Here is a 144,179-nt window from a genome sequence, read left to right as displayed (position 1 = left end):
AATTTACAGGGTTTTGAGTCTTATGATCGATGAACATAACTCTGCCAAAAATGGCGGGAATCTTATTTGGTTTCTAAAGTTGTTTACCACTTATTTACGGGATTGCGAAAAATGGCCCGATCTTGCAAATAGGTCCAACGGGTCGGGTCGACTTTGGGTTGAGCCAGTTCAAGTTTTCGGGTTATAGCTTATAAGGAACTGTAACGGGTTGGGTCATTTACGAGTGGGATGTTTAAACAAGTTATTTGAAGTTAATAGTTAGTATTCATCCCAAGAAATTAAATTAAATTCTTTAATCTCCGACACCAACTGTGCAACGGTTCTAGCAATCTAGCATACATTCAGTTAGGTTCGAGTTATAACTTATTGGTGTTAATCCAACAACAATCGAAGATTTCATAGACTCGAGCAGCAATGGTGGCCCACCTCAGTTCCTGCGCTTGTGCAATGCAGAGAAAGATTATTTTTACACCTGAAAAGAACCAAGCTCTAGAATGTTGGAGGTAGAGAGATGCGGGACGACAATTGATAAAGACATCTTTTGCTGATGTTAGCTAAGATGGGAGTGACCTATGAATCAAAATGTAAAGCTGTAGAAAGTTTCTTGAGCATTATGTACTCTAATCTGTATTTGTAGATAATCTAAATCCGAGTCGTGTTACATCTTTGAACATCTCGTATTAATGCAAAATCGAACTTTTTTGTTGTTGATTTTATGGTATTTGTGTTGCAATAAATAAATCAGTATGTATTAATATTAATTTGCCAGCGTGTACAAAATTACAAAATACCGAGTTCATATTATGAGGAACAAAATTGATGGCCGAAGCCCAATAAAAATAAATAAAAATAAAATAACACATTCTTCGTTCTTCTAATCACGACTTCAGGTCGCGGCTGAATTAACAAAACGAATCGAAGTCCCTCGGTATTCAACGCCTCTTATGATTCTTGCTAGCGTCCAGTTCGTGTCGACTGAATTAACAATCAACGAATTTGAAGAGTTAAGAACGATAAACACCTAAGAGGGGGAGGGGGTGAATTAGGTGTACCTTTTAAAAATTTTCTCTTTTACTTGGTTAATGACTAACACAAGTAAGATCTATTAAGTACGGGTTTGAGAAACTTAATGGATTGTAAGTTCACAAACGGTACAGCAGGTCTATGCAACAGTATGAGAGACTGTTGCACAACACTGAGAGCGAGATTTAACGTGTAAAAGAAGAATGATAAGAAAACGTGAAAGTAAATAAACAAACAAGACGATGTTTAAAAATTGGTTGGCTCCTACTCCGAGCCTACGTCCAACCGTTATTTTATTACTTGTTTAGAAATTTACTCAAACTTAACTAAACCATTACAATGAAAACAATTCGCCAACCTACTCTGGTTGCAATTTCTTAAAGCTACTCCGCTTCAAGACTTTCTCTTGCTCAAAGCTACTCCGTTTCAAGACTTAAGGTTCTATCTCAACGGTTTCTGATTGAATCTCGGTGGTTCACTTAAGAACATGGAGATTACAATTAAGACCTAAACACGAGAATCATTGAACATATTCTTTTATGCAACAGATTAAGTTTAACCGATACTTGGAGATTTTCTGACTTTGAAAAACAATTGAAGACTTTTGAAAAACAGAAAACGGTTTTGCAAATGATTGAAGAACAAAGCTTTTAATGCTGAAAAGATTTGCAAAGTGTTTACAATGAATGCTCTTTCAAAGTCTTGCAATAAATGAAAAATGAAGTGGCTATTTATAGAGAGAGGTAGTGTGTAAGAGAAGGATCTTAACACTACACTAATCTAATATCCACAAGTTTGTAGTATGCATTTTATTTAAAAAATATAAAAGAACAATCAGGTTTGAGAGGCTCAAGGTGGATGCGTTTTTTCAAGGCAAAGGAGTGTTTCCCATAAAATATGGGAACTCACAATTTTGCCACAAATGGAAAAAGCATAAGACCTATTTTTAGCATGAAAAACAACTTGCACAAATGGGATTGGCATCTTTTAAATTATTGTGCAAGCATATTCCTTTTGTTCTTTTTGTTCTTCAGTTTTGAAATAATGTTCCTTTTAAACATAGAAAAGCTTTTTAAAGAATTTCAAACACTTGTGAATTTTCCCGAAAATTCTCCATTCGTTAGTACCAGAAACCATGGTGCAACAGTCACAGGAACTGTTGCACGGTTTTGCCATAACTTATGTGTAAAAAGAATATGTTGAACTACCTCGTTTACAACATTTGTTCTAGACTATGGGCATGCTTGACTTGTCCTTCATCTTGATCATATTTGAACTTCTTTGATCTATCATTGGATGCTTCAATTTGCTAAGCATTAAACTAAGAGGCAAACGATTAAATCATAATGAAACTTGGCATCATCAACCAAGTGTGTTCTAACAAATTCCCCCTTTGATGATGGCAAGTTTTAAATATGTGTGAAGTTCCCCCTAAGCCCATGGTGAGTCGGTCTTTGAACCAAATAATAAGAACATTAATTAAACATGATCAAGGTGAATGAGGGTCAACATGCTTGGCCTAAGTAGAACATCTAATCATCATAGCTAAGACAAATTCACAGTGAACGTTAGCCGAAGAGTTGTTAGTTAACACATAAACACATAATTTAACTACTTCCCCCTCTTGACATCATCAAGAGAAGGACAGAAACATGTTCAAGTAGTACATAATTAAACCAAAGACAAATGTTCAAAATAAGAGAAAAGAAACAGCCCATAATTTGCATAGGAATTAATAACAAAGAGCCAAAAGGTTAGGAGGGCAAGGGTAGGTACGGATGCCTCATTCATCATAGGACACATGACCACCAAGAGCTTGCACACACTCAATGAGATCTTCATTCAGAGTTTTGAGCTCAAACGTCTTCCTTAAGAGTCTCATTGTCCACAACCAATTTGGACACCATGTTCATAAGCTTGTCCAACTTAGCAAGTACAGCACCCATTTCAACAGTTGAGCCAACTGTTGCACCAGTTTTACCTCTACCCAAGTACTTGTGAGTCAACTTCTCATTGTTGATAGCCAAAGTCATTTGAGAAAGCAAACCCATGGTCATGTCATCACTGAGTTTTTCAATACCGGGGCTACCTTTCATGACTATCTTCCTTTTCATGAAGACAATGGACAACCACATACCGTATGGAATCACGGTTTTGTTGTCAAATTTCCCTTTTTGGAGGTCGGGGGCAATCTCATTGATACGGGGGAAGATTAGTTGGGGAAGGTTGATGGGACGGCGTTTGATAATGTGGTGAATAAGGAGCATCTCAAGGAGAAAACATCGTCCCCTACTGTTATTGCTTGGTAAAATGGCTCTGTGAACAAGGTTAAAGGTGAAACGGTGGGGGGCTTGAATTTCATGGGCATAGATGTTGGTGGTTCCATTTTCATTGTCGGGTCGAAGGGTTCTCATAACCTCATTAGCCATAGTTTCATCAATATCACCCCAAGTGGTCTTAGGAAAGGTAGTAAGACCCACGGCTTCAACCTCAAGGTAAGAGGCAAGTTGGTTAATGGTCAAGACAAAGGGTTGTTGGTTTATGAATGCCGAGAGAGTTCCTGATGCAACATCAACCTTGAATGTTGCATAGAACTGAATTAACTCCGACATGTAAACCGGAGAGTATTTGTCGAGGAGACTAAACCAACCCTGACCAAAAATAGCAGCTTTGAAGAATGCAAAAGCCGGGGAAGAATCATACCAGTTTTTCTTGTATCGTCTCCCACTGTGGAAGCAACATGTAAGCATTCCTTGACATAGCTTAAGGGTGTCATCCGGAAGGTCGAGAGAGTTGAGATGAACAAGAACCTCGTTCTTGAATGCCTCATCGTGAGTGGTGACCATCAACTCAGTGCACATATTGAGAGGGATTTTATCCTCAATAACATCATCATCTTCCGTTGGAAGGACCACCTCCTTTTTCCGTGGGTACCTCGGCTTTTTAGCCGCCCTTGGTTTTGATTCCTTCTTTCGTTTGATACCCACCTTAGATTTTGCCTTTGATTTGGTGGGAGTTTCAATGATAATATCATCATCATCATCATCATCATCACCAAACAGTTCGGTGATTTTGATTTGGGATTTTGTTTTGGGGTTTTCGGTGAAAAGGGGGTCAAATTCATCAGCAACAGTGTCTTCATTGGTGGGTTCATTGATGTTTTCAATGTTGGGAATGGCCTCTTCCTCATGAAGGACTTCTTTTTCTGAATTTTGATTTGGAGAATCAATTTTTTCAGCATCTTTCTCACTCACTGTTCCTTTTTCTTTTTCTAGTTCACTCTCTTTCTCTTTTTCCTCATCTTTTTCACTCATTTTTTCTTCCTTATCATCATTCTTTTCAATTTCATTTTTCTCTTCAACATCTTTCTCATTCACTTTTTCTGATTCTTTTTCTTTTTCCTCCTCAACAACATCATCAACAACCTCATTTTCCTTTTCTTCTTCAATAACAGTAGCAACAACCACATCATCATCAATTTCTTTGTCTTTGTGGATGTTGCTTGCTATTTGTTTGAGCGTGGGCTCATCTTCCTCGTAATCAACATCAACATTTGGGTCCAACATCAACGAGATTGGTGGACTTCGTTTTAATCCACCACGGCCTCCTCTACCACGGCCTCTTCCTTTGACAGCCATGGATTTCTTTCGTGCAACATTTGGCTTGACTGTTGGCGGTTTGGTAGGAGACGGGGTGGGTTTATCGGATTTTTCAACACTTGCAGCGGATTTGGTGGCCATTTTTTGCTGGGCAATATATTTGGGGTTGAATGTATTTCTAAGGTTTTGAATTTCTCTTCTAGTTGATTTTTTGAGAGCCATTATGAGGGTGATGGGTTTGACGGTTTAGGAGATGAAAGAGGTTGAAGGAATTTTTGAATTTTGAATGGAGTTTGTGGGTAAATGGGAAAGTGGGGTTATTACATGGGGGTTTTAATTTAGGGACGGTTGGATTTAAAGAGGGAGTGGTTGATAGGTGAGGTGAAGTGTAAATGTGGGAAATGATGATTGTATAGGGGACGGCTAGGTTAGGATTAGCTTGATAGGACATAAAGTAAGTGCAAGGCTCAATGCAAATAATTCAAATGCAAAATGTGGAGTTCCAATGCAATTTTTTCGGCACACTTGTCATATGATAAATTAGACATTTTTAAACTTGAGAACATATATACATCATTTCATCTCTAGTCAATCATATGGGAAAGATAATTTTAATTTGTGTCACATGTCGCCTAACAAACCAATTTCCAACCGAAATTTTATGAATTGTTCCCTTTCTAACAGTTTTGTAAAAATGTCCGCAATTTGATTTTCCGTTCTACAAAAGGTTAGACATATATTTCCTTTTTCGACTTGATCACGTAAAAAGTGATGTCTTATGTCAATGTGTTTCGTCCTAGAATGTTGTATTGGATTTTTCGAGATGTTAATGGCACTTGTATTATCACAAAATATGGGAGTAGTTTCGAAAATAAGACCGTAATCACGCAATTGTTGTCGTACCCAAAGAATTTGAGCACAACAAAGAGCGGCACTTACATACTCACTTTCGGCCGTGGATAGAGCAACGGTATTTTGTTTCTTGGATGCCCATGAGATAAGGCACGGTCCTAAGAAGGTGGCAATACCCGAGGTGCTTTTTCTATCCAACGAGCTTCCGGCATAGTCCGCATCCGAAAATCCTACAAGATCAATGTCATAATGAGTTGGGTACCAAAGGTATAAACCTTGCGTTCCAATCAAATACCTAAAAATCCTTTTGACGGCTTTGAAATGTGATTCTTTAGGATTTGATTGGAAACGAGCGCATACGCACACACTAAATTGTATGTCGGGTCGACTAGCGGTTAAATAAAGCAATGAACCGATCATACCTCGATATACCCTTTCACTAACACTCTTACCATTTTCGTCTTTGTCAAGATTAAGCTTGGCAATCATAGGTGTAGACATAGGATTCGAGCTAGTTAACCCAAACTTACTTATCATTTCCTTTAAGTACTTTTGTTGGTGGATCATGGTTCCTTTTTCATCTTGCTTAATTTGAAGACCAAGGAAGAATCCAAGTTCTCCCATCATGCTCATTTCAAATTCAGAAGTCATAAGATCCGAAAAGTACTTATAAAGAATGTTGTTAGTTGCACCGAAAATAATGTCATCGACATATACTTGCACAAGCAACAGTTCCTCTGACTGTGACTTGATAAACAATGCCTTATCAACCGAACCACGTATAAAACCATTTTCTAATAGGAATTTTGAAAGCCTATCATACCAGGCTCGGGGAGCCTGTTTTAAACCATAAAGTGCTTTGTCAAGTTTAAATACGTGATTAGGGAACTCATTGTTTATAAAGCCCGGAGGTTGTTCGACAAAAACTTCTTCTTCAAGATAGCCATTTAAGAAAGCAGTTTTAACTTCCATTTGAAAAAGTTTTATGCCAACATGAGATGCAAAAGCTATGAGCATTCGTATGGCCTCAAGCCTAGCTACTGGTGCAAAGGTTTCATCGTAGTCAATCCCTTCTTGTTGATTAAACCCTTGTACCACTAGTCTAGCTTTATTCCTTACGATTTCTCCAACATCATCGAGCTTATTGCGATAGACCCATCTCATACCAATTACAGTACGTTGAGATGGTCTAGGGACCAGATGTCATACCTTGTTTCTCTCAAATTGCTCTAATTCTTCTTGCATAGTCGTGACCCAATATTCATCGGATAGTGCCATTGTGATATTTGTGGGCTCAATTTGTGATATGAATGCTTCAAAAGCACAGTGATTTTGGAGAGATGATCTGGTTTTGATTCCAGAGGTAGGGTCACTGGTTAAATTTGATAGAGGATGGGAACCTTGATGCTTCCATTTCTTTGGAACAAGAGTGTTAGAGGCCTCATTTGTTTCGTTTGGTTCTGATGCAACAGTGTCAGTGACTGTTGCATGGGGAATATTGTGTGAGGGTGTTTGTGGATTGGTTTCAATTTGGTTAGTGGTTGGTTCACTGCACTCCTCATTCCCCCTGGATGAGCTGGCTCCATTTTGAGATGAGGGAGGATTAGTTCCCCCTGAATTTTGGTCAGCCTCCTCAAGCAACAGTGGCTCCAACTGTTGCTCAGCTTCTTCCACGACTTGATCCATGTCATGACGTATCATTCCAATCTCGAAGTCATCGTCTTCCTCATCATCTTCTTCATCATTAACCTGAGTGTTTGAAACAAAGAGACTAGATTCGTCAGATATTACATGAACGCTTTCTTCCATTTTCATGGTTCTCTTGTTATAAACTTTGTAAGCTTTACTATGGTCGGAATAACCAACAAAAACACCTTCATCACTACGAGCATCAAATTTGCCTAGGTTGTCTTTTCCATTATTATGTACAAAGCATTTGCTACCAAAGCACTTTAGATGTGAGATGTTAGGTTTTCTTCCTCGTAGTAATTCATAAGGAGTTTTGTTAATAATTTTTCTAATCATGACTCGATTGTATATATAACAAGATGTGTTAACGGCCTCGGCCCAAAAGTTTCTTGGCACTTTAGAGCTAATGAGCATGGTCCTAGCCATATTTTCAAGAGTTCGATTCATTCGTTCCACAACCCCATTTTGCTAAGGGGTTCTTGCGGCCGAAAAATTGTGGCTAATACCGTACTCATTGCAATAAGACTCAAATGATAAATTCTCAAATTCGGTTCCATGGTCGGATCTTAAGGAGACAAGTTTATAACCAAATTTGTTTTGGACCTTTTTAACCCAAATTAAGAATTCATCAAAAGTTTGGTCTTTAGAACTTAAGAAAAGAAGCCAAACAAATCTTGTAAAATCATCAACAATGACACAAATATAGAGACTTCCACCTTTACTAACAATACGCATAGGTCCACATAAGTCTATGTGAATGAGTTCAAGAGGTAAGGAAGTGCTAACAATCTTTTTGGATTTAAAGGAGCATTTTACTTGTTTACCTTTAACACAATCGTCACAAAGTGATTTGAATTCAAATTTAATGTTAGGAATGCTATCAACTAGATCAAGCCTCTTAAGGGTATTAAGTGTTTTAGCATTTACATGACCAAGTCGTTTATGCCAAAGCCAAGGGCCATTCTTTTGGACACTCGTGCATGATAGTGTTTGACTCGACAATGAATATAAGTTAGTCATACATGTAAACATCTTTGACACGTTTACCTTCAAGAATGAGTTCTCTAGTTTTTCCATCAATTATTCTACATTCGCTAGCAAGAAATTCAACGATGTTACCTCGATCACATAATTGTGATATGCTTAGAAGATTGTGTTTTTAACCTTTGACAAGCAACACTTTGTCGACACATAGTGACTTTGACTTACCAACTTTTCCAATACCAATGATTTCACCTCGTTTGTTGTCACCAAAATTCACCATGCCACCATCGTAGGCTTCTAGCGAAAGGAATTGGCTTTCATCTCCCGTCATGTGACGAGAGCATCCACTGTCTAAGTACCAATTGTTGCTGCCTTTCGCTAATGCATATAAGAAATCAAACGTTTAGTTTAGGAACCCAAACAAGTTTGGGTTCCTTCTTGACAACAACTTTCTTGACTTCTTTCTTTTTAATCCAAACATGTTTAGTCACTTTAGTACTTCTTTCTAGGTCAAGGACTCTCTTTTCACAACCATTGAACTCATGACCAGTTTTACCACAGTAATTGCAGATAATGTACTCAGGAAGGCCAGCATACTTTCTTCTTCGAAAATCAGTTACGCTTGGGTCTTGGTTTCGAGTGCAACAGTGCGTAGAACTGTTGCATTTGAAACCAAGTCCAGTAATTTTTGCACAGTTTTCATATTCTTGAGATTGTTTTAGAAGAAACTCCAAGACATTCTGACTTGCTTCCCATTTCAAATAGAATATCTTAGCCTCATCTAGCTCTTTGGTTAGTTTTTCAATTTTAGCAAGATGGTTAAGATTTAGTTGACCTACTTTGTCGAAAGCATGTTTAGCATGTCTCACTTCATCACTAAGCAATAAGCCAATTTGCTCAAGTTGTTTGTTATCTCTTTTGCACAAGGTAAGGTCAGCTAACAGAGAGTCACGTTCTATAGTTAGTGAAGACACATGTTTTGTCAGAGTCTCAATTTCCTTCATAGACTCAGATGCAACAGTTGCATCATCTGTTGCATGGATTTGTTCAACCTTTTTCAGAGTTTCAATTTGAACGAGAAGATCATCATTTGAATTTTGCACTCGATCTAAAGCACTTTTAACATGACTTGACTCATCATTTAGCATTTCAGTAATTTTGACAAGATCCTCTTTTTCATTTTGACATGTTGCAAGATCAATCAAAAGTTGGTCACGTTCTTTGGTTAGTGAGGACACAGCTTTGTCAAAGGATTATTCTCCCTTGTTATACACAGATGCAACATTGCATTGATCTGTTGCATGTATTTCATCAACTCTTTTAGCAAGAAACAGATTCTGTTTTCGGAGCCTTTTAATCTCCTTTTCAAGACTCGATGATGAACTAGGTTGATCTACCTCATTTAGACATTCTTTTAGACCAACATTTTCTTCGGCTATGTCTTCAATTTCAGTTTGCATAGCCTCTAATTTATTGCTTTGGACACGACACTTATCAATGAATTGGTCTAGGAGATGACAAATTTTGTCCTTAGAGAAAGATCGAACCTTTTTCTTGAGCTTATTTACCTCAATGTCAGAATCTGAATCTGAGTCCACGGAGTGAGCCATAAGACATTTGACACTTTCTTTCTTTGTTGACTTTGGAACATCATTGCTTGACTGAGACGAGATGCTAAGTTTGGCATCCAATTCTTCCTCAAGGACATCGTCCTCGTCAGAATCAGACATTCCCCAAATGGCAGTCATTACTTTGCTTTTGTATTCTCTTTTAGCAAACTCACGCTTTTCTTTAGACTTAGGGGCCGTTTGGTTGGAGGTCTATAAGAAAGGGAAATGGAAACAAAGTTATTGATTTCCTTTGTTGACGTTTGTTTGACACAAACAAAGAGAATGAAACTCCCTTCCTTACCCCTCAATCCTTCTAATTCCTTACCCCCCACCCCCCAAGGTATCAGATTTCATTACCCCTGTTACCCTTCAACCACCTTATTTACCTACCACCTACACTTGCGACTCCCACCACACCAGTCACCATCAAGACGCCATCACCACCACCACCACCACCACAGTCACCCCACATAAACCACCACCGCCACAACTACCATGACGCCACCACCGCCATCACCACAGCCACCGCCACCACCACGACGCCATCGCCACCGCCGCCACAACCACCACCACCACCACCAAAACCAAAACCACCACCACAACCACCCCACATAAACCACCACCATAACACCACCGCCACAACCACCACTATCACCACCACCACATCCAACCTATTGCCACCACCACCACGCCATCGCCACCATCACAGCCACCCCACATAAACAACCACCGCCACAACCACCATGACGGCACCACCACCATCACCACCACAGCCAACCTACTGCCACCACTGCCACCACCATCACCACCTCCGCAACCACCTCACCTAAACCACTACTCGCACACCAAAACAAACCACAACCCACCACAATTCATTTGTTGATGTAACCAAACAACTAGTTAAGGTTTAGGTAATCCCTTACCTTTCCCCCTCTTACCCTTTCTTATTTCCTTTCCCTTTCCCTTTCTCTAACCAAACGCCCCCTTAATGTCATTCCACTTTGGGCATTCTTTAATTTGGTGACCTTTGTCACCACATTTGAAGCAACCAACAGTGGAAGTAGACTTTCTTTTGGGAAAGCGTCGTTTGCTAGTATAGTTATTAGACCTTTGTGAGTTTCGACCATTAATCATGCCAACAATGTTTTTAGTGAACATTGCAAACTCATCATCTTCATCCTCCTCATCACTTGAGAGAGCATAAAGAGCGAGTCCTTTCCCTTTAGAGCTTTCACCGGATCGCTTCATGAGAGTTAACTCATGAGCCATGAGTGAGCCCATAAGTTCATCAAGGGATAGCGAAGAGAGGTCTTTAGCTTCCTCAATAGTTGTAACCTTCGGTTGCCATTTTTCAGATAGGCTACGAAGGATTTTACGTACTAAATCCTCGGATTCAAAGTTTCTACCTAGACTCTTGAGGTCATTAACAATACTAGAGAAACAAGAAGACAAACTATTAATTGACTCATCTTTTCCCATGTTGAACATCTCATATTGTTGCATGAGAAGATCAACACGGTACTTTTTTACTTGTGACGTTTTCTCATAAGCAAGATTTAGGGTGTCCCAAATTTCCTTTGCCGAGTCACATCCGGATATCCGGTTGATCTCTTGTTCACCGATGCCATATTGAAGGATGGACATGGCTTTAGAGTTTTTCTCGACTTTTCTATAATCGGCCTCAACATATTTGTCCTCACTTTTGATAGACTTAGTGCCATCGGCATTAGTCACCTCAATCTTGAGGGGACCATTTTGAATGATCAACCAACATTCGTAGTCCGTACTTTTAACATAGTGCTCCATGCGATGTTTCCACCAGGCATAGTTTTCTCCCTTAAAGATGGGATACTTAGTGTGTTTTGAATCGTCCATAACTATGGGATCAACTCTTTGGTTTTAACCAATATCAATAGCACGAGGCTCTGATACCAATTGAAGAGTTAAGAACGATAAACACCTAAGAGGGGGAGGGGGTGAATTAGGTGTACCTTTTAAAAATTTCTCTTTTACTTGGTTAATGACTAACACAAGTAAGATCTATTAAGTACGGGTTTGAGAAACTTAATGGATTGTAAGTTCGCAAACGGTACAGCAGGTCTATGCAACAGTATGAGAGACTGTTGCACAACACTGAGAGCGAGATTTAACGTGTAAAAGAAGAATGATAAGAAAACGTGAAAGTAAATAAACAAACAAGACGATGTTTAAAAATTGGTTCAGCTCCTACTCCGGAGCCTACGTCCAACCGTTATTTTATTACTTGTTTAGAAATTTACTCAAACTTAACTAAACCATTACAATGAAAACAACTCGCCAACCTACTCTGGTTGCAATTTCTTAAAGCTACTCCGCTTCAAGACTTTCTCTTGCTCAAAGCTACTCCGTTTCAAGACTTAAGGTTCTATCTCAACGGTTTACAGATTCAGAATCTCAGTGGTTCACTTAAGAACATGGAGATTACAATTAAGACCTAAACACGAGAATCATTGAACATATTCTTTTATGCAACAATTAAGCGAACTGATACTTGGAGATTTTACAGCTTTGAAAAACAATTGAAGACTTTTGAAAAACAGAAAACGGTTTTGCAAATGATTGAAGAACAAAGCTTTTAATGCTGAAAAGATTTGCAAAGTGTTTACAATGAATGCTCTTTCAAAGTCTTGCAATAAATGAAAAATGAAGTGGCTATTTATAGAGAGAGGTAGTGTGTAAGAGAAGGATCTTAACACTACACTAATCTAATATCCACAAGTTTGTAGTATGCATTTTCATTTAAAAAATATAAAAGAACAATCAGGTTTGAGAGGCTCAAGGTGGATGCGTTTTTTCAAGGCAAAGGAGTGTTTCCCATAAAATATGGGAACTCACAATTTTGCCACAAATGGAAAAAGCATAAGACCTATTTTTAGCATGTAAAACAACTTGCACAAATGGGATTGGCATCTTTTAAATTATTGTGCAAGCATATTCCTTTTGTTCTTTTTGTTCTTCAGTTTTGAAATAATGTTCCTTTTAAACATAGAAAAGCTTTTTAAAGAATTTCAAACACTTGTGAATTTTCCCGAAATTTCTCCATTCGTTAGTACCAGAAACCATGGTGCAACAGTCACAGGAACTGTTGCACGTTTTGCCATAACTTATGCGTAAAAAGAATATGTTGAACTACCTCGTTTACAACATTTGTTCTAGACTATGGACATGCTTGACTTGTCCTTCATCTTGATCATCTTTGAACTTCTTTGATCTATCATTGGATGCTTCAATTTGCTAAGCATTAAACTAAGAGGCAAACGATTAAATAATCATAATAAAACTTGGCATCATCAACCAAGTGTGTTCTAACAGAATTGAAGTCCCTCAGTATTCAGTACCTCTTATGATTCTTGCTAGCGTCCAATTCGTGCTCTGCAATAACACCAATGTCGTATGAGTAATGTACCCTAATGGGGGCGTATAATATATTTGAGTATCAATAATGAAAACGAAGAATGTAAAAAACATGGGGGCTTACAGTTTTATCAAACTCGTATTTAGAACGAAATTCCTCCAGTTTCCAAAATGTCTTCTTTGTCTTTCGAAAGAACCTGAACACGGTTTTGTAACCAATTACATTATCAATTATATCCTCGTCATGTATGTTGTATCGTTCCTCCATACTCCAAAAGCATGGCAATTTATCATAAATCATTTCTTTTTTTACGTTGTTATACAACTCTTCATCATCGTGTTGTACGTAGAAATACCACTCTCTTCTGTCGCATATATCTGTCACTACAACAAAATCGAAACAATACATAAATTAGTGATGATAAAATAAGAATTTAGCCAACAAATGATGAGGAAACCTTTCCTACTGAGAATTTAACAATTGGAGTAAGAGTTGGAGTCTAACTAGTATATTGGAAAACAAACCAAAATTGGAAAGCAACAACATACCCAATTCCTTAGGATGTTTCGTAAAGAACGTATGTGCATCAATGTCCTCTATTTCTGTGTTCGGGAGTGCTTCAGACTCTGCTTTACGATTAAGGTAAACTAACAGCTGTCCATCCGTTGGCTTGAACCTGTAACCCACCGGAATATCCCATCCTCATATTTTAGGTATAATTTATCAACTATCGGACTTAATTCTGAAATTTGTGATTGCAGATCGTTTATGTCATCTTCTTTGCTCATTTTCGGCGACATACATGCAGGCGCCGAAATACTCCAATTTTCATCGCATTCATAAAAACTTTCTTCTACTTCATCTCTTCGTCTTTCGAATTCATATATATTGTTAACTACCTCTAACGGTTCTATTCTAGAGGACAACACAACGGGTGCCATTAACATTAGAAAAAGTATGACAATATTCATTGTAATTTGCAATTGTAATGTACTCCTGATTAAAAAAAAGTGCAGGAGAGATTTACACCACGATCAACAAATCATCATCACAATTCACAACCGCCTTTTTTATAGAACTCACGTAAATTGTAACTCAACTTATTCCCTGAGACATTTCGTCGAGCACTTAGTATGCGTAGCGAAGAACTATGGGAATTTTAATGGGGGTAGCTCTTAATTCCTTTGTTTTCGTCATCAGCAAAAGCGAACCGTCATGGCTTCCAAACTGCTTGAATGCGGGTCAAGATGGATCGGGTACCCGGTTGATTCTCCGATCTTGTGCAGAATTTACATGGTTTTTAGTCTTATGATCAATGAAAATAACTCTGCCAAAAATGGCGGGAATCTTATTTGGTTTCTAAAGTTGTTTACCACTTATCTTGCAAATAGGTCCAACGGGTCGGCATTGGATTGAGTCAGTTCAAGTTTTCGGGTTATACTTATAAGGAACTATAACGGGTCGTGTAATTTACGAGTGGGATGTTTAAACAAGTTATTTGAAGTTAATAGTTAGTATGCATCCCAAGAAATTAAATTAAATTCTTTAATCTCTGACCCCAACCGGTGCAACGATACTAGCATACATTCAGTTGAGGTTCAGGTTATAACTTATCATATATATCTCTAATGCAATAGCCAAAAAAATGATGTGGCATCCTACTTTTACAATACAATCCTATGTGGCAGCTAATAAGATGCTAAAACTTAATTGTAGTAATAAAAGAAAAATCATAAAAAAGTCTGCATAATAAATTCATGCCATAGAATAAGGAATTATTATAGTCAGTGGCTTGAAATAAAATCATGAAAAAAAAAAACGAAAACATATCAAATTAGTGGCATAAGATGGAATGTGCATTGGAATATTCTATATATTATTCAACATATGATGATTAATAATTATCTTTTCCAAATTTGTTGAGATTTTTTCAATAATTCAGCATTCTCAATTATCTCCCCTAATCTCGAGATTTATTCCATAATACGAGTATGTTCCTTATAATCATGCTCAAATTAATAAAATCATATATATTTCTAATGCAATAGCCAAAAAAATGATGTGGCATCCTATTTTTACATTACAATCCTATGTATGACTAATAAGATGCTAATACTTAATTGTAGTAATAAAAGAAAAATCATAAAAAAGTCTGCATAATAAATTCATGCCATAGAATAAGAAATTATTATAGTCAATGGCTTGAAATAAAATCATGAAAAAAAACGAAAACATATCAAATTAGTGGCATAAGATGGAATGTGCATTGGAATATTCTATATATTATTCAACATATGATGATTAATAATTATCTTTTCCAAATTTGTTGAGATTTTTTCAATAATTCAGCATTCTCAATTATCTTCCCTAATCTCGAGATTTATTCCATAATACGAGTATGTTCCTTATAATCATGCTCAAATTAATAGAATCATATATATTTCTAATGCAATAGCCAAAAAAATGATGTGGCATCCTATTTTTACATTACAATCCTATGTGGCAGCTAATAAGATGCTAATACTTAATTGTAGTAATAAAAGAAAAATCATAAAAAAGTCTGCATAATAAATTCATGCCATAGAATAAGAAATTATTATAGTCAATGGCTTGAAATAAAATCATGAAAAAAAACGAAAACATATCAAATTAGTGGCATAAGATGGAATGTGCATTGGAATATTCTATATATTATTCAACATATGATGATTAATAATTATCTTTTCCAAATTTGTTGAGATTTTTTCAATAATTCAGCATTCTCAATTATCTCCCCTAATCTCGAGATTTATTCCATAATACGAGTATGTTCCTTATAATCATGCTCAAATTAATAGAAGTAAAAAACACTATAAATTTCTTATGTCAAGCAAAGCTGAAATCATTTTCAGTAGTCAACATTAATATTTCACAACTCTAAAACACATTTTTTGTAATTTCAACCATGGCCTTTTAATCTTTATTTGCACTCATGTCGCCATACGTCACTTCAAAAACGAACATGCTTATGGCGGAGATCACCATGCTCAGTTTGGAATGACTATGCGAAACACAAACAGCAATTTGGTAAATTACATAGGCAAAGTCAGAGTGACAATTACGAGACATGCTACTCGCTTCTATCTCAACCCCGCCATACAAAAGGTAATGATTTTATTTCGAATATACAAGCATTCCAAAAATCTAAGGTGATTTACTTATTCCGCCATACGAGACAAATGCAGTGGGACTTGGGAGTATAACCGGCTCATACAAGCATTCCAAGAATTCAAGGCGACTGTCTTATTCCGTAATACTGACTTTTATATATAAGAATATTAAAATTATAATATCTGACCGATAATTTATGCAAAAATGTGTGTGTTTTCGGATTTTAGGTAAAGCTTCGTGTGATTGACATGAATAACGAGACCTCTAAGTTTGTTGTTATCTCTGAAAATCAAGATGTGAATTTGATGAGTAATATGCAGCGGACTTGCTAGCCTGCATCAAACGGGTGATCCAACAAGAAATAATTGCAAATTTAGACCATGAATCAAGACCAGCCCACAAATATGAAATCTCATTAGTATAATGAGTGCTAATTTATACTTTGCAATGGAAATACGTATGTTAATTTAGCCACTCTAAATGGTAATTATTAGGTAAGATGGTTTCACACTGAGACGATTTCAATACCTGACCATTCCTTTGTAAAAATAAAAAAAATAAAAAAAAATGTTGAAATTTATCATCGTAAAATTAATATAAAAGTAACTATATTACAAATAAGATTCGGATCATAAAATGAAGGTTATCATCATTAACTAAGTAATAATAATAATAAGTAGTAATAGAAGCTTTAAATTACAAATATATAACATATTAAAACATATAAGGCAGATCCGTGAATTTCACGGGTTTAAACCTAGTTGGTGTTAATCCAACAACAATCGAAGATTTAGATGACCATATGATTTCTCAAATACCACTTAGACTTCCAAATTGTGTGACGGTATTAGCATACATTCAGCTTGTGACCAAGCGTTGGTGTTCTTTAATCTACGACCCCAACTTTCCGGTCTTGTTATGAAACTCATAATACTGTATCAATTTATAGATTTTTCATATACGAATTTTGAAATTTATACCAGCTTTGTTTTATTTTAATGAAAAGATTATAATTTAGTTAAAAAAACATTATAATGATTATATGATTATATATTAATTAAAGATATTAATTTAATAAAAATAAAGTCTTGTTTTCTTAATTAAGATTCTTTCAGAGGGTAAACTATTGAGAATTTTTATTCCTTCAGGGCTTGCCTGGATTGCCAGTAATGAGCCTGAATAAATATATTACTCCCTACTATTCTATGTTTTCTACCTATTTTCTAAAACGTATTATTCAGGTTTTCTCACCCTTTCTTATTTTGGATCGATGAACATAACTCTGCCAAAAATGGCGGGAATCTTATTTGGTTTCTAAAGTTGTTTACCACTTATATTTACGAGATTGCCAAAAATGGCATGATCTTGCAAATGTTTCCAACGGGTCGGCTTTGGGTTGAGCCAGTTCAAGTTGTCGAGTTATAGCTTAAAAGAAACTGTAACGGGTTGGGTCATTTAGGAGTGTGATGTTTAAACAAGTTATTTAAAGTTAATAGTTAGTATGCATCTCAAGAAATTAAATTAAATTCTTTAGTCTCCGACACCAATTGTGCAACGGTACTAGCAATCTAGCATACATTCAGTTCAGGTTCGAGTTATAACTTACTAGATTTTGTGCTCGTGCGTTGCACGGGTTATATAATTGTTTCTCCTCTAATTGCTTTGGACTTTTTATTCGTGTTCAATAATAGAAGTTACATAGAAAACACGTTAAAAGATACGGAAGAGCTTTCTTTCAATGAGTAGTCACTTGTTCCCTGATCGTCTTAATTGTGAATTTCAATTAAAAAAATATCAAAATATTATTAAGTTATTGATCGCATTTTTTGTGACGTTAATTTGGTTTATTTTAACTCCAAAAAAAAAGATCCTCAAATCACATAATATTCTCCTATGTTTAGGGTTTCCTGTTCTTCCCAACAATGGCAGTTCGATATACCGCAAACTTCTCCGCAACCGTAGCACACAGACACAAACGCCTCACCAATTCTTACCGTTTTCATGGACTCCTCTTTTAATCATACTTGGTTTTGAATTACGGTTGAAAAGACTATCATTATCGGTTGCTTAAAATCGTAGTCATTCTTAAGGTAACATATATGTCGCTTGTAAGGCTCTTGGGACGTTCCTTTGATGTTAATTTTGCTTAATTTGTGAGATTTCTTTCAATTGTGAGGTTTAACTTGTGCAATAGCATTTTATACTTGGCAAATAGATCATCTTCAGTTTTATGTTAACTTTATATAGTCCATCAAACCCTCAACCTTATTCGAGACGGTCTCGTAATAATATATTATTATTGTGGTACATCGATCTCACATGATCGGTAAATTCATTGTTTCTTGTGTATTACATCGAATTACCTAATTTAATTTAGTATGAGACGGTTTCTCAGTAAACTTGCTCGGTAAATAATTGAATGAGACGGTCTCATAATAATAATAATAAGTATTTATGTCACTCTAGCAGGTCACCATCTTGACGTGTAGGGCACATAAGGTAGCCATAGTGTGGTCGTGAAGAGAGCACGGACAAGCCCAAAAATCTATCAATTAGTTTGGCCATAGTGTGCTGCTTATGCGCATGAAGTCATTAATAGAAATAACTATAATAGTTGGGCCTCAACCATCACCTTAAGGTTTTGTTTGAGTTGGTTCATCTATCAGTCATGGAAGTTACTCACTTTTAAACAATCTCCCTCCGTTCGAATCATTTGTCTACCGTATCGTAATCTTAAAAGCACGCCTGTCTATACAATCACAATCTCAGGAAGAAAATTATATCCTGAATACGTCTCTCTATCTCCCAAATCTAGCAACTGAGTGAATAGTGACTTCCTAGTACCGCGGTTAAAATCGCGCTAAATTACTCCAATTTACCTTATATCTAAGTAGATAGGTTAGTTGGATTATGTATGTATGTTATTTGCTAAATAACAACCACAATACTCCGTATTAAAAAGTAAGCTCAAGTAAAACCAACGAATATCGATAGAATTAGTTAATATACAAACTAATAACCTTGATGCATCTGCCTAAGGCATTTGGCTTTTTAGCATTTGATAGTTATTTCACCACTTTGCGACATACTCCTATATTATTCTTATGAAAATGTATATATATATGGTTTAGATTGTGAGTTTGTATAGGTGAATAATTGTGGTTGTGATATTCCCTGTGCAGCATATTCATGTATGATAAGCTCTGTTGATTTGGTCGAGATGGTTAGTCTGCTAAGGAAAGTACGATAGCTGAACATGTTTTTTGTTATTGGATTTCTAGAATATTCGTTCACCAAGCTTCTTTCAACAATCTTTCTAGAAGAAATGTTATCCAATGCTCCAGTCTGAGGTTCATAGCAATCATATGATCTTATGGTCATTATGCGACACTTTGCAATTCTTCTTATTTATAATGAATTCGGTTCAAGAGTTCTAACTGCCACTCAAAGACCTGTTAAGATTTCTGTTGATCGCATAGCTCTTTTCAAATGATTTGCTCCGGCGATTTTCTAGATCTGATAGACTGCATATTCGTATCTCATAAATTTGATTACTCAGAAATTTGGGGTCAACTATACGTCTATTCTGTTTTTATCAATCCATGACGTGCTGATTATCTCAGGAAGAAAATTATATCCTGAATACGTCTCTCTGTCTCCCAGATCCAGCAACTGAGATTACGATAACAACCGAAATACTCCGTATTAAAAAGTAAGCTCAAGTAAAACCAACGAATATCGATAAAATTAATTAATATACAAACTAAAATGGAAGGAAGTAAAATATGATTATATGAGCAAAGGGACAATAAAATGTTAGTTGCTACCTTGTTGCTAATAGTATTGGCGTTGCCGTCTTGAATTATTCACGATTAAGCTGATTGAGTAGCCTCTTTAAGATGATTACCTATATAATTGAACCTGCCAATATGATGAATGCTCATTAGAATAAATGGAATACAAATTATATGGCAAAAACAACTTAAAAACCCAACAAAGCAAAGAGAAAGTAAGTAATCATCACAAAAAAATAACTATAACTAATACTAATGAATCATGGACGAAACTATTGTTTGGAAAAGAAAAGATGTTTATATACTGAAAACATATGGAAGAAGCACAATTTTGATCCGTTCCAACTTCCAACAACTATATTAAAAATACTATTTATTTATTGAACTTTATCTCTTAAATGATATAGGTCTCTTAACAGATTTTTTTTTGTTATCTAACCAGTACGTAAATAGTTAAAATAACCATTTTTTTGTTTTTTAATTACTCCCTCCAATTTCCTTATATCTTCCCTCTTTCCTTTTTCACACAAGTTTGATTATCTTCCCTCTTTCCTTTTTTGGTAAGTTTCATTCATTTTTTATTAATTTCTCTCTCCTAAAAAATCAACAACTCTCATTACTTTATCTATTCTTTATTCATCATTCATTCTTTATTATTTTCTCTCACCTATAAATTTCACAACTTACAATAATTTATTCTACTTTATTCCTTCTTTCTTTCCCTTTCTTAATTTTTGTGCCCAAAAGAAAGGGGAAGATATAAGAAACTTGGAGGGAGTATTAGAGTTTTATAAAATTTGGAGACTACCACATGTTCTGAAAAAAAGCCTCTTTTATATATATATATATATATATATATACTAGATTTAATGCCCGTGCGATGCACGGGCCTAGTTGTAATATAGGCCGTATTAACTAAAAAAGTTAAATAAGCTATTCTACATTATCAATAGATAAGCTAAATTAATCTTACAAACTCAAAAGATTGGGTAGATAAGTAGATTGGATCTTAAAGTGTAATTAATCTACCCTACACTAAACTAATAGAGTATTTTTAGAGACAACACTATACTAAACCCTAAATAAAATCTAAAAATTGAAGGGAGTGTATTATCTTCCCTCTACTAACCACATTCTTTTGGCCTTTGAATCGATCTTATTTATGTATGTAGAGTGGTGATAAATACGATTTTCGAGTTTATATGACGACGTGTAGGACTAAATTGATGAGCAAGATCTAATAAAAAACAGTATAACATCCATGCATGTTTCCGATTCCTCGAGAATAAACTACAACATCCATGCTTGTTTTCGATTCATCGAAATGCCTGTCACCGACGTCGAGGAAACAATTATCACAATAATATCTTGACAATATCTTGCTTTCCCTGCCGTTCTTCTTACCCTCTGAACAAAGCCACCACTTATGCTTGTACAAATGTACCGGACTTGATGAGGCAATAACTTCTTGTAAATAATTTTCCAAATATATAACACGTACATTTTCATGCTTTGTATAAAAGGTACTGTAGTTAATAATATCTCTGCAAATCGCGAGCCAAATTTCTCTAAACAACCAAATGAGACATTTTTTCGCCGAACTAATCGCAAGCCAAATTTCTAATTGGCTCCCTCTTCCGTCAAGAGCGGCACATGTGAAATATCCATAGTGTTGTTTTAGGTGCGTAAACGTCTCCTCTACAGTCTTAGATCTTTCACTTTTCATTGTTTTATTCGTCTTTTTCAATTGCGTAGTTTGACCATCAATCAAACTTAAGAGTAAGCAACAATAAGCTAAAGCAAGTACAACCATGGAAACACATCAATGATTAGAATATGAGATTACAAAGGTCGGGGAAACTATGTGGAATTTAGGGTTGGAACATTATATACCGCATACTCATTTTATTGCGTTGTTTTACATTTGTTTAGCTTTAGTAGAATTCTTAATTAATAAATTTTCTACGTTTGTTTGTAGTTAGCTAAAGGAGTAACATGATTAATTGTCTTTTCGACGCATCGTATTGAAATTCTCGAATATTTGTATTACGATAAACTGAAATTATCTAAAAACAAATTCTCCTAAGAGACGATCTCTCTTAATTCTGTTTATATGTGGGACCTCTCTTATAATAGGGGTAATTATTGAAAATTTTTTGTTTTTTTAAGAGTAGTTTTTATTATGTCTCACACCATTAAAATAACAAATTCTCCTAAGAGACTTTACTTTCTATTATACTTAACTTTCCCCCAAAAAAAAAAAAAGAGACTTTACTCTTAAGTCGATAAAGATTGTTCATCACATTCATGATACACTCATAACTTGGAACTCGATCACATACATAGAAAATTTATCTCATTATGGTTATACTACATGTCAAATACCCACCAAATTCCATGCATGTTGACTACATGTCATTTGGATCAGGTAAGTCATGTGTTTCTCGAATTATACTCTACATTTTCTTTAGGTAATCGATCACATTATACATTTATACTCTACTAGTTACTCTGTAATGAGTAATGGTAGGAGATTAGTATTTGAAGTGCATTATTTGACGTTTTCACGCGCTCAACCAATTTGATATCCATTTAAAGTGTGTTTTTTATAAAGATTTGTTACGGTTAAACTATTAATAAAATATTAATATTACACTTGAGACACAAAGTTTGTAAACAATAGATCCCTCCTTATCTTACCAGTCATGAGGCTAATGTTATATAAGAGATTAAGAGCTAAGCAAACTAAAGGGATAGTGAGCATGATAAAGGTCCAAGAAGAAAAATGGCCAAAAATTTATGTAGTCCCAAACAAACTATCAATTGAACTAAGAATTTTCATAAGTTAGCTATATTTAAGCAACTTGATCAGAATAAGGGGCATGTGTTTACCCATCAACGATGATTTAAAAAATCAATTATTGAACAACAGTTTCTGAATAATACTAAAAAAGTAACGAACGTGTCATATTCATCAACTTGAGTTCAACTTTGTGCAATGTTCTTTGTGTACGTTGAAGTGGAACCATGTTTGTCAATTGCGGATAGTACCTGCAAAATAAAATTAATTGGTAAAAAAATAGAAAGCTGGAAAAACAAATCACGGTAAAAGAAAACGAATAACAAAATGTGAAGAATAGAATGCATGGTTTGCTAAATTTAGAGGCTACAAAGAATTTCTTTTTTAAGCATTGTATCCTGCCGAGTTGTAGGTACAGGTGATATTACTATCATGATCATAAGAATAATTGGATAAAGATATAAATTCATAAACTAATATGCCAACAGATATACATAATACTTTATGTGTAGAATGTTGAGGTGCATATTAGTTACTACGTGTGGAGTCTATTGATCGAATACGAAAGAGGGGGGGGGGGGGGTGAATTGAGTATTAAAAACGATGACCGCTTTTTCGAAATATATGATATAAATTAATTACTTGATTTTATTGATTAAAATCAACTAATTAAATTATTAACAATAAATGCAAAATCGAAATAACAATAATAAAGAGAGAGAGAAAGAGAGACACACAGGATTTTGAAGTGGTTCAGTTTCACAAGTCGAAACCTACGTCCACTATTCTCGATTAATAATTTTTAGTACCTTTCTCCGGATTACAAAAATTACCAATCCACTCGTATAATCAACTATATGATTATAACTCAGATTGAGTATCGCTAAATACTCTAGGTTGCTCTTACGTTAATAAGAAAAATACAACGATAAATACTAATCTCACGTTATGCGAGTGAGTATACTATCTGTTGGGTTCCTTATGTTGATGATAACATGCCCATTTGATTTGTATTATCTTAGTTTACCTTTTCAGGATTAATGATGTAATCAAGCTTGGATTAAGAAGTGTTGAAGTTGTTACTAATCCCTTTGTAATTAGTCGTGTGTCATCTAATGTACAAGTGAGAAAGTTAAGTATAGCAGAGTAATAGAAACAGTCCAGATGACTGTTGCTTCAACAAGCAAACAGCTGAGTGGACTAGGCCACAACTCGTAAAACTTGAAGCTTCCTTTATCTCTCAAATGCTTTCACGTGACTATCATTTTTCAAAGAGAAATTCAGATTTTTTATTTAAGGAGGTAGTATCCAATAAAGAATGGTTTGAATTATTCAAAATATTTCCTCTTTGTGCAAATTCAATCCCTTGGTTTTTAAGAAAACAAAAGTTCCTTTTTGCCATATTTGTGTTAACTTGTCTCTTATGACTTGTCTCACATCCTTTGTTTTCTGATTTTGCATGAACATTTAAGGCTATCTTTCAAACCTTCTTTCTCTATTCTCATCTTTGCAAAAGACTCCTCTTTGGTGCAAGTGTTTGGGTGGCTACCATTGCTCCTCACATGCAAAGCCTTTGACCCTTCAAAACCCTAGCAACCCTCTTCACTCACCTCCTCTATAAATACCGAGTCCCTCCCTTTGTAAATCCCCAAGACTTTCAGAATTAATTCTTTCATGATTTGCAAAGTGTTTTAAAGATTTAAAATCGTGTCTCTTGCAAAATCCTTTTAAAAGTCTTCAAGTGTCTTTCAGTTTCTACAGTCGTGGCCACTGTTGCTTTTATATACTAAACTCTCTTGCTTAAAAGTGTTGATCTTGTAAAAGTTGTCCACCTCTATTCTTTGTTAAGAATGTGTTAGTGGAAACTTGATCCCTTACATTTTAAGTGTGTTAGAAGAGTTTAGGACGGAGTAGTCTTTTACTCTTGACAACCGGAGTAGGTTGTGAGTTGGCAATCGGAGTAGATTGCGAGTTAGCTTGTCATAGAACGGAGTAGTTCTTGTACTAGCTTTGCAACCGGAGTAGGTTGGCGTCTTTTATTACAAGGGTCTTTTAGTTGTCGGAGTAGATCACTAAAGGAAAGTAATAAAAAGGTAGATTGGACGTAGGCACTTTAGTATTTGCCGAACCAATTCAAAATCTCGTGTTCATTGCTTATCACTTTATTTCCGCTGTTTATTTACTTTGTTTGTTTGTTTCGTTTTGCTTAAACTCAGAAGCAACAGTTCATTATACTGTCGTATTTGGTCTGCAGTAATACTCCACAAACTGAGACAAATAGATACAGTCAGAACGATTGTTGCTTTCATACTTCAGCAAACATTCATTGTGATACTTGTTCAATCTTTCAATATTATTCAAAGTATCTTCTAATCTCTTTTGTTCACTTAACTTACTTTAATCCAATAAAGTTGAAGTTAAATTTTTAAAAAAGGGTACCTAATTCACCCCCTCCCCCTCTTAGGTACTTGAATCCATAAACTCAACACTATCCTTGTGTATTTAATATCCAATAACGATTTTTCTTCGAGTGATTGACAAATTTGATGCGTGATTTTTGTATAAGCAAATATGAAAATAAGAATTAAAGCTCAAATGATTTTTGCTTAAAATATTTTTCTCTCTTTGAAATTTGTAGATGTGTGTGTCAACAATTAATGTTGAATGAATGAGAGTATTTATAGTAGAGTAAATTAGGGTTTGGAATATTCTGGAACTAGGGCATAGGAATGTTCTGGAAATATAAAACTTGAAGAACAAGAAAGAAGAGAAGGAGGAAGAGTTTGGCCTCCCTAGGGTTTCGGCCTCCCTAGGGTTTCGGCCTCCTAGGGGTTCGGCCCACCTAGGGTTCGGCCACCTAGGGTTCGGCCGGCCTCTAGGCCTCCATCGGTCCATTACTTGCTTCTTTAGCCCGCAACAAATCGAGATAGAATTTAGTTAAAGCCCTAGGTTGCATGACGATATAAATATCGTATTACAAACCAATAGTTTATTTAACTTAAATTCTAATTAATTAATTCCAACCAAAATAAATACTCTCTTATTTTTATAAACCATTAAAAATATATTTTCCAAAAATTAACGCATCATTTTTGTCTAGTAATGAAGTTATGTCTATTAGGTCATAACTTCACTAACCTTTAAATCAAACAAAGTAAAACCATTACCGAATGACGACCTATACTATCTAATCTTCAGTAGATCTTCAGTACACGAATCGTCTCTTCACAAGTCTCTCATCTTGAGTCTCGTGGTTGATTTCCAATCTTGATCTCGCTTGAATGCATCGATCAAATGTATTTGAAGTTGTACCTCCTTGGTCCAAACTTCAAGCTTGCGTCTTGTAACCGTTCCTTTCTAAATTAAAACTTAAGCACACAATTACACGCATATGTTTATATATTAAGTTCATATACAAATCATTACTGTCATTATCAAAACAATTAATTAGGACTAAAGGTCCAACAAATTCCCCCTTTTTGATGATGACAAGTCTCCTATGATTTGTGTCTAAGTCTAGTTCCCCCTCAACATAATACTTCCCAAATTATAGAACAGTTGAGCGTCGAGCGTAGAAGCTAATAATCTCTTCAAAGTTATAACTATAGAATGCCATGAGAGAATTAACATTGAGACGGTCGCAAATCATAAAAACAATTCCCCCTCTTGGCATCATTGAAAAGATAAGAACAAACATAAAACGACCAGAATAATATATTATGAAACAAGAAATAATCATGAAAATCATATTATATTAAACGCAATCTAGTTCTTAAGTAGCATAATAATAATATAAACTGAAATCACACAAGGAATAATGCGGAATTGAAAAAGCTAATATCCATAAGAATGGATTTTTATTGTGAGCAAAGATGTAAAAGAGAAGGCTAAGGTTAATGGATTAGGGCAAATTGATCATGGGTAGCGAGGGCTCGGTGGGTTCGACCTAGGACGAGTACGGTACTCCAAGTCCTCGAGTCGCGCATGACAATGGTCGAGAAGTGCAGCTTGAGCGGTTAATCGAGTATCGAAGTTACCAATCCTCAAAGTCATTGCTTTAACTGCTTCATAAATAGTTTGCATCTCAGACCTCATCTCCTTCCCAGATTGCAAAAGATCATCACCAAATTTAACCAAACTAGCCATACCTTCCTTGATTTGAACAGACTCAGAGTGAGTTCTTACGGCGGCCTTCGAAACACCTTCGAGCCGAGTATCAAACCGTGACAACACGGTTTTGATGTGAGCGTTGCTAACTTCACTTGGTCCACTCGTATCAATTCTCCTTTGCTTTGTAATTAGGTCAAACAATTCTTCCAATTTCTTGTCTTGTTCATTAATCCGTCCAAGAATAGAAGTAAAGTTTGAATCCATCTTTGAATTCAACATATCAAAATTCACATTGCTTTTTCCTTCTTTTTCTCCTTTTTCTCCTTTTATCTCAAAACCTAATTCGTTGCCATTAATAACGAGCTTCATATAAGATAGATAAAGATCGCTCATCTCGTCATTAGTGATAACTCCATAACTCTGCTTCCCAATTACTCCTTTCTTCTCCAAAAGTCGAGAAATCCAATTCCCATAAGGCAAACTCAAGGTAGAAGCAAAATCATCCATCTTAGCCGTTACACTAGCTTGTATAATTTTATGAAACACAAGCAAGGGTAGACTAACCTTTTCTCCTTCAAGCCAAGCCTTCATTATAATCATCTCATGTGCCCCAAATTTATCTCTACCTTCTTTTCTAGGGACAATAGTACTCCAAAGAAAGTTCAAAAAGAACCTCAATTTAGGTGACAACTTCGCAGCTAGGATAGTCTCGCACGGAAGTAGCATCTTGTTTGAAATACCGTTTCACTATCAACCTTTTTCGGGTAACATACCTCCCCATTCTACGCTTGGATTGATCTCGGTTCCTCCTTCAGAACTCGAGCCAAGTCGCAGAATCACCAGTGAGACTTTTATGGAAGTCTCATTGACCACAAAGACAAATAAATTTCCTTCCTTAAGATGAACAGAAGCATAAAATTGATATACCTCAATAGGAAAGACAGGACCACTTACAGCAACAATATTTTCCCATCCTTGATCCTTGAGAAAATTTCTGAAAAACCCAAGTGCTTTGTATTTCTTTAACCAATCAATCGAATATACTCGTCCTGCGTGAATGCGATATTGAGCAACTTGATTGACATCTCTTCTTTCTCCTTGAGTTAGTCTAAGATTATTTAGTCCATTGTTGGTGTAATCATCCATATGCTGTGCGTAAAGAATACGTGAAGAACCATCTTGAAGTTTATAGTTCTCAGTCTTTGAACTTACCTCAATTTCCGAAACCATCTTCCCCTTACCCTTAAACAATTTCCGACGCTTGGTGAGGTTGGCCGGTTGGTCGGCATTGGACCGTGGGGAACGGAGGTGGTCGGCCGGTGAGGTGGAGCGTGTGCGAGGTGGTGATTGGCTTACCTTCTTTCTAATGACAACATGTTTCTTTGATTGAAAACGGGTTGTAGGTTGATTAGTCATTATGAAAATAAAAGATAGAAGGTAATTAGGGTTTAGAGGATTATAATTGATGAGAATTATGGTGAGATTAAAGGGGTATATATAGTATAAGGAATTTGAGTTAAGGTAAGATTAGGTTTCCTTAAAAGATAGAGAATAATACCAATTTCCTTATTTCTTTAATGCCTTTTTTTTTTTTTTTTCGGCATCTTTCTTTTTTTTTTTTTTTTTTTTTTTTGTTTCGTGCCTTTTTTTTTTCTTCACGGCACTTTCCCTTTTTTTTTTTGTTTCGTGCGTTTTTCTTTTTTTTTTTTTTTTTTTTTTTTTCGCACTTTTTTTTTTTTTTTTTTTTTTTTTTTGGCATTATCTCCTATTTGATATAAGATTAGGAAAGAAAATCTTTGATGGAGTTTAGGTAGGATTTGTGGAGGAATATAATAAGATAGAATTATCTTTATTATATTAAGGCAATTTATTGTAGATTTTGTCGATTTTTGTAAGGAAATGTGATTATGCAGAATATAAAATATTACCATACACATAAGCAAGATATAACACGTAAAATAAATATTATTTAACATAATTAAACTTGCAACAAAAATATACGGACACAATCGTACAATCTTATCTTCCTAGCCAGTCATTCAGGTTCCCAGACATAATTATGACGGATTTAATTATCACTAATTAAACCAATCTCAAGTCTCAATAACTCAAAGCGTTTTCTAGCTAATGCCTTAGTCAAGATATCAGCCCATTGCCTTTCAAAGACTACAAAATTCAAGTGAAATGTTGCCTTTCTCTACATGATCCCGTAGAAAATGGTGTCGAATATCTATATGTTTGGTCCTCGAGTCTTTGGGCGGGGTTCTTAGAAATTACTATAGCACTCGTATTGTCACACATAATAGGCATACGACCTACATTAATTCCATAATCACATAGTTGTTGCTTTAACCAAAGTAATTGAGAACATACCAGTCCTGCAGATACATATTCGGCTTCAGCAGTAGACATTGCAACTGAATTTTGCTTCTTTGATCCCCATGTGATAATACAAGGTCCAACAAATGTTGCATACCCAGAAGTGCTTTTCCTATCTAAAGAACATCCAAAGATAATCGTGCATCCGAATATCCTACTAGATCGAAATTACACTCAAGTGGATACCATAAATATAAATTAGATGTACCAATTAAATATCTCAAGATACGTTTAATCGCAATCATATGTGATTCTTTAGGCACGATTGAAATCGAGCACAAACACATACGCTAAACATTATATCGGGACGACTTGCGAGTTAAATATAAAAGTGAACCAATCATACCTCGATATGTAGTCTCATCGACACACTTACCATGTTCATCTATAGTCATCTTCTTTTCTGGTACCATAGGTGTATCGTATGATTTTGCATTTTCCATACCGAACTTTCGGATTAGTTCCTTGATATATTTCTGTTGGTGTATCTTTATACCATCCTTTGTTTGTTGAATTTGTAAGCCTAAAAAGTACTTCAGTTCTCCCATCATGCTCATTTCAAACTCAGAAGTCATTAGATCAGAAAAATACTTGCACAATTTTTCATTTGTAGAACCGAATATAATATCGTCTACATAAATTTGTACAACAAGTAAATTTGAACCCTCGGATTTTAGGAACAAGGTTTTATCGACAGATCCTCTTGTAAAATTATTTTGTAACAAAAACTTGGATAATCTGTCATACCATGCCCTTGGAGCTTGTTTCAAACCATATAAAGCTTTGTCTAATTTATAGACATGGTTTTGAAACTTGCTATCTAGAAATCCGGGAGGTTGTTCTACATAGACTTCTTCCTCCAAATAACCATTAAGAAATGCTGTCTTAACGTCCATTTGGAACAGTTTCATTCCTTTATGAGCAGCAAAGGCAATAATGAGACGTATAGCCTCAAGTCTCGCTACAGATGCAAAGGTCTCGTCATAATCGATCCCTTCCTGTTGATTATAGCCTTGGACAACTAGTCGTGCCTTGTTTCTTGTAATAAGTCCTGTATCGTCCAATTTGTTTCTAAACACCCATTTAGTACCAATAACAGTTCGATCACTAGGTCGTGGCACCAAGTGCCATACCTTATTGCGTTCGAATTGTTGAAGCTCTTCTTGCATAGCGGTTATCCAATCAGGTTCAGCAAGAGCTTCCTTAATATTGGTAGGTTCAATGGTTGATAGAAACGAAAAGAACGAGCAGAAATTATTCAAGGACCTTCTAGTTTTAATGCCTTGCTCTAGATCTCCTAGGATTTTGTCCAAAGGGTGGGAGCTTTGATGTTTCCACTTTTTGAGAACTCTAGGCTCATTATCATTTGATGGACTAGCATCATCTGCAGACGAAGAGTCATGATTTGTTCCCCCTGAGTTGAACTCGGGATTTTCTTCAGAAGCATCACTAACTTCATTAGAAATATCATGATTTGGATCGGAAGTTACAACATCATTAGGTATAACTTCAAGATCTCTTTCTTTATCCAAGGAAGGGTCGATAGTATCATTAACTATGGACTCATCACTTCTCTTAGGATTGTTTGCAGAATTTTCTAGTTCATCATTGATACCTTGAATATCTTCTTCTTCATTTAAAGGCTCATTTCTTGCTAGAAAGAAATCGGGCTCATCTGGATCCTCTTCTTCCTGTTCAGCTTTATCAAGCACATTATCTTCGTCAAAGCGAACATGAACACTTTCTTCTATGCGCAAGGTTCTTTTGTTGAACACTTTGTAAGCTTTACTATGATCCGAATATCCCTTAAAAAAAAACTTCATCACTTTGGGGTCAAATTTTCCTAAATTTTCTTTTCCATTATTATGAACAAAACATTTGCTCCCGAAGCAACGGAGATGTGATATATTGGGTTTTCTCCCTCTTAAAAGTTCATAGGGAGTCTTTTTCAAAACAGGTCGAATCATAGCTCTATTATGCACATAGCATGCGGTACTAACGGCTTCTGCCCAAAAGCTTCTAGGAAGGCCACTACACAAAAGCATAGTACGAGCCATATCCTCTAGGGTTCGATTCATACGTTCCACGACACCATTTTGTTGTGGGGTACGTGGTGCGGAGAAGTTATGCCCCACACCATTTTCCCTACAATATTCTATAAATAATTGATTATCAAATTCCGTGCCGTGATCCGTCCGAATCGAAATAAGCTTATTTTCATATCTATTTTGGGCAAGCTTCATTAATATCACAAACTCATCGAAAGTTTCATCTTTAGAGGAAAGAAAGATTGGCCAGACATACCTTGAGTAATCATCGACTAGAACAAATACATACTTTGATCCACCACGGCTTCTAACTCTCATAGGTCCACATAAATCCATGTGTACCATCTCAAGTGGTCGTTTAGTGCTAACTATTCTTTTAGGTTTAAAAGAGGATCTAACATGTTTGCAGCGGGCACATGAGTCACACATTGTCTCTTGTTCGAAATTAATTGAGGGCAAGCCTTCAACTAAATCCATAGACTTAAGTTTCTTTAAAATAGTTGGACTAACGTGTGCAAACCTCTTGTGCCACAAGCAAGACACATCGGAAGTTACTTTCATACACGCAAAGGAATTTGTATTGACAACATTTAAGTCAATCATATACACATTCCTCATACGGTGACCCTCAAGTAAAACATTACTAGTACCTTCAATTATGATACGACAAACATCGGCATGAAAAACAACTCTATTTCCTTTGTCACATAATTGAGAAATACTAAGTAAATTATGTTTAAGACCACTTACCAGATAGACTTTATCAATTGAATGAGAGGCTGAAATTCCGATTTTTCCTACTCCAATAATCGTACCCTTCTTGTTATCTCCAAAGGTAACCTTGCCACCAAAGAAGGGCTCTAGTGAAAGAAAAAGATTTCTGTCTCCTGTCATGTGTCTCGAGCATCCACTGTCGAGATACCATAGATTATTTTCTTTCACTTCTACCTGCAAATGAATCAAATACAACTTTTAGGTACCCAAGCTAGGTTGGGTCCTTTATGGTTAGTAATTCTATATATTTGATCCTTTCTAACCCATACTTGTCTTGTTATTCTTTTGGATTTAACATTGGGTTGTCTTGGTCTTTGTCTAACAACTGGAACATAGGGTATTTTAGGTTTTGCTCTAACAAAAGTAGCTTTAGGTCTAGTACCTTCATGAGACGCTCTAGGTTTAGGGTTTTGAACTTTGGGCTTGAACGTTTGCTTTCGATTCTCATTTATTTTGGTTGATTTTGAAGGAATAGATGAGTAATCAAAAGCCATATCATAAGTCCATCTAAACTCATTATTACGCTCTTCGTTGTCGTTAGGCTCATCTATAGTAGAGACATCATCTTCTACTATGAAATCACAAGTCTTAGCAGTTTCGACATTCTTTTTCTTATCCCAAGCAAGTTTGACACAATTGACTTGTATATGTCCAGTAGAGCCACAGTAATTGCAAATCAAGTATTCTCGGAAGATTAACGTATTTTCTTTTTTTGAAATCATTTTCGAAGGATTTGATTTGCATTTATCATGGTCTCTACGACTATAGCATTCATGACCAAGTCCCATCTTCATGTTGTTATCGATTGTTCAAGTAAGGAAGTTTAAAACCTTTGTGCTACCTTCCCACACTTATCATGAACTTTTCGAGCATGTAAAAGTAATTCTTTCAAGGACTCAATTTCTTTTTCACATTTTGAATGATCTTCTTTTGAATCCTTGGAAGAGCTACCTTTCTCAAAGTTATCACGAAATTTATCAAAACGTTCATTTAAGACACGTTTCTCAATTTCATGTTGTTCCTTAAGTTTGGACATGCTATTACTAGTTTCTTCTAATTGCTTAGTGAGAAATACAATTTCTCTCTTGTGTTCGGAAACCACACTATCTTTGCCATTAAGCTCATCTTTTAAGATCTCATTGACTTTCTTCAACTCAGAGGTTATAGCATCACTAGCTGTAACTTTAGCTTGAAGATGCTTAATGTTGAGTTTAAGCTCTGAAGTTATGGCATCACTAGCCGTAACTTTAGCTTGAAGATTCTTAATGTTAAGTTTGAGCTCTGAAGTTATAGCATCACTAGCCTTAACTTTTGATTCAAGAGCTTTCTTCTCAACATTTGTCATGTCCGAAGTTGAAATTTGAGTAGCCATAACTTTAGATTTGAGCTTTTTGGCGTTGGCTTTCAGAAGTTGGTTTTCCTCAGCAATATCTAAAATCTGTTCCCTAAGGTCTTTTAACTCTAGAATTTGTTCATGACAGTGATCAAGGGTATGTTCACAACACTTAAGTAAATTTTCCTTAGAAAGTTTCCTAACACGCTTTTTAAGGTCAGGATAATTTACCTCATCATCCTCTCGAATCGAATCGAATTTCCGACAAGACATCTCTCAAAGATTGCTTTCATTGTCGCTTTCGGAGAATAGGTCAAGACGACGTTACTTAGACAAACGTTGGCGTTTCTTCTTCATCTTCGGATTCGCCATCTTCAAAGTCCAAGTCTCCCCAACAATATGCCATCATAACTTGCCTGAATTCCTTCTTTGTTTTGTCACGCAGATTTTTGTCTTTTATTTTCTTCCATGTAGGGCAATCTTTGATCATATGATCATTTTCACCACATTTGAAGCATCCACGATTAGAGAAAGACCCTTTTGACTCAAAATTTTTCTTGGGGGTTTGTTTTGATTTGTTATTTGTTTTATTTTGATTTTGAAAGAAAGCCTTTTTCTTAAAACGTTTAACAAACAAAACGGTTTCATCTTCAATATCTGAAGAATCATTAATCTTGCTAGACTCAGCTTGTAAGGCCATCTTTTTGTTTGTGCCAACTTCTTCCTCATCCTGATTAAGAGTAATCTCGTGAGCCATTAAGGTTCCGAGTAGCTCCTGATAGGATAACGAAGTTAGATCCTTACATTCTTCTATGATAGATACTTTATGTCTCCATCTGCGAGACATACTTCTGAGTATTTTTCTAGCAATTTCCTCGGAGTCAAAAGTTTTTCCTAAATTCTTTAGCTCATTGATGATGCTAGAAAAGCGAGAGGACATACTATCAACTGACTCGTTTTGCTCCATGGCAAACAGCTCGTATTTTCGCATTAGCAATGCCATACGTTGCTTTTTGACAACAGTGGTTCCCTCATAGGCTAATTCTAGACCATCCCATATTTCCTTGGCAGATGAACTGGTTGAGAAACGATCGAATTCAGTGGCAATCATACCGTTTTGCAATAAGCTTATTGCCTTTGAATTCTTCTCAGCCTTTTTATAATCCGCCTCAATATAATCTTCTTCTTTCTTTTCGACGGTAGTGCCATTACTGGTTGCAAGTAAGATCTTATTCGGACCATTCTTGATAATCAACCAACACTCCCAGTCGTTTCCCTTAATGAAGTGGGTCATCATATTTTTCCATAAACCATAGTTCTTCCCATTGAATATAGGACACTTTAGGTGTTTGGAATCCATTTGATAAAAAATAAATGCAGCGGAAAAGACGATAAATAGACAACAAAAAAATCGATCAACTCTAGCTGTTAGGCTATCAAGAGCACGAGGCTCTGATACCAATTGTGGAGTCTATTGATCGAATACGAAAGAGGGGGGGGTGAATTGAGTATTAAAAACGATGACGCTTTTTGAAATATATGATATAAATTAATTACTTGATTTTATTGATTAAAATCAACTAATTAAATTATTAACAATAAATGCAAAATCGAAATAACAATAATAAAGAGAGAGAGAAAGAGAGACACACAGGATTTTGAAGTGGTTCAGTTTCACAAGTCGAAACCTACGTCCACTATTCTCGATTAATAATTTTTAGTACCTTTCTCCGGATTACAAAAATTACCAATCCACTCGTATAATCAACTATATGATTATAACTCAGATTGAGTATCGCTAAATACTCTAGGTTGCTCTTACGTTAATAAGAAAAATACAACGATAAATACTAATCTCACGTTATGCGAGTGAGTATACTATCCTTGTGTATTTAATATCCAATAACGATTTTTCTTCGAGTGATTGACAAATTTGATGCGTGATTTTTGTATAAGCAAATATGAAAATAAGAATTAAAGCTCAAATGATTTTTGCTTAAAATATTTTTCTCTCTTTGAAATTTGTAGATGTGTGTGTCAACAATTAATGTTGAATGAATGAGAGTATTTATAGTAGAGTAAATTAGGGTTTGGAATATTCTGGAACTAGGGCATAGGAATGTTCTGGAAATATAAAACTTGAAGAACAAGAAAGAAGAGAAGGAGGAAGAGTTTGGCCTCCCTAGGGTTTCGGCCTCCCTAGGGTTTCGGCCTCCTAGGGGTTCGGCCCACCTAGGGTTCGGCCACCTAGGGTTCGGCCGGCCTCTAGGCCTCCATCGGTCCATTACTTGCTTCTTTAGCCCGCAACAAATCGAGATAGAATTTAGTTAAAGCCCTAGGTTGCATGACGATATAAATATCGTATTACAAACCAATAGTTTATTTAACTTAAATTCTAATTAATTAATTCCAACCAAAATAAATACTCTCTTATTTTTATAAACCATTAAAAATATATTTTCCAAAAATTAACGCATCATTTTTGTCTAGTAATGAAGTTATGTCTATTAGGTCATAACTTCACTAACCTTTAAATCAAACAAAGTAAAACCATTACCGAATGACGACCTATACTATCTAATCTTCAGTAGATCTTCAGTACACGAATCGTCTCTTCACAAGTCTCTCATCTTGAGTCTCGTGGTTGATTTCCAATCTTGATCTCGCTTGAATGCATCGATCAAATGTATTTGAAGTTGTACCTCCTTGGTCCAAACTTCAAGCTTGCGTCTTGTAACCGTTCCTTTCTAAATTAAAACTTAAGCACACAATTACACGCATATGTTTATATATTAAGTTCATATACAAATCATTACTGTCATTATCAAAACAATTAATTAGGACTAAAGGTCCAACACTACGGAATATTTTTTTAAATTGTTTTTTAAAATAACCAGAGCGATAATTTCTTTTTTTTTACAATCGGTTTTTCTTAGATTCTAAAAAAAACGATATTGTTTTTTTAAAATAACCAGAGCGATAATTTCTTTTTTAAGAATCGGTTTCTTAAAAACCGATTGTAAATTAAAGCGATAATTTGCGATTCTACGAATATGGAGCAAATTAAAAAAAAAAAAAAAAAAAAAAAAAAAAAAAAAAACTACTTTGATGGTACTACAAAGTTAATACCCTTACGTTTTATTTGTCGAGTAGTTTAAAAAGCGAGCCACTAATATTGCTCGAAAGTCTTTCTCAAAACTTGGTGTTCTATGTAATCGCTCGAAAAACTTGGGCTTCAAAGTTCAAACTTTGGAGTATTTAGCCATAACCGTCGACGTCAAATTACTCGAATAACCCTTAAAAATGAAAAGTAAATGTCATACAAATAATTAAATTTTGACAATGTAATAACGCAACTATAACCATTAGTGCAAAGGGAAAAAACTAAACTATCAAATTCTCGCAAATTATCTGGAATTCTAGACAATAAAATTGATAGCATTAGTAGTCTGTGAATTATTATCAGAAGGCATATAGAAAGAAGCAAAGAAAAAAAGTTCCTAAATAAATTGATGGATTTTTTTAGTTCTTACAAAGTATATATACACAAACCGTATGTCTTGTTATGTACGGAGTAGGAATACATTGGACGGTGCATGCTGATGGTTTCTTTGATAGAGTTGTATGCTTAATTCAAATCTAATTTAAGTAGAATTGTGCAACCACAAGCCAACTATACATGTTATCATGGTAGAGTTTTAGCGTAAGCTAAATTTTATCTACCAAATTAGATATTATCTCATTGAATTAAATATAAGGCAGGTAGTTTATAAAAATTGGAGACTCTATAATTGCTCGGAAAAAGCATCCTTTATTAATATAGATAAATATATATTGATTGGTGTTAATCCAACAACAATCGAAGATTTAGATGACCATAGGATTTCGGTCAATTATTGTCCTTTGGTTTTGGCGCAAAGACAAAGGAAAGAGAAATGAGTCAATTACTATTGGAACAAATTGAGTGTGAATAATCAAATTGCTCATCAAGTTCATTCCTAAAATAGAAAGGACAACAATTGATTGAGATACCCCAATATGGAAAAGGACAACAAATAACCGGGATAGAGAGAGTACTACTTAGACTTCCAAATTGTGCGACGGTACCAGCATACATTCAGTCTTGTGAACAAGCGTTGATGTTCTTTAATCTCCGACCCCAACTTTTCGGTCTTATTACGAAACTCATAATATCAATTTATAGATTTTTCATATACGAATTTTGAAATTTATACCAGCTTTATTTTATTTTAATGAAAAGATTATAATTTAGGTAAAAAAAATATTATAATGATTAAAAGATTATATATTATATATTAATTAAAAATAATATTTTAATAAAAATAAAGTCTTGTTTTCTTATTTAAACAGAATCTTTTTGAAAGGAAAATTCTTCTTGGTAGTATTGTAGTAAGGGGATGTTTTTTTTATGTTTAGCGAAAACCCGGCTAAAAGATATGTTGCCATAAAAATAGAACAAGAAATATATATATTCCTAATCTAATTTGATTCTACCCTAATGAGGGTGCTGTTTGGCCTTGTTTGTCTAAAATAGCTTTTTATTTTCAAAAGGAGTTTACTGACAAGTTACTTTTTGGAAAAGTTTTGGTGGTTTGGCCATACTTTTGTAAAAGCGGTTTCTTATAAAATTTATATGTTTGGCCTAACTACTTCATTCAACTTTTTTTTTTTTTTTTGCTTTTTCATTAACCATATTATTTATAAATTCATTATTTGAATAAAAATCAACGTTTTATGTAATCACTCGTCAATTATACTAAAACTATATAATTAACCTTGAATTTACTCCGTATAATTTTACACACCCTTATCAAAGTACTTTGATGATGTATGTGAGAGAAAAGAATCAAATATTGTACAGAGAAGAGAAAAAGTTGAGGTACAACGTACAAAATATATAAAGAAGTAATGATTTACTGGAGAGGATAAAAAAACGCATAAATAATGAATATTTGGCACTTTATGTGAAAAGTAGAAGTAGAAGTAGAAAATACCTACTTCTACTTTTGGGGGTAAGTTATTAGTTTTTGACTTTTTTAAAGTAGTTTTAGAACTTCATAATTTAGGGTGTTCGGCCTAGCTACTACTTTTTCAGTTACAAAATCACTTTTAAAGCTTGGCCAAACAGCACCGAGACTAGACTTGTTTTTGGCATAGGATTGTATTTACATTAACAATTCACATTATTTACTGAGTGAAAAAATCATGGCTAGGCCTCGAAAAAAACCAAAGATTAACCATGGCCGTAATAGAACAAGAATAGACGATCTCGATGACCATATGCTTACTCAAATACTAGTTAGACTTCCCAATCGTGCAACCGTAATAGCATGCAGTCCCGTGAACAAGCGTTGGTTTTCTTTAATCTCTGACCCCAACTTTCCGGTCCAGTTCGCCAACCACAAGAAGAAAACCGCCACGGGTTCTGATCATGAAGATGATGAGCCACCATGTACATTTATTACAATCATGAAGTCATGGCGACAACTGCCGTTCACAGAATTCATATTTGGGCCGCGTAAATTATCGTTGTTTTTTCTGCCTGGTCGTTATACTTCCCTTGCAAGGGCCACATACAAGGATTTGGTGTTATGCACTAATTACAGGACCTTTAAAGGAGGTGGCTTAGTTTATTATATTGCCAATCCATTCACCAAGCAATGGGTTGCTCTGCCACCGTACCCTAGTGATAAGAGTCAAGGGAAACGGATAACAAAGTTTGCTTTGATATGTCAATCAACAAAGTTTAGAGTTGTGGAGATTCGAATTTTTCGTAAGGATAGTAGTGTAGACACATTCAATATGGTCGTTTATTGTTCGGAGATTGGTGAATGGAAGGAAATTAACCTTAGGATCCCTGAAGAGGTTGGACAGTTCAGAGTGAGTGCTGATAAGCCCGAGATTGTTGTATGTAATGACATAATTTACTTTAAAAGTGGGTTACGTTTAGTGGCATTGGACCCGTTTGATGTGAATGACGCTTGTGACACGACCCTTGAGGCACGAGTTATGCCACCACTACCTAAATTTGGGTATTTGCAAGAATCATCGGGACATTTGTTAGCCGTGTGTACTCTTAAGGGAAATAACGTACCTAGCTTGTGGTACGAAATAGATGTGACGGCCACTCTTGAATTGGGGATGGTAGTGTGGAAGTTGGACCCGAATCAAGTACCTCTCCAGTGGGAGACGACTTTCCAAGGCTTGTGCAAAGGCATTGTTAATTGTATTGACATTTACACTACCATCTGGAATTCAAACACCAGACTCGAACGTCACATTACGACCAAGGGCATTGGGGTACACCCATACAATGACAAGCTGATTTATATGTATCTTGCCCCCACAAAACAGGTTGTTTTGTGTGATACGCGAACAGGATGCATAACGTCTTCAGAAGACTTGTCTTATGATGCGGTGAGATTTCATAGACTCGAGCAGCAATGGTGGCCCACCTCAGTTCCGTCGCTTGTGCAATGCCTCACCGTAGAAGAGAACTAAGCATAAAATGGAGGAATTGCTTTATTTTTAATAATCAAGTTATTTAAGAAAGATTATTTTGTTTGCATATTAATCACGGTTGTCTACATTGCTTTATTTTGTTTGCCTTACGCCTAAGACGGTGTCTATACACTCCGTCTCTCATCCTCAAAGCCATCAACTTGTTTTCGTTGCACAGCACAATGATCAATAAATCACTTTCAGAAGACGGGTTCTTACAAACTAGCGTAGCGCCTTGTCGGATTCTCCTCGCAAATAGTAGTAACTCAGCCTATTCTCCCCACCATCCTTCTTTGAAGCATTTCCTCAAACACGTAGTGGGCGTAGCGAAAACCCGGGTTAATCTCTTCTACAGTCATCAAAAACGATGATCCCTCGAATGACCCATTTACAGGATGAATTACATAACTCGTTGTCGGAACAATAAACAAAGATTCGGATCCATACCTTAGTGATGGGTGGTATGGGATTTTTAATGGGAAATTTTTAATTCCTCTGTTTTCGACATTAGCGAAAGCGGACCGCCACGGCTTGCAAACTGCTCGAATACGGTTTCGATGAATCGGGTAGCCGGTTAATTCTCAAATATTGAGTAGAATCTCCGGTGGAATATCAAACCATGGTGGATTTGATCTTGATTTATTTGACATTTTTATATTACTTTTTAGCTAAATTAAAACAATATTTTTTTATATATCAACAATTTAGTGAAGAAATTGCAATTTTTGGGGGAAATTGAATGATATAAGTAAAAGGATATGTCTTAAATTACTGGGTTTTGAGTGGTTGTGATCAATTTTCAAGCTTTTGCAAAAAAAATGGCGGGAATCTTATTTATTTTTTAAAAGTTTGTTATCACTTGGTTTGGGCTTTTGGCTTTGGGTTTAGGCCATGGACTTTGTGGATGGATGGATGTGTAGTGGGGTAATGGATTACATCGTCACAGTTTGAGACCGCCTCATGAGTAAGATCAATTAAAATACGTAGAAGTCGAGTATATTAACTGGTAAAGTTATACTTAGTATATGATAGAGTGTTGATCACTGGCGGAGCTAGCCAGGGGCGAAAAATTTCAAAGGGGCTGAACAGGTAATGGCATAAATTAAGCTTGAAAAAAAAAAAAAACTAAAACTTTCGAATTTTTCCATAGCTAGTGAGGGCAGACGCCTTCTCCCAAGTCTGTCAATGGTGTTGATACTTAACATGGGTTCGAATTCAATTGGCATCATATATACGAAGTACTTAGTACTCGTATTTGATAGTGGGATAATACTTTAACATTATTTTGACAACATGATATTTTATAATGACGATTACTTACATAGTTTTGTCGTCATTAGTTTGAGACTTCTGATATGACAACAAGTTTATATTTTGTACCTTCTAATGGTACCTGTTAATGTTGCAGATGTTAACTAGCTCAGTTCGTAAAGTCGTGATTCTTGAGAAGTGATGCTTACGACCTGAGTTCAAATCCCGTTAGCATCAAAATCTCTCTTGTGGCTTCTTTTAAAACAGTAAAAAAAATGATAGATGTTAATGCTTGGTGAAGCAAAATTCTACTCCCGACTCAGCAGATTTTTTACGTTTTATTAAAATACTCCTCACAAATGAATAAAATAAAGTATAAAGAATCTGTTAATGCTTCATTACTTCATATAATACTACCTCAATAATTTAGAAATACATATAAAGATTATAATAACGTACAAGAATGTAAGTACACTACATACGTTCAAGTAGAACTACATGAACATATAGTAATATTACAAACAAACTCTCATACAATGAATTCCTCTCCCCTTTTACACAACTCACATTTCACATAATACTTTTTGTATAGTGTATACACATACATAATAATTTTAGTATATGATCCAATTATATCACAATCTCGATATTTTTAGTAGTAGTGTTTACGGTCTCAAAGTCGATTTTTACACTCTTTATAAGAGTAAAAATCGATAAGAAGAGGACACTGAAGTGGAATTAGCCCTTACTCAACGCGTTGACATTCCTTAGGTGGACCTTGTGGGTACCTCTTAGTATCTTTGCAATAATTATAAATCATATAATTAGTTTGAACCCATCTCAACCTTCTCCTACCATATGCATCAAGGTCATGGGTGCGCCATGAGCCGGGGGTATTAGCACAAGCGGACTTGCCACTCATTCCTTCACAACCGTCAATGTTGTAGCTCTTGTAGTACGCGACGAAGGGTGCCTTGCTCCAATCTGTCTTAATTAGTCCTCCTTGTGTTGCCCAATCTGCACTCCATAAGCTGCATTGTATCTTCATGGGTTGGTTCTTTGGGAATGGTACTCCCATGTCCTCGTTACTTCTAAATACTCTTATTGGTGTATTGTCTACCAAAAACCTGAAATCACAAATTCCATTTCAACTTGAGCAAATTCCTAAATATGAATATATTATAGCGTAAAACGGTTTTATATGAGACTAACAGCAAATTAAACATACTGTTGTTGGCATTGTAATGACATGCATACGTAATACAGCATACAACAGTTTTATATGAGACAGAAAGTAAGATAGACATATTGGTTTTAACAATATTGTAATGACATATACAGTAATACTATGTAATAAACAACGAAATATAACAAAAACTAGTTTCATTTATGTAAATGATGTCTAGTTCAAATTTGAACTAGACAACAAGTCAACAACAAATTAAAGAAATGGATAACGTCGTTGTATTCATAGAAATATAGAATCTCAAACTTAAGAATTTTGGTTATTAAAGAGGTGAATAGTAGTGATATAATACTGATCACCAATTCTTGTTTAACAATGTCTTTATCTTTAGACATTTTTACACATAATTAGAATAAAGCTAGAAATAAAAGTAGGTTGAGAGAAGTTTTAAGTTAAGACAATTTTAAACAAGACAGAATATCGATAATTTGTGTTATTATACTTACATGATGAGTCTAGTGTTCCAAACGATGGAATAAGTGTGAAAGTTGATGGTAGGGTCAAACCACAAGTGAAATTGTTGTTCTCTATCACCTTTGCCTTGACTGAAGACGTTAGTATGGAGAGTGTAAGGTTGACCACTTTGGTTCCCTAGAAACTCAAAATCAATTTCATCGTGTCTTCCTGTGCTTTGATCAGACGTCAACTGCAAATAATCATACATGATAATTACGTATTTCGTTAATTAGTTTGTCCATGATTATCATTATTAGTAAAATTTTTGTTATTTTTGCAATTGATACCGAGCAATTTAGTATCGAGTAACATATTTGATCACTTATATGAGTGAAAATAAGAAGTTATAGTTGGTCGAAAAACAAATAAGATACTTAACTGTATAATTTCAGGTATTGTAGTGAGATTTATCTTATGAGAAGAAAATAAAGCAAATATAAATTATTCAGTTAGAAATAAAGAGTATGTTGTTGTCTTTAAATTTGTTGTTTGAAATTAAAAAAAAAAAAAAAAAATGTACTGTAGTATTGAATTACTCGAGTAATTTTTTTTTTCATGCGAAAAAGAATGATCGAGTATTCGAGTTCAAGTAATCCTAGTTTACATTTATGCAAGACAAAGGTAAATACTTGTTTAATTTCTTAATATATTCTGACAAGTCTCATTAATAAAATGTTTATTTCAACTTAATGTTATGGAGTATTATTATTATTATTATTATTAACTTTTTTTATTTTATTTTTTATCAAAATAGAAATTACTCTTTATATTTACTTCCCCGTCAAATAATTAATTTCATATATACTCCCTCCATACAAGACAAATGGTAACATTGATCGTTTTGCCACTATTCATGGTCGTAGGGAATCTTCGATATTATTCTTAATCTATAAGACAAAATATAGTCATGTGAGATCTTGTTTGATTTATCGTCATGAATGCTATAAGAATATCAAATTTTTATAATTTTTAATAATGTGTAACAAATGATATTTACGTTGCAAAACGTGTCTCGACAAGTGTGAAAAAGTCAATGTTACCATTGGTGTGGTATGGAGGGAGTATATAATAAAAAAAGATATATAAGACGTAAAAATTTGTAATGCTTTTATAAAATTCTTTGCTAGTAAAAATTTAAAAAAAGAAATGGTGGAATTTTAAAATTATGTATACAAAATATGTTAGCTAAATATATAATTGTCATTTTCTTAGAATTTATTTCATTCTTATACTACACTACACACTTGACACTTCATAGTAAGTGAAAATGACTTACATAAAAGGTAGTGACAGTTCCAGCAGAGTCACCAGGCACAAGCTTTAGTTGCATATCGACCCTTCCAAACAAGAAATCCTTCTTAGACCGAAACCCGGCACCGGAATACTGGTCTAAGGAGAGGGCTAAGAGTTGGCCACCCATTGCCTTAACCCTATGATCACCAAATGTTGGTTCAAAGTCACCCAAGAAGTTACCTGATAAAATTGCACCATTCACGGTGGCAGTCATCATAATCGCAACCGCAATCACCATTTTCATCACCGGACCGTCTCCCATTTTTCGGAGATACTAGTATATGGTATACGATTTATGATATGTGATGTTATGGATTATGTTGTGGGATTGTGTGGAATTTATGGGATAAAATGGTACGTATATATAGGGAGTGGCAAAGTCTCATTTCAGACAGGTGGTATCCGCCTGAATTTATGACAGATAAGATATGATCATTAACGATAAAATGTGAATATTTTATGATAAAAAGTTATCATTATTTTATTGTTAGAAAGTGATAATTTTAGTTATAAACTTTTATTAGTCTGTTCAGTTCTTATAAGTCTAGTTTGATTTAGTTCAGTTCGATCGATCAGGTTCAATTTTTTATTGCTTATAAGTTTAGTTTAGTTCAGTTCAGTTTAGTTCAGTCCAGTCAGGCCATGTTACTTTTGTACTTAATTTCAGTTCATTTCGGTTCAGTTCAGCTCTATTTAGTTCAATTTTGTTCAGTTCATTTCTTCATAAATTCAGCTCTATTCAGTTCAGTTCAATTCAATTCAATGCAACTCTCAGCTTCAGTTATTTTCAGTTCATATCCTTTTAGCTGAAAAGAACAGGAGCTCAGTTCAGTTCAATTCAGCCTATTTCAATCCTAAAAGAACTGAACCTAAATGATCACTTTTTTATTATAAACTATTCTGATGACGTTATCTGTTTTAAGTTAAGACCGTATTAAAGAAGACTTGCTGGGATAGTGAACGTAGGGTAACATGAAGGGTGCATGTGCATGTGAGGTGCTTTAGGCTTGCACCAACTGGGGTCTTAAGAGCCTTAGCTGGACAATCATATCGATAGAGCCTAATTGAAATTTGATTCAATGTCATCTAACGTATTATTTTTTGTGTAGGTGTTAATATTTATTTTATTGGGTCCCTTTGCATTAATTTTAATTGGTTGGCATTTCTTTTTACTGAATTTGTGATTGATTTTAGAACATGCTTATGTTTAAATTAGGTCTTTCTTGATTTAGTGATGATGTTATGTTTGATTATGTGTTTATTAGTTGTGGCACCACCTTGTCAATCAATCAAACAATAAAGTGAGTTTAAACTTAATGTTATCGAAATTAATTAGTCTTACTTAAGATCGATATAAGCTTACAACATAGTCATTATTACCTCATTATTACCATTCTTAAACAAAACATTTAATATGGAAAGATAGAATCGTAGGCTTACAACGTTTTTATTTTGTAGTATTATATAATAAGTCACACGGGTAATATATTTCAGGGGGAATAGTCAAACCTGCGACCTATTTTTTACTATCCTTCCACTTTAATTAAATATTGCATTAGACTAAAACATTTTCGATTAAGCTTATAAAATACGAATTAGAAGCGTTCCTAATTGTGTTGCCCTTAAATAATGTTCTAATTATAAACGAACTCTCTATAACAATATATATGTGGTAGAGAACAGATTCAAATACTATGAAACTAGAGTATATATAGTCAAATGTGACAATATTAAAAACTTTGTGATTTTGCATTTTTCATAGTTTTCGGTTTCGTTTTCAAGTATATATAAGCTAGTTGTTCCAAAATATTATTAACTTATTAATGTCATAGTACCCCTCGTTTGATATTTCTTTTTTTGGTTGTAAAAGAAGCTCGCAAGGACGATTTTAATGCTAACGGATTGAAACATGTTATAAATACCACCTTTTATTATCTTACCAACTAATTAGCTGGTTGACATCTGCTCTTATAGTTATTAAAGTTTAATTAGCTAGGTTGTTAGGGGTACATAGCATGTTTAATTGATTTTCCTAAAACACTAATTAGGGAAATAAAGATCAGATCCTTGTTGGCCAAAAAACTACACTATTAATAATGCATGTTGTCAATAATATTGGCATTTATTTGCTAACAACATATTCTATAGTTCAATAATTATCGCAGGAGCTTATTAACTTAGTTTTTTATCCGAAAAATTACATTAATAATATTAAATTTAACTAAAGTTTCATAAGTTAAAATATTTGTAATTTGATAATAATACTATTCGAAAGATGAAAATATTTATCGTTTTGTTCTTATTTGATTAGAAACTAAGACAAACCAATCGATTACTCCCTCCGTCCCGGTCAATTGTTGTCCTTTCGTTTTGGCACAAAGACCAAGGAAAGAGGAATAGGCCAATAACTAAATGACATGTGGAACAAATTGAATGAGAATGATCAAATTACTCATCAAGTTCATTCTTAAAATAGAAAGGACAACAAATGACTGAGACACCCCAATATGGAAAAGGACAACAAATGACCGGGAAGGAGGGAGTATAATTTAAACGAGTGAGATGATGATCAAATAACTTAAAACTTAAAAGAAACTACAAAACTACAATCTATTATTATCCAAATCTCCATCTCAACCACTATACTCAAACCTTCCTCAAACATTCAACAATTAACAATGCCAAACATTTCTTAAACATGTGGGACGAGGTAATGGGCGACGGGGTCATGGGTGGACAGACGATGTACAGTAATACGTAGTGACCCTCTTTGGCCTTTACTGAATATGAACCACTTGGTGTCACAACTTGATCACTATGGTCTCTCTATAGTGTTTATTGTTGATTAGTTTGTCTCGATTTAGTAAAGTTTGATTCGTCGGCGTTTGGATTTTAGTAACTTTTCAAGACATTCAACGAAACTAGTCCTATATTGGTTTTTTCATGGAAAAAAAAATAGTTACACTTTTCTTCTTTTGGTCATGTCATTATAAAGTTCTATACTTTTATTTTCTTTTTTTCCTTTTAGTAAATGTTTTGGACAAGGATAAGAAACTCATATTTGCAAAAATTGTGGAAATTTGAAATCGCATGTTAAACAAGTGGTTAGGAGTCTGATTCTAGACTCTTACAGATAAAAAAAAACTAATTAAATGGGAGGATTTATCTATTAGTTGTCTGCATTACTCGGAAGCAGTGGTGTTGAGATTTTCGAAGTTTTTAGTTAAAATTTTCAAAAAAAAAAACAAGTATACGTTATATTATTATTATTACTCATTCGCCCCCTAAGCTCAAATCCTGACTTCATTACTGCTCGGAAGTAGATTAATACAACTGTTAGTAAGGGATCGATACTACTGGTTAACACCAAAAAATTGTCACTAATTAGATTACTCGTTTATCTCCCCTATATATTTAACATTATTTTAGTAAGTCTTTCGTCATCAATTTACCTTAGAGCCTTAAAAAAAAGGTGTGAATTGTACGCTAAACTAAAGTGGGTGTGGCAATTAGGTCCCTTGGGTAATTGGGTCGAGACGACTTAGGTCATGTCAAATTAAGGTCTTGTAATAAAGTCGATATCTCTTTCAGATCAAGTGATGCATTATTCGAGTTATAATTGTGACGGGTTAGTATCAAGTGACAAGTTATGATAATAATTATATAATCGGTCAGGTTAATACTCTAAATTATTTTATAGAAGAATAATGGTTATAACTAGTATGTTGGTTTAAAACTCATTAATACCCAATCATAATGTCCTAATATTATTCTTCCAAATATTATGGCAATATTGTATGTAAGAAATGTTGGATGATCATGTAGTAATATTTATATATCAGTCCGTTTTTCTTAAGACCATTGCTTTTGGTTTGAAATAAGACGGGTAACATGTCATCATTTTACAATAAAATGTTGTTATTTTTTTATAACATGTTACCATTATTGTTCACATCATTTTCAGGGTAAAAAATGACACCTCTAGTCATAACATTTTGTAAATTAATTGGTTACATTTTCTTAAAAAATGGCAACATTTTATCCGTCTGACAAATAAGACCAAAAGTGTCGGTCTGAAACAAAAATTTGTGTTTATATATAGCTATTATTTGTAGTGAAAATGTACTACTCTCTCAATAATTGAGCTATACAAGAAAACAATTTATATTTTTAGGATTTATTTTTGTATTCTTCTTATAATTGATTAAATCATATAAATAGCTACATACAAGTCTACAACTACAAGCTGTTAAGAATGAAGATCTTCCAACTGTCTATGCTTGGAACAATGTAGTATCATATATTTTTGAGTAATCATCCTACTTTTATAAATGAGATGTAAGGTCAATACAATATTACGGAGTACAATATAGGAGTAGGGAGGGTATTCGAACTCATGATCACTTACCATAATACCTCAGTCTTAACTGTTAGACCATGCCCAAGCAAGGTCACCAACCGGGTCGTGACCTTGTTGGGTCATGCTAATTACATAATTAAGTGGTATTAGGATGCTAATTTGGTGACCCTGAATAACTCAGGGTCACCTGGTGACCTTGAGTTGGGATATTGGTAACATTGGTGACCCAACACATGTCATCCTCTCATTTGTTCTTCAAAAATGAAAAGGACGGACGGAAATGAACTTGTCAGCCCTCTGCAAAGCATCCTGCCATTTTTGTGGAAAAGTAAGAGATTCAATAACTGAATTTTTACTAGATCAAATGAGAAATATATAGTAAATTGAAATAGAAAAAAAATATGAGCATATAATAATTGGCTTAATTTTTTTATTGTCAACAAAATGAAATCAAATTTGACATATTTTGGCCAATTTAATAATGAAAAAGATATTCAAATAAAAAAAACAGTAATTAAATTAAACAAAATTAATTACCTCAAGTAAGGTTGGATGGTGATGATCGACATATTCATAGAAATAATCGAAGATGGTAAATAAAAGAGAAAGAAAGAAATAAAAGAAACCTGAGCAAGAATAGATCTGGGATGTCCGATGATGGTGTTGATGGTGATGCACTCAAGATCGATGACGATGGTGATGACCTTCTCGTCTGACGGTTTCTATCTTTGTCAAAATAAAAGATCGAACGATGATGATGATGATGGTGATCTTCGATAGATCATGGTGGTGATGATGAAGATCAGTAATGTTGTGAATGTCGATTGATTTAGGAGAAAATAAAGATGGGAAAAATGAAGAGGGAAAAAGGTAAATTAAGTTGTGGAAAAGGATTTTGGGAAAGTTGGAAATGATTTTGTTGGGAAAGGGGATAAGAACCAACGATCCAATTTTGTGGATTGTGTGAATTTTTTTGGTTTAAAATTTTGGTTAAATTATTGTATGAGACGGTTTTATAATGTCAGATGATATATTTGTATAGATCATAATAAAATAAATTGTTTGAAATAATTAACGATTGCAAGACTATATGTCGATGTATTTAAACTTTGACGGTTCAATTGAATATAACCATCTATCAAAATAATTATTTTTTTTACTTTTTTTATATTTAATACTGATTTAAAATTAATTTTTTATTTATTATCCGGATCATTTTTTTTATATTAAGATATTAACAAAATTAAATATAAAAAATTAATTAATTTATAATTTGTTAGTAATAATTGTAAAAGTAAGAGAGAGGTTTTGGTGGATAGTGATATGGTAAATGATTGGAAATGTTGGAAAGTGGAAAAATGATTGGGTTAGTGACCTAGGTCGTGACCTTCTGCTTGGGAGAGTGAAAGTGGGTCAAGATTAATAAGGTGCAATTAAGAGGAAAATTTTTGGTGACCCGATTAAGGCGACCTTCTGCTTGGGGATGGTCTTAGGCTAAAACTTTTTCGATAGTTTAACCTATTAAGTTCTACTTTTACCACGATTATTTAACATAATGATACTAATAAAATGTTTAATTTGTTTATGTTATGTTAGTGATGTCACCAAATACTGTATTAATTACCTTTTCAGCTACTTTTACCAAATACGTTTAAGTTATTAAGCTATTTCATCGGTTTTTATCTTGCATTTTAGCTAATTTTTTCGATTTCAATTGTATAATTTGCACATGCAAACAGGCCTAATTAATAATATAAGGTTAAAGCATACCTAATCATACAGAAAACATGAGAAGTGGCACGTATACGTCGATTAAATAAATATTTAAGTAGCTCTGATAATTAATACAAAGTACCTTCTAGTCATCTACCATGACCACAAGACTAAAGTTGGATTATGACCCGATAGTTGGGACAATTTCCCTCGGGTATTGAAGGCAACTTAATAGAAAGACTCTTTTCAAGTTTGGTTTTTTCATTCGCAAAAATGAGGAATCGAATTCATGACCACTTATTTAAGAGATAAGAGTCCTTATTACTCACATCAACCAACTTTGATATTATGATATGATTGTAATTAGAGCATTTTTGTCGTCACTTTATGACGAACTATATTGTTGAACCAAAGTATATGGACTATGATAGAGCTATTAGATCAATAAGGCTAATTTTTGGTTGGGTCGTATTGGTTCGCGATGTTTAGGTCAATACTTGAATATTGATTTTTGATTAAGTCGGGTCAGCTTAGACAGCCATATATTATAATGGTGACTCTGGTGAGGTTTAAACCTAGCTTTAATTCAGTCATTCACGAGTCAAGCTATTACTTTGTACTCCCTCCTATTCTCTATTTTCTTCCCTATTTCCTAAAACGGATTATTCAGGTTTTCTTCCCCTTTCCTTTTTTGGAAACTTTTAATCTTATTTTATTCATTCCTCTCTCCTATCACCAAACCCCACCCAACTCACAATTTCTTATTTAATTCATAATTATTCATTTCTCTCTCCTATCACCAAACCCCACCCAACTCACAATTCCTTATTTTATTCATTCCTCTCTCCTATCACCAAACCCCACCCAATTCACAATTCATATTTTATTCACTCCCTTAAATATTGTGCCCCATCCAAAGGGGAAGAAAAAGAAGAATAGGAGGGAGTATATGATATATATATGGTGACTTGCTTAAGTTTAAAAATGTAATGTGTGGACTAATAATATTAGGCCAAATTAATATAGTGGGAAATTGTTTATGTTAAAGTATTAACACAAAAATTTTAAAGAGACGGTCTTTCAATAGCGTTATTGAGAGACCTCTCACATGATAGAGTGAGGAAATTATTGAATTTCTTTTTTCCCTGTTATGTCCCCCACTAATTTAGTGGGAAATAGTCTCTCATGAGACCTACTGATTTATTTAAATGTGTTATCGTTGGATTACTTGTGGTTTTTAATAAAAAAAAGATTTGGGATTAAAGTATATTGATTAGTGTATGAATATAGTCATATAGGTTAAGGCGGTTTTACGAAAAAAAGTAATCTAAAACTGCTTGGTATTTACTCAAATAACCTTATTATTAACTACTGATGTAATAATTACCTCTCGCAAGGTTATTTATTAGATAAATAACAGACAATTTTGCAATAACTTTAGTATAAAACCGTCTTACACGAGAATTTGTTTATACACTTTATAGAGTTGACTGCACCGCAACATTTCACAATTCACATGATCGCATGTCTTAGTCTATTTAGTGGTTATGATGGAGATAACGTGGAGAATAGGTCTCAGATGGTGCGTGCTTAGCCGGAACAAAAAAAATTATGGAGCAAACTAATTTATTGGTTGATGGGCCGTTTGCGGTGATCCCACTGGCCTCAGAGAAAATTTGGGCTTCTATTAACAAAAACTTCTTCTTTTAAGCGGAACCTCTCTATGGTACGGCTGACCCAATTAGAGATAGCACAAGATTTGTGGTGATCCAACGGGCTCGTATTTAATGATTTTTTATTATTTATTTTGATAATTTGGTATTTTATAATTATGAACGACCTATTTTATAGGTTAATTACTTTATGAAAATGTAGTAGTATAAATAAAATTAAAAGTTCAGTGAATATTAGCTTTATATTGTTGTTGGGCTAGCTTAGGATTATGCTTTCTTAATTTCGAGTTTGTCACCCTGATACAAAGAGTGGCTAACATGATATCTATTGCAATTTGCAAACTATCATATGGGTTTATGTGAATTACCGTGTTTATCAGGGTGACAAACTCGAAATTAACAAGTCACGGAATGAAAAGGTCAATAGCTTAGTACAAAATAGGCCCAATGGTCACTACCTCCTATAACTTGCTGTTGCCTATTGCTCAATCTGTGTTATGGGCCTCAAACACATTACCGCCTATATTATACTTCCTTCGTCCCGGTCAATTATTGTCCTTCGGTTTTTGCATAAAGATCAAGGAATGATGATGAGTCTAATTATAAGGTGACAAGTGGACCAAATTGAGTGTGAAGGATCAAATTACTCATCAAATGCATTCCTAAAATAGAAAGGACAATAATTGGTAGAGACACTCCAAAATGAAATAGAATAACAAATGATCGGGACAGAGGGAGTATTCTGTAAGTCTCCTTTAAGACGGTTATATACTACTTTTGTTTATAAGAATGTATAGGAAAAAACAATATATTTATCTTATACCTCCTCCGTCCCGGTCATTTGTTGTTCATTTCCATTTCGGGGTGTCTTAATCAATTGTTGTCCTTTCTATTTTAAGAATTAACTTGATTAGCAATTTGATCATTCACACTCAATTTGTTTCACTTGTCATTTAATAATTGACCACCTCCTCTTTCTTTGGTCTTTATGCCAAAATCAAAGGACAACAATTAACAGAAACGGTGGGAGTATATATTAGCAGTATGATATTTGGTCCGTCTTAAGTTTAAAACGAATAGTGTCATTTTAAATGGGAATTTGTGTATTATATTTGTGTTTCCTTTTGTTTTAGTCAAGTGAAAATTGAGTTGATACTACAAAACAATCTTTCGTATTTTGGATGACGAAGAAAGGATTAATGGTTAGTGAGTGTTTTTTTACAAAAGGTAGAAAAAAGAAGATACGAATGTTTCAAAAATTGGCTATCGAATCAACGAGTGTATTAGCGAAATTGATTATAACTAGCTCACTACTTAAATATAAAAGATTCAATTATATAGCTTGTAATATGACATTATAAATTCTCGTGTAATCTTCAAACTTCCTCAAATAACGTTAATAAGACAAAAGTAACCACATGTTAAATTATTTTATACATCATTAAAAGATTTTAATCATCATCTTACTACAATGTATTTTTTTAAATGAGTCACAAGTACAGTACAATATCAAGACTGTGGGGAAATTCAAACTTAAGACATATTGTCCAGTGCACCTCCTCAACCACACCATAGACAAAAACATCTTCCATTATCCTATTACGATGTGCAATTTGGAGTCTCACAACTATTAAAAGATAATAATGAATCGAGCTTGTACATTTTACTTCAACTCCTAAGATAATAAGTCCACATTAGAGAATTTATCCAAGATATGCCATAATAAATAAAAAATTCATATAATTCAATATACACTCATAAACACACATATTTATTCTATTATTCATTTTGTTGAAATCTCTATAACTATCAAAGAATAACTTTATTAGATTCGAACCCACATCATTGATAAGAGAATATAATCAAAAATTTATCAAAATTTGCTATCTAAAAGGATAGATGTAAGAAGTTTTGGAAAATAATAACAGAAGTAAAATGGGAGGGCACACCCCAATATGAGGGACCATAATTCTGAGTCTTTTCATACCTAATTTTTCCATGATAGTCAACTACACAACGTCGTGGATGATTTGGTGAGTGCATTTACATAGTACTATATTGTCAAAAATTGAGGAGATTTGTGTTCTAATATTCAATTGGTCTCCCTTGTGACGGGTTACCATTTGTGACGGATATTTTGTGAGATAAAATGGTAACAAAATGGGTTAGTGGAGAAAGGGGACCACATGAATAGTGTTGCAGAGAGAGAAAAAGTGGGTACTTTGTGAGGTAAAATGGTATCCGTCTTCAGCTTGTGACGGATATGTCATGTCTTCAATGAGAATTTGTGTCTAATATAATGGTTCGCTATATGGTATTACTGATATTGCTATTAAATTATCGATTTTAATTTGGGTAGAACCACTTTTTTTCAGAATTTTGCAAGATTCAAAAATCCTTTTGTAAAATGGCATAACACGAAACATCGAAGAAAGTGTAAAATCGGAGTAAATTAAGTTTAGAAATCTTTGTTCCATATTAGAGACAAATATAACAAGAACTGTAGTCAAATTCTTCCTTCCAAGTTTTTACCTTGTTGCATTATTAAGGAATATGAGGACTTGTTCTGAAAGTTTGTATGGGTTCTCCAATACTTGTTTTTTTTAGTAACTAGTTGTTGCACCGCGCCCTATCGGGCGCGGTGCTCCAATTTGGCGAAATGTTAAGCCAAAGTAAGTCGGAAATATAGCAACGGAAAGAGACATGGTCCATCTTATATTTAGAAATGGTTGAGAGGGGATAGTATTTATTACACAACTCGGAAAAATGCTTGAAAACACGATGTCTTATGCAAAATAATTAGAGAACAGTCGAAAAATAAGAAGCAAAATGCAGGATCATTAAAGCATAGACAATAGTTTTTTTTTTTGGCAAACAGAGCTGAGGAACAAGATAACACCACGGAGAGACAATGAACTAATGAAAACATAACACACTTAGTAAGCCTTGGTCTCATGCTACTGTGACATGCCTACTAAAAAGCTGATGGATAAAGCGCGCGGAAGGCGTCCTTGACATCAGCTTAAGTACATTCAACATTTGCCTAAGCCTTTCAGAGTGTCTCAAGGAAACCTGGACATAGGTGACGGTTTATGCCAAGTGTTTGAAAAAATATTGCCATGCATGGTTTTTCTTTTAACAAACACTGATAAATTACTTTAAAACTATTTTTTTTTTCCTTTGGGGATCCCCTCCACTACCTAATGTGAACTCCGTCCACCTACAAATCCGAAAAAAGCGCAACATTAAGATTATGAGATAGAGCTACCCATGCTAGTTGAAAGTAGGATCCTTAGAGGGAAAAAGAGTAACCAAATTAAATCTTTCCCTCTGCATGAATATTTGACGATATTGCTCCCAAATTTGCGGTCCGTTCATTATTATAAAAATAAATAAATAAATAAATTATGAGATAGTTATATGCAACTATGCAAGTATAGGTTCCATCTAGGCAACTACAAATGGTACTAAGTAGCAATGCACCATAAATAACACAAATAACAGAAACAAGCAAATAAACTATTTTTCCAATATGATCGATGAAGAACAACTTAGTTTGGAGCTGGGAATCAATTAAGAACAACTTACAGTAAAAATAACCAGTTTAAAACATGCCTAATAAGACTTCTTTGAAAGCTGCTGGTAACCGATCAAGGAGAACACACCAAGCCTTATCTTTATAAGCGGTTTTGATCTGCAATAGGCCAACACCAAATTCAAAATAGCTCTAAAACAACATCTATTAATGTCCATCATATGATCAACAAATTTGAGGTTTTTATTTGCAGTAGACCAGATTATTGGAATTTGGGGACCTCACACTAAACTAATGCACCAACGAAATTAGCATAAAAAAGAGAGAAGAATCTTACACTGTCAAAATTAAGACCAAAACATCTGCTCCTCCTCCTCACCATTCCCCTTTTACTAAGTCAATCAAATGACAAATACGTTAAACAACTTTGTTCGGTGACCGAGGCTTTCTAAAAGATAAGAAAATACTAAATTCAAGGTAAAGATACGGGTTGAAATCACCTCATTCCCTGCTTCTCATCCCCCCCATCTCATCTTCACCATTCTCCTCCTCCTCATCCTCCACCTCCTCCTCCTCCTCCTCCTCCTTCTCTTCCCCTTACCATCCCTTATACTAAGACAGCCAAGAGGCAAACACATAAAAATCAATTGACTAATAAAGGTAAAGATACGAGTTGAAATCACATTACATTTGTTAGCTTGTTTAGGGTAATCACAGATACCATAATGAATAGGGAGTAAGGTTATTTGCATTACCTATACAACATATCTTCTCCTACACATCCTTATTTAATGTATGCTTCAATAGCTTGTCATCCCCCTCAAAGGCTTCAATAACAACACCTACAAATTGTACAAGCAAATTCAGAACCGTTATTTTGGAGATAAAAAGTTTGCTGCCGAGAAAAAAAGGCTAAACACAGCACCAGAACAACAAAAGCGACCATTTATAACAAACCCAAACAAGAACAATATAAACTATTTCAAACAAAACTAAAACTAAAACCCAATAAATCATGGTCAAACGACTAATTGCAATGATAAATACCATCTGGAAGAAGACAACAAAGACAAAGACACACTCAGCAGTAACAAATTCTTTATTCAAACAACGGAAATTTCTCCCTTCCTTTCCCTCCCCACCATTTACCTTCAAATTCTTCCATCCAAGCAATGCATAAGTGGACAATGTGACCCTTATAAGTAAGATGTAATATGACATAATTGAGAGGATTCACATATTTCATCATTGTTTATATCCAATTTTGATACCCATGAATAAATCATCCACCTCTACATATATTTGTAGTCTTATTTCACTCTAATTTAGTAGTTAAAATTAAAAGATTATACCTAAGAAAATTCAACCGCTGCTTATATTTTCTATAACTGGACCTCGCCAATATTAACACAAAGAATGCAAATTATTAGAGTAAAGAAACACATTCCAGTCAATGAACCTCACCTATATTTTCTATAACTGGACCTCCTTCGTGTTTCCCTCCTCCTCCTTCCCTGCTTCTTCTCGCCCCCTCCGCAGCCTCCCCCTTCCCTCCTCCTCCTCCTCCTTCTCCTCCTCCTCCTCCCCGTGTTCCTCCTTCTCCTTTCTCCTTTCCTTGCCCGTATATTAAGACAGTCAAGCGGCAAACGCATGAAAATCTTTTTACTAATAAAATAAAGATATAGTTTGAAATCACATTAAATTTGATAGCTTGTATAGGGCCGTCACAGAATCATAACGAACAGGGGTTAAGGTTAACAACATTACCTAAACAATATATCTTCTACTATACATTCTCAGTGCATTTCTTTGAAGTATAATTTTAAACCTGTTCTTCAGATACTTTCAATGTAAATATAATGCTCTTAGTTACAGGTTAACAAAAAAAAAAATTGTTTCTCACTTTCTCATATTCCCTTACATCTCGACTTACAGCGATGACAGAATTACGGTTTGCATTTGTCAGAATTATTACGACTTCAGCAACACGAATTATAGTAGTCCTAAAAATCAAAATATGAAACAAAAACTACTAAAAATGATAGAAAATAAGCTTAGGCTACCACATACTACCTAGTACCTACTATGCCCGCCATGTTTAATTTTTTTTTCCTACTTCGTACAATTTTTTATTTTTTTTTAAAAATAATCATAGTAATTCAACTTAAAGGAACAAAATAGGGCAGATAAACTTAATAAACAAGTTTATTAAACTTAGAAATAATCCCAATTTTCTTTAGGGTTTCCCAAATTCGTGGATTTCTAGACCTTGGACCTTTTTATCCACACACCTGAAACAACTGAAACTCAAACTATAAAACTCACATTACAATTTAATAACATATATACTTCGACGACATAGGAAAATATACAGATGATATACTCACATAATATTTGTTGTGGTTTTATGTATAAATGTAGTAATCATTAGCGGTGACTATAAATGTAGTAATCATTTGCAATGAGTTAGCGTTTGTGCCTAAATTCCTAATCAGCACATCAAAGTAGAATGAGATTTTGACATAGAAGCTCGTTTATCGGCTACCTTAAAGAACATATGTTGCCCATGTATCGACTTTGAACTCCCACCATTGAGAAAGTATGTATAATGGATAATGAGCTTTCGGCTAAACTTGCAGACAGTGACGACATAGTAGACGAGGGTAGCCAACTCAGTAGACGTCTCACAGATATTTTTTTCTAGACAATTCACAATATTAAATTTCATGAAACCCCACTACTTCACGATATAGTAAACGCTAAGAGCTAAATGAACTATTTTGATTTATCCCATCATATTAAAAAGCATTAGAACAGTGAGTCTTTGACTCTCTAACCTTTGAGACCAGGAATTTCAGAGAAATATATGTTCCTCTAGTCGAATAACGTGGTTAGCCTTTACCTTCCATAAGGTTCTATGTAATGTGGCAGCTCCACAAATGTGTCCCCCTTAAGTATTCAGCTAAATAGCAAGATACCTTTAATAAAAGAAGTAGCACCGAGACAAAAGGAACATGTCGTAAGCCAGCACCGGTATACGGGATAAAACACTTGAATATAATCTCACATAAACATATCACTCAGCCACCATATCACATACTAACCCCACTCAAGAGCGTCTCAGGAGTTTAAATGAAAATAGATGGCGATTTTTAATTCTCAAAGGTACTTTTTATTTATTTCTTATCCAAATTTTACACCGGACGGGAAGGTCAACTTTTAGATTAAATGACGTCATGGTGCAACCTTTGGAAACAATATGTGTTTCATGTGGAGAAGACCAAAAATATGAGTTGCCATAGATCAATTACTATGAAATTAATATTACTCTAAGACTAATGACAAAAAAACTATTCTAAAGAACAAAATCCCAAAAAAAAAAAAAAAAAAAAAAAAAAAAAACTACTCTGGAGTATACGAAAAGAAGTTTCATGCAGTAAAACAAATCAGGATTACCTATCCCGATAAATATGCTGGGATGATTTCCAATAAAAACTCGTGGCTGATGTCATTAAACCTGTAACACTATTAACAGTGAAAATATCTTATGCGCTGAGAATTCGCCATTAAATAGTTGAATGACTTGAATCAAATGAGATTACGGGCTAGAAACTCACAAGAATGGGCATATCAGATTTTCCAGGCCATACAGGAAAGTAGTCCAAGACTCCAAGATGAGCCTGAACCCTGTACCAACTTTGTAGCTTAAGAACTCAAGATAATAATTAATCGTAAGCAAAAACTAAACCTAACAAGGAAGCAAAAGACTTTGTCCTAGAGGTGTGTCACTTACCTTGTTGGGATGTGATCACTTACCTTGTTGGGATGTGATCCTACACCACAAAGTAGTGAGGTTAAATTCAAACGAAGTTTAGCAAGTAGGTTTTGGAACAATTGTTAACGAAGCTGATGACAAAATCAAAACAAACAATCAATCAAATATACCACTTTGTATATGGAGACTTGAGAGAAGCAATAAACTGGGTATCGATTGGATTTGAGGATACCAGGATATGGAAGGCTCTGAAGGAAGAAATAGGTATTGCGTTTTTCAGGAAAGGGTCAGTGTCTCAGTTAGGATATTAATCAACCCTAAATTTTAAAAAAAGGCCAACTTCAATCCAACGCAAGAACGTAAGTTTTCAAAAAACAAACTCAATTTAACAAAATTATGTCTAACTAATGCTTTTAATTAAGAGAACTGTTGAAGTATGAGACTTTTAGTGTATTCTAGAAGTTTCCGGAATATTCTAGACTTATCCGGAATGTCCTGGAATAATGTAGAAACAACTAGAATAGTCTAGAAGAGTCTAGAAGGATCTTGAAGAGTCATGTATGTTCTAGATTTATCTAGAACAACCTAGAACCTTCTAGACATGTGTATAAGTGGTAAGGAACTCTAGAGAGTTCCGTGTCTAAGCCACTCTAGAATGTCCTATTCTAGAGTGTTCTTAGGATGTAGGAGAAGGAGGAGGAGCTCTATAAATAGAGGACCTCCTCTCCCATTTCAATGAACCCAAGTGAACCAAGTGTATCCTGAATTCACAACAAATCAATACAAAAAACTAATTCCTTCAAACTAAACTCCAACTAATCAACCTTCAACTAATCAACTAAACAAACAACTAATCTCCACTTTACTTCCTATACTCCCCCATACACCAACAAGTGGTATCAGAACTCTAAAGATCTTAGGGCAACAAAATAAAACTATGGCTTCCGCATCAAACACTCTATTACCCGCTCCTCTAGATTTTCTAGATTTATTTAGAGGAGAAAATTATGACCATTGGTGCATTAAAATGAAGCTCTTCTTAAGAGCAAATGCACTATGGGAGATAGTGGAAAATGGTCCCCAAAAACAACAAGAAGGTGTTCCAACCACCGAAGCAACCTTAAAAAAAATAAATGAGGATGAAATAAATGACGCCAAAGCCCTGTGTTTCATCTTTAATACCGTTTCGGAGATCATTTTTCCAAAAATAATGTGGGCTTCTACCGCAAAAGAAGCATGGGATATACTCCAAAAAGAATTCTATGGTGATGAAAGGATAAGGGCATTACGTCTTAATGCCTTAAGAAAACATTTCGAAAATTTGAAAACGGGGAGAATGAAGACATAACAACCTACACTTGGAGAGTAATGGAGACAATTAACCAAATGAAAATATATGGTGAAGAAGTCATTTGAAACGAGGATGTGCGTAAAATTCTCACAACTTTGACAAAAAAAATCGACATGATTGTCACTATTATTAAAGAATCAAGGGATCTATCAAGCTCACCGTGTGAGCTAATTGAATCTTTACACGCCCATGATAAGAAGTTCAAGACTCAAGAATCTTCTTTCGAAGATACATCTTCCCATGAAGCAACCAGGCATTGGGAGGAAAAGAAGGTAGAAACAAATGTGACCTGGGAGGAAAAGAAGGTAGAAACAAATGTGACCTTACTCCTCGATCATCCCCAAAGATCCACAAAGTAATGCTGACACAACCAACAACAATGATTCTCCTATTCCTCCATCAACTCCTAAAGCACATTCTCCATCCCCGAATGACAATGTGAAGAATGTTACAGGAGCACAAGGTAAGAGAAATCTCTCTGAAATTTATGTAGAATGTCTCTCCATTCAAGATACAGAAGAGTGCAAAAGATGCTACTTCACTTTTGAGGAGCCAAAAGACTTTGATGAGGCTTCCAAACAGAAGGAGTGGCAAGAACCTATGGAGAAGGAGATAAATATGATAAAGGAGTTGGTTGACAAGACAAGAGATCGAAAGGTAATTAGTGTAAAATGGGTTTATAAAACTAAGTTGAATCCTAATGGCTCTATCAATAAGCACAAAGCAAGAATGATCGGCAAAGGATATTCACAACAAGATGGAATTCACTCCAAAGATACATTTGCTCCGGTTGTTCGTCATGCTACCAGCTCGAGGAGGAGACGTACATTGAGCAACCTCCGAGTTTGGCGATACAAAAGAAAAAAGAAAAAGAAGAGGAATGTTCAAGCTAAGTGTTACACCAAAAGTCTCAAGGAGGAGTGTTGAAGTATGAGACTTTTAGTGTATTCTAGAAGTTTCCGGAATATTTTAGACTTATCCGGAATGTCCTGGAATAATGTAGAAACAACTAGAATAGTCTAGAAGAGTCTAGAAGGATCTTGAAGAGTCATGTATGTTCTAGATTTATCTAGAACAACCTAGAACCTTCTAGACATGTGTATAAGTGGTAAGGAACTCCAGAGAGTTCCGTGTCTAAGCCACTCTAGAATGTCCTATTCTAGAGTGTTCTTAGGATGTAGGAGAAGGAGGAGGAGCTCTATAAATAGAGGACCTCCTCTCCCATTTCAATGAACCCAAGTGAACCAAGTGTATCCTGAATTCACAACAAATCAATACAAAAAACTAATTCCTTCAAACTAAACTCCAACTAATCAACCTTCAACTAATCAACTAAACAAACAACTAATCTCCACTTTACTTCCTATACTCCCCATACACCAACAAGAACACCCTTGCCTTTAAACAACCAAATTCAAAGCAGGAGAGAAATAAAGTCACACAATGACCATCATCCAACCTTGGAGTAAAGTTTTTAGAGCACGGTCAGAACTGCAAAGATAACAGTACTGAATATGACAAATACAACATCAACAATTAACATTTTCATTTCTCTACTGATAACAAATTGTCATTTGTTCTGACTCTCAAGTTTTGACTACATGAAACAAAATTGTAAGCAACCAAAGAAAGGGAAAAATGAAGGGAATAATTAACATCTCCCTGAGGCTGTGGCCTTGCGTTTGTTACATATAAGAAACTTTTACCCAGTTTCTCTGTTCCAAGTTACGTGTACTTCAAAATGAAACCCTGCCACCATCTCCAAAGTGAGCTACCTCTCAGAATATGATTATATATAGAGATAATAGTATTAACCACTCTTACTTTGATTTTAGCTGCGCTGTGGTGCACCCTGCACACAGTAGGATAAAAGCTGTCCACTGGAGTACTGGACTTCACTTAACCTGGAAAACAGTATCATTATAATTGACTCATTCTGATGATCAATAAGCACCAGCGGTAATGTTCTTTACGCATATATTATAAGATATTTTGCCAATGCACTTGCGCAGCTGGCAAGGTTATAGTTTCGTCTTTAGAAGACATTATTACTCCAGGAGAAATATCAATTTTTGGGTGAACTTTATGTGAGGCATGAGAACAATCACAAAAGGCATATATGAAAGTAAACAAAACTCTAGTCTAACTTTACATGGAGACTATCACATTGCCATACAACATTGCCATACTTTATTCTGTACAAAAATTCAAGTTTTGGTAAAATCGTCAACAATAGGCCATGTCGTAGTTACACCTTTAGTTCATTTCATTTAAAATCATAATTCCACCTTTAGTTGATTTTATTTAATCATAATTCCGTACAAATGTATTAAATTGAGTGAGCTAAAAGATTACACATTTTGCACCATGGCTATAACATTTGTTCCAAAATAGCAAAAGGGAAATCAGTCAGGACACAACCGCTCCCGACCTATTATCGACCAAGAGAACTTAAAATCATTAAAGAAATCATACTGAATAGTGCAACATCGTATCCACATTACATGTACATTGGGTACCTTTAACATCTACTGTAAACTCATTTCTCCTCCTTTCCTCCTCTAATTCCTTCCCATTCCCTTTCCCCTTCTACTAAAAAATAGTCAAACAACAAACTAATCAAACTACTCAAGTTGTTGCATCATCATCCATATTTTGACCACACCTTCATCCAATCCTCCTCTTCCAACGCCAAATCATGTAGGAATATACCACTTGGACTGTAGTGAGTTGTTTTCCCATCAATATTCTTCTATCCTTTTTTTTCCTTTGTAGCTTTCACATTCAGCTGCTATATTCCTACAAAGAACCTTAAATACACTTATCTCAATCCATCCTCCCTTTATTTCATGCATAACCATCATACCCCTCCGAAGTCCTAACCCACCTTCGTGACCACAACTACCACACTCACAAGTCACATTTTAGCACCTCCATACCCTGTAAAAGGTCACAAAATCCCACTCTTATAACTAACCCACCACCTAGCCATCACCCCACCACCAGTCCATTGCCCTTCTAACCATCACCATACTAACCACCCCCCAAAACATGTATATACTCTCCCCTCTCCTTTTCTCAACGCCTTACGTCACCTCTTCTGTCCTCCCTTTTCCCACCCATCCCTAGCGCCCCCGACAACGAGAACACCAAGGACCTTCTTTCCGCCTCTTTTCAACTTTCAAAATATCCATAAACTTCAAGATCAATTAATAATATAGTGGCCAAGCTATAAAAAAATGCACAAATAAGAGAATCAGTTCAAATAAGATGCTTTTAAAGGGGTATATAACTTGATACGGAGAAGTAGAACTTGAAGTCAGTTTAATTTCAACGATTACCATCAAGCGAAAACCAAGCACAATTAGAACCAAAAATAAAATTTATCAGGACTATAGGGATTAACCAGAGAAACAAAGCACCTGCTAGTTACAGATATCCTAAAGGCTGGCCAGCGAAAAAAAAAATTATAGGGATTTATGATCAACAACAACAACAACAAAAAGGGGAGGTTGGATTTGTGATCAAACCAAGAAAATAAGAAACTATCATCGTTAATTTCAAGCTTGTTCAGTTATTCTCAGCACTTAACCTCAGAAGCACAAAAATGGCCCTCTTCAAAATATAGTATCATTGTTAATAACAAATAGTACGACAAGCTCAACTCACTAAAAAGCCAACTTTAAAGTTACATAACCTGCGACTCCATCAACCCTAACCAGCCTTTTTCTTCAAACAACTTCCTCAAAATGAGCTGTCCACAAGCAACAATGCATCCTAACTTCTTACACACGTATCCTTTATCACTCACTAAACCCAATCTGGCTATACCACCATCATGAATACATGGCTTTTCTCTTTGGTCGCGATAAGGCTGTCATCATTCAAACCGATCACGCTACCTCAACAACATTGCAGTCTGACATATACTAACTAAACTGGAGAAAATAATAGTACTATGTAAAGAGAAAGGTGATTGTCGCAGTAAATGCATGTGCCTTCAAAACTAAAATGTATCCAAAAACTACTTAGAAGAAGCCCCAAAAACCCATTTACGGGAAAGATCAAACATAAGCAAGCAAAAAAAACAAAAAACTTAGTAACTTACAAATGAAGAGGAAAACATTGCATGCATAACGGTCCGTCCTCTTCCTGTCAAGACATTTTGAATGACCAACCTCAAATAAAACCGGGAATTCACAAGTAAATTATCACCCAATTAGATTGGAATTACCAATCCCAAAAGAGAACCGGGATTTCACAAGTAAATTATCACCCAATTAGATTATGCATTAAGATGATTAAAATCGAAACAACCCAATTAAATCAAAGTGCAAATGATATTTGAGGAAGAAAGAGGAACTGTGCCGAATAGTGTGTTGGGTTTGAAACTGAGGAATAATCGAATAGATAGGAGGATCTGAGTACTTGGGTTAAAATGAATTTTGGGGAGGACAACAGAGGGAATGAGTGGGTGAAAGTCAAAGGTAGCAAAGGAAAAGGAAATGCACGTGACAAACGCGTGAAACACTGTTACAGCAACAGTAGATGGGTTTTGGGTTTTGAGGAAGAAAGAGGAACTGTGCCGAATAGTGTGTTGGGTTTGAAACTGAGGAATAATCGAATAGATAGGAGGATCTGAGTACTTGGGTTAAAATGAATTTTGGGGAGGACAACAGAGGGAATGAGTGGGTGAAAGTCAAAGGTAGCAAAGGAAAAGGAAATGCACGTGACAAACGCGTGAAACACTGTTACAGCAACAGTAGATGGGTTTTGGGTTTTTTAAAGAGTATAGAAAAAGGATTATACATTCAAATGTCCAGTAATATTATACAACTATGTCAAATTTAACTCAACTTATTTGTATTTTTTCTGAACGTTTTAAAGTTTATTACTTACGGAGTATATATTTTAACCTTTCAACATCAATTCTCAAATTTAAATGTTTATATGTATATTTTTGAGTTACAGTGTTAGTTTTCCATCATTATGTGTAAGTGAAAAAGCTCATAACTTTACATTAAGCGCTTGTTTGGATGAAGGGATTTGGAGGGAAAGAAAGGGAGATAGAGTAGGGTATTTAAAATCCTTTGTTTGGATAACAAATAAGGGTGGAGGGAAATTGATGGAGGGTGTTTTGGAGGGATTTATTTTTCCTCTTCCAAGTAGACTTGACAAAATTGAACCCGACCCGAACTTGACTCGACCTGATATAACCTATCCCGAATGTTTATTGTTGCAAACTGATTATTATCCACAAATAAGTTGATAATAGCTGACCCAAAAATGACTCCAAGCCATAATAACTCGACCCGACCCGATTGACCCATTTGTCATGTCTATTTCCAAGGCAAATCAAAATCTCTCAGCTCCACAATAAAAAAAAAAAAACTTGAAGAGCATTGTATCCAAATAGGGAAACACTCACACGGCCGCACCACATTTCCCATTCCCTTCCCTTTCTTTTCGAGAAAAAGAATTACGCATCTGAGGTAGTACCTCAGACCTTGTAGTTTTTGAGCATATAAAAAACCCACCCTTCCCCTCAATATTTGATATCCAAACACACCCTAAACTCATACTTTACAACAAAAAAATTCTCAAACTTTATTATAAATCTTAGAAACTAGATCATTGTACTGCAATTAGACCTGACAAACGGGTCAACCAGGTCGGGTCAATTTCGGGTCATTTCGAGTCAGGTCGGTTCATTTTCAAATCAGCTATTATCAAGTTATTTGTAACAATTGGAGTCGAGTTATATTGGGTCGGGTCAATTCGGGTTTGGGCCAAGTTCATGTCTAAAGTTTGGGTGTCGGGTCGGGTTCGAATCGGATTATTCGGGTCTGGTCAATTTTGTCAGGTCTAACTACAACTAATTAACTAAGGATATAATCTATGAACTAGTTCTTTTATGTCTAACATGGTTTCAGACTCGACAAAATTAGCCATTATCTCAACCAACAATAAACCAAACCAACTCGAATATGATTCAAAATGTGAATAACTTGAATTGATCAGATATGAATTTTGTTAAACCGTACTGATTCTTAATCTGGATCTGGAATAACTCGATTATAATACACCCAAAATATGTCCAACTCGATCGACTCTTACTCTGAAATAACTCGATTATAATATACTTAAAACATGATCAATCCAATTCCATCCAATCCAAAGACAAACTTATCCAAAACTTCATAGACTAAAACTAAACATACAATATATCTGCACTCGATCTGAATGATCTGCTTCCTATATCACGTATTGATTCAGGGTGTTGAGGACATCTAAAAGATAACGGATAATTAATGTAGACGGAAATAAAAACAAACCCAATAAGGTAGCAAATCATGCACAAATAAATTGAGAGACCAATTTTCCCATTAATTTAATACTTATTTTCACTACGATCGTATCCATTTTATTAGTAACCGTGGGTACGTGATCAACTTATATAGCTAAACCATTTTATATCAATCACACCCGTTATATAACTTTTGGCTTAAAAAACTTTATAGCTAAACCATTTTATAGCATATTAGGTGAAATTAGTAAATTTCAGCTTAAATAGTAGATCGACCAATTAATCTACTAATTTCATGTGTTTGGTTAATGTCATATTCAGATAACACGTTGACCGGAATCTACTGTTTTTGAATATGCTCCTAATAGCAACATATTGTAATAGCATATTCATTTTCAACATAAAAATGGCATATTTGTCATATAATAATCTGCTAATTACCAAACATGTTTATTTTAATTCTGCTAATTTAAGTTGATGGTCTAATCTGTTACTAAAATTTGGCAACCGCATTTTGCTAACAATACCTGCTATTTTAATTTTTAAATCTGCTTATACCGTTTGCTATACAAGTCTTACTTCAATTTCCCCGTTACGGAGTATAAAACCTCAAATATTATCCGAATTATAAAACCGTCTCGCAAAAGACTTGCTCCAAGTATAAAAGCAAACCACACTAGTTATACGGAGTATTTATTTTACATCATCATACATTTCATACATGTGCATGCTCTAGCCCACCAATCCTCAAAAATCACATTCAACTTTGCTTACCTTCGCATTCTTCTCCCAATTTCTGCACTTTCTTCTTCATCTATTACTGTAACGTTTCTTCATCTATCTCATTTTATTAATCATCTTTTAATTAATGTTATTAATTATAGTTATTTATTTAATTATTTATTTATTTATTGATGTCCCCAATTTCTTAGATTCCATTTCATGCAAATTTAATGATCAATTGTTTGAGATTCCCCGCATTTTTCTGGGTGTAAACTAATTTGTCTGATCAACCCACTAATCAGTTTTTCAATCAGTGTTAATTGTGTTAAATTGAAATTTTATAACTTTAAATTCATTAATCAAGTTTTGATTTTTCTGGGAAAAGTTTGATTATTGTTTAATTAGTGTTATTGTTGATTTGATAATCAGGCGATCACTTTGTGGAATTTGTTAGTTGATGATTGTATTTGTTATGTTTGATCACGAAATGGGTCAATTTTTGATTTTGATGAAAATTTCTTATTTTTTGTTGATAATTGTATGTGCTATCTCTGATCAAGATATGGGTTATTTTTTGTTTTTGAAGAAAATTAATCATGTGAGTTATTTTAGTCATTTTGTAGTTTTACTATTCGTTACTCTTTGGTTTTGGATTACAATGGAATAAGCAAAACCGCTCACTAAAGTGGTTGCTCTTATTTCAATTTTTGTTTTTGAGAGTTTATATGTGAGGTATCTTATTCATTTTGTTGTTTTACTTTGTGGGATTTTTAGTTAAGTGATTTTTAGGTAAGTAAGTGTTTGATTGTTAGGAATTCTTGATCATATAAGTGATTATTTGCTATAATGTGCTTGTATGTGGTGAATGGTGATTGTATATTTGTACGTGTTATGTTTGATCAAGAAATGGGTCAATTTTTGTTTTTGATGATTGTATCATGTGAGTTATTTTACTCATTTTGTTGTTTGACTACTTCTTAGAGTTGTTACTCTTTGGTTTTGAATTACGATGAAATAATGCAAAATCAAAATGGCTCACTAAAGTGATTACGCTTCTTTCAATTTTTTGTTTTTTAAGAAAATCAATCATTGGGTTACGATGGAATACAACAAAATCGCTCACTAAAGTCGTTGCGCTTCTTTCAGCTTTTGTTGTTTTAAGAAAAGTAATATGTGAGTTGTTTGTCATTTTGTTGTTTTACTAGTCATTAGAGTCATTATTCTTTGGTTATGAATTACGATGGAATGAAGCAAAATCAAAGTCGCTCACTAAAGTGGCTGGACTTCATTCAATATTAGTGTTTTAAGAAAAATTCTCAAGCAAGTAATTCATTTTGTTGCTTTACTTTGTGGGATTGTTGAGGGCAAGTGTGTTTTTTGTAGTTAGGAATTTTTCATGTGAGTTATCCATCTACTCTGCTTTATTTTTTACAATGCACTTGTTTCATTTATCTTTAATCTATTTTCTTTTACTTTGTTTATTTACTCTTGACCACATTGGTGGATTTAAGCCTAAGCGGATTCGGATGATGAATTCATGTTACCCAGCCACAAACCCATGTTGAAACTAAGGCTTTGTTGTTGTTGTAGGAATTTCTTGATCATGTAAGTGATAATCTGATAAAATGTGCTTGTTTTTGTTGTTTGTAATATATGGGCAGCTCTATAATGGCATCCGTGGTGGCAAAAGCAAATAACAATAGCTGTAATAGTAGTCTATTGTCTTCTTTATCAATTCAAGATAAAAAGAGTAGGAATAAGCGGAAATTTCGAGCTGATCCTCATTCGAATAAGGTTATAACATCAGCATTAAAGGACGGGTCGACTTATGAATTTTCAGCTGAGAAATTTGAGATAACTGCTAGTCATGGACACGCACCTGGCCCTTGTGATATGTGTGGCTGTGGCATGTATGAGGACCCTTCAGATGCTTTAAAACTTGACCTTGGACTGTCGACTTACGGAACGGGGCGTTTATCTGAGGTGGGTCCTAGCCGAGTTATAGAGGAAATAGAAGGCGATGATTTACGAGATGCTGATTGGAGTGATCTTACTGAGAGTCAGTTGGAAGAGCTTGTATTGGAGAACTTGGACACGCTTTTTAGGGGTGCAATTAATAAGATTGTTGCTTTAGGGTATACAGAAGAAGTTGCTACCAAGGCTGTTTTGAGATCTGGCCTTTGTTATGGGTCTAAGGATACTGTGTCCAATATTGTGGATAATGCGCTGGTAGTCCTTAAGAGTGGTCAAGATATTGATTCGTCTACTGAACATTGTTTTCGAGATTTGGAGCAACTAGAGAAATATGTTCTGGCTGAGCTTGTTTGTGTTCTTCGCGAGGTCAGACCATTTTTTAGCAATGGAGATGCAATGTGGTGCTTACTTATATGTGACATGAATGTGTCACATGCATGTGCCATGGATGGTGATCCCTGGAGTAGCTTCTTTAATTATGGGCCCAAAGCCGGACCCAAGGGTACCAATATGGGTCTTCCTAGTCCATGTAAACCAATTTCAGCAGTTCCATGTCCTCCTGTAATTCGGACGGACATTGAAACAATTGCTGGCACTCCCAGCCTTACCAAACCAAAAAAATCCGTGGTCATAAACAGGCCCACTTCAGATAAAAAGGGCTCGAAATCCTCTGCATCTAGTCCTCTTACTCCTCTAGAGAAGCCTTTCAGTGCAGGGATGTCTCAAACTCCTGCTACAGAAGAGAAGCTTGCCGCTGGCAGGAAGATAAATTCTACCAACCCAAAGAGAGAACATACAATTCGGCAGAAATCTCTTCATTCGGAGAAAATTTATAGGATCAATGGTGCAAAAGGAAGTTTTAGAACAACGAAGTTAAGTGGTTACATCGTGGACAAAAGAGGAAAACCCATCATAGACCCAACTAGCCTTAGCTTGAAGAGTTCTTCTATTAAGATTAGCAAAGCTATGGCAATGGGATTAGAGATGGCCCATGGAAGTGGAACCGTCAATGTCTCCACTAGCTCGTCATTTTCATCAGGTTCAGCTAAATTTACCATAGAGAGTAAATGTACTGAACTATCTCTTTCATTACCAGCGAGAAGTGACACTCGCCAAGTGAATAGTGACGCTCTTAATCATAGCTGTTGTGGGATGCCACATGACAAATGTATGACGCAGTGGGCCCCTTTTACTAAAAAAGATGAGATGATTATGAAGTTGATGCCAAGGATTAGGGAATTGCAGAATGAGCTTGAGGTATGGACTGAATGGGCAAATCAAAAGGTAATGCAAGCAACACAGAGGCTCGGCAAGGATAGAGCTGAGCTTAAGACTCTTAGGCAAGAAAAGGAGGAAGTTGAACGACTTAAAAAGGAGAAGCAATCTTTACAAGAGAACACCATAAAGAAGCTTTCCGAGATGGAGAATGCTTTGAGTAAAGCTAGTGGACAGATTGAGCGAGCCAATGCTGCCGTCCGAAGGCTACAGGTGGAGAATGCAGGCCTCAAACAGGAAATGGAAGCTGCCAAATTACAGGCCGCAGAGTCCGCAGCAAGCTGTCAGGAGGTCACAAAGCGTGAGAAAAAGACGTTGGTGAAGTTTCAGTCATGGGAAAAAGAGAAAGGCATTATCCAAGAGGAGCTTGTGGCAGAGAGACGGAAGTTGTCTCAGCTTAAGCAGGAGGTTGAACAAGCTAAAGAAGTTCGCACTCACCTTGTGGTATGTACATTTTGAGATTATATTTTATATTACTATATGGATAACATTTCTTAAGTTATTGATTTTTTTTGGCGATTTTATACCATGTCAATGGCTATCTCTGTTTGCATATAACACTAAACCTTTTATTTTTAATCACGGGATTTGGAGGGTAAGGGAGGATTATAAAATCCCTTGTTTGTATATTTGGATAGTAAGTCGTGTTGGACGATAGAGAGATCCGTTTTTCTTTTCAAGCCAAATTAAAATTCTTTCAATATACTTGTAGAAAAGATTTAGATGGTGCTTCATTCCATCTCCCCTTCCCCTCCTCCCCTTCTCTCCCTAAAGGATTATTCTACCCAAATAAACCACAAGTGTTTGAATGTTCATACTGTAATACCAAATCTAGGAAAGATTGAGAACAGTTTTGGGTATACTATCAGACTCTATGACTATATGTTACTGGGCAATTCACTTTGTAGCCTTAATTGGGTTGGAACGATAGTCAAGGATGTGTGTATGGAATCAGTACGACAATACCCGACACACTCCTAGTGAAGATAAAAGGGAGGGAAGTAAAGGAATATACTCTTCTATGAAGCAGATAATATGTTTGTATAACAATTTTTAACCTTACATGTTGGACATCTTTTGGTTTCATTTATAAGGTGTTTCCTGTAACAGTAGCCTCATTTCATGACAGGATCTGGGTGTCTTAAATTTTGAGTCTTCTCAAGTTCAGCACTTGGAAATGTCCCCGAGTCAGCGTAACATCGATAACTTTGCTCTAGATTAGTTATAATTTATGTAAGGAAAAAGAAGAAAGACAATTAAGAAGTTGTTAAAGTATCCTTCAAATCCTAAACAAGGGAAAATCCCCGTTATCAATAATACTCCGTAGTTGTTAGGAGAATGGAAGTTGATCACTGGGCGTTGTACTTCAGAAGCTTAAAGCAACAGTGTCCCTTATTTTTTTAGATGCTTGATTAGCCATATACCTATTTCAGCTTCAGCGCTTGAATGAGATTTTGTCCCTAGCTATTTTCCAGCCTTAGCTGCCTTAAATTGACGAAATTGATTTTACATGGGATATACTCATCCTCTTCTGTGTAATGAAGGACTATGTTATTCAGCTCTTCACTCCCAAGGGCACCTGTATCCTCGTTCTCAGACTGAGTCTCTGTGTAGAAAATTGACGCATGCTGCGTCCAACATTTGGAATGTACCCATATCCTACACTTTTATGCTCTACCCGAACCAGAATGTCATAGGTGAAGGAGCACTTCTTTAACTCTTGATTCTTGAAAAGAGTTTGTTCGTGTCAATTTCTTCCAGTATTTAGGACAACCCAACATTGCCAGAGCTGTCAAAAAAAAAAAAAAACATTGCCAGAGGAATATAGGTGAAAGAGCATTTCTTTGAGTCTTGAAAAGAGTTTGTTCTTATCATTTTTTTCCATTTTTTTTTTATCATTATCATTTTCTTCCAATATGGCTATGTTTGACAACTTGACATTGCCATCTGGCTTGCAAAAAATGTATTTCATGTATTTCCACGCCCGTGTCTCTGATACCTGGAATTTTGTTAAGACTTCACAAAATCTTCACAAAATGCAGCTTGGTTGTCTACTGCATAAAGTTTTAACACAACCCATAACACATCTTCCAATCGCGACATCTTGATGTTACTTTCAATCAGTTTGTTCCAGGGTATTTCATGATTGAATAACCAGACCTGATTAAATGTCCAGTCTCAGTATCGTTGGCAATCTGTTGGTTCGTCCTATCGCATAACCTGTATACATCCTGTATCAAATAACAGCCATATTTTGGCTGTAGTTGGTTTAATGTCATTTGCATTGAACTTTGTTCTGATATAGCAAATTTCAATGACATTTTGATTGCTAACTATAAGCAAACTGAATAACTGATGTAACCCACTTATGTTCTCAAGATCGTTGATTTGTCCATAGAGTTTTATTTTCTTTTTTGAGATACATAAATGTTTTATAAATTACGCAGCATTTATATTGTGAAGGGGTGTCTACTGTCTTCATTTCCGATAGAGCTAGAGACTTGCTATTTTGTAGTTCTTTTTTTACCCGTGCTTCTTTTATTGTGAGGCAGTAGCCATTTCGTGCAATTTTCGACACAATTTTTGTAACAAGTCATCCTGAAACAGTTCGGGGAGTAATACTGTCTTTTATTGTGTACATCTGACACCTCTTCCCCACTCCCACCTCATCATATGCTAGGAAGCCCTTGAGACAATGGATACTGTTGTGTTATTCTTGTGTCTACGTTGAGACTGAAGAAACAATTTTGCTCTTGCTGTTAATAGGCTCGGTGGAAACAAGAGGAGAAGACAAAGAACGAACTTCTAAATCAGGCGAGTTCCACAAGAAAAGAGCGAGAACAACTCGAGTTTTCTGCAAAATCCAAGGAGGATGCTATAACACTAAAAGCAGGAGAAAAACTCCAGAAATATAAAGATGACATTGTGAAGCTTGAAAACGAAATCTCTCAATTAAGACTGAAGACAGACTCATCGAAGATAGCAGCTTTGAAGAGAGGTGGTGATGGAAGTTACGCCTATAAGCTGGCAAATTCCCAAACCGCCCGTGTCCAACTTCAGGATTCATATCAACCTAAAAATCAGGTACAAGATTTCTCAGGTGTCGGAGGAGTAAAACGCGAAAGGGAGTGTGTGATGTGCCTCTCAGAAGAAATGTCGGTTGTTTTTCTTCCCTGCGCTCATCAAGTGGTCTGCAAAACCTGCAACGAGCTCCATGAGAAACAAGGCATGAACGACTGCCCTTCATGTCGGAGCCCCATTATACGTCGCATATCTGTTCGTTATGCTCGATCCTAAAGAGTACCTACAGAACCAAGAATTTCAGAACCTTTTTAGTGTTCTGAATAATACAAGGAGAGACAGATGTTTTGAAAATAAATACTCCGTCACATCCGAATTTTGAATTGCTGTGTTCAAAAGGTTTATAGCAGTACTCCATACAATACAGACATACAGTATTTTACTTCATCATGAAATGATAAAGGTCAATTTTATAGCTAATTGCTTTTCTTCCCTGATTTCAGTTTTTATGTGAATGTCTGTTTCATAGTTGCGTACAATGCGGCACTGATTCCAGTCTGGTCGGGTTTGTGCGATGCGGTTTAGCTCTGACTCCAGCCTGGTTGGATTACAAGGGTAATTCGACAACATTTGGAACGAGAAATGAGATACTGTCATCGAGGCATCGACTGAATAATACCTATGCTTTCTGAAAGCTCCTAAAACATTCCACACATGTTGAGCTAAATAGCTAATGAGGTAAGTGTCCTCCTGAACTTGATCGCCTTCATCCAATTCCGACTATCTGGCCCATTGATTTGATATAAACTCTAACTCAGTATAACCCGGCCGACACTAATGCCCTACTCATTGCAGCTTTAGTTGTCTGGCATTTTGAAATTTGAAATGAGACACTGCTTTTTTTCGTATCAGCGACACTCTCTCGTATGTAAGACGGAAATCCATAAACTCGATTTTCCGTTTCTTGCATGTAAGACGGAAAATCATGCACTGGGTAATGTTGTTATAAGACGGAAAATTACGCATCAATGGAGTAAGAAATATGGAACAACCGAACAGGATAATTATTTACTTAACAAATAACGGAGTTACAACTAATCGAAAGTCGAAATCTAATTAAAGCTTAACACAATACAACAAGGAAAAAACCAACAACTAATCCATACTACAACATGACTAATTTCTTAACTTCAGAACTTGCATTCAACCGGAAAACCTTGAGGAAATCGTTTCACATCGGTACAATAGTTGTAGATCATGAAATACTTCTGAACCCATCTCAATCTCCTCCTGTTCCATGCATTAAGCACCTGGCTCTGTGATGCACCACTAGTGAAGGCGGTTGTGGCGGAGGCATGGTCAGGGTTAGCATTGAAGTTACGGTAGTAAGCCGTAAATGGAGCCTTGGACCAGTCTGTCTTAACCAAACCGCCTTGAGTCGCCCATTGGTCTGCATTCCATAAGCTTGAGTATATCTTCATTGGTTGTGTCTTTGGGAATGGTACTCCTTTTGCTTCATGGTTGTTGAATACTCTTATTGGTGTGTTGTCTACCAAGAATCTACATCAAATAAATCCAATCCATTAAACGGGTTATTATGTCGGATTTTAAATTTGAACGTTAGACATATAATTTCTATTGGTTGTCCAGTCGAGTCGAGTCGAGTTGGTTTTGTCAGGTCTGAATAAGAATATAATTTCATATTTCAAAATTATACGGTAGAGTAGTAGACCAGGCAAATGGATCATAGGGGGTTCGAGTATGTTTCATAAAAGATAAAAGTATTATTATTTGAGTTATTTTGTTCAGAAACAGGTTGTCTGTTCGAGTCAATTTTGTCAGGTCTAAATAAAAATATACGGAGTATACTAACATGATCATAGAGGGATTCCAGAGAACGGAGTAAGTATGAAACTTCTCAGTCGGGTCGAACCATAGACGGAATTGTTGTTCCCTACCACCTTTGCCTTGAGTAAACACATTAGTATGGACAGTATAAGGTTGTCCTGTAACATTTCCTAAGAACTCGAAATCGATCTCGTCATGTGTTGCTCCTTCTGAAGATAACTGTATAATAACACAAATACATAAGTTATATATAAACTTAATTTGTAATCCTAATTCCTAAATATAATAAAGTTCGCAATTAAAATTCTCATTTGGGACGGTAATAACTCGATGCAAGTTGACATTCGCAAATAGGTAATTGCTATGAGTACTAATTATTAAAGATAAAGTGGATGCTATATATTCTATTCTCGTGCAAAAGTACTCCAAAATAAACACACTTTCGCAAAACGGTATTTCTTGTTTGAGACGGTCTGAAATAAGAAAGTCCGAAATAATTCAAACAAAATTTTATGGTCCCAAAAATGTCCGATCACTCAAGTGCAGTGATACAACGTACAATAATTGAATGATCGACTGATCGTCATAATTTCTAAAATTAATGTCGTTACGTGTTCCACGTCAACTTATTTAATTCTCGACGCAATATTCATTATGGGTTTATCGTACCTCTTAATAATTGCACGTGACAAAAACCGTAAATATTTATTATGTTCAAAATAAAAAGGGTATAATTGTTAATGATAAGTAAAAAAATTTACTGCGAAAATCAGCACCCAATATTTAAATTACGTAGTTGTCTAGTTGATATTCTCTTTACGTTGTAGACAACGTAAAGAGAATATTACAATGTGTCAATGACACATTGTTCTCGTTACAATATGTCATTGACACATTGTTCTAGTGTGATACTTTTTCCGTTCCATTAAACTGTATAACGATTAAATGGTAACAATATACGATAAAATAAAGTTAGTAAGTAAAGAAGGCGGCCCTTACATAATAAGCAGTAACAGTACCAGCAGAGTTACCAGAAACAAGTTTAAGTTGCATATCAATCCTCCCAAACAAATACTCCTTCTTAGACCGAAAACCCGAACCCGAAACCTGATCAAGAGACAATGTAAGCAAGTTACCTGCTTTCCCAAATCTCTTAAGTCTATTATCACCAAATGTAACCTCAAAATCTTGGTAAAAATTCCCTCCAAACACAAGACTAGTACACAATGTTAAACCTAAAAATAAGACCAAATTTATTACCAAACCATTTTTTGACATAAAACCCATATTGTTTTTATTATATTTTAATATTTTGAGTGTATTTTTGAGTGAAGAGTGTAGTGAGGATATGAAGGGTATATAAAGGTAAATAATTGAGGTATTGAAGTGGGGAGTTAAAGGGAAACAGCTGGAAGCTTTTCTGGTGCCAGCTAAGGGGTACCATAATGTGTAAGGGTACTATACTTGTATGATTTAAATGATTTGGATTTTTGGTATGGTGAAGTGGAATATTAGGACAAGAGGTAAAGTTATTTGAAATTATGATTTGGAGCTATAATAATATCTTTATTCATTGGGTAGTTGTGGGGTTGTAGGTAGAGACCTAAAACCGACTTGATTCGAATGACTTGGTTCGAAACTATTGAAGCGTATTAACCTGATTAAGAAGTACCGTTTTTAAGTTAACCTGATCCAAAATGACCTAAAAATACCAAGTCTGGATTATAAGTATCACTTAATAACTACTTAGCCCTAAATGATATAACCTAAGTAATAATGCAGCCAATACTCACCTAACTCAAAGAGACATGTACCTAAAATGCTAATTATTTCATTAGTTAATTTGACTCGATCTTTAAATGTTGTCCTTATTTCTATAATTACCTTTTTCTTTACTTAGATGTCTTATATTTTCGTTTGAAGTATAGAAATTTTCTTTTTCTTTAACCTGATTTAGAACTCAGAAGTAATCATACTTAAATTGACTTGATTCAAAATTACATGAAACATTCGAAATGACCTAAAAACACCCAGTCTAGACAAAATTACTTGACCCGAAATGGCATAACCTTTATAATCCAACCAATAACCACCCAACCTAAATTGACTTGTACCTATTAGTTAATTTGATCTCAACCTTAATATATTGTTCCCTATATCTTGATATAATTACTCTCCTTTATTTGGATGTTTAACGTTTTTTTTATTTGGTTTAACGGAGCGCGCACTTAGTCGCATTACAATAAGAGGAGAGGGAATCGAACCTAGGACCTATTGTCCAGGATACCTCCGTCTTAACTACTAGGCTAAAACATCTTCGATATGTTTTACGTTTTTATTTGAAGTATAGAAAGTTGTTTTTCTTTGTCTATATTACTTTTTTACCTTCTGTATGTATTAGTGTATTCATCTTTTAATATTTCAATTTTCACGAAAGCAAATATAAAGAATGGATCGAAACGAGACGAGTTTTTAATAATTTAAAAAACGTTTTGTTTGTGCAGTAGGTATCTCTTGTGACGGTCACAATTTGCGACGGGCCAAATGTGACCACTTTATGATAAAATGTAAACACACATAAAAATGGGTACTATTATAAAATGGTCACATTTTCTCAAAAACTAGTCACATCTGCCCCGTCATAACCTTCTGACGGAATAATACCCGTCACAAACAAGAAAAAACGTTTTGTTTGTGACCTATAGATGGTGAGATTATGGGAGAGTGGGACCTAAACAATTACTTCTATATGTCCAAAAATCATGATTAATTTAGTAAGAGGGGATACTAGTCCTAAAGAGTGGGATTGGATAAAGGATGAGGTGAGGGGGGTGGTGGACTGGCATATGGGCTGGATGTCTAGAAACAATGAAGGAAAAGAGGAAGCATGGTCAAATTATTAATCACAGAATTCACAACATTCTGATTTCTGATTTTATAATTCATCCTCTTATCACATCAATCTTCAAAAACCTAGGGATTTGAGATCTTGATTTTTAATCCATTGGATGTATGCCACGTTTCTTGTTTATGGCATTCCATGATGAAGATGATATCCACCTAAATTTTTAGTATGGTCCGTTATCAAAATGGATCCTCTCAATTTCTTTCTCTCCATTTCCTCTCTATTTCCTCTCTTATACTCATTTAATAATATTTTTTCCACCAAATCTCATTATCCCTTTATTTTTACCCATTAATTTTGAGTCGTTCGATGATGCCAGAATACGATCTGGACCACCGAAAGGAAATGGCCTCTCCATTTCTTTTTAGGAAATGGAGAGAAACCCTCCTCGTCCATTATGGAGGTGTTTTAGGATGGACTCAAGTCAAACTGGGTTGAGTCGGATCATTTTCGGGTGTGTTGTTATCGGAGTAATTTTGTATTGAGCAGCTTCGGTTTGAATTATTACCCTAAGACTGATGTTCGAATTATGATTTAATTTTTCTTTTGGTGTTAAGCAGCTGTATCTCCTATCTCAGTTAGGACAATCTCCTCGGATGCTGAAGATAACTTGGCCATGTTCTTCTTGGCTAAAAGGAGGTGAACTGAAGTGAATAAAACTGAACTGAACTGAAATGAACTTAAATTAAGCCAAAAAAAACAGGGTCTTAATGGGTAAACTCATCTTAAGAATGTCTTCTTCATTTGTAAGAATCATAGACGTTAACCCTTTACCATTCAAACCAACCAACATTAATAAAAAGAAATTGTTTTAAATAACCCCTTTGTGTCGTGATGGATTATTTGAATCGGCTAATGTTCGAGTCTGGTCAATTCAATCGCGGTCCCAATATATGAACTTACATTGAATCATTCCTTTCAAGTTAGTTTTATTTTGTTTTCAACTTCACCTCCCATGTCATGGTTGTGGCCTTTGTTTTGGCTAATGCTTATTCAATTGTCTTAATCTATTGATATAGTACCTATTGACCTTATTGTCTTATTAACCTATTGATAATTTAAAGCGTAATAATTTCAAATGAGCAACTTTACATGGGATTATCTTCGTCATAAAACCATCTTACAAAAGACCAACTTTTATTTTTCGTGACAAAACTAGGGTGGCTCATTGTATGACAACACCTCTCAAGGCTCTCACCCCTTGCCTACTCGACTAGAATTTGAGTCGGCTCGTAAACGAAGACTATAACCTCGGAATTGTGTCAGATTTGTAGTACTTATAAAAAAACTTCATTCACAACCAAAAAAAACACAGTATGCAACCGTTGCATGGAACAACGGATAAAAAGTGATCATTTTAAATTAAAAATGACCACTTTTAAAAAAATACACTTTTTAACATAAATGATCATTTTTTATGTGGCCGCACCATAAAACGGTCTCACAGCCTAGGTAGCATCACAACGGACACAGCATTCCATGAAATTTAGGACACAGGATACGTTATTTAAATTTAATAAAATATATATTTTATAGTTATAATTAACGTACCATTTTATTTTTGTAAATGTATCAAATTTAAATAATTAAAGGTAAATTTTAACTTTGACTATAACTTATTCTCATTTCCTACTAAAACACGTCTTCTAACTAATCTCTTTCCTTCTTTCAACATCTCATTGCTCGGTTATAGATATCCGACGAATATCGGTGTTCGACACAGTATCGAACACAAGACGGCTAATTAAGAGAAATAACCGTGCTACCTAGCTCACAGCATACTTTGGGAAAAAAAAGTTTGAAACAATGGAATAGGCCCAGTTATTACTTGTGATAGTGAGCGGTGGGCAAACCGTTAAAGGGGTTCTTGATAGAGTACAAATAATGAAGGACCCATATCACGGATAACCAGTGTCTTTGTTTGTTCACATCATCATTATTCCAGTAATTACAATGCTGTTTTCTTTGCCTTTTCTTTTCTGTTTCAAATTGATTCTTTTTTGGTTTATATTCCATTATTCCTACACTATTTTAACAACTCAAAAGCACAAACTTACAGCTGCATTTTCCGGGGAATATTTACAAAAACAATGAGTTCGTGAGCTAACGTCGACTAGATATTAAGGACGTAATACGTTATTTACACGGTTTGAATCCCACATAACCTCGAATGTACTACTATTATTTGTGCTTTATACGAGGGAGAAATTGCATTTTCACAAACGGAGATGGGTTTTGGGCAGGGTTTACCGGATTCGCTCTGGTATACTACAGATCGCGAATCGTTAAGAGCGAATTCTATCGTGCCGCTTACTAAAAATACATAGTATATCACAAAGAGAACTACCTGAATGAGACAGAAGAGCATGCTAAGAGCCTAAAACCTCGACGACTACTGGACTGCAGATTCTTTATTTGCTGATAGATCTGTCGAAACATCGAATCCTGGTGGTATAAATACAACATTATTCCATTTCGTACTCGATTCATCCTGCAAAACATCCATCCATTTTTACTGTCACATCCGAATATTTGTTCAAAACTACAACTAATCGGAAAGGAGATTTTTTTAAGAAAAAATAATTGCGAAAAGGAAAAATCAGATACACTGTGGTATTGAAAGTAGTGATAATTGTTGATACCTTCATTCCTTTTACTATGTCTTCGAGAACCGCCACCTTTGAATAATAGGGGAATGAAAAATGGAAAGAACAATTAGTAGACTGTAAAAAACTAGAAGATCAACAAGAGTCGCAAGAATACGAGCCAGAAGTAACTAAACATACTTCAATGTCCCCTTGTCTAAAGACGGGATTCAATTTCCGTTGATTCTTTGAAGCTCTAAATAGCGATTTTTCCAGGTCTTCCTGCGACACAAAAATTAAAGGAACAGCTCGGTTTTAGAGGTACAGACAGTATAAGGTTTAAAATATAGTGTATATCCCTCAGCCTTAAGTGCATGTTGAGATGCCTAACCTTTCTGAAGAAAACTGGGCAATAAGTCCTATTGTCGGCCTTTAAAGTCAGACTGCGAGACTGATACAACGAAAAAGATACAAATTTAGATGCCCTACTCGCATAATTCAATATGGTATGTAAGAAGGTAAAGTTCAACCAAAGAAGGTAAGCAAAGAGAACACACTAAAGCAACAACCACGTCACCGCAGTGCCTCAACGGCTTCAATGGTGGGGGTGGGAGGGTAGACCTACGCAACCTTATCCTTGTGTTTCAAGATGACTAATAAGGAAATTGATTTGAGGATTGCATCAAAAGCCATTATATCACACAACAAAAAAAGGAGTTTACGAAGACATCTTGCTTTATTCTATGAACTAAAGGATAGCGAGAATTTTGCTCCATTGGAAAGGAAAATAGAAGAGGACACAAAGAGATGTTGTTACATGCAAATATTTATCCTCGTCCACGTCGAGTAGAAGTTAATAATGTTCAGCAGAACTGAACGTTTGAACCAATAGCAATCCTATCGAGTCAAACTTTCTTTGCAGGCTAACAATAGTTAACCGGGATACGTTCCACTACTCAGAACAGTTTTTTTTCCTACTCAAATGATGTAAAACAATCTACCCACGATCCTCTATCTCTCACTACTCTTGTCAATTCACTGAATCCTGAAAAGGAAACACAAATTCTCACCAAGACACCAATCAATGGGACTATATTTACTGGGATAAAAGCCTCCAAGTACTAACTGTTCTATGGCCACCAATATAGCAGCATAAAGGGAGAATGAATCTCTCAACGCCTCTTCTTTCCGAAAATAAAGCACATGTGTTTCGAGATATTTTTATCACGTCACATAAGTGAAATGTTGGCCATAATTTGTGGCATTTAACAAATGAAATTAGTGTAAGAAACTAAGAATGCATGGACATTCATAAACTGGTTGTGTCTGATTACACCATGGTTTAAATGCTCAGAAAGTCGGCAATTTGAAACAAGATAAGCAATTTTGGTAAAACTGATTCCCAAGTAAACCAACATAATAACAACTTCAGCAATCCCATTTTTTTCAGCAAGAACTACTTAAGTACTTATCATGCTAGCAGCCTAGCATATACTGGTAGAGAGGTGGTTAAAAAGACTGTCATGAAGCTATTAGAGAGAACCTGGAAAACTGGAACTCCTAAGATTTTATCTTCCGGTGTACCAGCCTTTTCCTTCTCCTACCAAACACAAGAGTAAAATTTGGTGAGAATGCAAGATTATATTTCCCCCTGAATTCACCTCAAGTATCCGATTATAGCCCTGTACATAGAACTTATCAGCATGCATTTCACCTTGAACTTAAATATAATTAAGGATCAAATCGTCAACACTGTGTTTTAAATACCTTACTTTGCGAACTACTTCCTCGTTATTTTATTGTTTTTGGCAAAACACTCCTTTTTAAGCATTTTTATGTATATCACTAACCCCGCACAACCAATTCCAGCAAAAAATGTCAAACTTTCTGGTATTGCCTACCAGAGACGCTTGAATTTTGTTGTTTTTTCATGGATAATTTGGTTATTACTACCTTCTGAAGGGCATTTTTTTCACAAACTACTCTTTCAATACATAGTCTGAACCATGTGTTTAGAAAGACATCAAAAAGACCGAAATAAACAGAGAAATAGAAGGAGAAGCGAAAACAGTTTGCAGGAAACCAAAAAAGGATGGAAGAAAAAAAGTTTCGCACGTGCCTGTGTATAAGTCTATAAGATCATTGATTGGGCCTCAAGCCCTCAACCAAAACCAATCACTTGGTATCAGAGCTAGTGTGACTAAGAGGTCAAGAGTTTGAATCTCACCACCCTTCCTTTCTAAAGTGGAATATTAGCACCGGGTATGGGAAGGCTTGTAGTGCATTCACACTTCAAGCCTAAAGGGCATTCGTGTCAGGGAGCGTATTAGAGTATAAGATCATTGATTGGGCCTCAAACATGACCTTAGGTTTTGGTTGAGATGGTCTTATCAAAGTGCCTCCAGTAGGCAACGCTGAAAACTGACTTGTTTCGCAGGAAGGTGAACTCGGAGAGTGTTCTATTTCTATTTCTGTTTCTTTCAATAACTCTTCCTAATCCTTTCTATAATTAGCCAAAAGTCATAGCAATCAGAATACATTTCAATCATCTTATGCAACATAACCGCAACTTAGAAAGAAGAAAAACTTTCATAACTTAGCGCAGTCGCATATAGCGTAACAACTCAAGTAAACTAGTCAATAGTCACAACTCACAATAGCAGTCGCTTATAGATATCAGACTAATGCACGCAACAACAACAAGGTTCATGTCGATAACTCAAGATCACATAATAGTTATGTTTAGACTGTCGGAGTGTATGACAAATCATACCAATGTACTAAACAGTTACGAAAGCTCGACACAAACAAAACACTCACAAATTCATAACTCACTTTTAGAGCATTTTTTATTTGAGATGCATCTGGTATTAATCTAAATGCAACCCCATTCACTTTCAGCTGGAATACCTGTATAAAAACACATCCAAAAGTAAATTGTCAGACTAACGCCGTGTTCTTTTGGACTTAATTTCAGTTTACTCCACTCTGGTTCGCTATTCACTTCCGTTCTGTCCAAAAGACCAGAGCCTAATTCGAAAATAATAACTCGGAAAAAAAACATCTTCCATTTTTAATAACAACTTACAAATTCCTATATTAACCCCAGCTCCGTATCAGCTATTCCAAATTTCCAATTTGGCATGTTACTCATCCGTAAAAATAGAATAAATGATACAACTCATACGAGTACACAAATTCTTGTTTAAGACGGGAATGGGTCAAACCAAATAGCATAATTGTAAATGATACTACCGAGTTGCGATTAATACGAGAATATTGCAAGTTGGGATTATTAGGGGCCATTCTACCTAACAACTTAAAGTTTAAAAAAATAAACGTAAAGAATCAGTTGAGTCGGATAAAATACGGAACAAGACCTTATTCAAAGCGACAGGAACAACAGAAGACCCGCGACGCATATTCGGGTCAATTAATTTCATCTGATTAAGCAAAGAATCAGCATCTTCTTTCTTAAAACAAAACAACCCAATTGACATTTTTGACTTAATTCCAGAAACCAATACAAATTCTTCATTAGAATTACTCAATGCATAAACGGGTACACCAGCAAGTCTCTCTTCAATGTCATCATTCGACATCGCAACACCGACACCGCCACGGTCATTCCTAGTTGTTTTGAGTGAGGGGTTTTGGTGGGTTAATTGGGGAATTGTGGCAAATGGTGGAGTGGAAATGGTGGAAGAGAAGTTGGGGAGGTGGGAATTGAGGTGGGTTGTTACTGAATTAAAGAATTTGTGGAGAATTGATGGAGAATTTGGGATTAATTGTTGGAAATTCATGATTTTGTGAAGCGGGAAACTGAATTTGGAGGTGAAATTGAAGATTGGAAAGGGTGTGATTAAGGGTTTTAGGGTTGTTTGAGGAGGGTTTTGCGCTATCCACACAGGAGAATTAGTTGGTACATGGAAATGATGTGAATTGGGTTACTCGGATTGGTTACACGTCGGGTTTAACCGTTTATGCAGGTCGGGTTATATCAAGGTTGGGTTATGTCAAAATCATCAATTTTTTTTTTTTTTTTTTTTTTTTTTTTTTTTTGATGACAAGGGGTTGATCCCCACCACGATTTCGCACCACCACACTTGGACCATGTAGCCACGCCGGGACTGCGTGTAGGCAAGTGATCAAATCATCAATGATATTGAGTGGTTCATATTAGGTTGTAGTTAAATTACGTCATTTTATCTTACATTTTAAATTTTGGATTGATAATTCAAAAACAATTAAGACAAATTCGTTAGTGATTCAGATGAACTCAATATCAAGACATGGGGGCATGCCGAGGACGGTTCAAGTCGAGTTTTTGTCATAGGACAAATAATAATGTTATCATTTATCAGTTCAACTCGGGCTATCGGCCTCAGTTCACCTACTTTTCAGGTTCTATTGAGTACGGGTTCGTGGTAGGATAAATATTGGTGCAATCATTTATCGATTTAAATCACCCAGTTCGGGTCGAGATCATCAAATCAGCTTCATATAAGCAACTTTCATTTTATGAGGATTGAATCCATGACATTGTTTACGTGATAGCCTGCAATCAGCTTCATATAAGCAACTTTCATTTTATGAGGATTGAATCCATGACATTGTTTACGTGATAGCCTGCAAACCACGTATACCAGGTAAGTCATCCGATGATGTCAGATTCGAAGTCTAGAAAGTATGGACTCAGACCATACATACTCCACGAGATTGCTCTTGAGGAGACTTAAACCTCATTCTTCTGAAAATTATGGTCCTCTTATTATCCCTTAACAACTGTCACATATTATCTTCGTTTCACTGATCTTTGTATAAAAAATAAAGATAAATGAATGATCGAGATGGAGAGACTGAGAGAGTATAACTCTACTCTACATTCATACTCGTGACACATGATGAAGTGTCGATGGCATCATGGATAGACAGTGAGGAATGCAAGATGGGCCTTTGTCTACAAGTTTTCATCTGGATCTCGTATTTGGCAGGGTTTGTCTTGTTATCAACTCGGCCCAATAGCACGGGTTGGTCGTCGGAGTGACCTCGTTTACTCACCTCGTACGACCAGATTTGTATGACCGCTATCAATTTGGATAATCTTCCTTATTTTCTCTCTTTATTTGCTCTTTAATACTCCCTCCGTACCACACCAAAGGTAACGTAGGGAAAAATGGAGTATTTAAGAAAAAGTGGAAAAAGTAAGGGTAAAGAGGTAAAAAAAATAGGTGGGGTATGTAATTGTGGGTTTAATTGTGGGTTGGTAGGTGGGGTATGTAATGGCATTTTGTGTAAATATCAAATGGGTATATGGATAACTAGGTAATGTTGTGGGCCAAATACGGAATGTTACCTTTGGTGTGGTACGTCCGTTTATAGTAAGTGTTACCTTTGGTCTGGTACGGAGGGAGTACTGTAGTAGAGGGGTGTTTGGTTCACCCAATTTAGGTATAAGGTATGAGTTTGGAATGAACCAAACTCATACCATGTGTTTGTTTGACAAAATTGAAAGTTTCATACCCACACCTCAAACCCATGAGATACGGGTTTCTCATACCCAAGGAGGGGGGTGGGTATGAGATTGATACCTATGGTATCAAATTACAAATATTAAAAAGTGATAAAAACAATTGTAAAAAATCATTTTATATATTTATTTGATTAAATTTTCTCTACCTGATTTAATAATATAAAAATTAGGGATAATTCACGTGGTGCCCCCGAGGTTTGGTTTAATTCACGTGGTACCCCTGCCTTTAGGAATGTGCACATAGTACCCCTGAACTTTCACTTTAGTGCACCATCTACCCTTTTTTATTTTTCTGTTATAACACCGTTAACCCCACCTTTTCTTTTCCCCATCATCCTAACACCTTTTCCCTTTCTCTCTCATCCTAACCCCACCATTCCAAATTCATCCATAATCTCATAAACTCCATTAATAACCACCAAATTCACCACAATGGTTCAACTTCTTGGCTCACGACATCAATCACCAATTCAACTAATCACCAATTCAACTTCTCACCAATTCAACTTCTCACCATCTATGCCACCTTCAAAAGAGAACACATCGGACTCCAACTCTGGCCCTTCAAAGGATTGAGGTGATTAGTTTGCAGCATTTGATTAGTAACTAGTTTTCTTTATTTGCTTTCTATCCGTGGGGACAAATGTTCGTAGCTAATATAGTCTCGTGTGAACTATAGTAAGGGAAACTACATAATTGATTTGTTTTGTAGCCGTTTGTGTATTTGGAATCTGTCTGTAGTTAGTAGGTCAAGTGTTAGAATTGATATGTAACTTTTCATGTTGAAAATGCGTCTCGTAAGTTAGATTACTATACTGATGAATGATGATGGTGTTGGGGGCTTAGCCGAGTGATCATGTAATTTTGCTTCTAGTATGGCTGAGCCAGTGGCCCGTGGAACTGGACTTTGTTTACTTACTAATCAATTCAATTCTTAATTATTTTTTTACTTGCTGATTATTCCGCTTCTTTTTTTATTGCAAAGAAATATACTCGCAATTTTCACATGGATCATCAGAGCATTCTGTGTGTGGTAATCTGATCCCTTACTGTGTCATTTGTGGGATCTGTTTGATCCCCTGATCCCCTCTGTATGGCCTCATTTGTTGATCCCCTCTGGGAGGATGCAGTAGAGAAAATTATTCAAGTGAATATTTCTCCTACTAAAACTTTCGCTTGGCTTCATTTAAAAGTGTCTTTAATATAGACGGAGTATGTCGCATCCATGGCTTAATTAGAGCCCCACAACAGCCACATGCATTCACCATCTCCATCTTCAATACTGAACTCGGAATCAAAACCCCAGTCCAATTCACCAACAGCCACCGCACCACCACGAGAAGTCACCTCTGATCCTCCCAGTCAACAACAACCACCTGAGAGCAGCAACACCGTTCTCCGTCGCCACAGACTCGCACCACCAGAAGCCCATTGTTGCATCATCAAGCCGAGACCACCATGGCTCCGTATTTCAACCGTCGTCACCACTCATCCTTATTCTATTTTCCCCCATTTGACTCATGAAGAAATAAAAAAGACGGGCCAACTTCATCAACAATTTCTCATTCAATCAATCAAAAATTGTGGTTTTGATAACCATCTGCTTGCTCAATAGTTTTCTTCCAAAAATCAAAGAAAGTATCCCACAATTTCAGAAACCAACAACTTCATTAATTCTTCAAATCCGAATTTTTGGATTTAAATAATTACCCAGTTCCTCAATTAATCAAATAATTATTGTGCGAGGATGGTGGTGGATGGTTGAATTTGGGAAAGTCTGATGGAAGTAATTGCGGAGATTGCAGGAAAAGCGAAGGAAGCAAAGAGTAATGGAGTCTACAATTTGGGTGGATTGATTGGAATTTCTTTATGAGTGTGAATTGGGGGGACAATAAAGTAAGGATGAGGGGGAAAAGAAAAGATGGGGTTAACGGTGTTATAACAGAAAAACAAATAAGTGTAGATGGTGCACTAAAGTGAAAGTTCAGGGGTACCATGTGCACATTCCTAAAGGCAGGGGTACCACGTGAATTAAGCCAAACCTCAGGGGTACCACGTGAATTATCCCTAAAAATTATTATTAAAAATATTGTATTTTGAAGAGTTTTTAGCTTTGATTGATTTCTAACCCCATACCCCCAAAATTGAACCAAACACAAGGTATAAGGTATCAAGTTCCAACCCGATACCACCCAGGTATGATTCCCGATTCCAAACCCATACCCACACGTGAACCAAACACCCCCTAAATATTATCCTAAACAATTTGGCACCTACAATTTCTTTTATGAAAGGTGATGTATAAGAAAATTAATATTAGAGTATAAAAAATAAATCTATTAGAGGTAAATGATCATTTGTTCTTTTGAGGTAATGGAAATGATCTAACTTGATCGCTATGGTTCATAAATTTACACATTTTACTATTTTATAATTGGTATACTACTAATTCCCTCAGTTCACTTTGCTCGTGCGTCATCTAACATTTGAAGTATCCGACATAACACTATAACACTCATTTTATTAAAAAATACAAAGTATTACTTCTCAAAATTCTCACTCAATTTTAATTTATAAATTGTTAATATGAATAATGATAAAATAATGATCGCCAAATTCATTCTTACCAGTTACCACTGTCATACATTAAATTAAATCAAACAATTACGAAATTTAATGTTAATTTTATGTTTATAATAAAAAATAAAATAAAATAAATATTTTTTAAAAATGTGTCGGTCTAATAAGTTCTTACCCGTACAAAATCGTATTTTCCAAACCTGAAACACACTCGACCCACGTTCTACCCAAACCTAAATTAATGAAACACTTAATCTATCGAACCGACTAACCCAATTGACTGGTCTAATTATGAGTTATGACTAATACTCCTTTTTTTATACGATTAATGATTAATGATGCAATGTAATCCAAATTCAAGTGCAAGACTAAGTATGCCAAATTTGCAAACGTGACATAGTGTTGTTAACTTTGATTAAATTGATTCATTAATCATTTAATCATTCATTATGATGAAAGTGGAGTATTAGTCATAATTAGACTTGTTAAATGGAGTAGTAGTCATAATTAAATTGATCATGAAAGGCGTATTAGTCATAACTAGTTGAGATCCCGTGCTAAAGCACGGCATTTGTGAGGTTTAAATTAATTGAGCTTGTAAAAAATAATTTTTTTTTACATAAATGAGTTGTGATTATAATAGTATGTTGTAATGTACTGATTATAATATTAATAAAATTATATAAAAGAAAAGGTTTACTATTCAAAGGACTTTTAAATTAAGTTATTTTTGTGTGAATATATTTTTATTATTAAAAATAATGATAGCTGACTATTATAGAATAACATAATCTAATATATGCTCAGTTCTCTGTTATTATAAAGTGCCTATTGACCTTATAACGAAAACATATATAAACAGTATACGACACATCTAGGAGGACGATTTACAAACAATTAAAAATACTATTTACCCTTATATTCTTTTTTCTTTTATTTTTAATAGGAAAATTAGAATTATTGATTCTTACTCTTTATCCTTTATTAAGAACAACCCATATTAATAAAGATTAGTTAACTTTAAAAAAAAAAAAAGGACAATTTATTTTAGAAAAAAAAAACAAATAAAATTGAAACTTTATCAACTCCAACCACCAACTTAAAAAAGAACAAATTAGTATACTACGGGTATATTAAGCGTGAATAATGACAGTGTTAAGCCTATTTTTAGTGGGCATTTGATTTGATTGTAATATTTTATTCTGTAGATGCAGTCTTTAGTGAATAAATTAAAATTCATAATTTTAATGTGGCCGCATCATATTTATCAATCAATTGAGCGGAAAAATTGTGAGCAACTCTTGTTCTTTTAGTTTAGTGGGGATGAGTTAAAAATGTGGCAACAACCAAATCTCATAAGAATATTATTTGGTATATTTTATCGGTTTTTCTAACCTATGCCCACTAGGCATAGGATAAGAAATCAAATTAGGAGAGAATTAAATGCTATTTTTATGGGAAATTGCAATATCCATCACTTTTTACTTCTATTTATAAGAAACACATTTAATTCTTTTCTTTTTTTAATTTCTTATCCTATGCCGAGTGGGCATAGGTTAGAAAAACCCATATTTTATTTAAGGTGAAAGATTTGTTATGCTACATAATTTGGTATATATTGCAATCTTATTTCACACATTAGTCTTGAAAGATACTTCTACTAAAAATTATATGTTCACTTGTTAGGCCCAATTTGTATAGAATATTTCAACCGAATAATATAGCCAAATATAGAAGGTCAAATTCCTTACTAAAAATTTGAGCGGGAAAAATTCTAGAGTTTCTTATTCTCTTACTTAAAGGTAGATTAGACTTTCATTCATCATGAAAGTGGAGTATTAGGCATAATTAAATTGATTCATTAATCATTTAATCATTTATACGAATAGGTTATATGTTTAATGATAACTAGTTTTCAAACCCGTGCACTGCACAGATGGTAATAGAAAGTATTATTAAAAGATAATCTTACATAATTTTTTCATAAAGTAAATTATTAAATTTACAAAAATATACTATGTCTACCCATATGCTTTTGAAAAATTTATATTTCTTAATTTTATTCAAAGTACTCTGCCAGTTTTTAAATTCAACTTTTTAAATTATAATAGGTAAAATCTGAAAAGTGAATATAAGATTATTGTAGGTATCATAATGTGTTTATTTACGCAATATACAATTTATTTTACTCGTTGCAATACGTTTTTAACCTTATTACCCAAATCTCTACCTTAACTATCATTTTCTCTCCCACCCACCATCATCTTGAAGCTTGGAGCTTGCGTCAGCCATCACTAACCGACTACCTCTAGACTCACGACCAAGCCTCCACTGCGCCCAACACCTCCCTTTCAACCCATATCTCAACACACAGCCCCCATAACCAAGCACCACCCTCCAATCCATATCCCATCTCTTTCAACCACCCAAATCTCATCTTGCCTCCACCATTCGTTGCGTTCTACCGTCCCTCTTACATAATCGCCATCACCAGCCACTAACCATGCCATACCTTTATGCTACCCACCTCATCTGTACCCACCCATTACAACCCCTTATTTTGTCACGAACTCCCAGAATCGTGACCTCCCTTTTTTTTCGCCTTTCGAGTCATTAAATATTAATAGTTTTATGGGTGGTGGATTACGGGAATTTGGTTTGCATAAGAGATTAAAAATCAGATGAGGGTAGATGAGTATAAAAAGTCAAGCATTGGGTAGGACATTTCAATGAATAAGACCTTAAAAGTGTAGTTTTTCATGTGATTTGGTATTGTTATTAAATAAAAAACAACACAAACTAAAAACAATATAATAGTCGTTGTCTCATTATTGATACAACATGTAAATAAAATTAGAAATGGAAAATAAATATTGTTTTCCAATCATAAAATGGTGCGGCTAGCCAATGGAAAATAAATTACAGCCAAAACACTCAGTTTTGCAAGAGAGAACTTCTAGAAAATAAAAACAAAAGTTTGTAAGAGGTAAGTGTAATCTTGCGCGTATCTCCTTCATTGACATCTTGCGCAACATATAGATGTGGAAAGTTGGAAAGAGGTAAGTTAAATCTTCAATTTGGAACTTAATAATCAATTCGATGCCCATTATTTACGCAATTCAAATGCATACATAACCATCATTCTTGCCCTCATACAAAATCTATGGGACATCGAAATTTATAATTAGACCAATTTGCAAGTCGGCAGATTCTAAAATTTTGGAAAGGCGGTTCCTTATTAAGTTATTAAGAGACCATATTATCGAACTCCTTTATATAATTTTCATACCCTTTTTTTTAGGGGCTATCCCCTTTATTATTGATTATGACTCAAAATGTTCCTTTTGTACCATTCTTCATCAACTTATAATTCGTGTCCCAATAAATTTATTGAAAAACCGTCTCTCTGTTCTAATAATTAAGATATCAGGAATTATAATCATATCAATTTGCACACAAACCAAAATATAACCCATTTGTAGGACATTTAATAATTATCTTATTCTTAATTACATTATTTATTGCAATAACTTAGGCAAGAGTATAGGAGTCAAACTATTATACAAATATAATCTAAATAAAAGTATCCTAAAATACGAAGTACCATATTGCAAACAAAAAGTAATTGTGCACAAAGTAGGGAATCTTTTATTATACTCCGTATATTTTAGAAAGTTCTCAAATCATTTTTATATGCAATTGAAATTTTAAAATTTTCTACATTTTCATTTTAAGAAAGTAGAAACACTTATGACAATCATATAATATCTTTGATAGTTGACTTTATTGTAATAAATGATTATTTTATTATATGGATTGAGTTATACTCTCAACTAATACTTATTATTATTTAATTAATTTTGTAGAGACTTTCGGTTGAATATATATTTTTTTTAGAAAAGATCATTATCATTAATAAAAAGTCATACGACATCTAGAACATATGCCAAGCTCAATCGGATACAAATCGATTACAACCATAGGAAATAAATTCTTGTTCAAAGAATGAAACACTGCAACAGAGTCTCTATCATCGATTCGCCGCAAAAGGCTTTCATCCGTAAGAGGGTCTCCGAATCTTCCTTGACGAGTATCCATTTCTTCTAACGTGATTGATTGTAGCCATGAATCGGACAAAATATGTAAAACCATATAACGATCTATAACAACGCTGATCTTTTGTTGACTTGTTAAAAAACTGCAAACGAACCAGAAAACGAAAGCTCTCAAACTGAGAGAAGGACACCACCGATAGACGGGGACAGAGCCCTCAGAAAGAGAGACGAAACAAAACTGAAAGCGGAAATTAAACAAAAACATAAAGGAAACAAAGTGGAACACAAGAAAAAAACGGAAGTCACCGCCTTCCTACCAACCCACAACACCGCCAGATCTAAGCACCACCCTGCCACACCACCTCAACAAACTCGTCCGATAAGACCCGAACAGCCCACATACACCACGCAGACCGAGAGGAATGAGTAGACCCGTACGATCCAGAACCGGGTGTGGGTAAGAAAGGGGAAGAGGGTTAATCGGAAGAGAGAAGACGGGTCGCCGGAGAAAGGTCTTGAGAGACCCCATCCCCGGCGACATGGTAGGGGGTTGATGGGTGGCGGTGGGAGGAAGGAGGAGAACGGCGGCAGCAAGGGGTAGGGATGTCAATGGATCGGGTTCGGGTCGGGTGAAGCCTCATCCGTCATCCATCCGTCTTTTTAAAATCTCATCCAACCCGTCCGTCATCCGTGAAACATATCATCCGTCATCCATCCATCCATCATCCATGGATGAAACGGGTGGATCGGGTGATAAACGGGTGTTGTGCATTTATAATTTCAAGTTTAAAAAAATGATGATTTTTTTTTTCTCTACAAAAATAAAGTTAGATAATTAATTTAGTTTAACTTTCTAGTGGGTAGGCTTACAAAATATTTATATTGAGAGTAGAAAAAAATGAAAATTTAAATATTTTATATCTTAATAATGTGTTATATGTAATAAAAATTAAATAAAAAATAATAAAATCGGGTGATGGATGGCGGGTGGATGGCGGGTAGAATTTCTTCATCCAACCCATCCGTCATCCACATCCGTTTCATCCGTCATCCATCCACCATCCATTTAAATCGGGTTTTCATCCATCTTTTAGGATCGGGTGGATCGGGTTTTGATGGATGCGGGTGAAATTGACATCCCTAGCAAGGGGGGGGGGGGGGGGGAGATTTAGGGTTTTGTTTTTTAGAGAGAAGGAGGATTTAGAATTGCTGAGTTAAGCTGCCAAAAGTTTTAGAAGTAATTTCGGTTGAATATTTTAGTTAACTAAGATTTGTAAAGAATTTTGGTTGAATATCATATCTTTTTTAGGATGATTAGAATCCCGTATTTTAGGGTATTCTCAAATCTAAACAAACTTTTTATTAAGGAAATAACACGATTTATATGCACATGTCAATTAGTTTAAAATCCCGTATTTTAGGTAAGTTTTTTTTTTAAATGATACCTTAATATTCATGATTAAGTCTGAGTTAGTCAGATTTAAAACTTAAATAGTCAAATTTAATTCAATCAATCAGCGTGTTGTATTCTTTAAAAGATATTCTAAAATTATATGGGTTGCTTTGGACGATATTTTTGGAGATAATTTCGGCACATTTTAGAAAAACCGATTGATTAAATATATTAGTCATTTAAGAAATCTTGATTAGTTGGAGATAGTATTTTTGGAGATAATATTTTGTTTTTATATTTTTGGAGACAATATTCTATAAATATTACATAAATGTCATTTAAGGAATCTTGTTTTTTTTTTTTGTAAACTAACCGTGTATTTTTTTTTATTAGTTGCTTTTTGTGTGTCAATCTTGATTAGTTGGAGATAATAGGTAAGACTTGCTTATGTAAACGAAATTTTAGGAATATAAAATATTTCCCTTAAGTTAGGTACAATAATTTGCGTCATCAGTATCATTTTTTGATATAAATCGTAAAGGAAATTTTAGGATGGCTTTTTATATTTTTTTTAATTAGTCTTACAAATCTAGCAAATGACAAATGGCGTAAGAATGAGCGTTGACACGTGGCGATTAAATAGGTTGCTGGTTTCAGCTTTAATATAATATATATATGATTTTATGTTTATATTAAAAAATAAAATAGATATTTTTTTAAAGGCGTCAATTGACCAATTTTTTGACTCTAATCAACCCGAAACTAGTATAACTCGATCCATACGAATTCGTATATTCCAACCATAAATCACACTCAACACATATTCTACTCTTATCTAAACTAATCAAACAGTCAAACATATAACCTATCTATCTGTCTGACCGATCGAGTCTAATTATGACTAATCCTCTAGTTCCATGAATGATAAAAATGGTTAGAGATGATTAATGATTCAATCCAATCTAAATTCCAATCAATGACTAGGTACACCAATTTTACAAAAAAACGTGACATTGTGTTATTAACATGGAATGCACGTAATAACAATATGACATAATATGTTTCCCAATTAGAAATCATATCACAACAATACAAAAGCTGTCATTATTTTCTTCCCTTTTTATTCAACATCTCGTATTATTATTACACTTCTTTTAACTTTACTTAGTCGTTTTCTGATACCATTTTCTTGTCCTTATCCGCTGATTTTTCCTCTCTTTTTCATTAATTTGTCTTAATCATGAAAACCCAAGATCACGAAAAGAGTAATCTCTCAGGTTTATCATCTGGGTCTTCAATTTTTTCCATTTTTTTTCCATTTTTTGTTCATATTTTGAAGTATAACAGTTATGTATTACTGCATTTTTATAAGTTTTGTGTTTTTTTTTTTTGCGTAGATTATTTGATGGGTAGTTAAATTTTGATGAATTTGATAATGGGTTTTGTTTATATTTGCTGACATTGTGTTAATTTTTTTCCTTTTTTTTATAATTTTAAGTGTAGCAGTTATGTATTCCTGCAAAATTTTCAATTTTTTGTGCTTTTTTGCGTAGATTATTTGATGGGTAGTTAAATTTTGATGAATTTGATAATGGGTTTTATTTATATTTATCTACATTGTGTTAATTTGTTGTTGATTGTGGTTTGTTTGTATTGACTTGTAAATGTTCGATGAAATGCCTGAATGACGATGGTTTTTGTTTTGTTGTTGTTTTGTCTTGGGTGAAAAGGGAATGATGGGAATGGCGGAGTTCATGTATGTCATAAATGTGGATGGCCGTTTCCGAAAGCCCACCCTAGTTCTAAGCATAGGAAGGCTCATAAGAGGGTTTGTGGAACCATTGAAGGGTATAGATTGGATAATGGTGTACGTGACGAGACAAGACTGGATGGTGATGTTGTTGAGCCGAGCTCTGATGATGATGTCAAAAGCCCAAGTAAATTTTCGCGATTTTACTTTCGTGATTTTGTATTATTGTTACAGCGGTTGGATTGTTTTTAATGTTGTGTGAAACTGTGAATGTGTGGATGATTATTGAAATGAGTGTGTGATTGTTTGTTGTTGAAGGCGAAAAAGTTGCAGAGAGGACTATAAGCAGGAGGGCTAGCAGTGGTGTTAGCAGTAAATTAAGTGGATCGACTATATCGGAGGATGATGTTTTCACGGATGCTGGCACCCAGATCAGTGAAAGTTCTGTTACTCTTAGGAGAGAGGAGTCTACTGGTCTCATACAACGGTATTATTCAATGCAAAATGGGAATGAACTTGATGATACTTGGACTTTGGATACAAGTTCCGCAGGTAATTCCATGTACACTTGACTATACATTTATCATGTTTTTTTCTTGTAGGGTAGGGGGTGGGGGGTTTAAGACAAATGCGTCCTCGAATGAGTTTTGGATTATTATGATCAACTCATTTATTACCCTCCATCCTTAGACTGATCATAGTCATGTGATTGTCTTAGATTCAGTAATCAATAGTCATTAGATGTTGATGCGAGTAGCATTAATTAGAAGCTTATTTACTTCATAATTTGAGAGTTCAATTTGGTTTAAATGGATGTGGACCAGTCCTGTGAAATTCCTGTTGATTGGTGTTATTGTTGCGCTAAGGGCTGGCAATGAATCCTCGAACTGACCCAAATTTGTGGGAGTCAGTATCTCTTTTCTGTGATTCAGATCTGCTTAATAAGGCAAAGATTCGCATGTCCGATCCAGATTCGTTGGACCCTTAGCATTTGGTTGGATCTCGATTCTCGATCTTGAGAATTTGGACCAAATCCTGGAAAATGGATATGGATTTGGGTGTTGTTGGATACTTGAATACAATTGAGATCTGGCCCGTTGTTATCCCTTCTTGCACATACTACTTTCCCATTTCTCGGAACATGAACATTGTAATGTTGTGTGTAGACGTTTTTAACGGGTCGGTCGGGCAGGTTACGAATTCGGTCATTTTGGATTGGGTTTATTCGGGTTTAGAAAATACGAGTTTCGAGTCGAGTTAGGGTTAAGATACTGGTTGATGTCGCCGATTAATAAATGTTTACTTTTTTAATATTTTATATTATATTGTTTTCATAATTATCTGTTTAATATATGATATTAGTAAGAATAAATCGTCATTATTCACATTAACACCCATCGGTGAGCCTGGGAAAATCTTTAACAAATACGTTTACTCTCATAATAACGAGGGATTGGTTAATGAATCATGATTTATAATAGTGAATGGTTAGGTAATACAATGAAATAGTCAATTTACAAATAAAATTAAAGAAATATATGATATTTACGTCAACATAATGCAATAAAATACTTCTTTTATCAATGAAAATGCAATTTATGACATCTTAAAAAATGTTTTATTCAACATATTTAGTGTCGCATCTCAATATGAAGTATGATCATTAGCTATACATACATGACGAGCATAAACAAAACTCACGAGGTAACCATTTGAGTATGTGGTAAATGTATGCTTTACAACAATGAACATAATTTACCTCAAAATCCCTATAGTGAATTATTGTTAGTGATTGCCTATTACAAACTGTCTATTTCGAGGGATATATTATCTTGATCCAACGGGTGGACCCACTATTTATGGGGTCTTTTGGGTTCGAGTGTCTTTCTTGTTTGGGTTGGAAAAGGTGGGTTAGTTTTGGTTATTTGTGGACCGATAGGGGGTCTTGTCAGTTTTTGACATGTCTAGGCGTTTGAAGCGGCAACTTATCTAGTACACGAGTGATCTACTGCTCTCTAAGGATTCTTATCAACACTCAACATTATTGCTTGTTGCAATAACCGTAGAAAATATAAATAGTTGCATTCCAAGTGTATTTTAAGAAATCAAGAAATGTGTGAGGCGTGAACTCAATACATGGTGCTTTCTCTAGGCATTTTATGGTCCCGAAATTTCAGATTATCCGATCCGAAAATTGGGTTTGGGTCAGATATCCGATCCGTTTTTTATATATATTTGGATTAAATATAGAAATTAGTTTCCAAAAATTTGGACATTGGTACATCCGAAAATATAATTTCTTACTAATATTTATCACTTAGTCTAGTAGTTCATTTTTATTTTATGATTATATCTGGATTGTGATCTTTATCATGGGATCGTTGTAATTTTCTTATGCGTCTCTTTTATTTTTTTATTTTCTGTTCTATTATACTGTGTTTTTCTTTTCAAAAAAATTCGCTGCTATTTTGAAAAATAAAATCATTGGCTGGGAATTTTACGTGATGCAACAACGTAAGAAAGGTTCATATATAAGAACAAATGAACAATACGTAAGGTACTTAATTTGGAGTTGAACTGAATGGAGCAAGGAGGCAAAAAGAAATTCAAGCAAAAAACAATAGTGATGACTGCTGTTTGATTAGGTGTTGCTAGCAACGTTTTTCACGATTCTTTGTCATTTCCTGGATGTTTAGAGAGGTTGCACAAGTAATCACTCTTCTCATAGTATGCATTGTTTTGTTCACAAACTTCACATGCAGATAACTTGTGTACACCTGATCTTCTGAATGGCGATAAGCTGCAAAGTATTGACAGTGGGGAAGGTGAGAGCAAGAAGTTGGAAGCTACTGCGGGATCCCAGGAATATATTTCCTCTGAAACGTCCAAGGAGCTGGATGTTGTCTTAGAAAGAGGTAAAGAAGTCATATCCAGTAAGGGCGAGTTAGACATCATAACGTCATATAGTGAGACACCTGAGGAAGTGGCACACGAAGTCACTATTCTGAAAGGTGCTACTGATGAAGTTAAAGGGGTCAGTGATGAAGTTTTGAGTTCTGCCCGTGCTAGTGTTGAAGACAACAAAGTGAAAGGGGTCAGTGATGAAGTTTTGGGTTCTGTACGTCCTAGTGCTGAAGACAACAAAGAGGGGTTTAATAATGTAGATTTTTCAGGAAAAACAAAGATTGGCGCTGATGAAAATATCTATGTTGCTCCTGTTACTGATTTGTTACCCTTACAACAACCTGATGTAGATATCAATATGTCAAGGAGTGACTTAGTTAAAGACTTGAACAACGATCCATCAGGAGAAGATGGAGGTATCAGTTCTGAAGAGAAGAAACCCGTTAAATTAGTGGAGAAAATCTTTCCTGAAGGTGTTACCATGGATGCTGCTCATATTCAGGAGACTACTGCAAATAAAGGTTTCAGTGTTAATGCGGATGGCAGTGATGATTCTGAGAACAATCTTGCTGTCAGAAATCCAATGTTTGCTAAACCTGCCATTGAAGCAGTTCCATCACAAGATTTGGAGCTAAACAATACTTCCGGCACTACAAGATATGGAGTGCCGGACAAGATTTTGGCATCTGCGGATGGTATGACTGGTCATTCACAGGGAGAGAGCCTACATATTTCTCAATGTAATGGGGAAATAGAAGGAACAACGGAGAATGCACGAAGTGAAAAATCCAAAGGTGACAATGGTACTGATGCTATTTTGATATCAACATCAAAGTTGGAGGTTGAGGCTGCTGAGCATTCTAGCCAAAGTTCGGCTGTTGTCAATCACTGCTCCAATGAAGAGGTTACTGAGAAAACATCTTGCACTCTAGAAGGTGATACAGAAGGTGATGTAGTAACTAAGCCGCATGTCACAATTCCAGCTGTTGATAATATTGTTGATTTAGGTAGCCAAAGTGGCAGTCTTGATGGCAACTGGGGATCTTTTTCAGGTAAATATTCTATAAGATTTGTTGGCTTTGTTTGGAATATGCATTTTATGCCTAACTTGAAGAATCATAAAAATTTATGAGATGGACGTACACGTCAGACCATACCATTAATCCCATAATTAAATAGCGGATGCTAAGGGTTTGGGTTGGTCTCACAGGTGAGATCGCCTCTGGGGAGAAATAAACTAATTGGAAAGGGAAAAAGGAATTATATACCTGAATGTGATTGTTAGCTGTCCTTTCTTGAAGAGTGATCCCATTTTCCTAGTACTGATTCTGCTTTTGTTCCTTCTGGTGACATATGAGATACCCTTTAGGCTTTACCAACAGAACATTCAAGTGGGGCTTGATGTACTGTGGTTAGCACACCTATAAATGCTCGTTCAGGTGGTATTTGATGTACTATGGCATACCTGTGATTAGCACAGCAATCATGCTTGTTCACATTCCCGATCCTTGAGGATTTCTTTTCTTTTTTTGATTCCTCAGGAATTCATTATTCTAAATAACTATCAGTTCTATAGTTTTCCTTTCAAAACCCTCGTATGAGATGGTCTTATATGTAAACTCGGCAAATGGTTATACAAAACGTGTTTGCATTCGTGTTTCGGTCAGATCGAGTCAATTCGGAATTGGGTATCTTTGAAGTGTGTTATTAATGGGTCATTCATGGGTAAGGGTCAATTCAGGGCCAACGAAACTTGGGTCGGATCAGCTCAGCTTTTGGGTCATATTTGGGCTATTCTGTTCATGGGTGGGGTTGAGCGGGTCGAGTAAATTATGGTCAGGTCGGGTCCGCTTACAAATGAGATTACATCATTAACCCTATAATTAAATTAGGAATATTTAAACATTTAGGTTGGTCACACAGGTGAAACCGTCTCGTACAATTGCACGCTTTTCCATGATCCAAAAAGTAGGTGGGAAACTCATGCCATAATGACTAACTTCAGTTTGTTTGTTTTGGTTCATGAGCAGTCATGTCAGCTTCTTCAGATGCACAACCACCTACTGCTGACACTATTTCATCCAACCAGCCTCGAGAACTAGTGCCAGAAGAAATCCTGAGCACGGTTCCGAAACCTGTGGTGGAGGATGAACCCTCTCAGAATCAAATACCAGTTAAAACTGAGGTTCAGAATGAACAAATGGAATGTGTGCCGGAGATTCAGACTTCAAAGGAGCAACAACACGCTAACCCTGCCTTACAGACTGGTTTGACTCCCACAGTTTCCGATGTAGCCAACGAGCTTGATAAAGGAAAGAAGGATAAGGAGATTATCGAGAAAGTCTCGAACTGGGACTCAGGAAAGCAACGCACTCCATTGAAAGCCCTTTTGGGAGAAGCCACAGCCAAAAGCAGAGCAGAGTCCCCAATTCATGACAATCAGATCCCAAGCCCGGCTCCTGAGCCACAGACGGAAAATGTGATTGTTAATGCTGACCACCCTGAGATGGAGGCTGCTGAGGAAGAGACGGGAAAAGAATGGAATTCTCCAGCAAGGTACCCAGTGAACATTAAGACCGAGAAGAGGTCCAAGAGCAGGACCTATTGGGCCCCATTTCTATGCTGCTCATCTGTCAATGCTAGGTAGATGAGCAACGGAAATACGCAATTAGAGGCATCTGTAAAACTGACATTCAAGTAGCGAAAGTAGATCGAATTTGACCCTTTTTGTGGGATTGTTGTGTGTAATACTACAAGATATTGCAGGAGAATTTATCGCCGTTAAATATGTCTATTTGTAGGGGATGTAGAAGACGGCAATATGCGGGATTTTCACCTGAACCCTTTGTTGTTTCATGTTTTGACTATTATATCAGTGTTTTTGCAAAGCTCAGGAAAGTTGAGTCGAGCCGGAGTTCTATCTTGCTTGATATGAGCTGAACGTAACTTAATTATCACCCCTTAATTCGGCTCATTATCATCTATAATCTTTAAGAGACATTCGATACCTCTTACTCGTACAACGAAGTAGAAACAATGGTAGCTCATTTAAAAGTGCTTTGTACCTTGTAGATGACATTCGTGTCTTGCAATTGCATTTGAAACCCTAAAACCTATACCATTTTTCTCCTTTATAGGTTATATTTTTTTTTTTTTTTTTTTTTTGGTCAGTATGAAAAAGACTACTCAACTATGCTATAGCTTTAGCCAGAGCGTGAGCAGTCCTATTAAAATGTCTAGAATGACTAAGAGAAAAACAATGACATGAAATAGCTAAAGAAGAAATGAGTTGGATAAGAGGAGCAACATCTTGGCAAGGGTCACCAACACCGTTAACCTGGAGAGCGAGATTCATACAATCCGTCGTAGCATCAATGTGTCTTACATATTTCGTTTATAATAAGAATTGTCAAAAGGTACTTCAAAAGAAAAGATCCCCGCAATCGGAAGAATCACTATTACAGAAATGACTCAAGACACTCCAGCAAAAGATATTACAAGAAGAATGGTTCAAAACATTCCAGTAAAAAAGAATGCAACACCCATTTGTATTGCATTCTTTTTGCCGAGTATTTTGAACCATTATGTTACTTTTTTTTATCTCTATAAATACGCAAATTCTTATTTGCGACGGAGGTATCCGTCACAAACAAGAGACGGGTACCATATTCTCTCACACAAAACCCATAAGGGTGAGAGACAAAGCACATGGGGTGGGTGCCCACCTTGTCCCCTCTACCCATTTCCACTCACATAATACCCGTCGCAAGATCCGACCCGTCGCAAGCAAGACTTATTGAAATAAACAATAGGTCTTGGTATAGACGGGTGGGGCGAACAGACGGGTAAAGACCTCTAATAAAATGGGTAGGGGGGACAAGGTGGGGCACCCCCAATGTGCTTCCCACTTTATGGCAAATGGATATTTTGTGAGGGAAAATGGTATCCGTCTATACGTATAGACGGATAGTATCCGTCTATAATGAGAATTTGTGAAAATAATAAGCTTGTTTCCATATCAGTTAAACTATTGTTTAGAGCTTTGCTAACTACCTTCTCTTCAACCTTCTCTAATAACACCATAAGATAGAAATATTTGTCATTAACTACTGACATGCAAATGGACAGTTGTTTATTAGCCGGCAGGCAACACTCCTCATTAACGGATTAACCTTCCTAATAAGTAATCGAAGAGGTCTTAGCCTAGTGGTTGAGATTGAGGTATCGTGAGTCGTGACAATAAGTCATGGGTTCCATCTCCCTCCCCCCTATATTATATTGGCCTTACGCCTCATTCGACACAAAAAAAGTACACGGTCGATCAAAAAAATTACTCAATTTCAATTAGCGGAAATCAAACTCGTTTCCATTATTAAGGAACGAGATGAATAACCACCACACCGAGTTCACTTAATTTCCGACCCAAGACTTCAAGCATGGTCAATCAGTGGAGCTGAGTTTACACTTTACACCCACAATTCCACAAATGGAGATTCAAAAAACCCAAATCAATTCATTTTTCCACCCAAAAACTTCACCATTTAAACACAATACTCTAAATCACAAAACCCAATTCCTTAAACCCTTCAAAACCCCAGAATTTTCACATTCAATCAATTCTTTGTACAATAAACCTTCTTCTTTGTTATTAAACACTCATTTTAAGCCAAATTTACCTCTAAATTACATCAAACAAACTACCCAGATTGCTGGAAATTACCATGTTTCTCAAGAAATTCACTCTTTAACTCAAAAATTAAAGAAGGGAAATTTAAGCCCTTTACAAATATTGCAGGATGATGGTGATTGGAGCAAAACCCAGTTTTGGGCTGTTATTATGTTTCTTCAAGAATTTTGTAGATTTCCTGAAATTATTGAGGTAATAAATTATTGTAATCTTGTTATATTTGTTGATTAGTAGGCGTTCTGAGAGACGGTCTCACGTTAAGATAATGGAAGACATAACATATAGAGAGTAGTGATTATTGATAAGATAAGTTGATAAGATAAGTTAATGAGAGACCGTCTCTTGCAACAAATTAGTGTACTCTTAGCCCTTATTGTTTATATACATTGTTTAGTAAGTATCCTGACTCCTGAGACTCCGTCTCATGTTAAGATAATGGAAGAGGTAACATATACGGAGTAGTTATTATCGATAAATTAATGAGAGACCGTCTCTGGTAAGTATTAGTGTTTGTTAATTTGTCTAGTATAGTTGTATATATGTATAATGATTGATGAACATTATATGTATAATGAGTGTTAGTGTAATTAGTTTGGTAAAGAAAGATGATGACTTTGCCTTGGTGATAATTGAGGTCTAACTATTATATTTATAGACGAATCATCTCAACCAAAACTTTAAGGTATCAAAGCCAGTGTGACGAAAGGTCAAATTCTGGCAACCTCCAATAACTCACGAAGTGGAATTTCAGCATATGGTACGGAAAGCCTGTGCACTAACTACTCTTCAAGCCAAATGAGCACTCGAGTGAGGGGGCGTAATAGGATATAAATATAATAGTTGGACTCAATTATCACCTTAAGATTTTGGTTGAGATGGTTCATCTATCATCTTATTCATCTATCACGTTACGCACTCCAGTTCCTATTTGTGGACTCTCGAGTGTGAGGGAATAAAGCAAAATAACTCGGTAAAATGTGTGCTTTTCATAAAGGGGAAAGTGATTAGTTAATGCAATCTTGCTATTATTCCTAGACAACCTCTCTGTGTTTTGGAACACAATGGTATTGTTCTGATTTGGGCTCAGGTTTGGGCTTGGGCTCGTGTCATATGTGAGACTGTCCCACACTGGTTTAGGAAACGAATACGAGGATATGAGTTGGTCTCACCTGTGAGACCGTCTCAGATAATACTTTCAAGTCTAGGAAATAACAATAGCGCGTTAACCTGACAGAGTGAATATGATGACTTGGGTGATTGGCAGTTTGGCACCGTATCCTTGCCTTTTGAATTTTGATGTCGCTTCTTTGAATAGTGTACAAAAGTTTGCATCACTCGCGACAATTTGTGAACAGGTCTTCAATGCATGGACGAAGTTGCAAGAATCAAGGATCAACGAGTTAAACTATAGCAAGCTTATAGGATTGTTGAGTGAATCGGGAATGATGGATGAAGCTACATTAGAACTTCAAAATATGAAGAATGCCGGCTTACAACTTTGTTCCGAGGTATACAATTCTATTGTTCATGGCTATTCTCGAGAAGGAAAGTTTGATGAGGCACTTCGTTACTTGAATGAAATGGAGGAAACGAATGTGAATCAGGATTCGGAAACTTATGATGGTTTGATTATGGCGTATGGGAAATTCCAAATGTATGATGAGATGGTTAATTGTCTAAAGAGGATGGAAAACAATGGATGTTTGCCTGATCACGTCACGTACAACTTGTTGATCCATGAACTCGCAAAAGCCGGGTTACTCAATAGAATGGAGAGGATGTATCATACCCTGATATCAAAGAGGATGCGTCTTCAATCGACCACTTTGGTTGCAATGCTCGAGGCATATGCCGATTTTGGGGTGTTGGATAAGATGGAAAATTTTTATATCAAAGTTAGACGCTTGAAGACGGTTCTAAAGGAACGAATTGTATGGAAGGTTGCTAGAGTTTTTGTTGAAAATCACATGTTCTCGAGATTAGATGATTTGGCAAATGATCTTGCTATTAGAAAGGGTAGGACTAAATTTTTCTGGTGTCTCCGACTCCTCTGTCATGGTTGTCAATTGAGTAAGAAGGGGATTAACACCGTCATACAACAAATGGAGGAAGAAAGAGTTCCATGGAGTGTGACTATTGTGAACATAATCTCATTTGCGTATATGAAAATGAAAGACTTCAAGCAGTTGGATATGACATTCGCGGAACTTCCTCATAGACAAGTGGAACCCGATTTTGTTACTTTCAGTATTTTGTACGATGGGAATAAAGTCGGGTTTGAGTGGAGTAGAACATTGAAGATATGGAGAAAATATGGATATCTAGAGAAAGGTGTTGAAGTGAATACAGATCCTTTGGTTTTCGCTGCATTTGGGAAAGGACTTTTTCATACGACTGTTGAAGAAATGTCTACTTTGCTTGAGCCTAAAATGAGAAAGAAGAAGCTCTGGACTTATGAGATGCTTTTTGATTTCGTTTTAAAGCACCATGGATCTTCGCCTTAGATTTTAAAGGGGCCCACATTTAATGTAACGTCGAGTAAAAAAAGGTGTTACTTCTCTGGCTTGCGAGCATAATGGCTTACGATTTGTTCAGCAATGAGGAACATATTCGAGGAAAATGAAGCTTCACTGATGTTTTTTTGGTGTATGGGGACCAACGGTGGGCATTACAGACGATGACGGTTTAAAATCCTGGTTTCAGGTAAGCTATCCGATTTCAGCAAATACTGGAAAATGGTGATTGCAATTTAGCAGATACTCTGTAATGAACATGTTTAGATTCGCGAAATGTCGGTTAAAATATTCATTTTATGTAACATAAAAAAAATATTTGGTCCAATGTTCTCAGCTGATTGTAGAGGTTCTAATAAATGATTGACATTCTTGCATTTCCTGAATATTTGTACAACTTTGTTCATTCTACAGGAATATCTGATGTTTCTTTTTTTTCTATTTTCGACAAAATAAATCTGTAACTTTTCGCCTATAACCAAAACCCTTAATTCATGGTCTCAGTCTCTTCATTTTGTTTGATCAGCCTAAAAAACAAGTCTATTTCTTCTACCAACTTAGCATTTGCAGCGTGATTGTCAGTACGATCTGGATTTTCTGTTGATAGTAATTGAAGCAGAAACTCGCAAATATCTCCTAAATCGCTTGCCATGGTGATCCCTTTTCGAGTTTCTTCTTCCATTCTCTCATCTTCATCGCGTCCCATAAGTAGGCATCGTCTGCGTGCCTGCAAGACACAATGTGCAGCAAAATGGTAAATTAGGAACGGATTTTCTAAAATGTGCCCTTAGGGCACATGTTAATAAGTTAATTAGAGAAAGTTTGTTGAGAATATTTCACTAATTATGGTAAATGTAAGTTTGTACATCTATCTTTCATGATTTATTCTCAACAAACTTTCTATATTTAACTTATTAACATGTGCCCTAAGGGCACATGTTAGAAAAACCCAATTAGGAATTTATTCGTAGACAACCTGGTCTTACATTATTCAAAATCTAGGATTAGTCCGTACGACAGCATTTCAGAGGCTACTTCGGGTGATGGTCTGAATTGAACATCAAATGCTACAGAAATGCATAAAATGACATGGAAAGTTTTCATTTTAATACCCCGAGCTTTGAAATTTGAATTAACTTCGTTTAAATACCAAGATTTTTCAAGAATTGCATTCTGATTATATGAAGTTTGAAACATTTTTTCTCGCCAAGATAAGAAAATGTTAGATCTTCGTTGTCAAGGTGAAATTTGTCAAACATGAGGGCATTAGTGTAGAACAAGCCTAAATCTCAATTCTCATGACAAAAACCGAATTTCACTGAAGACGGTAGGAGAAGACAATTACCTGGAATAAATGATTCACCTTAGCTATTTGATCAGCCTTCAGATAACCAGACTGAAATAGCTCTTGAAATAAAATCACCACCTCAGTACTGATATTATTAGGTGAAAGATTTTGGATAATGATGCATATACAGCCTTCGTCAAACACAGATTTCATCCATAAAGGAGTCGTCTTTGATTTTAACAGAGCTATAGCGATATGCACTGCAGGCCTATGATGAGTCATTAGTGATGTCGCCAGCGAACATGAAACAGCCAGCGACATTGTTAGCTCTTCTACTATTATTCTGCACCAGTTATTGTTTCGCACTAAACTTCTGTGATTACCAGGCATTTCCCAGCTGAGTATTATTGATAAGCAGAGGCTGCAGTTCATGGCAATTCGCGGGTTGTTATGATAAACCAGGGATTCCAGTACAGCAGCCATGGACCTTAAATACGTAAATGAGCATTTCAAATCAGTCTGTTGGCTGTTCTTTTGATCTGTGATTTTGTGCAGTAACTCGAGTAGGCAATGTGAGGCAACCAACTTGATTAGAGGCGACCCAAAGTGCAGAAACCTGCATATATCCTGGGAATGAATCCCGATTGAGGGATATGAACTTCTCCTTTCTGCTACTGGTTCCAAGAAATCTTGCCAGCAGATGGTTCCTGGTAGAACAGCTTGGAAACTAATACAAAAGTGTAAGCTACCTGAAGAAATTAGGTGGTCGTTTGGTTCACCGCGGATTTACAACGCCTACTAAAATGAAATTTCAATGATTCTACATTTCACATGAGTTCATAAAAGTTGTCCAGCTGAACACAGATAATGGAAATCCATATCAATTCTCATTTATTGAGCGACACTAGTAAACTAGGTAAGTAACATTCTCCATTACCGAGGAATTAGAAATTCGATTTGGAATTTCAAGAAACTTTTTAACTTTCATGGTTTTCGTCAACCAACAAGTTACTACTAGTAATTCCCGTAACTTACTACTCCCTCCTATTCTGCCTATTGTTCCCCTTTCTTTTTGCACAAAAATTAAGGAAATAAATTTGGACCACACAACACACCTTACCCCACATGAAATTGAATTTGGACCACGGAAAAGGTTTCCAAATAAGGAAAGAGGGAACAAAACCTGACTAGCATGAAAAAGGAAAGGGGGAACTAGAGGCAGAATAGGAGGGAGTACTTATGTCATTTTTTATGACATTTTAAGTAGGTAACCAAACGACCACTAGGATGTCATGCCAATACATTTCACCAGGTTTGAGTATGTGACTTACCTTTTTAGGTAAAAATGGTAAAATACCAGGAGGAAAACCAAAGCTTGCTCGGCATGCATTCCATCCACTTTTTCGACGGAAGAGGGTCCATTTGTGGTGAGCTCATCAACAGTGGTGCGAGCTAAAGCTGTGTTCAGAAGTATGAATTTTGAAGTCTTTGTAAGTACTCCTTGAGTAGAATGATGCAGAAGCAATGAAAAGATGCCGATAGAAATGAGATGCTCATCCATCCACCCATTTGCTGTTATAGTTGAAGAGAAGGATTCTAACAGCTGCCCAGAATAGAAAAGCAAAAACATGAAGTAAAGCTGCTGTTATAAGAGAATATCAATGTTTTACCGTCAATAGTTAGACTCATACATGAGACCGTCTCATACCTTCATAACAGCTTTCAGCCAAGCGTCATCATCGACAAGTGTCTGAGAATTCACTGAGCTTAGAATGATAAAAATGAAGTGTAAAATGACCATGTAGTTCTCCATATTGGAAGGATGCAACATATACGAACAAAGATTCTGGACTGCATTCCCCATCCCATGCATGCACAACTGATCCGATGCATGTGGGAAGGTGATGATGATTGATGACAGGAAATGCAGTAATGAGATTACATCATTCATCACCATTTCTTCCCCTACAACCTGTGTCATCATTAATACCAACAATTTCGGCAAAATGTTGTCTCCTACGGCAAGCAAATGGAAAATATCCTGTAAATTTGAGATCTCACAGTTTATCTGGTTTCCTGTTGAACAAGTTTTTTGACAGAACTTGAGAATTTTCCGACCAAGTGTTTTGCTGATTTTCTCTTGTTGAAACAACCATTTTAGAGAAGACGGGTGGATATTAAATGATGATAAATCCCAGTCCCGCTCTATCAATAACTGGAAGAAAATCTGTTCTGCAGCTGGACTGTAACTAATCAGGTAGTTCGATTTGGCCGTACTTCTGCATAGACCATAGAGTGTCAAAAGTTGGACTATGACAATTGAGTCAGTGGCTTTGAAGAGCAAGTAGTTGCTGTTGGAAAGCATATATTGCTCCAGAGACGTTAAAACTAATTTTATGTCAGCTAGCCTGAAAAATGATAAAAAAAAAAAGAATGTTAAGAGGAGATACAGAATAATACTTCTAACACAGAAAATGACCGTGAGTTTTGTATGAGACCGTCTCACATGTGAGACCATCTCATACAAAATTGGGAAGAAACTGGTGAAGCAAAGTCAGATACTTGCATTTCATCATATAAAGAGCTGATATATAATATCTGCAATACTGCAGTCTGGCAGGATGATAGTTCTAAGTTATTGTTGCTTTTCTGACCGAGAAGAAACAGCAAATCAACAGGGTCAGGTGGCAGAACAGATACAACAGATCGGATGGATTCACCGCAATCATCTCCAAGAAGATTAACAACAAGTGCACTAAACATAAGATACACTCTTAGTTTCATCTTCTCTGTTGGGTACAAACCCAAACATCCAAAAGACAGGCTGAACCAAGAGTTTGAAAGCATGGTGTGTATAAGTTTTGAGACTTGATGATCATGATTCTGTGTTAGTATGAAATGTAAAGTCTCAAATACCCCCAAAATACTTTCCTCTTCCATTCCATTGAGGGCTGTAATAAACCATGGTAATATGTGCTCTTGACAAATTTCCATGACAAAATCCCTCAATTGAATCTCGGTATTGTCATTTACTAAGCTGTCTTCCTTAATGAAAGAACATGCCTCCTTTAATAGAGATAAAGAATGCAGAAGTAAGGTGGGTTCTTGCTCATACATACTCATAGAGGTCAAAATTGTATGTTTTGATGCATCTTGTATTGCAGATAAAAGTGTTGATACTCTACTAGCCGAAGGAGATTTCATGAGGGTGACAAAGATTGAGCAGACTAGAATGAATGTTTCCGAGAGCATACCCAATTCTCCTGTTGAATACCGTTTAAGCATTAACCCTAAGGCACTGCTTATTTTTTCAAGAATTTTTGTGGATACCACTCCTGGAAAACTTGAGATACCATCCAATACAAGCTTTAGCATCTGAGGTTGAACAGGATGACACCGTACTTCAGTTACCTGGGGAAGAACAGAGACTAAAGTTGTGAAGCCAATGGCAAGCCTTTGCTTGAAGGTTTGTTCAGCTGTTGATAGAAGATCGAGAACTTGAAGACATGAGCTAACAACTTGGTCCTTCCGTTCTGTACGAAGAATAATCACATCTTAGATATACAGTAATGCGGCATGATAAATACATACTGTGATGAAAGTTTTGCCTGTAATAAACATTTGCAGAAATCCTAGAAGCACTGAGGTGATGTTGTCATTGTATCTGCGTTTTATTTTCGTGGAAATTCCTGTTCATTAATAGTTTGAAGTGAGCTGCTAATAAAAATGCCAAGAGACCATATATACCTGATAACCTTAGAATCTCAAATACATAATCTGCAACATTTTCTTCCACCAAGATTTGGATCTGTTTGGATGAGCAATCTCCACGTGACAGACATTGAAAGATGAAGTCTAGTGCCGAGATTTGAACCTCGTTATCTGGAGATAGCAATGGTGATTTTATAGCCTCAGCAAACAATTTGCTTAGAACATGTGTTTCGCCCTCAGAGTTTTGCCCGTAATTATCAGCTTCACAGGTATCCATCATGTTGAAGTCAGTTGAGAAGGCATCCGAGAGGAATCCCCTTTGACTCAGCACCTTCAGAAGGGCTACACAAACAAATTTATGACCTTAAATTGACTGAATACAAAGGCAGACAAAGCTTCTGGTGGTGCTTCTTTTCCAAGTGAGGTCAGCTTGCTTCAACATTCAAGACGCTAATGTCGGGCCATATTTACATGATGTATATGACCATTTTTTTAACTAATGAATCTAGGAACAGATCGTAGTTCATTAAACAACACACAATACAACTAATCGAAGATTAGTCTAAACATTAATTTAGGTGTGAGAGGCACTAGGTGACGAGGGGCTTTGGCGACAAAACATGAGATAAAGGCACGCACACCTTATGCATAGGCAATGCATTTATAAATAAAACTTTGCAACCATAGCCTATTAGATTTGAAAGAGAGGGAACATGTGAAGGAAGAGCATACATCCACCAGAGCTATTGCAAATGGCGGGATAAAAGGAGTGGGATGTATGTCGTCTTACTGATGTGTTGTTGTTACAGCACTCAAAGGCTATTTCTAGATGACTCGTGATGAAAATTGCATCAAACGACTTATTTCACGATTAAAAGAGCCCTTGAACTGAACAGTTGTGCTTAAGCGCGCCTGAGGTCTTCTATTTTAAGGTAAGTTCAAAAGATAGTTAATGTTGCCAGTATCAGAACCATAGCCAAGCAATAGTATATGGTTGCTGATCCAAGTCAGCGCTTTCCATACTACTTCAAGAGAAATTTCTATACCAGTCCTAATGTTTTTAACTGCTGGAGATCGTTTAGGTTGACATTAAGCTTCATTCAACAAGTTCATCCAAAAGTTAGATGGAACACAATGGATACAAAACAATCTAAAACATAAGCCTCAATCTAGAATCATGTATCGGATTATTCTTAAAAAAGAGCTAAAGCAGAAGTTCCTCTAATCTTATCAGCATTTAATTCCGGCCTACTGTACCTAATGCAAAGGTTTAGTCAGGGAATAAGGGCAAACCTAAACAGTTCGATCGAATATCATCTCTTTGAGTCTTCAAGAGTGCACTCAGTGACAATTGCAGGATCATGGGACAATGCTCATGTAGTACATCAGAACCTTCCTCGTCTTTACTAGAATACTGGAGTATACATATCCTATACAAGACAAACATGATCTCCCCTTGAATTTCTTCGCTGCATTCGAGTAGAAAAGGTTATAAACACGCTGACAAAATATATCATGTGCTCAAGAACGTCGCTGCTTAAGTTGATACCTTGGCAGCTGTAGACCCCTCGCAAGGTTGTGAATTAAGGCAGCTTTATCTTTGATGCAAGCGTAAGTATCCGTCTCACAAGTCAAAAGCACCCCAAGGCAATGTAGCTAGAAAGTATTAGAAGAATGTTATTACAGCAACCCAATGATGTTATCTATTGTGTTAACTTATCATACAGCCAAAAGCAACAACACTACTACCCATCTTCACGTAAACAAATTTGCAGCATTGTCGTGAGGCTTCACTAATTCGACTTTGATGACATGAATTTTGAGTTATTTTCGACTTTAATGACCTAAAAGTTGTCATAGAAAATTTCAGCCTAATCAAATTTTACTCAAACTTCAGGACATTAGATAGAGTGATTATATTCCCAACTCTACACAAATTGCACAAGTGTAAAATTATAAGAAAATTTGCAGAGCAAATCTCACTATAATCAACTGACTAATCACAATTCACAATAATGTAACATATGATCTAAACGCTTAAAATTACTGCATAACCGCTTAACAAAAACAGCATTCAGAAAAAATTTGCAGAAAATTCTGATAATTCTCATAGAATCAACTGATAATCACAGTAATCCAACATTCCAACATAATGACCAAAACGTTCCAAATTACTGCCTAAAGCGTAACAAAACCAGCATTCAAATACAAATTTCCGGAAATTCTCATATAACCAACTGATTAATCACAACGAAACAGCAATCAAATACTCTGTAAAAAATTCGGGACATATAATCAACTGATCAATCGCTATAATTCAACACAACAATCAAAAGTTCCAAATTACTGCGTTAATCAACAGTTTAATCACAATAATCGAACACAATGATCAAAACCCTTCGAATTACAATGTAAAAATCAATAAAAAATATCATTCAAATTATAATTAACTAATCAAAACAATAATTTCCGATGATCATAAATTTCCGAAAAATTCTCATATAAATCAACTGAATAATCACAGTAATATAACATAATCATCAAAACGCTCCAAATTACGCCTAAAGATCATAGTAAACAGCATTCAAGTAGAAATTTCCAAAAATTCTCATATAATCACTGATTAATCACAATAATCCAACACAATGATCAAAATGCTTCGGATTACTCCGTAAATCTTAGCGAAAACACCATTCAAATAGAAATTAACAGATTTAAATAATAATTTCAAATGATCAAACAAAGCGATTAAAGAATACTACCGAGTAAAATTGCCGGCGACTCCAAACCAGCGAACAAGAGCAAAGACAATCAGCAATCCTCGAAACGAACTCACCAGCAATCTCAACACCGCCAGCTCTCGAAATTTCAGCAACAACATCAACAACTTGACGAGCAATCTGATCATCGGCGAACGAAGATAGCGACAATACAAGCGGAGAGATTACGAGGTGAGCGTGGAAATTGAGGAGAGGAGAAAGGAAACACGGCTGAGAGACGGCGACAGCGAGCTGAGATAACGCGTATGAGACGTGGAATGTTGGGGAATTAGGGTTTGAGAGTAAGGTGGAGAGACAGGGAAGGCAAATTGTTCCGCCGCCTTCGATTTGGAGTGAGAGGTTGGCGCGGTGGTTGGAAGAGCATGGTTGGGGTTGGGAGGGGAGTGTGTGGTGGTAGTTCGGTTGCGAGTCGGTTGCGTAAGTGTATTGCATTTTGTGGTGGACTGGTGGTTTGTTGAGGATGGTGGGAGGGTGAAGAAGGGAGGATTGGAGGAGGGGGGAGTTTTGCCGGTTTAAATTTGAATTTGTGGCGCCAGGTGGGTTGGAGGTAGGGATGGCAGTGGGTCGGGGACCCAACCCAGACCCTATTGGGTCGGGTATGGGTCTTATTTTTTCAGACCCAATGGGTATGGGTCGGGTATGGGTCTTAAAAAAATATTTCGGGTCCGGGTCTAAGTTATGAGACCCATACCCGACCCTTTATTAAAGAAAAAAAAATCAAAATCACAGCTTTTCTGAATTCATATTGGCAGACGGTAGAAACCAACTAAAGTCTCTTTCTCTTCCCTCATCCAATAAAGTGCAACCAAACTCTTCTGACAATACCACCACTCCACCACTGACACAAGAAAACCACCACCACCACAGCACTGATACGCGACTGACAACCACCTCTTTAATAAGCGGCGACCGACAACCACCATTAACGGCAGATTAATAAACTCATAATATTAAAGTAGTATGAATTTTTTTTTTAATATTATAGACCCCATAGCTGTTAATCTTGTTACTAAAATTGCTGAAACTCGGACTCGCGGGTAAACCCAGACCCTACCCTTACCCATAGGGTCCGGGTATGAGTCCTCAAATTTTAGACCCTTGCGGGTCTAGGTCGGGTACGGATCCAAAGGGAAAATCTCGGGTCCGGGTCTAGGCGGACCCTACCCAGACCCTACACATTGCCATCCCTGGAGGGGATTATGATTTATGAGCGTCTTCCAATTTGAACTTTGGAGTAGGCCAAGTAGCAAGGCCCAAATTCTCATTTCAGACCACAAATTACGTCTGAAACTTTCAAACGGGCTTCTCTTATTATTTTTAAGGTTTTTTGTCAGAAACTACCTTTTATTTAGGATCATTTGTGAACGACTACCTTTCATTTTATTTTTGGCTTTCAACTACCTCTCATTTCTTCATTTTGCGAAAGACTACCAAAAATCTACTTCAGGCGAAAAAAAGTCAACTTTTCGGCATTGACTTACCATTTCATGTTGAATCTAACTCTTTACTTCATAACCCTAATAATCGATGATAAAGATTGATTAAACCCGACATTAATCACCCCAATTTGTCTATCTCTTACCCGAATTAAAGTCTTAATCACCGAAACAAAATCATCATTGATATTGATCTTAACATGCTAAATAATTCTTCAACAATAATGATCTACTATGGCCTTGTTGGCAAAATTAACTCCTAGTGTTAATTATTTGAAAATAATCATGGATTCACTAGTAGGATCACTTGTGTGTGACTATCTCATTAGTTTTTGTATACCCACCATCTTAGCATGAAGAGAGAAAGAAGGTACTTTAATATGATTTAGATGGAGAGTAGGTTGATGAATCGTGAGTAGTCTATAAGGTTGTTGAAATATAAGGGTGAAGGTGAAAGTGAAAGTGGTAGAAAAGGCGATGATGGAGACGGAGATGGAGATGAAGATGGTTGATGCGTTGATATTGCTTTGAACAAACTTTTGATAAGGTGTTGGGCATGGAGAGGAGTTTTTTCGGATTTTGTTGGGTGAACAAAGTGAGAAATATGGGTTATATGTGTGAAAAAGGGAGAAAAGAGCAAGTCAACGCCGGAAAGTTGACTTGTGTTCGCCGGAAGTGGATTTTTGGTAGTCTTTTGCAAAATGAAGAAATAAAAGGTAGTTGAAAGCCAAAAATAAAATAAAAGGTAGTTATTCACAAATGGTTCTAAATAAAAGATAGTTTCTGACAAAAAATCCTTATTTTTATGATAAAATGCTATCTCTTAAACAAGGTCATATTTTACTGTAGATGGGTTGCATATGCCTGTCTGAAGTCTTCAGAAGAAAAATGACCGTTTGAAGGGAGATCTACCGCGAGCAAGGTAGGAACTGGGGACTTAGGCCAAATAGACTGAGATTTTTCATTCGATTACACAAAACTAAACAGTGGAAGTACAGCCTTAATTGAATTGAATTATGCCAAAAAGAACTATAGGTTACATATATATATATACGGGGTAAGGATTATAAATATAAGTAAATTTGGTGTAACATAATTTTTTTAGCACAACTTTATAGTATTTGAGTTCTACTCATTCCGTCTCAATCACTTATTTATTTTTGATTAAATACCTCACCCAATTATCGAATTTTTTACTTAAATGGCGTTCTAAACCAAAATATTTACAAAAATGGGGCTCATTTCAAACTATTTACACGGAATGGGTCCACGTCAGCACCTTACTTTTTTTTACAGATTTCTTAACTTCTCGACATATGATTTAGCGGGAAGTTTTTTTTTTTTTTTTATTTCATGGACTTCTCGCCAGTTGATTCAGCGAGAAGTTTGTGTATGTTGTTGCTCTTGACATGCTTCCTTCTCCATCTCAGTTCTCCTTACTCTGACTACCAAACCACAAAGTACCACCACCATTTTCTTCCTCTCACTTCCCTTGTCACAAACACATCTTTTTTACGAATGATTATTATTGTACTTTGCAAAGAAAATAGCCCGCAATATTGCCGCTCACAGCTATTTCTGCGATTTCGGTTTCATGAATGAATATGTTACGCTAATAACTCACCTCTCTCTTTCATTTGTATGCTTGGCTCATTGTCGATTTAGTTTGATTACCACAAGGAAAAAACATCGGGAATGGGAGTCAATAAATTGCGGAAATCAATCTCAAGTAAAGACCAAGTTACCGAAATCGCAAAAATAGTTATGTACGGCAATATTGCGGGCTTTTTACTTTTCAAACTACGAGGATAAGCATTCAAAACAAGTTGTTTATATGACAAGAGAAGTGAGAGGAAGAGAATGGTGGTGGTAGTTTGTGGTTTGGTAGAGGGAGCAAGGAGAACGAAGATGAAGAAGAAGCATGTCAAGGAGCAACAACATACAATACAAACTTCTCGCTGATTGACCTGGCGAGAAGTCTATGAAATAAAAAAAAAAAATACTTCCCGCTAAATCATATGTCGAGAAGTTAAGAAATCTGTAAAAAAATATAAGGCGTTGACGTGGACCCATTCTGTGTAAATAGTTTGGAATGAGCCCCATTTTTGTAAATATTTTGGTTTAGAACGCCATTTAAGTAAAAAATTCAATAATTAAAGAGATAAACAAGTAAATAGAATGTATTATGTATGCAGGGAGTATATGTTTTGCAACTAACCAATCTTATCTTGCATTGTTAAATCACATAACAACTTATATTAATCGATTTAACCAACAAAAGATAATAAATGCACCTTCTTCAGAAGTAGTTTCATAATAATTTATTACAAACCAAATTTTCACATAACTTACTGGTTTAAAAATTACACCACTTACACATAGACTATCTTAAATCGAATATCAGCCCATCATGTGAATACACACTATAAATATTATTTTAGAGATTTTTTGTTTTGTACATTCAATATACCATGTTATTCAACATGGCCGTGAGCCAGGCTGAGTGACCTTGACATAAGTATGGGTTGCTAAATCAACCCTTAACCGGCTTTGAAGGCATGATGGATTGGCCAGGTTAGGATTGAGTTAGTTTTAGCAAACCCTGTCTGTACCGTAATAGGATATGGGCAGGTTGAATCAGATTCAGTCATTTCAATCATTTTATTTGAAAGGTCAAATGTAGCAAAATATTCAGTCAAAAGTTTGGGTTAGGGGTGGGTTGTGTCGATGACTAGGTTACGATTAAGTTTGGGAAGTTCAACCCCAACTTGGCTTTGATTGTTGGTCTTTGATTGTTGGTATGTCAAGTTAGCGTTTGGGATGGGTAAGACGAACAAGGGGAAACGAGAACTAATATGCAAATTAAGTCAACCCACATCTCCATTTGTACACGTCATCATTTATTATAACCAATAAAATTACCAAAGATACGTACAAGGTCAAATTTCATTTAAACTAGTGTAACATCCGTGAAAATTCACGGGGCTATATATAATTTTTAAAAATTAAACCTATTTACTAAAAATTTAAATTAATGTTGCACAGTATCAATATCTAATCAGTATAGTATGTAATTTTGGTGGCCCGACTCCATTTTTAGCATAACTAAGTTTACCTTTTTAATGTTAATAAGGTGCCTAATTCATGTCATTTACCTTCTACAATACATGTTGTAAGTTAAGATAAAATTTATCAACTTGATTACGAGACACATTTATTGCCCTCATTTTTACTATCATTACTTTCACTACTCGTACAATTAATATTTTCACTTTTTTCACTTTTATTATACATGTTAATGTCCTTGTTAGTTTCACTACTACCACAAGTACTACTGTTATTTTACTACATGCAAATATTAATATTAGGTTCACTACTCACGCTACTACTACAAATACTTTTCTTATCCTCACTGTTTTTATTATTTTTATTACTCACATTGTTGATTATAGTTATAATGTCACTGATAATTTCACTACTACCACAAGTACCATGGTTATTTTACTTCATCCAAATACTAAGAGTAATTTCACTACTCGCGCTACTACTTCTACATGGACTTTTCTTACCCTCAATGGTAGTATTTTTATGTTTATTACTCGAATTGTTACTATAGATATATCCATCACGTACATAATTCAATAATGAACTAATTTTAAAATGTAAAAATTTTGAGCTTGAAATAGAGCTCAAATGTGCTAAAATAATATTTAATTTGTTGCTTGTGTTATACTCTTCAAGAATAATTATTTTCTAATTCTCATTTTATCATCTAAACTAAAACAAATTCTCATTTATGACGGGTATTATTTGTCGCAAGTTTGTAACGGGTCAAGTACTACCTATATGGGTAGATAAGACAAAAACAAAGTATCTAAAAAGTAGCAATATGTTTTATCTTATCTACTCACATAAATAATTATTAATCTGTCACAAGTTTGTGACGATATGCCCGTCAGGGGAGACTTGGTACTAAACTAAAGGTCATGTTTAAATTGCCTTCAGTACCCGAAGAAAATTGCCCCAACTATCGGTAGGGGATACTCCTGATCAACACCAAAAAAAAAAAAAATAAAGGTCATGTTTATTTATGTTGTTGAATGCTCAATTAAGTAGTAAACAAGCTACATTCGATCTGAATATCAAGGGAAATCGAGCATAGCCAATGGCCCAGGAACAGGTGGATCATTTATATTCAGTCCGATCATTCCCCACCCAAAACGTGTATGGTAAATTATCCGACAAACGTATTCAAATCACATTTGTCAAACTCACACCAAACCCAACCAACCAATTATATCGTACAAAACAAGTCAGCTTTCACATCATTCTACTTACACGTGTCTAAGTCTAACCATGCTGGATATACTATTCTCTCTTGTACATTTCGTCCCATCCCCATCGTATTTACTGCTATTTAGTCCCTTTGCCTACCGTTAATTTCTCCTAATATTCGTGCCTTAAGAGTTAAGCCCGGTCCTTTTCGGTTAAAAAGAACAAAGCGTCTTGCTTGTAACCGGCTAATCCCGTCACAAACTGAATATCTCTTATAAAAAAAGAGAGGGGATAAGGTAAGACACCCCCATGTGCTCCCCCACTTACCCCTCATGGTTATTTTGTGAGAGAAGATAGTATCCGTCACAAGCTTATGACGGATATCGCCGTCTTCAATGAGATTTTGTGTAAAAAGAATAGAATTATTCGCAAAGGTGGAATTTAGTGACTAAAATTTAAGTGAAACCCAAGTTCAAGCCTTCTCAAAAACAATTTTCCAGAGTATTTATAGCCTAAGTGCATAACTTAATGTCTTTATATACTTCGAGTCCGACACTTTCAAGTGAGTTACCTGGTTTGTAGACTATCCAGTGAGCACCAAAGGTAGCAATCGCGGGTTCCTCGTCACCAAAAAAAAAAAAAAATCAAATTGAGTTGAATTGAACTTAATTAAATGAAATTTAGCTGAGTTAATTAAATTATAAAAAAGCTGATCCGATTATAGGATTTGAAGTAAGAGTTAATGTGAGCTAACTTGAGCTGAATTAAAATAAACTAAATGAAGTTGTACATTAAATGAGCTGAATTAAGCTAGAAAGAACATGACCTTTAGTCTAAAATTAAAATGAGTTGGTCCAACTTAAGAGGTAAGACGATCGTATTCATTATAAGTTTGAAACGGGTCAAGTAGTACCCCATATAGATAGACGAGAAATGTTCATCACGGTCATTTCCAAGACATTCTACTTTCTGTCCCAAATATTTATTTGACCTATTTCATGTTTAAGATGGATAATTGGATATGCTCGTTTTAAATAACAATTATTGTTATATAAAAATCACTCGTTTATGAATACCGGTAAATGTTGTAAGCGTATTATTCTAAAATTTGTGCACCTAGATAGATGAACAAACTTGTTGCTACTCTTTACGCGTTATACTTTGTCTCATTTATCTCATTTGACTCTAAGTTTAAAAGAATATGCATGTCTTAAACAATAACTTGTGGTTTGCCTAAGACGGTTATACATATATAGTTGTTTGTTTTGAGTTTTCGCGCTTAATTTATATTTTTTTTTTACTCTTTAAAATTGCGATTTTCTTTTAGTATAATATCCCCAAATTTAATCGATATTTCCTTTGGTGCATTTATATATTAATATTTCTAAAACATTACCATCAAATAATTTAAGATATAGTAGAATAATTTTACACACTAAAAGTCTTAACTCGAATACTCCGTTTCAAAAATATAAACTTCACAATCTTAGTCTACTTAATATAAAAAGAATCACAATAAATGCTGTTCCGGGTGTAATTCCAGAGCAAGTATCGTTACCACCCGTGGCTTGTAGAATAATGTCTTGGATTGAAACCTTCTCGCTTCTATCGTCCCTCTCGGCCTCTCCTGCAACAATGAACGAACTGAGGGCTTGGCTGTGTGCCAAGCGTACTCACTCCGACGCTCAAGTCAGTAAACTTAAAGGATTAAGCTGCGTTACTTGGCTAGGTATGTATTGTAGAGAGATAAGGGAGATATTACCAGATGAATAGTGTATTTAGGTTAAGTTGTGGGATCCTCTCCTCAATGAAGGTTGAGGAGTATTTATAGGCTTTCACCTTTTGTCACGTAGTGGCCAAGTGGCCTAGTGGCTAGAGTGGAAAGACGTTCTACCCTCGCCGATGGACCTATGGCGGGCCGTACTGACGGGTCTTGGATATGAGTACGCGGTATGTGTCATTTGGCGGGTTGTCGCGCGAGACCAGCTAACAGCCGATGGGTCGATCGGCTAGGGTTGTCTAAGTCGTTGACTTACTTAGTGGATATCTTTGACCTTGCTCGGTGTCTTGACTTGTCGTGATGCGAATACGCCCATCAAACGCATCAAATACGCCGATCTTTAATACTCCCTCTAAAATAACATCTCGTTTTTTATTGGAACAAAGTAAACACACTTTTTGATCGACTCTCGAACAATTTACGTATAGACTACAGGTAATAAATCTCAAATTTCATAATACGGTAATTTACGAACGTAAAAATTAACTTATTTTTCAAGAATAACATATAGGATTACATTGCATTTTTATTTTTTTTGGTTTAAATAAGCACACTATATCAGGTGAAAATGGAACTTTCAACTCCAATGTATCACAATTGGAAAAAGATAGTAAAATATAAACAGAAAATAATCAGATCAAATAATCCCGTTTAAGCCAACATGGAAAAAAAAAGAAGCAAAAAGTAAAAATCAGCTAATGCTAGCAACAATCAACCACTTGCCTAATTAAACCAAGAAAATCAACAAACAAAAAGTGCTTCTAGAGAGAGAAAATTACCAAAAAAAATAAAAAATAAAAAAAAGCCGCTAAATATGCGAAAACTCTTCGACAATCGTCATCACAAAATTCACGAAGAATTTTCGCTGAGATAATCACAAAATCACACTTTTCGCTATTGTTCATCATCACAATCACTTAAATTTTGCGCGAAAAATTGTGATGAAATTGCGCGAATTAGTGTAATTTTTGATTAATTTTGTGATTTTTTTTTGGTGTAATTATTTTGGATAATTAACAATGTTGCTGCTGCAGAATGATAGTAGTAGTAATCTGCAGTATCAGCAGCAGCAACAACACCAGCAGCAGCTGAATTTGCAGCAGTTTCAGCGGAATTTGCAAGGAGCTAGGGTTTCGTTCGATCGTAATGATGTGATATTTTTTCACTCTGATAATAATAATAATAATAATCAACAGAGTAGTAGTAGTAGTAATAAGCAGCTGTTGTTGCAGCAGCAATCGTCGCTTCCGTCGTCGTCGTTGTCCAATGTTAATAAGGTTTCTCAGGCCGGTGATCCTCGCTTAGGTATGTGAATTGATTTAATTTTGAGTTTTATTAGTTGAATTTCTGTTATTTAGGTTAATTTTGTGATTAGTTTGATTTAATGTTCGATTGTTAATTCTGAAGGTTGATTTGTGAGTTAAATTTTGATAATTGAGGTTAATTTTGTAATTAATTTAATTTAATGTTTGGTTGTTAATGCCGAAGGTTGATTTTGTGAGGTAAATTTCAATTATTGAGGTTGATTTATGATTAGTTTAATTTAAAGTTTGATTGTTAATGGTAAAGGTTGATTTAATTTGAGTTTTAATTGTTAAATGTTGGAGGTTGGTTTTATGGTGTTATTTTGTGTGCTTAATTTTGATTTTTGAGGTTGATTATGTGATGTAGCTTCGTAATTTAGGATATGAAGTGACGGACTACGGTACAGTGTGAATTATTCTGCTAAGATTGTATATGGATTCGAAAGAAACAATGTTAGATATCATTATGATTTCAGGAGGTTGATATGTGTAAAAGATAGTTGCATGGTACTTTGGAGTTGATTTGTGTCTTAATTTTTTTTTCAAGGTTGATTTTGTGATGTAGCTTCGTAGTTTATGATAAGATGCAGTGCAGAGTAAACTACTGCTGCTGTCAGTTTATGAAGTCGAAACGTTTTCAATATTACTACATAGCTGACTGATATGTTGGATGTTATTATGATTTGAGGAGGTTGAGATGTATAAAAGATAGTTCGTCACAATCGTCCGTACTTTGAAGTTGATTTTGTGATTTTGTTTGTAGTTTATGTTATCATACAGAGATATAATGTGAATTATAAAGCTGATAGGGTTTGAGGAGCTCAAAATGTACTTTCAACATTTGTGACCTAGATCGAACGATTGATACAGAAAACAGTTTAGTCAACAATTTAAAAACCTAATTTTATGATGACGCGGTTTTACGTGGATTCAACTATCAATAGGTTTTGAGGAGGTCAAGGTGTATCCAGCGTTACTCCAATATTCCCGAACATATCAGAAAAGATGTGTGATTGTGTGTATTTTTGAGGCAGATTTTGTGGTGTTCTTTGGTCGAACTGTGTTGTGGTACTGCATTGGCACTAATGCCCTTTAGAGTTTGAAAAAAAACAACATTATCAGTCATGAAGATACGATGAAGAATAATGAAATACTTGTAATTTTTATTAAAGATTTTAAGGCCATGACTCATAAAATTGATGAAAAGTTGTAACTGTAGTCTAAGGTGTATCCAACGTTACATTAGGAGGTCAAGGTATATTCATCGTAACTGATGAAAATACTTGTAATTTGTACCTGTGATCGATGAAAATTCATGAAAATACTTGAGGAGGTCAAGTTGTATCCAACGTTACAGAAATAATGAAATTGTGTTTTAGCTTGCTCACTGCTGTGTGTAGAGGAACAATGGAGCATGTTATATTATGAACTTCAAATAACCGAGCTTTCTTCTACTCTAAAATTGAAAAGGATTCTCGAAGTATCTTGCCTATTGCGTCAAGTTTATTGGTTGCGACCTTGATACAAAAAATCAATACTTAGTACATTTGTGTCTTTGCATCCTTCAATCCAATATCACCAGTCAGTAGATTATTCATAGTTTTTATGTTATCTCTGTCAATCGGGAAAAAAGTATATCACAGGTGTTGTCGTTAATCCATTCCACTGAGTGGAAGTTTGATTACAAATATGTCAGGAGTGGTGTATACCTCCGATAGATTTGTTTATTTATTTTATTTATATAATGATTGTTAGCAAGTTTCTCCAGAAGTGACGCGTTGTGTTCTTTGTTGTAGCTGACGACACGCTGCTGCTGACTCTTGCCCACCAAAAGTACAAATCAGGGAACTACAAACAGGCGTTGGAATTCAGTAATATTTTATATGAAAAAAATCCGCGCCGCACTGATAACCTTCTGCTGCTGGGTGCTATTTATTACCAGGTTTTACACTATGTTTTCGGTTATTATATAAAATCATTTTAGTAGCTGATTTTTGTAATTTTGCTCGCTTGAATGCTATTACTGACTGTTTGTTCTTGTTCTTTAGTTGCATGACTTTGATTCTTGCATCTCAAAAAATGAAGAGGCTATTGTTATTGAACCTCGTTTTGCTGAATGTTATGGGAACATGGCAAATGCATGGAAGGTATTCATCAGTTTCAATGTTTCCTTTTCTTAAAGACTTTGCATAGTACATCAGCTGTTTCTTTCTGTTAGGAATCTGCTCAGTTCTCAGTTTCTCACATGAAAGACAAAAGTTGCGGTGGACTTAACAATCATATATTCCTTTGTTGAATTTATTTTTAAGAAGTTTTTAACCTATACTTACCCTTATCGTGCAGGAGAAAGGCAATATCGACCTCGCTATTCAGTATTACATGGTTGCAATTGAGGTAACAAATCTATCTCTACAAGTAATACTACTATGTTAGCCGTGGTTATGACTTATGAGCATTCTGCCACTTCTTTTAAGATGTACTTTACATACCCGGTTACTTCAGCTATGTGCCAGTAAATAATTATTATTTCAATCATTTGCAGCTGCGACCTAATTTTGCTGATGCATGGTCCAACTTGGCTAATGCCTACATGAGAAAAGGAAGGCTCAGTGAGGCTTCCCAGTGCTGCCGTCAGGCACTTGCACTAAATCCCCATCTGGTAATTGTTTTGCAGTTTGTATGTATGTGTTTTATGGTGTTGTGATGGCTTTTAACACTTTACTGAGCTTTTTATGTACTTGCGTAGATTGATGCTCGTTGCACCCTTGGTAATTTGATGAAAGCTCAAGGTCTTGTGTCTGAGGTAAGAGAAAGCCGTTAATGGAGAAGTCTATCTGTTCTTGTGGGGATCTTACATAAAGAATATGATGAGAAGTCTACTATGTCATATACTGTATTATTATTGGCACAAGTTATAAGTTCGACAAACAATCCCCTTTATTGCTACCCATTTAAGAATTTGGTGGTTTTTTCTTCCTGACTTGGATCGGCTTTGGCACATTGCCTCTATGACGTTGGCATATTGTGCTCTCTAGTCTCTTGTCATTTTTTCGGGCTGATTTGAACACAGTTCATCCAGCCATCCAGAGTCATAATAGTACAGGCTTTAAATACTCATTATTTTGTATATGTATGCTTGAGTTGCTACATTACTGTTCCATCATCTGTGTAACATTTTATTTTCTGTGTATATTATAACTGGGGTTTATCTTGTGTGCAGGCATACAATTGTTATGTTGAGGTTCTCCGCATCCAACCGACACTTTCTATAGCTTGGTCCAATCTTGCTGGACTTTTGGTGGAGACAGGGGATTATACAAATGCTATTCACTATTACAAGGTATTCTTGCTTTTTCTGTTGGTTCTGCATTGAAGAGTGAGCAATAATGTCAACATTTCTCTTGTTTCTCATCATAATTGCAGTAGCTCAATTTTTCTTTCCATAATGATATTGCTCCTTCTCTGTATATCAGGAAGCTATCAAACACAAGCCTACGTGTGTAGATGCCTACCTAAATTTAGGAAATGTGTACAAGGTATGTCATCTTAGCAGGATTAAATTTGTCTAGTCGTTTACCTTTGCTTCTCCTAAAGAAAGAAGGTTAGGGATGTGTGTCTTATTCTGCTTCTTATCTTTATCCAGGCTCTGGGGAAGCCTCAGGAAGCTGTATTATGTTATCAGCGTGCCCTGCAGGTCCGGCCAGACTATGCTATAGGATATGGTGAGGATGGTGTTTTTTTTTTTCTTCTTTTCTTTTCTTTTTGCTACTGCCTCTGTCAAGCTCTTGCTGGGTGGCAATTATTAAAAAATTTTTCACTTTGGCCCTTTCCATTAAAAAACCTTTCTTTGATTTTTCGACACAATTTTAAACTTTGAACTGAACAGGTAATCTTGCAAGTATCTACTATGAGCAAGGGCAACTTGACATGGCAATTCTTCATTATGAAAGAGCTATCTCTTGTGATCCTGGATTTCTGGAAGCTTATAATAATTTGGTATGTCGCTAGTAGTTCTTTAAATAATGGATCCTGCAGCAGTTTATGTTTAAATTGTTCAGGTTCTCATCCCATTTCTTCTAAATATCTCTTTGAAGGGCAATGCATTAAAGGATGCTGGTCGAGCTGATGAGGCGGCTCAGTACTATCGTGTATGTATTATTTTTCTTTTGTTTTTACACTTCTACTGAGTGTTGTCCGTATGTTTTCATCTCACATATTTAACATCGGTCTCCAATTACAGTGGTGCCAATGTCTCACTATACTCCGACAGTGACTGGAATATGATGAAATCAAACAAAATGGCTCACTAAATAGTTCACGCTTCTTATATTGTGCATGCAGTTAGTCAATGCCATTTTGAAATCAGTTTCCTTTCTGGGCATCCTTTGTGTCTGTGTTGAAAACATAGGCCAAGGGGCCTTTACATTCGATCTCCTTACCTCGCTATTGGCGGGAGTGTATGAAACATGAGGGGAATGTTATTGTTGATGATGTTGTTTCTGCTGTAGTAGTTTTATATTAATGCAGATTATTGCTTGGTGCAGCAATGCCTCTCTCTGCAACCGAGTCACCCCCAGGCATTAACAAATCTTGGAAACATATATATGGAGTGGTAAATCTTTTTACCGTTGACGCTTCTCTGTATTTGGATACTTTCGAAATATCCTTAATACTTTTCTGTACTTTCTACTTATTATATTTATTTGTGGTTTCTGTAGGAACATGATTGGTACTGCAGCGCAGTACTACAAGGCCACACTTAATGTTACTACAGGACTGTCTGCACCTTATAATAATCTCGCAATGATTTATAAACAGCAGGTAGTGTAATCATCCTGCTTTTTTATGGCTCTTTTTGTATGTTAGTTATGAACCAACGATCTGCTGATCTTAGTTTCTTACATTCATATTTACTATTGCCTTTAGATCTATCCGCACTCCGCGGTTCCACTTGGCCATATGCATTTTTGCAAGTCCATAGCAGTGGCATATTTCTATTTAATGTTGAAGCTTACAGTATTAGGTGGCTTCTTTACAGGGCAATTGCACAGATGCCATAACCTGCTACACAGAAGTTCTTAGAATTGATCCTTCAGCAGCTGATGCTTTTCTGAATCGGGGTAATACATATAAGGAAACTGGAAGAATCAATGAAGCTATCCAAGACTACATGAATGCGATTAATGTTCGCCCTTCTATGGCTGAAGCTCATGCGAACCTGGCATCTGCCTATAAAGACAGGTCGATTATTTGTTATGCGTGGAAGATGAGTTGTAAGTAGTTTGTAGATAAGAGATGTCTATTTATTTTTGATGATACTCAATATTTGTGTTGATTGTTTTCAGTGGCCAAGTAGAACTAGCTGTAAAAAGTTACAAACATGCATTAATGTTACGGCCTGATTTCCCAGAGGCATCATGCAATCTTCTTCACACATTACAGGTTGGTGCATGACCTTTCTTCGAGTTAGTTGCTGAACAAACTGTTTATGTTATATCCCCCAGGATAGATATGTTCCCGCTCTGTGAATTTGTTAAACATTACTTGGATAGTCTTCAAATGCATAAAAGCACATTTACTTCTCAATATTATGCTGGTACTCATTTATGTAGCACGTGTGCTGTGTGAGACTAGTTTTGTGTGCTAGGGTTCACTAGCCAGTTATTTGTTCAAGTCTTGTGCATCCGTCTCTTTTAATCAAATTTCAATGCTTAGACAATTCATTAGCTTCATATGTTGTAGTGTGTATGTGGCTGGGAAGATAGAGAAAGCAGGCTTATTGAAGTAGAAGGGATACTGAGGCGGCAAATACAGGTTATCTGATCTTCTCGGCTTTTTCTTTAGGGTTCATCTCATTATAATTTTTTTCTTCTTCATTATGCCATACTTTTAGATCTTTATATTAAAAAGAGTTGCCAATTACTTGTCAGATGAATGTTCTACCAAGTGTCCAGCCGTTCCATGCCTTTGCTTATCCTCTTGAGCCAATGCTTGCCCTTGAAATTAGGTGAGTAGTTGCATTGTGGCAGTGATGACATGTCTTTTTCCAGTTTTGCCTGATAACCAGCGTGCTCATGTTACTATGTTTCTTGCAGTCGTAAATACGCAGAACACTGTTCTATTGTGGCAGCTCGATATTCACTTCCTCCATTCAGTTATCCTACTCCTATACCTGTAAAGGGTAATGGTGGGAGTAGGCGGTTGAGACTTGGGTATGTTTGTAACCTCTTGTAATTTCAGGCTGTGTGTTTAGGTCTTATTTCTGTTATAACTGAGTCACTTTGTTACAGATATGTCAGTAGCGATTTTGGGAATCATCCTTTATCACATCTTATGGGCTCAGTCTTCGGTATGCACAACAGAGAAAACTTTGAGGTAATAGTCACACACTCAAGCCACACATTTAAATTAAAAATGTATAACATCATCTATTTTCATGTTATTTATCTGGTGAATGCGATTGGCAGGTATTCTGTTATGCATTGAGTCCAAGTGATGGCTCCGAGTGGAGGTTGCGCACACAATCAGAGGCTGAGCACTTTATTGATGTCTCTTCGTTGTCCTCTGACGCAATTGCTAAATTAATTAATGACGACAAGATTCAGATCTTGGTCAACCTTAATGGATACACAAAGGTACGTATTGCATTGCATTGTTTAGTTGTAGTCGTATTCTTGATATTGTGCGTCTAGCCAATCGACCATAATGGGAATCCTTAACATCTCTCCAGCTGGCCGCAGTCTATATTTTGTCTTCCGTTTGTTTGCCCCTTAAAATATGCTTAACCTAGAAGGCTAGAACCATATTTGAAACTTAAAATAAAATACTTTTTTTGCTAAAGGGATGTAGGTAGTTGGCTTGCAGGCTGTCTTGATAGATTTAAGCAATTAAGCCTGCTTTTCCATTTAGTCCTGGCAGATCTGTTGTTTTTGTACTAGTATAGTAGCACAGTAATTTTTAGATGTAGTTGTTAGAGATGTTTGCATTTAGAGTGATAGCTTCAACTCATTTTCAGTTTTTTTGGGGATCATATTGATAATATTTCATATTAAAATAAATAAAATAGGAAAGTCAACACTTTTAATCTGATTAAATTAATGAATTTTACTTGAATTACTTTGTCAACTTTATTCAAAAAATAAATGTTACTATATTATTATATTAACTAAAGGCATAAATCTCGTGAGATTTACATCTTCAGATCAAATATGTATTTTGTAATAAAGTTTGTTATTCATATTTTAACTTAATACATACAAAGTTTAAGTTGATGAAAAAAAATTATGGTATAGATTGCATAAGAAGCAGATTTGCGTAATTTTAGTGTTCTACTAATGAAGGATGATAATTATGGAGATGATTGCATAATAAATTAGCCAAGTTTTATGCCATGCGAAATCCATAGATTAAGGAGATGATGACATAATAATTTTAGTTGTAATTATGGAGATTGTATAATAATACCCTAGATTATCCTAATATAGTGGGATGTACGTTTAACTACAATTTAGTGGGCTGTTATCCATTCCCATTCCCAATGATTTAATATCCAAATAAATAGGCCCATATGAGGATTATGCAACTTAGGCGGGAGAACTACTAAGAGTTTTATTCTCTTAGTAGTAAGGGGGATTCCATCTGGCTGTTTTCCAAAGGTATTTCTTGAATGGTAATGAGGCGGAGGAGATAAAGAGGTGGTAACTGTCTATTGATTGTACTTAATTCGATGCCTAAACTAGAACGTACTGTAGGATAGGTTTCGCGACTAATTGGGATAAACTGTTTTTTCTGGCAAGTATATATATCACGTGGAAAGAATAAAGTCGGTTCATCATTACCAGTACCTTAATGGCCCCAGTGACCAAGTGTCTCCAATAACCCTCCTCCACCAAGTGTGATAAGGAGAGAGGTCAGAAGTTTCAAGCTTTCCCCTGGAGTAAACATTGAGACTATTCCCAATTGACTCTTAACTGAAAACAGCATCTATTATTTTATGGAAAGAAGCACCACAGAGGATTTTAAGATCTATACTGATATCGTCCAAATATATCCTAAAGCCAGAAGAACAATGGATCTTGATTTGACTCCTTTGTAAATGGATGCAGTTACCCGATAGTTTGTTGAAATTTGTAATAATTAGAGATGTTAGCATAAAATATTGCTCTGTTGTGTCTTCTACAGGGTGCCAGAAATGAAATATTTGCGATGCAGCCTGCTCCAGTTCAGGTCTCATATATGGGATTTCCTGGAACCATGGGGGCGACTTACATACAGTATCTTGTAACAGATGAGGTATGAAAGTGAATTATTTGCTACGTGTTCGATCTCCATTATCTATATGCTTTATAACTTCGATTTTTTGCGCAGTTTGTCTCTCCAAGCCATCTGTCACACATTTATGCTGAGAAGCTTGTTCATGTTCCCAATTGTTACTTTGTTAGTGATTATAAGCAGGTTTGTTACTGCACTAGTACTAGTAATTCACATTTGTTGGCCTATTATCATCCATGATTTTTGAGATCACTTTTTTTTTTCCAGAAAAATCGGGATGTATTGGATCCTAAAAGTCAACCTAAGCGATCTGACTATGGACTGCCAGAGGACAAATTCATTTTTGGATGTTTTAATCAGCTATACAAAATTGATCCCGACATTTTTGACACTTGGTGAGTTTTGTGAGATATGTTTAACTGTCTTCTTCTGTGCAACCTTGGTCTCAGTATATTTTCTCATCGACTTTATTGGTCATCGACGTGAATTATTTTATAATTTCTACAAATATATGGAGAGAGGCGATGTGACGTTTTCACGCTGTCTTTATCAAAACAATTTTTTTCTTATCATATTGATGAAGTTGGAACTATATATATTGTAATTAAACGGTGGTCAAAAGTCGACATTGCTATAAATGAGATCGAGAGAGTAATCAGGTGTCATAATAACTTTGTCCATTCCTGTTCAGGTGCAATATTCTTAAACGCGTTCCCAATAGCGTTCTCTGGCTTCTGAGGTTTCCAGCTGCAGGGGAGAGTAGGCTTCGTGCATGTAAGTGCTGTGTTACAAAACTGTAGCGGCTAATTCTTGTATTCTCCATTTTTTAATGTTGATAGTCGATACACAGTTTAATCCGTGCTTTTTTGAGATTTGCAGATGCTGCTGCAAGGGGTGTGCAACAGGACCAGATTATTTTTACCGATGTTGCCATGAAAGGCGAGCACATCAGACGCAGTGCTTTGGCGGATCTGTGCCTTGACACGTAATTGCTGTCTTTCTCTATAAGTATTTGGCAGACTCTCTTAATAAATGGTAAAATATTTTTTTTATTGATTGCTTTTGTATTATATGGATGCAGGCCATTATGCAACGGACACACCACTGGCACAGATGTTCTGTGGGCTGGTTTACCAATGTTGACACTTCCCCTAGAGAAAATGGCCAGTAGGGTTGCTGGTTCATTGTGTATGGCAACTGGTGTTGGCGAGGAGATGGTAGTTAACAGGTAGCTATTCGTCTATTCCGCATATTCACACGTGATATATGAACAGGATGCATTTTTTTTTTTGGTCTGGTTCAAACATGCTTTTCTTTTCTGTGTTAAGTACTACAATTGGCTTGTTGATACCTATCACCTAATAGAACTAGTTTTTTGTTACCTTGACTGACCTAGAATGGATAAGAGGATTACGCTGTAGTTAGTACCATATCTTCTGTTTGTGTTAATCATAGAGGGTGAGCACATTGTCAGTTGCAGCGTTTCTTTATGAGTTTAGTTGAGGCTTTATAAGGTGGACAGTTTATCCAGTCTCCAAAATTTTGGTAGTTGTGTAGTAAGATCTATTGCGTGTCCTTGCAATCCTCTTCAGCCCTTCACTTGTGTTTGATGTTTTTTAGTAGTAGAATATTGACCATCTCGTATCTTAAACTTACTTTAAATTTACTTGGGACGCAAAATGTACAAGTCTTGTTTCGTTATCCCTCCTTCCTGGCTAGCTCAATTACTGCTACTATAGACACATGGGGATTGATTTATTTCTTTTTCAAATGAGTGATGCTATGACTTGTGCCGTGGTCTACATAGTGTGTCTTATTCAAACCGAAACTATACTTACCATATATACTCTTATTAAAAGCGTGTCATGTATTTGTATGTCAGATTGGAGACTACTGTGAATTAGGCCACCCTGATTTCAGTTTTAGTTTTTTTACTGGATATTTGAAAGTGCTTGTATCAATGGTATGCTCTGCTGACTTATCTCTTTCATTTTGTAATAATATCTGTAAGCTTGAGAGAGTATGAAGAGAAGGCCGTGTCTTTGGCATTGAATAGACCGAAGCTTCTGGATCTCACTGATAGACTGAAGGCTGCCCGCTTGACTTGCCCTCTTTTCGACACTGCTCGTTGGGTGAGTGCTCATGTACTGCTGATTGATGCTACATTTTATGAAAAGCTTGCACGGTAACAATAGTTTGCTAACTCAGGTTATATTGTCGCAGGTGAAAAATCTAGAGCGAGCATTTTTCAAGATGTGGAACTTGCACTGTGCTGGCCAGCATCCTCAGCCATTTAAAGTGACTGAGAATGACCTAGAATGCCCTTACGACAGATAGATGAAACGAAAGACGAGACAACCCGAAGAGTATATGTTAAAAGTTTTGAGAGATATTCTGAATGATTATGCTGATAGTTATTCTGTCATAGGTATTAAATGCTGCAGCTATGACGACACTTCTAATTCAGGTAGAATATGCTTTATGGTGACGGCCTTATGGGCCAACCTGTGAACTGTTGGAAGGTACAACTGCTTACTCTCTAATGCATTTTCTTTGTTCGTGTCTCTTCAACTGATGCTCTTTCGTTTCATCTTCCCTATTGAGGAACTACTGTGGTGGTTGTGACATGCAATGAAGAATAATGCTCATTATGATCCACCATGGTGTCCTTTATGTTCGATTATCCGTCATGAGGTTGGTAAGCTGGATGGCGGGCGATACATATAACTGATAATCCTGTTAGGTGATGCATGGTGACCCGATCTTGATCTTCGTTGTTTTTCTCCTTGTGAGGAGAATATCTTCTGGACTTGATGCTTCAAATTTCAATGGAGACGGAACAAGGCGGCCTGCGAAAACAAGGGGATATACGAATTTACAAATTCGTAAAAATAAATTTTACTATCGGGCCTCGTCATGCTCTGAAACCATCACAAAGTTACCTAGTTCTATAACCTCAATAATATCTACTGTCCCAAGCCAATCTATGTCAAACAGCTAACCATTTTCCGATCCGGCTCATTTTCCATAAACAACCATCTTCTGTCTTATGCAATTGAATCAAATAATTCCCTGCCATGTATGGGTCTTACACGCCTTTGAGCCATTTCCGACCACCTCAGCCATCTCACAGCATGGCCCACTTTATTTACGCCTTAGTCTGTTGTCCATGTGAACAGAGCGTTGATCTAACCCTCCATCCTAGCACTGCCACATTCACCATCCCACGTCCCTTTGTGCTCACCGTAAGCAAGACCGACCTGCTACCAAAAGCTACGTTGAGCATACATCCGGAAATTTCACACCATAACCAATTGGTGGATCAAGAAGGTTCAGCGAGGAACAAGCATGTGGTGTGTTGGGGACTGCCATGGAGACTTTTGAAGCAAAGATGTAGATTGTGGAGGGGTGAAGTATGGAGTCAATGTCTGTAATTTGGTGTTGATAAGGGCTGAAATGGATGGGTTGATGGCGAGTGGCAGAATAGTGTCAATTGAGGATGACGGTGTTGATGGTGGGAGATGGAAGAGTCCCGAGGGGAAGGGGCAGAGTGAAAAACATGGAGTAAATACAACTTGATGTGTTACAGCCTACGTTATAGAAAACTAAAACAATTGTGTTTTAAACGAGACTAAAATTGGCCATTTTCCAAATTCAAGTATCCGAAAGACCCTAACGCAATACGGTGCCCAAGACACCCGAGTAGAGTGTTGTGTCATACTGTCATGCCAAGTGATTTCAGTTTACTTGGTCACATATAAAGTAACACGAAAACATTGTTAATAATTTAATATCACTCACACAATCAGTATAAGTGTAATAATTGCGCCTTAATATGGAATGTTCTTTTTCCAATGTTTAAAAAAATCATTTTGACATTAAAATTAACAAACAATGGGTTTTTTTAACATGATAACAAATCAAGAAACAAAAAAAAAAAGCACAAATAGATTTACATGGTTTGGTAACGGTAGATTACGGTTTTAGAATAGGTGCCAACTACACATTCAAGAGACACTTGAACAATTCATCACAAAAAAAGACCCAAATCCAATAACTCTCCAACCGGTGACTTGAATCATCTCACATCCTAATGCCAAGATGTAACTAGAAACCCAAGATGTGTGAGTCTAGTGGAATTTCAGGGTAACCTCAAAGCCTCCTAAGGAGGAATTGTGAGGTCCTGGGTTCGATTCCCTAGATGAACACTTTTCTGGGGACCTGACGCCCGGAGAGGGAATAATCCCCGCGGGAAAGAACTCACATGGTACAGGCGCCTAGCAGGGTGGGGTCCTGTATCCGGGGAGGATCTAACCTCCTCGTCATCAAAAAAAAAAAAAAAAAGATGTAACTAGAATATTCCTCTCCTTTCTGTCTCAGAAATTTCCCATCACGGGGCAATCAAAAGCTCTTAACATTTTGCAAGTCCAAACAATGTTGGCACTTACTATGTGGAGCTAACTTTGTAAATGTTTTAGCTGTGTTATCAGCAGTACCCACTTTGTTCACCTTAATACTCTACTCAATTTTTAGAAAAGATATTTTGAGATCAATGTGTTTAGTTTTCGGTTGATGAACTTGATCCTTAACCAGACAGATTGCTTACTGTGACAATACACAGTAACTTAACCCTAAGTGAGACCTGTAACATTTACAGGGGCAAAAAACTTAATCCATTACCTCAAATAACCGTTTCACACTAAAATTAGATTACACAAACATAAATGTGCTTATGCGGAAAAAACTTGGGCTAGCGACGGTTACTCGAGCTGAAATTATGGCTTTGAGGAGGGGCTTGATAATTGCACTGGAAAAACGCATTACTCATTTGATTATTCAGACGGATTCTAAGGCGGTCCGTACACTGATGGATGCCAAACTGTCCTTCCCTACAGCCCATTCCCATATGGTACAAATTTGTCTAGCTTTTATCCGAGATAACCCGTGGAAGGTTGAGTTGAATCACATTTATCGAGAAACAAATTCGTGCGCGGACTGGTTAGCAAATCAGGGGGTATCACAAGCTCAGCAATTGATCACCTACGACTTGTCGAATGTACCGGATCAATTATTCCGACTCATGGAGCAGGATGTTGGGGGCGTCTCTGGGCCTCGTGTGGTTCCGTTTTATTCGGCTTAGCTTTAGTTTGTCGCTTGTGTTTTTCTTATTTTTTTATTTTTTTTGCTTGTTTCCTTTCCTTAATTTGGATGTTTGTATCCGCTTTTCCTCACCAAAAAAAAAAAAAAACATTAATAATCAATGAATTAGACCACCCTTTAACTCCTCAAATCTCCTCCATTTATCCTCCACAACATTAAACACAACCGACTTAAAACGCTCCTCTAGATCCCAACATTTCAAACCTCCCCACATTAAACAAAAAGCCAAATAATTAAACAAACAAACAAACAAAAACCACCCTTTTCCCCCACTTTTTAAATAAATAATAATTTCAAATTCCCAACCTTCAACGGCTACATTTCATGCTTTCTCCTCTTTCAATCTTTCTCCCCCCCCCTTCTTCTCCTCCTTCCCATCAACTCAACCTCACCATTTCCGTCTCCTTCCCTTCTCTCTCTAAAAAAAAAACTCACATTAATCAATGATGAAGCATTTCATGCTCCCGAAAACGTCGTCGTTTCGCGAAGCAAATCCATTATCGGAACTATCCCCATCTCCTCACTCTAACCCTAACCCTAACAAATCGAAATCGAACCGAAAACTGAAATGTCCGCCGAGAGACAAAGAGAACACAGAACCTTCCTCCGTCGCCGGAGAATTACTCGCCGGAAAACCGTCTCCGTCGCCGGCGAAGCTTCGGAGTCCTCTTCCGCCGAGACCTCCGCCGTGTAATCCTCTTAAACGGAAGCTTAGTAACGACCTCGTTTCTGATATTATTGGTCTTGGTGTCGGTGTGGGGCCTCCTTGTTCTTCGTCATTGTCCGACACCGGCGTTAGGGTAAACCTCTTATTCAATTAGTTGTTTATGTTGTTTTTGATTAAAATACTCGTCACAAAGTTAATTGACCTAATTTTATGAATGATTCTTGATTAGTTTTAGCAGGTTTTAGGTAATGTAGCGAAAAATTGGAGTAATGATTAATGTAGTTAATCTTTATTAGTTAGTTCTTGATTGATAGCTTTGTACAGTTTGAAGATTTGATTGAGGATTTAGTTCTTGTTTAGTTCGATCTTAGCACGATGATTCAAATCAAATCGTAAGCTGAATTGTACAGTTTGGAAATTTAATTGAGGATTTAGTTCTTTTATAGTTCGATCTTAGCAAGATGATTCAAATCAAATCGTAAGCTGAACTGTACAGTTTGGATATTTAATTCAGGATTTAGTTCCTTTTTAGTTAGATACAGTATTAGCAAGATGATTCAAATCTTAAGTTGAGGTATAAATTGTGTTTAGGTTTTAATGTCCGGAGCTGATTGTATTCGTATCCCTAGCTAGGTTTCTGCGCGATGTTAAGATTGATTCTGCATGATATAGAAGACAAGTGCTTGTTTGTTATAAGTAAGAAGTAGGGGCATTCTGTGTTATCGTCTTTCGCTATAACTTGCAGATGTTTGCTAGCTGAACTTATGCTATGTGTAAGAAGTAGGAGCATTCTGTGTTCTCTTGGCTTTCTCAGTTACTAAGAGTGCTAGCTAATTCTTTTTGCATTGACATAAGGTGGTGGTGCGAATGCGGCCACTAAACAAGGATGAGGAAGACAGTGAAATGATAGTGCAGAAAATGTCAAATGATTCTTTGTTAATCAATGGACACACCTTTACATATGACTCTGTGGCTGATACAGAGTCGACTCAGGCAAGTTTTTGGTCGTTTTTTTCCAGTTACATGCAGTAATGTAGAAATGGATTGTGAATAAATCTCACTCCCCTTTAACTCGTCTTTTCAGTTAGAAATCTTCGATCTCGTAGGATCTCCACTTGTTGAGAACTGTCTTGCTGGGTTTAACAGCTCTGTGTTTGCCTATGGACAGGTAACTTTTAACTTCAAGCATGTTATTGCCTGAACCTATTGTTGTTACGACATTGATTGATGAAAATTGAATCTAGCTTATACTCAGTTGTTTGTGTATTTGTTTCGGATTAGACGGGAAGTGGGAAAACATATACAATGTGGGGACCAGCCAATGCTTTACTGGAAGAAAACCTAGCCAATGAGCAGCAGGGATTAACACCTCGAGTTTTTGAACGACTTTTTGCTCGCATTAATGAGGTGATTATTGAAACCTAATCTCTTTCCTTGTTCTTATGTAAAAAGAAAAGTGTGGAAATATTGAAGTGCTTGTTCTTTCTTTGTTATCTGTTAACCCAGGAGCAAATAAAGCATGCTGACAAACAGCTTACGTATCAGTGCCGTTGCTCTTTCCTTGAGGTAATGTAGTCTGTCTTGTGTGTTGCATTTTGTGATTTAGCATATGGTCAGGTCGCTCTAACCACAATACGGCTATTTTTTTCCTCCTTTGCAGATTTACAATGAACAAATAACTGATTTGTTGGATCCGACTCAAAAGAATCTTCAGGTTTGAGGAATGCCTTCTCTATAGTTCTGTTGCCAAAATGGTATACTATGCGGTAATCTTACAATTATCATTTGGTCCTACAGATAAGAGAGGATGTTAAATCAGGTGTTTATGTTGAAAATCTCAAAGAGGAGTGCGTATCAACAGTCAAGGACGTAATCCGGCTTTTGTTGAAGGTATGTCTGGCATCTCCAATTCCTAACAGAGATTTCATTTGAGGCATCATTTCTCGCAATTCAGTTATACATGTGATGTACCACATGTATATCATTTTGATGTTCTTTACATAACTACTTTTTTTTCTTAGGAACTGCAATGTCTGTATTAATTCAATCTTGTCGTCAATTGTATAGGGACTTTCACACAGGAAGACTGGCGTGACAAGTGTAAATGCAGAGAGTTCACGTTCACACAGTGTTTTTACGTGTGTTGTCGAATCACAATGCAAGGTACCGTCTTGATTGAAATAGGTCCATAACTATATGTGCTTATCTTCCTTTGATTTTCCTTAGCAGTTGGGTTGGAGAATTTCAATATATGGCAGACCATATATTTTCCCACTAAATGCTTTCTATCGATGAAAAAATATAGGCAAATACAAATAATAGAAACTCGCTCTGTGAGTTAAGCAAGCTCATTGACCAGTATTCACTTTTACTAGCCTGGCTAATATGTGCAGTTAATGTGCAGAGTATGACAGATGGCGTAAGCAGCTTCAAGACTAGCAGAATAAATTTAGTTGATCTTGCTGGGTCAGAAAGGCAAAAGCTGACAGGTGCGGCTGGAGAACGGCTGAAAGAAGCAGGAAATATCAATCGATCTTTGTCACAACTAGGGTATAACTATAACTATTTATGCTTACTTCCATTTACTGGCGTGTTGTACTGTACTACTGTTCATGTTTAGCCTTGCTTGGTAGCTTAATATATTATATTCAAACATGACAACGGTTGGTTAATGTCTTATAGGAATCTCTTCTAAATATTAGGTGTCGCCTCTAAGCATTGTTTTGCCAATGAACTTCTAGTCATGTCTGTAACATATTCTGATCTGCTCAACGCTTTCCAGGAATCTGATAAACATTCTGGCTGAAGTCTCCCAAACTGGAAAGCAAAGACATATCCCATATAGAGACTCAAGGTTGACATTTTTGCTACAGGAATCTCTCGGCGGTAACGCAAAACTTGCTATGATCTGTGCAATTTCTCCATCACAAAGGTAATGCAGAAGCGTTCTCTGTCCCCTATTTTCTCATTCTGTTTTTTCTGTTCATATTGCTGATTATAAATTTTCTACTTATCTCAGCTGTAGAAGTGAGACTTTTAGCACACTGAGGTTTGCACAGCGCGCAAAGGCAATTAAGAACAAGGCTGTTGTCAATGAGGTCACTCAGGATGATATCAATGTCTTGAGAGAAGTGATAAAGCAGCTTAAGGTCTGTGACTCTGTTTAGGTTACAAAAAGTATATATAATTCTCATTGGTTCATAGATTGTTACTTATGTTTGATCACATGAAACAGGATGAACTGCAACGAATGAAGGCACATGGAGACCACAATAATCCAAATGCAGCATACGCAAATAGTTGGAATGCACGTCGAAGCTTGAGTCTCTTGAAGTTCAGCCTCAATCATCCAATGGCATTACGCCATCTGGATGAAGACGGTGATATAGAGATGGAAGTTGTCGACGAAGCTGTTGACAAGCTGTGCCACAAAGTTGGTCTAGAATCAACTGGCACTAAAAGTATTACGAATCCTGGTGGTGTGGGCAAAACCTCTATTAATGGAAATATTGAAAGTCAAATCTCTGAAGTGTCAGATGTAAGCATGGAAGAGGGAATGTCAGAAATTGATACAACTGAAACAATAGTAGATACTAGCTGCTCGTCCAATAACAAGACTGATGGCATAGCAGATATGGAAGAAGCTATGAATGAAACACCATCTCAAGCAACCGAGGATAGCTCTGTGAATATGGGGTCTTCTCTTACTACTACTACTACCACAGTTGCGGTACCCGCAAATAATCTTCCATGTGGATCCTTGGAGGCTGTAACTACGACTACCCTGAGTCTAATTCCATGTGACGTTTCTCCAATTCTGCCATCTCCAGCTCCAAGCGTTTCCCCGAGACCATCAGTTACTAGTAGTAGAAAGAGTCTAAAATCTTCAACAATGCTAACTGCATCACAGAAGGCTGTACAGAGCTCTGGGCTAGGCAACCAACCTCGTAGAACTACAGATAATTTGGCGGCAAGCCTTCATCGCGGCCTTGAGATAATTGAATGTCAGCGTCAGAGTTCTGCATTTAGGACATCACCGCTGAGGTTTTCATTCAAGCCTACAGAGTTAAAGACAATTTTGCCCTTACCAAAAATCGATGTAGGTACTCAAACTCTATCGGAAAGCCCTGACATGCTGGCAGAAGATTCTGTAGTGTATGTCTGCAGTACTTGCAAGAAAAGAATTCATAATGTGGACGAGGAAGAAGCGACTGACCCTTCAAATCTTCAGTTGGTACCTGTTGATAGGTCACTGCCTGCTGAGAAGCCTATGAAACAAGTTCCGAAGGTGTGTTTTGTAGAATATGCTCAGGGTTGTCTTTTTGTGTGTGTGTGTGTGTGTTAAATGTTGAGCCGTTAATTTGAAAAAACAATGGAACAGGCAGTAGAAAAGGTTCTGGCAGGAGCAATCAGGAGAGAAATGGCGCTTGAGGATTTCTGTGCGAAACAAAGTCATGAGATTAGCCACCTAAACCGTTTGGTGAGTTAAAACCAATGTCCGCTTAAGCCAGACTACCTAAAGAAACTTTAGTAACTCACTGACATTATTACCTTATTTGCAGGTTCAACAGTACAAGCACGAAAGAGAATGCAATGCCATTATAGGTCAGATGCGCGAGGACAAAATTAATAGGCTTGAGAACCTTATGGATGGGGTGCTACCTTCTGAGGACTTCATGGAAGAGGAATTTATCTGTCTCCGTAAAGAACATGAGGTGCGCATCAGTTTTCTCGGCACATGTTGAATTAGGAGTGGCAGCGATTGGCGAGTGCTTTCTCTAACATTTTACTAACTCTTTTTCTTTTTATTTGAATATTTTTTTCCTGATGTCTGTAGATATTGAAGGAGAAATATGAAAACCATCCTGAAGTCCTAGAGACCAGAATTGAGCTAGAGAGAGCACAAGATGAGTTAGAAAGATTGCGGAACTTCTTTGATATGGGCGAGAAGGAAGTCTTAGTGGAGGAGATTCATGATTTAAGGAGCCAGCTCCAATACTATACAGAAAATTCACCTAAGGCTAGACAACGAAAGTCTCTTTTGCAATTAACTTACTCCTGTGACCCGAGCCCATGTCCACAATTGAACCCAATTGTAGAAGCAAATGAAGAGAATGCTATGGAAAAACTCGAGCAGGAGAGAACTAAGTGGACCGAGGTGGAGAGCCAATGGATATCTCTGGCAGATGAACTAAAACTGGAACTGGAAACTTGTCGTTCCCATGCTGAAGTACTAGAGCGTGAACTTGTGGCTGAAAAAAAATGCTCAGATGAGCTGAAAGAGGCCATGCAGTTAGCCATGGAGGGCCATGCACGTATGCTAGAGCAATATGCTGACCTTGAGGAGAAACATATGCAAATGCTTGCTAGGCACAGAAAGATGCAAGAAGGCATCGAGGATGTGAAGAAAGCTGCTGTTAAATCAGGGGTAAAGGGGCCTGAATCAAAGTTCATTAATATTCTTGCTGCTCAGATTTCAGCTTTCAGAGTGGAAAAAGAAAAGGAAAGGCGGTATTTGAGGGATGAAAACAAAATGCTTCAGTCTCAACTAAGAGATACTGCAGAAGCTGTGCAGGCTGCTGGTGAATTACTTGTTCGTCTGAAAGAAGCTGAAGAAGCTATAGCTGCTGCTGAGGTGAGCCTCATTCTCTCCTGTCATATATCTCTACATTTGTTTTGGTTACACAGGACGAAGAAACTTTTTTCCGTTCCAATAGAGCCAAATACTCGATATTCTTTAATGTTCTCTTGGTTGTTGCTTAAAGTGCATTATGGTTTAGTTCATATTGTGCATACCTCTAAAGTGCCTTTACCCTAAAGATGCACCAGATAAACTGTTTAGTTGCTTGAGTCTTGCCGTCTGCCTTTCAGTATTCCGTAATTATGGGTCTGCTTGTGAGAATAAAGCTATCGGTTTCAGTATGGAAAAGCTTTCGACTTTTGAGCTAGTCACACAGACACCCTGATGTTTCACGAATTTCACTTTGGTGACCTCTTGTTTGAGTTAATATTGTTCATTCTCGCTTGTTATCACCCTGAAATTTTTTGATGGAATTAAATTGACTCCGCAATTTCGCAGACGCGTGCTCTGAAGGCAGAAGAAGAGACTCAGAAGCTTAGCAAGCAAATCGACGAATTAAAGAAACAACATGAACTGGAAATGTCTACATTGAATCATGTTGTTGCTAAGTCCCCCCCATTTCCCGATCACAAACAAAGTGCGGCAAAGTACGATGCAGGAACGCATGAAAGCTTCGAGAACAACCGATGGAAAGAAGAATTCGAGGGTTTCTTTGATAAAGATGCAGATGATGACTTGTCATCGAAGTTATCGGAACCAGCTTCATGGTTTTCTGGGTATGATAGATGTAATATATAGATACTGAGTTTTATTCTCGAGTACAAATCAAATAACATCCTTTATTCAACATATTAGCTATATCCGAGATCATACATCTTGTATAATAGAAGGGGTGGTTATGCCCTTAATGTAGCAGTTTGTATCACTCAAAACTTTGATGGTGCTCAAATGCAGGCAGAGTAATTTTTTCAACAGGTGGTATCTTTCTTTAAGCAAGTATTTTACCCGGCCGACACGGTTCGAGTTACATATTAGAGAAGTTCGGTAAACGGCTCATTTGAGTCGGGTACAAGTCAACAATATAGAAGAATATGGGCGAAAAAAACCCTATACCCGACATTGTTTTAGAAACTTGTGTTTTCATATATCCGATTTTCGC

General features: G+C 35.8%; 10 protein-coding genes and 1 long non-coding RNA gene across 26 annotated transcripts; 6 read left to right on the top strand and 5 right to left on the bottom strand.

Moving 5' to 3' along the window:
- Nucleotides 1-38,765: 38,765 nt before the first annotated feature.
- LOC141627747 (uncharacterized) lies at nt 38,766-40,061 on the top strand. The gene has a single exon (XM_074440970.1). It carries the CDS (start codon nt 38,766-38,768, stop codon nt 40,059-40,061), a length of 1,296 nt encoding a protein of 431 aa, XP_074297071.1.
- Nucleotides 40,062-41,718: 1,657 nt separating this feature from the next.
- On the bottom strand, nt 41,719-44,643 carry LOC141642100 (xyloglucan endotransglucosylase protein 1-like). Its single transcript, XM_074450784.1, has 3 exons — nt 44,291-44,643; nt 43,005-43,204; nt 41,719-42,439 (listed from the first exon to the last, which is right to left on the bottom strand). The coding sequence occupies exons 1-3, from the start codon at nt 44,567-44,569 to the stop codon at nt 42,058-42,060; spliced, it is 861 nt and encodes a 286-aa protein (XP_074306885.1). The 5' UTR covers nt 44,570-44,643; the 3' UTR covers nt 41,719-42,057.
- A 10,908-nt stretch (nt 44,644-55,551) lies between these two features.
- On the bottom strand, nt 55,552-65,484 carry LOC141642099 (uncharacterized). 13 transcript variants are annotated; one of them, XR_012543181.1, is made up of 8 exons: nt 64,823-65,484; nt 59,534-62,618; nt 59,382-59,421; nt 59,206-59,275; nt 59,045-59,113; nt 56,344-56,430; nt 55,926-56,200; nt 55,552-55,747 (listed from the first exon to the last, which is right to left on the bottom strand). It is a non-coding gene; the product is annotated as an uncharacterized LOC141642099 (long non-coding RNA). The 13 variants fall into 13 exon arrangements; XR_012543184.1 differs by having other exon boundaries at nt 62,421-62,618; XR_012543188.1 differs by having other exon boundaries at nt 59,206-59,421; nt 62,421-62,463; nt 62,539-62,618.
- A 2,232-nt stretch (nt 65,485-67,716) lies between these two features.
- On the top strand, nt 67,717-74,494 carry LOC141642096 (putative E3 ubiquitin-protein ligase RF298). Its single transcript, XM_074450781.1, has 3 exons — nt 67,717-67,843; nt 69,406-71,437; nt 73,760-74,494. Exons 2-3 carry the CDS (start codon nt 69,413-69,415, stop codon nt 74,288-74,290), a joined length of 2,556 nt encoding a protein of 851 aa, XP_074306882.1. The 5' UTR covers nt 67,717-67,843; nt 69,406-69,412; the 3' UTR covers nt 74,291-74,494.
- Nucleotides 74,495-75,059: 565 nt separating this feature from the next.
- Nucleotides 75,060-77,228, bottom strand: LOC141642097 (xyloglucan endotransglucosylase protein 1-like). The gene is made up of 3 exons (XM_074450782.1): nt 76,862-77,228; nt 75,888-76,081; nt 75,060-75,574 (listed from the first exon to the last, which is right to left on the bottom strand). The coding sequence occupies exons 1-3, from the start codon at nt 77,147-77,149 to the stop codon at nt 75,205-75,207; spliced, it is 852 nt and encodes a 283-aa protein (XP_074306883.1). The 5' UTR covers nt 77,150-77,228; the 3' UTR covers nt 75,060-75,204.
- Nucleotides 77,229-80,951: 3,723 nt separating this feature from the next.
- Nucleotides 80,952-85,314, bottom strand: LOC141642098 (protein TIC 22-like, chloroplastic). Its single transcript, XM_074450783.1, has 7 exons — nt 84,733-85,314; nt 84,188-84,262; nt 82,896-82,952; nt 81,744-81,803; nt 81,554-81,634; nt 81,410-81,445; nt 80,952-81,258 (listed from the first exon to the last, which is right to left on the bottom strand). Exons 1-7 carry the CDS (start codon nt 85,153-85,155, stop codon nt 81,160-81,162), a joined length of 831 nt encoding a protein of 276 aa, XP_074306884.1. The 5' UTR covers nt 85,156-85,314; the 3' UTR covers nt 80,952-81,159.
- Nucleotides 85,315-95,963: 10,649 nt separating this feature from the next.
- Nucleotides 95,964-102,475, top strand: LOC141642095 (uncharacterized). Of its 2 annotated transcripts, none has more exons than XM_074450779.1 (5): nt 95,964-96,190; nt 96,644-96,850; nt 96,982-97,215; nt 99,426-100,619; nt 101,598-102,475. In XM_074450779.1, exons 1-5 carry the CDS (start codon nt 96,154-96,156, stop codon nt 102,212-102,214), a joined length of 2,289 nt encoding a protein of 762 aa, XP_074306880.1. In that variant the 5' UTR covers nt 95,964-96,153; the 3' UTR covers nt 102,215-102,475. The 2 variants fall into 2 exon arrangements, with proteins under 2 accessions (XP_074306880.1, XP_074306881.1); XM_074450780.1 differs by having other exon boundaries at nt 95,999-96,178.
- A 1,484-nt stretch (nt 102,476-103,959) lies between these two features.
- On the top strand, nt 103,960-108,500 carry LOC141642094 (pentatricopeptide repeat-containing protein At4g14190, chloroplastic). Of its 3 annotated transcripts, none has more exons than XR_012543176.1 (3): nt 103,960-104,446; nt 105,610-106,957; nt 108,442-108,500. XR_012543176.1 is itself a non-coding variant. In XM_074450778.1 (2 exons), the coding sequence occupies exons 1-2, from the start codon at nt 104,054-104,056 to the stop codon at nt 106,756-106,758; spliced, it is 1,542 nt and encodes a 513-aa protein (XP_074306879.1). In that variant the 5' UTR covers nt 103,960-104,053; the 3' UTR covers nt 106,759-107,142. The 3 variants fall into 3 exon arrangements, 1 of the variants encoding a protein (XP_074306879.1); XR_012543175.1 differs by lacking the exon at nt 108,442-108,500 and adding an exon at nt 108,322-108,387; XM_074450778.1 differs by lacking the exon at nt 108,442-108,500 and having other exon boundaries at nt 105,610-107,142.
- On the bottom strand, nt 107,194-115,075 carry LOC141642093 (protein PUTATIVE RECOMBINATION INITIATION DEFECT 1). The gene is made up of 9 exons (XM_074450777.1): nt 114,529-115,075; nt 113,316-113,422; nt 113,060-113,235; nt 111,803-112,108; nt 110,622-111,588; nt 109,764-110,463; nt 109,387-109,658; nt 108,113-108,782; nt 107,194-107,494 (listed from the first exon to the last, which is right to left on the bottom strand). Exons 1-9 carry the CDS (start codon nt 114,976-114,978, stop codon nt 107,255-107,257), a joined length of 3,888 nt encoding a protein of 1,295 aa, XP_074306878.1. The 5' UTR covers nt 114,979-115,075; the 3' UTR covers nt 107,194-107,254.
- Nucleotides 115,076-122,712: 7,637 nt separating this feature from the next.
- On the top strand, nt 122,713-134,183 carry LOC141642092 (putative UDP-N-acetylglucosamine--peptide N-acetylglucosaminyltransferase SEC). The gene is made up of 28 exons (XM_074450776.1): nt 122,713-123,342; nt 125,138-125,283; nt 125,390-125,488; nt 125,685-125,735; nt 125,884-126,000; nt 126,088-126,144; nt 126,562-126,681; nt 126,815-126,877; nt 126,985-127,063; nt 127,228-127,337; nt 127,436-127,489; nt 127,886-127,953; nt 128,060-128,162; nt 128,380-128,582; nt 128,687-128,783; nt 129,084-129,155; nt 129,272-129,348; nt 129,437-129,553; nt 129,632-129,716; nt 129,809-129,976; nt 131,523-131,633; nt 131,709-131,795; nt 131,880-132,007; nt 132,304-132,386; nt 132,492-132,597; nt 132,694-132,840; nt 133,624-133,744; nt 133,836-134,183. Exons 1-28 carry the CDS (start codon nt 123,057-123,059, stop codon nt 133,947-133,949), a joined length of 3,069 nt encoding a protein of 1,022 aa, XP_074306877.1. The 5' UTR covers nt 122,713-123,056; the 3' UTR covers nt 133,950-134,183.
- Nucleotides 134,184-136,875: 2,692 nt separating this feature from the next.
- On the top strand, nt 136,876-143,989 carry LOC141642091 (kinesin-like protein KIN-12B). Its single transcript, XM_074450775.1, has 16 exons — nt 136,876-137,572; nt 138,295-138,432; nt 138,524-138,607; nt 138,721-138,846; nt 138,946-139,005; nt 139,100-139,153; nt 139,237-139,329; nt 139,507-139,602; nt 139,844-139,989; nt 140,222-140,371; nt 140,459-140,588; nt 140,675-141,727; nt 141,821-141,919; nt 142,002-142,154; nt 142,277-143,074; nt 143,519-143,989. The coding sequence occupies exons 1-16, from the start codon at nt 137,216-137,218 to the stop codon at nt 143,816-143,818; spliced, it is 3,837 nt and encodes a 1,278-aa protein (XP_074306876.1). The 5' UTR covers nt 136,876-137,215; the 3' UTR covers nt 143,819-143,989.
- The last annotated feature ends 190 nt before the right edge of the window (nt 143,990-144,179 follow it).

The sequence above is a fragment of the Silene latifolia genome, chromosome 2, assembly GCF_048544455.1.
Source record: "Silene latifolia isolate original U9 population chromosome 2, ASM4854445v1, whole genome shotgun sequence".
Classification (NCBI taxonomy): domain Eukaryota; kingdom Viridiplantae; phylum Streptophyta; class Magnoliopsida; order Caryophyllales; family Caryophyllaceae; genus Silene; species Silene latifolia.
This window is presented reverse-complemented; position numbering and strand designations above follow the sequence as displayed.

Coding starts and splice junctions, on each gene's coding strand:
- LOC141627747 (XM_074440970.1), top strand. CDS start 38,766: ATGGCTAGGCCTCGAAAAAAACCAAAGATTAACCATGGCCGTAATAGA.
- LOC141642100 (XM_074450784.1), bottom strand. CDS start 44,569: ATGGGAGACGGTCCGGTGATGAAAATGGTGATTGCGGTTGCGATTATG. Junction 43,205..44,290: donor GAACTGTCACTACCTTTTAT/GTAAGTCATTTT, acceptor GATTATTTGCAG/TTGACGTCTGATCAAAGCAC. Junction 42,440..43,004: donor TGGAACACTAGACTCATCAT/GTAAGTATAATA, acceptor TTGTGATTTCAG/GTTTTTGGTAGACAATACAC.
- LOC141642096 (XM_074450781.1), top strand. CDS start 69,413: ATGGCATCCGTGGTGGCAAAAGCAAATAACAATAGCTGTAATAGTAGT. Junction 71,438..73,759: donor AAGTTCGCACTCACCTTGTG/GTATGTACATTT, acceptor TGCTGTTAATAG/GCTCGGTGGAAACAAGAGGA.
- LOC141642097 (XM_074450782.1), bottom strand. CDS start 77,149: ATGGGTTTTATGTCAAAAAATGGTTTGGTAATAAATTTGGTCTTATTT. Junction 76,082..76,861: donor GTACTGTTACTGCTTATTAT/GTAAGGGCCGCC, acceptor GTTATTATACAG/TTATCTTCAGAAGGAGCAAC. Junction 75,575..75,887: donor TGGAATCCCTCTATGATCAT/GTTAGTATACTC, acceptor TATTTGATGTAG/ATTCTTGGTAGACAACACAC.
- LOC141642098 (XM_074450783.1), bottom strand. CDS start 85,155: ATGAATTTCCAACAATTAATCCCAAATTCTCCATCAATTCTCCACAAA. Junction 84,263..84,732: donor TTCCTGTCGCTTTGAATAAG/GTCTTGTTCCGT, acceptor GTTTTTATACAG/GTATTCCAGCTGAAAGTGAA. Junction 81,635..81,743: donor GCCCAGTTTTCTTCAGAAAG/GTTAGGCATCTC, acceptor TTTGTGTCGCAG/GAAGACCTGGAAAAATCGCT.
- LOC141642095 (XM_074450779.1), top strand. CDS start 96,154: ATGAAAACCCAAGATCACGAAAAGAGTAATCTCTCAG. Junction 97,216..99,425: donor TTTGGATACAAGTTCCGCAG/GTAATTCCATGT, acceptor CTTCACATGCAG/ATAACTTGTGTACACCTGAT. Junction 100,620..101,597: donor CAACTGGGGATCTTTTTCAG/GTAAATATTCTA, acceptor GTTCATGAGCAG/TCATGTCAGCTTCTTCAGAT.
- LOC141642094 (XM_074450778.1), top strand. CDS start 104,054: ATGGAGATTCAAAAAACCCAAATCAATTCATTTTTCCACCCAAAAACT. Junction 104,447..105,609: donor GATTTCCTGAAATTATTGAG/GTAATAAATTAT, acceptor ATTTGTGAACAG/GTCTTCAATGCATGGACGAA.
- LOC141642093 (XM_074450777.1), bottom strand. CDS start 114,978: ATGCAATACACTTACGCAACCGACTCGCAACCGAACTACCACCACACA. Junction 109,659..109,763: donor GGCTGAAAGCTGTTATGAAG/GTATGAGACGGT, acceptor TATTCTGGGCAG/CTGTTAGAATCCTTCTCTTC. Junction 107,495..108,112: donor AGGTGAATCATTTATTCCAG/GTAATTGTCTTC, acceptor TGTGTCTTGCAG/GCACGCAGACGATGCCTACT.
- LOC141642092 (XM_074450776.1), top strand. CDS start 123,057: ATGTTGCTGCTGCAGAATGATAGTAGTAGTAATCTGCAGTATCAGCAG. Junction 125,284..125,389: donor TGGGTGCTATTTATTACCAG/GTTTTACACTAT, acceptor CTTGTTCTTTAG/TTGCATGACTTTGATTCTTG. Junction 128,163..128,379: donor CAATGATTTATAAACAGCAG/GTAGTGTAATCA, acceptor GCTTCTTTACAG/GGCAATTGCACAGATGCCAT.
- LOC141642091 (XM_074450775.1), top strand. CDS start 137,216: ATGATGAAGCATTTCATGCTCCCGAAAACGTCGTCGTTTCGCGAAGCA. Junction 137,573..138,294: donor TGTCCGACACCGGCGTTAGG/GTAAACCTCTTA, acceptor CATTGACATAAG/GTGGTGGTGCGAATGCGGCC. Junction 140,372..140,458: donor GCAATTTCTCCATCACAAAG/GTAATGCAGAAG, acceptor TACTTATCTCAG/CTGTAGAAGTGAGACTTTTA.